This window comes from Physella acuta, unplaced genomic scaffold (genome assembly GCF_028476545.2).
Source record: "Physella acuta isolate Inbredline_101_S28 unplaced genomic scaffold, ASM2847654v3 ptg001346l, whole genome shotgun sequence".
In the NCBI taxonomy this organism is placed as follows: Eukaryota; Metazoa; Mollusca; class Gastropoda; family Physidae; genus Physella; species Physella acuta.
The window spans coordinates 148,273-292,451 of NW_026732861.1; the positions used below are offsets into that span (position 1 = coordinate 148,273).

The 144,179-nt window shown below is 38.7% G+C and overlaps 8 protein-coding genes and 1 long non-coding RNA gene across 17 annotated transcripts in view; 5 read left to right on the top strand and 4 right to left on the bottom strand.

The window, feature by feature from the left end:
• Positions 1–9,157: 9,157 nt before the first annotated feature.
• Positions 9,158–14,329, top strand: LOC131926832 (glycoprotein 3-alpha-L-fucosyltransferase A). Its single transcript, XM_059282479.1, has 4 exons — positions 9,158–9,915; positions 10,172–10,300; positions 11,584–11,678; positions 13,673–14,329. Exons 1-4 carry the CDS (start codon positions 9,291–9,293, stop codon positions 14,141–14,143), a joined length of 1,320 nt encoding a protein of 439 aa, XP_059138462.1. The 5' UTR covers positions 9,158–9,290; the 3' UTR covers positions 14,144–14,329.
• A 358-nt stretch (positions 14,330–14,687) lies between these two features.
• Positions 14,688–21,624, bottom strand: LOC131958617 (uncharacterized). The gene is made up of 4 exons (XM_059323747.1): positions 21,417–21,624; positions 20,185–20,345; positions 18,505–18,592; positions 14,688–15,066 (listed from the first exon to the last, which is right to left on the bottom strand). The coding sequence occupies exons 1-4, from the start codon at positions 21,430–21,432 to the stop codon at positions 14,744–14,746; spliced, it is 588 nt and encodes a 195-aa protein (XP_059179730.1). The 5' UTR covers positions 21,433–21,624; the 3' UTR covers positions 14,688–14,743.
• A 2,495-nt stretch (positions 21,625–24,119) lies between these two features.
• LOC131958616 (zinc finger protein 501) lies at positions 24,120–29,779 on the top strand. 4 transcript variants are annotated; one of them, XM_059323744.1, is made up of 7 exons: positions 24,120–24,370; positions 24,971–25,165; positions 25,293–25,470; positions 25,925–26,173; positions 27,163–27,404; positions 28,204–28,374; positions 29,075–29,779. In XM_059323744.1, exons 2-7 carry the CDS (start codon positions 25,022–25,024, stop codon positions 29,543–29,545), a joined length of 1,455 nt encoding a protein of 484 aa, XP_059179727.1. In that variant the 5' UTR covers positions 24,120–24,370; positions 24,971–25,021; the 3' UTR covers positions 29,546–29,779. The 4 variants fall into 4 exon arrangements, with proteins under 4 accessions (XP_059179727.1, XP_059179726.1, XP_059179729.1 ...); XM_059323743.1 differs by having other exon boundaries at positions 24,993–25,165; XM_059323746.1 differs by having other exon boundaries at positions 25,032–25,165.
• Positions 29,780–36,441: 6,662 nt separating this feature from the next.
• Positions 36,442–69,330, top strand: LOC131958619 (nicastrin). Of its 3 annotated transcripts, XM_059323750.1 has the most exons (17): positions 36,442–36,558; positions 37,811–37,906; positions 47,659–47,757; positions 48,422–48,545; positions 49,940–50,073; positions 50,681–50,823; positions 52,338–52,592; positions 53,654–53,815; positions 54,578–54,790; positions 55,554–55,726; positions 56,484–56,697; positions 57,139–57,226; positions 57,798–57,946; positions 58,657–58,777; positions 61,389–61,492; positions 63,162–63,282; positions 65,582–65,688. In XM_059323750.1, exons 2-16 carry the CDS (start codon positions 37,834–37,836, stop codon positions 63,279–63,281), a joined length of 2,172 nt encoding a protein of 723 aa, XP_059179733.1. In that variant the 5' UTR covers positions 36,442–36,558; positions 37,811–37,833; the 3' UTR covers position 63,282; positions 65,582–65,688. The 3 variants fall into 3 exon arrangements, with proteins under 3 accessions (XP_059179733.1, XP_059179731.1, XP_059179732.1); XM_059323748.1 differs by lacking the exon at positions 63,162–63,282 and having other exon boundaries at positions 36,445–36,558; positions 65,582–69,330; XM_059323749.1 differs by lacking the exons at positions 36,442–36,558; positions 63,162–63,282 and adding an exon at positions 37,520–37,538 and having other exon boundaries at positions 65,582–69,330.
• On the bottom strand, positions 38,770–40,915 carry LOC131958620 (uncharacterized). The gene is made up of 3 exons (XR_009389255.1): positions 40,701–40,915; positions 40,405–40,513; positions 38,770–39,383 (listed from the first exon to the last, which is right to left on the bottom strand). It is a non-coding gene; the product is annotated as an uncharacterized LOC131958620 (long non-coding RNA).
• Positions 69,331–74,312: 4,982 nt separating the features above from the next.
• On the top strand, positions 74,313–119,263 carry LOC131958624 (DNA-directed RNA polymerases I, II, and III subunit RPABC3-like). Of its 4 annotated transcripts, none has more exons than XM_059323755.1 (4): positions 74,313–74,588; positions 83,189–83,272; positions 84,306–84,480; positions 118,470–119,263. In XM_059323755.1, exons 1-4 carry the CDS (start codon positions 74,516–74,518, stop codon positions 118,585–118,587), a joined length of 450 nt encoding a protein of 149 aa, XP_059179738.1. In that variant the 5' UTR covers positions 74,313–74,515; the 3' UTR covers positions 118,588–119,263. The 4 variants fall into 4 exon arrangements, with proteins under 4 accessions (XP_059179738.1, XP_059179739.1, XP_059179741.1 ...); XM_059323756.1 differs by lacking the exon at positions 74,313–74,588 and adding an exon at positions 75,136–75,332; XM_059323758.1 differs by lacking the exon at positions 74,313–74,588 and adding an exon at positions 77,240–77,325.
• A 2,426-nt stretch (positions 119,264–121,689) lies between these two features.
• Positions 121,690–135,732, bottom strand: LOC131958621 (conserved oligomeric Golgi complex subunit 8-like). Its single transcript, XM_059323752.1, has 13 exons — positions 135,490–135,732; positions 131,225–131,296; positions 130,445–130,569; positions 130,088–130,191; positions 129,270–129,441; positions 128,559–128,720; positions 126,823–126,874; positions 126,318–126,481; positions 125,557–125,771; positions 124,405–124,486; positions 123,876–124,060; positions 123,454–123,622; positions 121,690–122,379 (listed from the first exon to the last, which is right to left on the bottom strand). Exons 1-13 carry the CDS (start codon positions 135,554–135,556, stop codon positions 121,690–121,692), a joined length of 2,259 nt encoding a protein of 752 aa, XP_059179735.1. The 5' UTR covers positions 135,557–135,732.
• A 137-nt stretch (positions 135,733–135,869) lies between these two features.
• LOC131926831 (testis, prostate and placenta-expressed protein) lies at positions 135,870–140,149 on the bottom strand. Its single transcript, XM_059282478.1, has 5 exons — positions 140,092–140,149; positions 139,614–139,791; positions 137,144–137,320; positions 136,624–136,772; positions 135,870–136,156 (listed from the first exon to the last, which is right to left on the bottom strand). The coding sequence occupies exons 2-5, from the start codon at positions 139,770–139,772 to the stop codon at positions 136,087–136,089; spliced, it is 555 nt and encodes a 184-aa protein (XP_059138461.1). The 5' UTR covers positions 139,773–139,791; positions 140,092–140,149; the 3' UTR covers positions 135,870–136,086.
• A 1,526-nt stretch (positions 140,150–141,675) lies between these two features.
• The window catches only part of LOC131958622 (macrophage colony-stimulating factor 1 receptor-like), a gene marked incomplete at its 3' end in the record, with an annotated part of 26,124 nt that continues 23,620 nt past the window's right edge, over positions 141,676–144,179 (top strand). The window contains exon 1 of the mRNA XM_059323753.1: positions 141,676–141,977. The remainder of the gene's footprint in view (positions 141,978–144,179) is intronic.

Consider the following 144,179-nt stretch of genomic DNA (forward strand, 5'->3'; position numbering starts at 1 on the left):
GCTCTGATGGGAACCTGACTCACGTTAGGAAAAGTAAAGGCGGCTGGACATAGTGCTCAGTGGCGTAGCAAGGTCGGTTGTCACCCGGTGCGGCACTTAAAGGTGTCACCCCCCCTACCCAGAGGCGTAGCGACCCTCTTTCAATTTTCGATTTGCACCCGCCCCCGCCCCCCCCCCCCCTTCAAACTTTCGATTTGCACCTCTTAAAAGACTATTTAACACTCGAATTAATCACTTAATTAAGTGGAATTATCATTTTTCTCTATATATTTTGCTCTTTTTTTTTTGCCTTGGTGTCGTCTCTCTAAATGGTGTCACCCGGTGCGGTCCGCAACCCCCGCCCCCACCTTGCTACGCCTCTGATAGTGCTGACCACACTATCCTCATCCCAAGGTAATTGAAACAGGTGAACTAACAGGTGCCCCATGGACCTTAAGGTTCGAAAGGGTACTTTTTTTCTGGCGTGTTCAGGCAGAAAACACTCCGCGACAGCGCGGCTTAATTAATGCCGGAACTATATCTAGTTCGTGCTAGACTGGCTTTTACAAGCTTTTGTTTGTTTGCTTTTTGTAGGTTTGTGGAAAATCTTGTGACTGAATTTGACACACTTCGAATACAGCGATTTCGTTCAAATTTTCCAGATACCTTCTTATTCGATGAGAACGAAAAGACATCTACTTAATCAAATTAGACATTATATTGGTCTTTAAAAATTATTTGAATGAATAAAATGTTAATCATAAAAGTGAAGATGACCAAATAATTATTTAAAAAAAAGAAGTCACGTAGGAGTGAACTGTCTGTCGAGTTTGACTAATTTCTTCCTTTTCTTGATCGTCAACGACGAATTAAGTGGTGGCAGACAACTGAATTTCTGATCACAAGCAACTACTCGGGTTTTAACGGAAATATTTTTAGTCGTCGCCTATGTAGTGTCAACCTTCATTTCGAACGAATGAATAAGCAGTGAAAAATTAATAAATATAAAAACTTTTATAATAACAAGCTTTTAAATGCACCTAACAGAAAAAAAATACCCCACGAACTCGCTTTCTTTAATAAAAGCTTTGTAAGAGCAGTGGCGGAACTAGAAAAAATGGGCCACCCCGCAAACAAATTTTTTGGGCCCCATATATATATATATATATATATATATATATATATATATATATATATATATAAATATATATAATGGGATCCTATATACGAAAATACGAAATACGTACATAGAATACTCAATACGGGCTTGACCGAAATTCGAAAAATAGTAAAAATTCTTAGTTTTTATTTTAAATTAAAATATGTTAAAACATCACATAATTTGTGTGAGTGCTATTGGTGGCTTTGAAATTCTCTGTTTTAATGTCTGACATTCTGCTTCCTTATATACAAGTCGTTCAAAAGAATATGAAGCAGAAAAGCTTAGTATGTGTAATGGTTTCTCGCCTTATAATTATTTTTATGTTTTTAGTATTTATATTATTAGTTTTTAATACATTTCCTTTTTATACTATGTCATTTTTATTATGTGTTTAAAAAAATAATAATTAAGAGAAGTAATTGCTTTTTAATTTGTTTAGTGCAAATCTATTAAAAATTTCTTAAGAGCACACATATTTAACTATTTAAAAAAGGGAAATAAGTCATGGGAGTGGTTAGAAGGTTTGCCTATCTTTCACACTACAAGTCATGTAGCCTATATATTTTTTTCCTTTACGAAATAGCATGTGTTAGCTACTGTAGAACGTCACTACTGTATTATAGATCTGTTTTGTTTTTACTAGAAAATTATTTTTTAACTATAAAAAAATTGATTATGGTCAGCTCTGGGCCCCTAAACGGCCTGGCCCCCCCCCCCCCCGCATTGCGGGGTCTGGCGGCACTGTAGTTCCGCCCCTGTGTAAGAGATCTAATGAGCGAACAAAGCTTGTATTAAAGAAAGCCAAAACGTTTTATTTTATTATTTTCAATGTCATTAAAAGCTTGTTATTATAACGGTTTTATATTTAATTTTTTTTTATCAATGGCTTTCCTTGGAAAAGATTAACATACAAATTATTCTTGGCTAGACACTTATCATTAATAAAGGGCGATTATTTGCGAACAAAATACATTTTTTAAAACCAGGAAATCAGGTACTACATTATTGTCAAAATTGTCTCGTGACTGACGTAAGATGTAAAAACAAAATAATAGATCACGTTCACCGCCTGCTCTTTCATGAAAAAATTGTTTTAATTTGCATGTTAATTTATTTGTAAAGGATATCAAAGAATAAAAGGAAATTAAAGAATAGGTAATTAGTGAATGATTTAGTAGGAAATCGTAAAAACAAAACCATAGATCAAACTAACTGCTCGTTTCTGCATGATAAATTGTTTTTAATTTGCATGTTAATTAACTTTTTGTAAAAGAAAATTAGCATTGATGACAATAGGTGATTAGTGCATGATTTAGTAGGAAACCTTGCCAGGTTTTATTCATTAATTAAAATGACGTTGAAAAATAGCAGGCAGGGTCAAGTTTGTTTTTACTACAAGACCTTGGAAGTCTATACAGTGTTTCTTTCAGAAATTTCTCTATGAGAAGGGGTGGGGGCGCTCTTAAGTTCCCGTGGTGGGGGGGGGGGGGGGGAAGAACGCTTGTCAAATTATACATTTCCTATATAAACATATAAACTATTTTGGTTTTCTCTTTGATCTGGAGGTGGGCTTGCTCTGGGGGGGGGGGGGGGGGGGGGGGGGTCAGATTCCTGAAAGAAACTGTCTCTATAATCAGATGACGCAAAAGGCATAGAAACCTTGGGCTTGGTTTCCTTTTGTTATGCTGCAGTTTTCATCGAAAGAATTTTTTTTGCGAAAAATCTGTCTCGTTTTTCATTGATTCCCTAGTCTAAAAAAAATTATCTGTCCTCTTTCGTGTCACCTTTACATTGTTCCGTACGGTACACTGGAGCCTTCAATCGGTTTCGAATTTACCAACACATGATGCTACGAGGATCATGAATGTACTGTGTGACGTCATAATGACTCGTGACACAATGGCCCCTGACAAAATATTTACGTCGAATTGCCAGCGACAAATCTACTCTCTCATTTAAGCTTCCCAGAAAACGGTTCCTTTAAACTCGGATCCCGAATAAAAAAGGCTCCTGTCAATAAAGCTCCTGAAAAAGTGTCCGTCATTACAACTCAAAAGGGCTCTCGACTATTCGGCTCCCGACAAAAACGACCACATTTTACATCAATAGCAACCCTCCAACAATGCACTTCAGTCATAATTTGGATATCCTGATCTCACTGAATGAATCATTTTGAGGTTGTCTTAAGGACTTACAATTTTAAGAGTGACTAAATACGATTAGTTACCTCCCATATTAGACAATGTATAAATCAAGGGATATAACTTTACAACATTATCAAAGAAGAAAAAGTATTAAATAAGTTGTCTAGAATAAACATTACAAGGCAAATTTATGTTTTTGAACATAAAGAACTATGTTACATTTTTAATTGGTGGAGGTGAACTCATCCTGTGGTCTCCTTGAGACTGGCAGCTGGTTCTACTGACCATAAACGTGTCAGGTTAGTTGAGCGCCAGACTAGAATACAACAAACTGTACATTGTTTGCACTTTTACCTATGATCCTGTATGCAAATCTGTGCCGCACTAAGACAACGTGTGAGAAATCTTGAAAAAATGGGGACGCGCGTGATGTCCCCAATCCTTTCTAAAGCTGGACAAGAAAAAAAAAACAAGCCAGCTAAAACTCGCGGGATTTGCTAGATCCTTGAGATGAGAATAGCAGGTCGTGATGTATTTCCGGGTTGCGCGTTGTTACCTCGCACTTTTGCGAGTTACGGTAGTTCAGTAGTCGATAACTCATCGTTCCGGAGCCGTATTCGATTATGTAACTGTTGCTGTATTCACTATAGGTAACAATTCACTATAATGAAAACGCATAGGTCCTACTTGCCATAATTTATAATGAGCTTCCTAAAAATGTTAGTTTGCCTAACAATTATTTAACCATCCTCGAGCATTGTTGTTTTTTTTTCCAGACTATTTATGTGGGAGGGGAGGAGACAATTTAAATTTTGGGAGGGGTGGGGGTGGGGCGAATTAAATTTTCCGGGGGGGGGGGAGGGGCGGGCACTGGTAAAATTATATATTTTTCTATATAACTTCTATTAGTTCGAAGGGGGGGGGATGCCTGAAAGAATCACTGTCCTCGAGTACGATTTTTAATAAAAATTATTTTGCAATGGTATTTTACTACAAAAAAATGTTTAAAATCCCTGCCAACACGAATTCTAAGAAACGCATTATTTTGCTAGATAACTTAAGTACAATTCCAATGTTTACATTGTTTACCGTAAAACAACAATAACTGGATTCGTTCTTGCCGAATACTACCTTTTGAATTTATGCCCTGATGTCCGTAACCTTCCTTTTGAATCCATTTCTTCGGGGGGGGGGGGGGGGTCTCTGCCGCCCCACCCCCCCCCCCCCCCGAACAAATGAAATTTATATAGAAAATATATACTTTTAACAGTGTCCGCACCCCGCCCCCCCCCCCCCCCCGAAGAAAGTCTACCGCCCCCCCCCCCCCGAAAATTTCAAGTGTCCCCCCCCCCCTAGAGAAAAAAGTCTGGAAGAAACACTGCTTTTGAATTTATGCCCAACACCCACAAACTGCTATTTTAATTCAGAAAATCACCCAGATTATCCAGCTATCCATGAATCTGCTTAAGTTGTGCCAGGAAAATCCGGGCCAGACAGATCAAGGTCAAAACTGAAGATTAACGGCCTCTGATTGATATGAAATCTGGACGTCTCCGTAAGTTGCACGCACAAGGGAAGTTACTCTCAAAAACAATATTTGTGGAAAATTCTCGTATGTTTGCTACTTAGGACTATTTGGTTTTAAGATTCCAAGTCTCCATCTAGACTTTATGTCTAAGAGAGCATAGAGAATTTTAATTAAAACGAGCCGGCCCGCGGCATAACATACGCCGCTATTTAGTTGTTGTTTTTCTACTTTTCAGTAATTCATAATGTGTGAATTCGACAGTACCAACGCTGCCACTGAAAATATTTTTTTAAAACACTATAAATAGCTCGTTAAGGACCATAACCCCCCCACCCCCTTCCTTCCCCCCCCCCCCCCCCCCCCACGTTTAAAATCGTTTCAAACTAAATTATCTGCCCCTAATAGTCGTCACAAAACCTGGCTCTGCTTGAAACATTTAGAGTGAACACAGCTCACTAAGACCATGTAGGGAAGGGGGTGGTAGGGAGCGCGTTTACAGCTTGTTTTCTAGCGGCTCCCAGAAGAGAATTATATATATACGAGCCGGCCCGCGGCATAACATACGCCGCTATTTAGTTGTTTCTAATTTTCATTAATTCATAATTTGTGAATTCGACAGTACCAACGCTGACACTGAAAATATTTCTTTAAAACACTATAAGTAGCTCGTTAAGGACCATAATCCCCCCCCCTTCCTTCCCCCCCCCCCCCTCCCCCCCCCCTACGTTTAAAATCGTTGGCTCTGCTTGTAAACATTTAGAGTGAACACAGCTCACTAAAACCATGTAGGGGTGGGGAGGTAGGGAGAGCGTTTGCAGCTTGTTTTCTAACGGCTCGAAGAGGAGAATTATATATATAGATAGATAATGTTCTATTTACCTTGATATATGATATTTAGTAATGCTTGCCATTTTGTTTCTTGTTTGTTTCAAATGATTTTTTAAAATTTTATTAGCACACAAAAGGAAACACATAATTAAAAGATACTTAACTTCTGTTTTAACAACCGTGTTTAAAATTTTAAATTTCTTTACTTTCTCCTTTCCAAAATTTTTAATACAAAGTTTGTCATTTATGAATATATTATTATTATTATTATTCAGAAACACGTAACAAAAAAAAATTGTGGTGACATTATGAAGGCTGGAACGGTTTAATGACATTTTAATTAATTTTAATGAAAAAACTGCTTGGTTACACGAGCAATTTCACAAACGAGCAAATTTACGGGAGGAATTAAATCTGTGTCTCGAGGTACCACTATATAAATATATATATATATATATATATATATATATATATATATATATATATATATATATATATATATATATATATTCCATTGGGCTACGGACAAGGTGACCATGTATCGCATTAAAATTATTTTACGTTCGTGGGCTCATGTCGACTTAACTGGTGCAAAGAAAATAATTAACGATAATTAATGATCCGTTTCCTGGTTAAAATGTTGTCCTCGTTCCGTTCCTGACAGTTTAAGACTTAGCGTCAGTCTCTAGACGTAGCCTCTATCATCCCTTTTGTCGAGTTTGTGGCGTTTTGAAACTTTAATAAAAGACGCGGACTGAGTAGAAGTAATTTTTTCAAGAGAGTTCTGAAATATTTCCGAGTAATAATTTCAGGCTGTCCCATTAAAGGGGACTTAAAGACGAGTTAGCTCTTAATCCCGCGGTGTTAGAAGTGTTATTTATGTGGAGAAGTTAGTCAAGTTTGTCTCGGTGCTGGTGTTTCGTGGTTCGTGTTTTTAAGTACGCAAATCTACAAGGTGTCAGTGGTAGAGTAGTTTTTTAACCGCTGTTGTAGAGGGAAGGAATTTGGGACGGAGGTTGAGGTAAAAAAAAATGACGTTTGAAAATTAGGCTGATTAGGTTTTGACGTGGTGGCACGTGTCACCTTTAATTTAGAGGCATCTTGTGGTGAGATGTGTCTCATCAGTGTGTAAGGAACTAATTAATAAACCGAATGCAAACGATAAGCTGGGAAATCAGCTAAGACATTGTTACACTAGAAGTCGGTATAACACATTATAGCACTACTATTTACAGCTGGTAGTCACACCACTAGTATATAAAAAGTCACTACACTAGCATATAACACGTCACACCACCAGTATATAACACGTCACACCACCAGTATATAACACGTCACACCACCAGTATATAACAGGTCACACCACCAGTATATAACACGTAACACGGCTAGCATATAACACGTCACAACACCAGTATATAACACGCCACACCATCAGCATATAACACGTCACACTAGCAGTATATAACACGCCACACCACCAGTATATAACACGTCACAACACCAGTATATAACACGTCACACCACCAGTATATAACATGTCACACCATCAGTATATAACATGTCACACCACCAGTATATAACACGTCACACCAACAGCATATAACACGTAACAGCATCAGTATATAACACGTCACAGCACCAGTATATAACACGTCACACCATCAGTATATAACATGTCACACCACCAGTATATAACACATCACAACACCATGGTATATACATCTTCACACCATCAGTATATAACACGTCATACCACCAGTATATAACACGTCACAACACCATGGTATATACATCTTCACACCATCAGTATATAACATGTCACACCACCAGTATATAACACATCACACCACCAGTATATAACACGTCACACCACCAGTACATAACACGTCATACCACCAGTATATAACAGGTCACACCACCAGTATTTAACACGTCATACCACCAGTATATAACACGTCATACCACCAGTATATAACAGGTCACACCACCAGTATTTAACACGTCACAACACCATGGTATATACATCTTCACACCATCAGTATATAACATGTCACACCACCAGTATATAACATGTCACACCACCAGTATATAACACATCACACCACCAGTATATAACACGTCACACCACCAGTATATAACACGTCAATCCACCAGTATATAAAACGTCATACCACCAGTATATAACACATCCCACCACCAGTATATAAAACGTCATACCACCAGTATATAACACATCCCACCACCAGTATATAACACATCCCACCATCAGTATATAACATGTCACACCACCAGTATATAACACATCACACCACCAGTATATAACATGTCACACCACCAGTATATAACACGTCACACCACCAGTATATAACACGTCATACCACCAGTATATAACACGTCACAACACCATGGTATATACATCTTCACACCATCAGTATATAACATGTCACACCACCAGTATATAACACATCACACCACCAGTATATAACATGTCACACCACCAGTATATAACACGTAACACGGCTAGCATCTCATGGCCAAATATAAGTGCAGCTTAATCTACTTGAGTACACGTTATTTAGCTAAACTTCTCTGCCTTATTGTGTGTCAATTGCTATCTATATTGCTGCAGCGATTGTTGTGCATTTGATACAGCTGTTTCTGAAATTAATTTTGATGATATTTCAGTCAAAACTGATGCGGTAATTTTATGTTAATTTTGTAAGACGGAGTAGTCTAGCGGTAGAGAGCTGGACTGCTAACCCGTAAATCTCGAGTTCGAATCCGGGTTCAAGTCAGTAGACTCACGTTAGGTAAAGGAAATGCGGCTGGGCATCCCTTCATTTACCGAGGTCACAGAAACAAGTGAACTCTACTTCACTTTCCCTATAGACCGTCGGGTTTAAAAGGGGAACTTTACTTTTTTTTATATAAGACGTTGAGCGTTTCTAAATAAGTACTAACAAAATTTATATTATTTTCCTTACAGAAATTAAACAAACTGTAAATTGTAATGTTGCAATATACATTAAGGCTGACTACATAACTTATATCAGACGAACAGCTCAACCAGTGCATTCCAGAGGCGTAGCGACCCTTCCCACCGACCAGGGACAAACTTTCGATTTGCACCCCCCTCGAACTTTTCATTTGCACCCCTCCTCAAACTTTCGATTTGCCCCCCCCCCCCCCTCGAACTTTTCATTTGCACCCCCCCCCCTTCAAACTTTCGATTTGCACCACCCCTCGAACTTTTCATTTGCGACCCCCCCCGCAAACTTTCAATTTGGTGCCCCCTAAGGTCGGCGCCCGGGGACATATGTCCCCCCCCCTAGCTACGCCTCTGGTGCATTCACGAGATGTGTTTCTTCGAGACGTTTTTAAATTAGGTGGTAATTTTAGTGTCTTAATTATCAAGACTAGTATCGATGACGTCATTATTATTGTGTATTTTTTCTCGGCAATGGTTTTTTAATTTCATGTTTACTCCATAATCAATGACGTCATTTTATTGTGTGTACTTTTCAGGCTGTAGAGCTGTGCATATTTTTTTCGTTTTGTTTTAAAAACTTCCTATACGCTCCACGGAACGTAACGGTCTTGTATGTATGTATATAATAATATATGTAGATCTAGATCTAGATAAACCATGGTTGTTTCCTTTAAAATTTCAGGTACAATGAAGGTTCGGTGTCTGTCCCGCAATATAAGTTATATGAAAGTTTTGAAAACCATGTCCCTTGTCATCCTGCTCACCCTTCTGTTCTTAGCCGTCTTTGACGGTGCCGTTCAGCGGAAGTTTACGGAAGGTGTGCGCACGTTCTTTCAAGCCACGCCCACAAACGTCAGAATTCGGGTTACTAAGGAAACGCGCGTCACATCACCAGAAAACTCGACCACCGGACTTGAAGATTTGAGAGCGCGGCTCAACCAGTTGGGGTTCGAACCCGTGGAAGACCACGAGTTCAAATCCCCTCTCATCATCAACCCGTGGAACGTCAGAGGAATTCGAAACGAAACCGGAAGTCCGAAGATAATATCCTCGTTTAACTCCCCGCATTGGTTCAAAACTGCTTTCACGAATTCTTCCCGAAACGAGTTCACGGAATGCGAGTATTCGAACTGCGAGATGGACTTCACGGGAAAGAAAAAGGAAAGCGCTGATGTGTTGTTATTTTTTGTCGGGTACTTGAACAGTGCGCCCCCTGCGAGACCCCCAGGCCAGATTTGGGTCAAAATCATGTGGGAATCTCCGATTAACTATGGTTATCCAGGTAAGTATTTGTTTTACTTTTATATGAAGTGTAAATCAAATATTTTTACTTAAGATTTTAATGTAAAACCACACGGCTTTTTAAAAAAAAAAAGAAAAAAATATATATTTTAGAGTGAGGTCATTATCTGTAACTTCAAAAAGCTATTATTTTCTGACTTATCTTTCTATTTAAATTTTAAAAATTAAAATTTTTAAATAAAAAAAAAATACAAAATGCTCTGACAACTTTCTATTGTTACTGGAATCCACCACAGGTCAGTATGAGCCATGGAGAAGCGTCTTCAACTGGACCATCTCCTACAGAGTGGACGCCGACGTCTTCGCGCCTATTCACCTGATGGCCTGGCGGGACAGCAGGCTGTTGCTTAGTGACGAGAGTTACTGTAAGTCCGAGAAAATGTGGGCTATCATATTAATATTATTAAATAACTAGTGACGAGAGTTACTGTAAGTCCGAGAAAAATTGGGCTATTATATTAATGTTATTAGGTTACTTATAAAGTAAAGATTCCTCTTTCGACCTAGCGATCCATTCATGTTTCTCGACCTCGGTATATGAAAGGAAGGTGTGGTTGCCCAGCCGCCTTTGCTTTCCCTAACATAAATTAGATACACATTATTAGGTGGACTCAGAGACGTTGTACTGACTTGAACCCGGATTCGAACTCGAGATTTTCGGTTTAGCAGCCTAGCGCTCTACAGCTTAGGCCACCCCGTCCTTTAATTAGCTACTTAGCGAGGAGAAATACTGTAAGATCTAGAAAACTACGGCTACTATAAATAAATAATGATTTTAACCTCGATAAAAGTTTGGTGCGAGGCTACACCAATAGTTAAACGTAGTGGCTGAAATAGATTGTGGCTCAGAATTATTATACCCAGTGGCGTAGCGAGGTCGGGTGTCACCCGGTGCGGCACTTAATGGTGTCACCCCCCCAGAGGCGTAGCGACACTTCCCGGGGACAAACTTTCAATTTTCGATTTGCAGCCCCCCCCCCTTTAAACTTTCGATTTGCACCTATTAAAAGACTATTTAACACTCGAATTAATCACTTAATTAAGTGGAATCATCATTTTTCTCTATATATTTTGCTATTTTTAGCCTTGGTGTCACCCCCCTGAGTGGTGTCACCAGGTGCGGACCGTACCCCCCGCCCCCCCCCCCCCCCTCTACCCCTCTGATTGTACCAACAGTAAAACTTGTGGCTGAAATAGATTTTGGCTTAGAATTATTGTGCCAACAGTAAAACGTAGTGGCTGGAATAGATTTTGGCTTAGAATAATTGTGCCAACAGTAAAACGTAGTGGCTGAAATAGATGTCTCAGAATTATTGTGTCAACAGTAAAACTTGTGGCTGAAATAGATGTCTCAGAATTATTGTGCCAACAGTAAAACGTAGTGGCTGAAATAGATGTCTCAGAATTATTGTGCCAACAGTAAAACGTAGTGGCTGAAATAGATGTCTCAGAATTATTGTGTCAACAGTAAAACTTGTGGCTGAAATAGATTTCGGCTCAGAATTATTGTGTCAACAGTAAAACTTGTGGCTGAAATAGATTGTGGCTCAGAATTATTGTGCGTCCACTCCAGATTTACAGTCACGCTAATTTATAATTAAAAGAGAAACGTGCATCGCTTGGAAATGTATTTATTTATTGCTTACAGTGGAGATCGCGAGAAACAAAACAAAGATGGCTACTTGGTGGGTCAGTCACTGTGGGGCTGAGAGCAAGAGAGACGAGTACGTAGCACAGCTGAAGGTAAAACCAGATTTAGTCTACACTGTTTCGAGGTTTTTTTCTTCAGTTTAAGTGTTTCAGTCTACACTGTTTCGAGTTTTTTCCTTCACTGTTTTAGTGTTTTAGTCTACACTGTTTCGAGTTATAGACCCTTTTAGTCTACACTGTTTCAAGTTTTCGTCTTCACTGTTTTACTGTTTTAGTCTACACTGTTTCGAGTTTTAGACCCTTTTAGTCTCCACTGTTTCAAGTTTTCGTCTTCACTGTTTTACTGTTTTAGTCTACACTGTTTCGAGTTTTAGACCCTTTTAGTCTCCACTGTTTCAAGTTTTCGTCTTCACTGTTTTACTGTTTTAGTCTACACTATTTCGAGTTTTTTTTTTCCTTCAGTTTTAGTGTTTTAGTCTCCACTGTTTCGAGTTTTCGTCCACTTTTTTTTCCGCTGGACATTGAAGGGCTTTTTAAAAAGAATTTAACCTACAAAATTTCGAGTTGAAATTTGGCTGCCGAAATTTATTATTTTCCCTGTTCCCATAAAGAGCATGTAGAGCTCATCTGTTTCAATTTCCTAGGAATTAGGCTCATTTGGGCAATAATGAGGTCAGCGCTACTATTTTAGCAAGTCGTCTCATACGTTGGAGAGTTAAACACATTATAATCTACGCGTTTTTGAATTTGTAATTGGCGTCAGGACTTGAAAGGTTAAAATAATTATTCTCTTCTTAATGTAGAGTTTATTATTGGTTTCTTCAAAGTTTACCAGAAAGGCTTCGTTCGCATATTTAAAAAAAAAATTAAGCAACCAATCTTCAAATTTCCCAGTTTAGATTTTCTTATTTTGATTATTGGTTAGTCACAGGGGTCTCCAAACTACGGCCCGCGGGCCGGATGCGGCCCGCGAAGTCCTCTCATCCGGCCCGCGGAGATCATTTTGTCCATGAAAAAATCGTTTGTTGGTGATGGCTGAGGAACTTTGCCCAGAAAAATCAAAGACATGCCTGGAAGAAACTGGCCACCGAGCTGAAATTTGATAGTTAATGCGGCCCTCGGACTGAAAAGTTTGGAGACCCCTGGGTTAGTCGATTAGATGCACACTATAAACCACAGGTCTAAGACGAATAACCGAAAAAAAAATCGCTCGAACTACGATTGTTTTCCCTATAGACAATTGGCTCTTCGGGCAATCGTTTTTTTCTGGCAACTTACGTTCTGATAGTGTTTACAATATTACAAACCTATTTCCAGCAACCAAATTTTTTTAGCGCAATTTCCATTCTGGAGAATTGCGTTTATTAACCCGTCATTTCTGGATGGATTAATGGATGGATGAATGAATGTATGAATGTGTGTCCGCAGCTTTAAGTCGTATCTCCTCCCCAACGAAGCATTATCGAGGACTAGTTCCAAAAGCATTTATGTTAAGCAAGTTATGAGGATGAACATAGGCCATAAAAATTCCGGGTTTCTTTCATGGATTTCCCGGAAAAGCCAAAAAACCTCAAAAAATGCAGTTTTTGGCCCATATCTCGGCAACCAGACCACTTAGCGACTTGAAACATGTACCAATCGATTTCTGCCATAATTTAGAACAATATTGCCGAAGAAAGTTTTCAAAAACATCCTTTCGTTCGGTCACAAAAAAAATTTTGAATTAATTAAAATTTGGACCGAATTAGTAGGCATTTTTATCCAACCACACCACACGCGTCATCACGTTCAATAGTTGCGCCGTCACGTTCAATGGCTGCGCCATCACGTTCGCGGTAGCTAGGCGCGCAATGGTTTTTAGTCATGTAACTCTATTGTAAATAAAACATGTAAAATACTGAAAAAATATATAATAAAAAACGTTTTAATAACTAACCAATGGTTTTACTAACCCTGCTCTTGATTTACGCTACGACAGAGCTATTTTTAGATAACATAAGGAAATTGCGCTAAAATTGTCACTAGACTTTTTAATTACCTTGTTTTTACTTTTTGAAAATTATTTGAATACTATTTTTGGATTTCAGAAACATATGCCAGTCGATATATATGGCTCTTGTGGAAGTCTGCAATGCTCTAAAGCAGCCTGCGAAGAGATGCTGACAACTACTTATAGATTTTACCTCAGTTTTGAGAACTCTTTCTGTAAAGATTACCTCACGGAAAAATTTTACCGGAATTTCATGAAACGACACCACGTGATACCCGTAGCCAGAGGCGGCTTCGACTATGGGAAACACCTACCCCAGGGTGGGTTCGTGGATGCTTCCAAATTCCCCAACGCCGCCGAGCTAGCCAAGTTCCTGATCCAGCTGGGCAATGATCATGCTAGGTACGCCACAATGCTGAAAGAAAAAGACCGGCTGGCGGCTCTGAGCGAGAAGTTGTATTGGTGTGACCTTTGCAAGAAAGTTCACACAAACAACGAGACGAAAATGATCCCGGATATTAAAGAGTGGTCACACGGCAACACGTGTCATGCGCCCACAGATATGTGATGAAAGTTAACCCAAAATTATATTCGTCAGTGCAATAGGAGGGCTTTTGAAATAAAACGAACAAGCAACAAGAAACTTTTCATGCACTCCAAATTAACATCTAGTGGATCACTTATAGGGGCATTACAGTATTAAAATTTACAGATGACAAGGCCTCATTATTAGAATGCCTACATTGGGGCCAGTGTTTCTCCGGGGGGGGGGGGGGCACTTGAAATTTTTTTTTGGGGGGGGGGGGGGCGTACACTGTTAAAAGTATATATTTTCTATATAAATTACATAAATTTCATTTCGTTCGGGGGGGGGGGGGGGGCGGTAAAATTTTTTCGAAGAGATGCCTGGAAGAAACTCTGATTGGGGCCATGACGTTTTATTTATATGTTTACAATACGTGATGACAACAACAATACCACATATTCCTGGCAGAGACAAAAACATCTATCATCCGTGACTCAAAGACATCAATCCTCCCTGACTGAGACATCAACCATTTCTGACCGAGAAAAAAAACCACCAATCATCTGACTCAAAACTAAAATAAAACTGTTCAAGAACGCATACGCAATGCCATTTATTTCAAGCGCAGCAGAACCAAACGTTTTAACTGGCTGTGCTGTTTGAGCAGACGGCCGGAAGTGACATGTACGACGCGCCCAACACGACGTCTGCCGTGTGCTCATCGCACTTCCGGATGATATCCACAGCGCACTTGACCCCGACCTTTGAACTTTCACACACGACTTCCTGCATGGTTTTGGTGCGCATCTCGGCGATGACGTCATAATTCTCGGACACACATTTTTGCACCTCCGTGGAGTTTTTGGTCAGAAGGACGACACATTCAAGCTTGAAGTTTGGGTCGTCGCACATCATGTTCATGACCTTGATGGACTGGTCAATGTTTGGCGTGATTGAAATGTCTCCTGAAAAAAAGTTGTAAATAAATTGTTCGTATGCGCTTGTGTCTACTTGAAACCGAGGACAAAAATGAAAGGTGGGATGTTAGCGTGTGTGTGGTGGGATGTTAGGGTCAGAGGCGTATCCAGGTTTACGTTGTAGGGGGAGCGAAAAGAGCAAAAAAAGGCGCCGATTTTTTAATGCGTTCTATATACGTGTATTATATATATATATATATATATATATATATATATATATATATATATATAATTACTAGCTGTATCTCATTATTTCGCTATGATGTAAAATAAATTGAAAGTAGCACTCTGAAGAAATAAGAAAAAAAAAACACAATGTAGGCCGACAGAACAAAAATTGTATCAATCTAGAACAAAAACAACAACAAAAATCTACACACACTACAACCAAAAACAACGAACGTAACACAATTTGTTTTGTAATTCTTGTAAACAAATTTCTTACATAATAATTCCTGGGAAATTATTTAAGACAAGTGAAATAGGGGAAATAATCACTCTCTTAATATAAATATGTATATATCTACACATTTAATTATAAATGTCAAAACAAATAAATAATTACTTTAGAATATAATTAAATTGCTTAACACTATTCGTGTTTACAAAATGTTTTTGTCTATAATCATAATTTAATATATCGTCATCATAAATGCTAAAGTATTACAGCATAATGAAAGTTTTTAAAATCAGAGTTGGTATAAAAACACGCTTTTCGATAAAATAGAAAACATTCGGAATAAAAGCCTAGGCCTACATTTAACTAAATATCCGTGTTTTAGTTCAGATCATATACTTTAATTAACTACTGCTTCTTTGAGTTCTTTTAAGGATCATCTTTTAACATAGTGATTGGTATGGGTTAGGTCACTGTATTGATCACACACCTTTTTACTGGTAATTGCAAAAACAATATTCACAGAGTTTTACGTTTAAAAAGCTAATTTTTTTGACGGCATGGTACTTTGGTACATCACTACGCGTTTTTCTACATGTACTTAACAGATCAGTTCGGGGTGGGTCGGGGTGTGGGTTCAACTTCATTCACCACTGTCCGGTCACTTTAGGTCAATTATCCAACCCAGTGTATACCTAGGTGTGACATTAATGTCGCTCTACACAATTGTGGTGGTGAGGTGTGTGTGTGTGGGGGGGGGGGGGGGGAAGATAACCAACTCAGAGTGAACATAGTCAGTTTTTAGATGACTGTTCTAAACATACATGTATATTACACAAATATGTATTACACAAATATATATTACAGAAATAGATTTAAATAAGTAGCAGTGGTATTATGACAATATTTTTTTTACAGAGGGGTCCATGGGGGAGGGGGGTTGTAACTGTTTCATATAATTTGTAATCGTAATCACTATCGCCCAAACTGTAAGAATACTACTACTTCATAGTGTTGACGTTGTTGAACTTGTCAAAATTTCCCCACCACTACGCAGTTTGCTCATCAGTAAATTTAAATAGAGCTGCCACATCAGTTGTATTTGTTTCTGTATTGTAATTTTTTTTAAAATTAATCACACGATTCAAACTGTATATATAAAGTAATTATGTGTGAAGTTTTATGTATAACATTTTCTAATTCAATTATTCGTGAGCAAATACATTATACAGTTGCCTTAATTTTAACACCCCTCTTGCCAAGTGGTACTACTCGTAGAGGTTTTTAAAACATTGCAATGCTTCGTAATGGTTATTTTTAGAATGACAAACTGATACAGCTGCTAATGCGTGTTGTAAACGTAGACACTACTAGACTAGTACAATAATGCTTAATTGCTGCATGAAAAGAAATCTTGTGATTTACATAGATGTGCCGACCAAAAATATTTTTTTAACAAATATCATTGTTTAAAACTTTGAGTTTAAAAAGTTTCCAAAAAGGCGCCACTTTGCTGAAAATGGCCAGAGGGGGAGCGGCCGCTCCCCCTGCTCCCCCCCCCCTGCGTACGCTACTGGTTAGGGTGTGTGTTTGTTTGTTTGTGTGTGTGTATGGTGGAGTCAATAGTTGTGGTGTAAAATAATTATGACATCACACTCGCATTTCAAGTGATAGGGAGAAAAAAAGGGGGGGGGGGTCACAAATGTGACGGGATTTAAATTAAGTAATCAGGTCGGCGTGGTCGGGGCGGTTAAGTTCATGGTTATTGAACCGATAAGTCGCGAGTTGAAACCCCCGGGCAGATGAGGCTCGATAGCTGGGGACTGGGGACAGCAACTCATCTAGGAGACGATAACTCCAAAATGAAACAACTGCTGTCTTGTAGTTTGTTCTTGGTCGTACACAGGCTAAGGAATCAAATCTAAAAAGAAAAGCAGGCCGAATTTGGAATCAACGTCTGTTTTGGGGGCATAACAACACTAAAATTAAGAAGGAAGAAAAAAAAAAGAAATTTAGGAATGTGAAGCCATTTTGAAAAACTATTCAGGCCAATGTACATGTCTGGCTCTAAACTGTTCGCTAAGCGGGACATAAAATATTTTGATAACATTTTTGTTTTGATGATGTGGACAAAAAACCGTTCATTTTGTCGATTCTTGTTTGACTTGTCAAACATTGGTGACCAAAATTCTTAATAACCTAACCATTATACAAAAGTGACGCAGTCAAATAGTAATAATTTGAGACAAAAGTTTTAAAATTACTGGAATACAATTTAGTTTGATAGCCACATGTCTATTGTTTGATAGAGATTATCAAAAGTAGAAGTGTAATTATGACACCACAAGTACACTTACAGAACACTAGAGATTACATTTACAGCAGTAGAAGTATAATGACATCACACGTATACAAACAGAAAAGCAGGGGTAAAGTTTACGGTAGTTAAAGTAATGACATCACAAGTTTACTTACAGCAGACGTTAAGTCTACAACTACAACAGTAGAGGTGTAAGTATGACACCACAAGTCCACTCACAGAAGAGGTTAAGTTGACAAAAGTAGAAGTGTAAGTATGACACCACAAGTACACTTACGGAAGAGGTGGACAAAAGTAGAAGTGTAAGTAAGTCCACACTTACAGAAGAGGTTTACAAAAGTAGGTGTAAGTATGACACCACATGTCTACTTATAGAATTGCAGAGGTGAGCTTTACAGCAGTAGAAGTATTATGACATAACACGTATATATACAGAATAGTAGGGGTGTTAGTAAAAGTAATGACATCACAAGTTTACTTACAGAACAGCATAGATTACATTTACAGCAGTAAAATAATGGCATCACAAATATGCTTACAGAATAGCAGAGGTTAAGTTGACAAAAGTAGAGGAGTAAGTATGACACCACAAGTCCACTCACAGAAGAGGTTAAGTTGACAAAAGTAGAAGTGTAAGTATGACACCACAAGTCCACACACAAAAGAGGTTAAGTTGACAAAAGTAGAAATGCAAGTATGACACACCTACCTGCAGACTGGCAGCGGTTGAGTTCATCGATAATGCACACGGAAGCTTTCTGGTACTCCATTCGCTTGGTGCACAGTAACCTGTAGTCCTGTAATATTTGATGAGTAATAAAACATATAGTGTTAGTTACCTCACAAGTTAAAGACAGTTACAAATACTATGGACGTTTCGACCCAAGGTCTTCGTCAGCACACAACAGTGCAATATTTGATCAATCGTTAGAAGAGGGGAAACTCATGGATTAGCCGTACCAACGTATTTGTATGGTTAGTGGGAAAGATTGAAAGAATGGTGGAAGGATGGTATGGTATGCTTAAACTGTCCGTGGGTATGTGCACTATAACTCGGCCATAAATCTCTCAAGAAGTGTTTCTTCCAGACTTTTTTCTCCTGGGGGGGGGGGGGGGGGGGGCAAGTTGCAATTGGGATTTTCGGGGGGGGGGGGGGGGGGGCGGTAGACTTTCTTCGGGGGGGGGGGGGCCTGGAAGAAACTCTGCTCTCAAGTTAGTCTCAAGTCTTTTACTAAAACCAAACGTTTACATTAACAAGATTGCACTGTGGAAAGGGATATAACTCTCCACGTTTAAATTTTAAAACTTACATTTGCCTCCCTTATATAAGTTATGTTCCAACTTTTAATTATCGTAATATATAACTAGCTTGGTCTTGACTCGATTTATCCAGGGAAACTACTCCGTTTGATTTTTTTGTAAAGACACATAGGGGCCAAATAATTGACCAATCTGTAACTGTAAGGGGATTAACCAAAGAAATACCAAACATAGAACAAGCCAGCAAGAGTTACAGGGAATGGGAAACAATTTTTTTTTTTTACAGAATAAAACACTTCGTGCATTATTAATTTTCTTACATTAATTCTATTAATTGGAAAAAAAACATAGTACTCTATGTGGCGTAGTTCAGCTAGCATATTAGTAGACTAAGTTCGTCTATTTATAAGTTGATTGTTTCACCTATTACGAAAGATGAAGGGTTTCAATGGTACAATTGAGATTCAAGGATACTTAAATTAGATTAAATATCTGTTCGTTTTGTCATTTTCTTCTGCACATATTAACAAAAATTCAAAATATTTCACGGCAAACTAAAAAAAAACGATTCTTTCTCCGTATCTAGTTTTTCAGAAACAACTTGTTCAAACATTTAGTTTGTTACAGTAAAGCGGCTTACTGTTTTGATTTCTTGATGTGCTTAAAAACCAATTTTTTAACACCAAGATTACGCGTAAACAAATGGTGTACTTTGTACTAAGGATGTATTATTTTTATTAATTGCCGTGCTGAGGTTAATTAGGGCCTGATTGGGGTCTAGTAAACGAATTGAAAAATATAGCATTGTACTTAAACCTCCTGGGGAAATTTAATTAATGTATTTAAAGGGGGGGGGGGAGGGGTGTACAAATGTGACGTCACACTCCTAGGGTAGAGGGAGGGTATCGGGAAAGTGTGACGACGTGTGGTGAAGGGGGGGGGGTGATAAGAAATTGTGAAGTCATAGTTTTGCATTGTGAAAAGGTCATGGGGGGTGGAGTTTAGCTTTTTGTGACGATGTGTAACAATGGAGAGGGGGGGGGGGGTAAAAATTCTTCAAAGCACGACGTCATTTATCAATTAAAATATATAACCTACATATAAATAATAATGTGCATCTACTACTTACATTTTCGTCGAAACTGATAGCTCCTGCGTCGTTTGGGATCAGGCCTTTGATGTCGTCGTACGTGAAGCCGTTGTCGGTCAAACATCGGGTCATTGTGATGTTGACGTTGAACCCGTCACAGGCGGGGGCTGCATGGCACGCGGCCAACAACGCGAGGACCGCTGTAGGGTGTAGAGAGGAGGTTTCAACGTTGGGTTTTATAAGCAGAGGCGTGGCGAGGGGAGGTTAGGTGGGGCGGCATCCGCAGGCAGTGGCGTAGGCAGGGGGGGTAGGGGGGATCAGACCCCCCCCCACCCCATAGACCCCTCGGTAGATACATAAAGGTTGAGCGGGGGTGCAAATCAAAAGTTTGAGGGGGGGGGGGGTGCAAATCAAAAGTTTGAGGGGGGGTGTGCAAATCAAAAGTTTGTCCTCGGGGGCTGGGGAGGGACGCTACGCCTCTGATATATACATTTATGATGCGGGAAAAAATTTGAACCTCCCCATGAGGCGATCCTGGCTACGCCACTGGCCGCGGGGTCCGATCATAGTTGGCCACCAAATAGGGTAGGAAAAAATAAACAGCTCATTCCGAGCTGCAGTATTGAATTATATACAGTCAAAGTTGTTGCTTAGCTTTACGGATTATTCGACTAAAAACTAATAAGGGGCGAGGGGAGGGATGCTTTTTCACCAGGGTGTATAACTATATATAAATGGGGAGGGGGGTGTAAACTCCACGGTGCTGAAGTGGGTCTCTATGTCTCTGATTATATGAGCAAGTAGGGGAAAAGATGGCCAGGCGTGGTCATACGGTAGAGCACACGACTACTAGCCCGAAAGTCTCGAGATCGGATCCCGAGCTTTTTAGTACGTTGTACGTATTTGAGTCCACCTAGCTCAAATAGGGACCTGTTATGTCTAACCATACTATCCCTTCACACGCCGAAGTCATAGAAACAGATGGACTCTATTTCATCTGCTTCATGGACCGCCAGGTTCGAAAGGGTAACTTTATCTTACTAGATCTAGTATTGAAACGGTAGCCTCAACAGACATAAGAAAATTTGATTCTAACGGGGAAAAAAGATCAGTATAGAAGGTTTTTATGCGAAAAACAATCAGATGGGATTATCAAAACAATAAAATCCCAACAAACAGCAAGTGTAACCAACAAAAGAAAACAGCCCCATAGTCTATTCTCACAAGACGTATAGAACAGACCACACTAAAGCGCACATACACGAACTCACCCAACAATGTGAACATCTTGTTTCGGTTTGTGACGCACAAGAAAATATCTATGCGTTGAAAAATTAATGCAAGTATTTATACACGAAAAAAATAATAATTCCCAATATAGATTTTCTTATCTGTTAGGATTTTCCAAAGCTGAAACAGCAAACTTTTTTTTCTTTTAGTAAACTTTAAAAATATAATTCTTATCTGTTCTAGTTCTTTACCGAAATCTCCCAGTATAAATATAGTTTGTAATCGAAGTGACTAGCTTTACTTATCGCATTAACTTCACACAAAAAAAAACCAGTTTATTTTTTTTAAATAATGTAATCGCTCGCACTAGGGTCCAATTTCAAAAACAGCTGAGCATTAATCACATTGTGTGAAACAAAACTAGTTCAAAAACTAGCTCATACTATCTAGTTGTTTTTAAACTTTGATATTTAAAGCATTAATCACGTAGAGTGAAGCAAAACTAGTTTAAAAACTAGCTCGTACTATCTAGTTGTTTTTAAGCTTTGATATTAAAGCTATTTAAACTAATTAAACAGCTTTTTTGACGATTTTTCCCTCCCCCTTTCTATCATTACAAAAATGTCTTTTTTTAATCAACCCTTACGATCTGTTGATACGATCTGTCAATGTGTTTTTACTGTATATTACAATTTATAGTGATCCGTGACTTTGAATGCATGCAACTGTCCACAGAATTAGATTTAAAAAGCACAATGAAACTATCGGATATGGGTCGCTTTTATTTATTTCCCTGGTCGCTTGGATACACCAAGTCCACTTCTGTTTTTGAGTCAAATAAACTGTCACTTTTCTAAAGCACTCGTTAAATCTCCATTCATTACACTGGCCTAGTTTGCGTAAAACATTTGATTGCACTTAATCAGTGCCACACAGAGTCGGGGATTCCACGATCGGTTACAGGTCCCAGTCATACAGCCCCCCCCCCCCGAAAAAATTCTACCGCCCCCCCCCCCCCCCGAACGAAATTAAATTTATATAATTTATATAGAAAATATATACCTTTAATAGGGTCCGCCCCCCCCCAAAGAAAGTCTACCGCCCCCCCCCCCCCCCCCGAAAATTTCAAGTGCCCCCCCCCCCCCCCGGAGAAAAAGTCTGGAAGAAACACTGCATACAGCGAAGGCGATCCTCTATATCTTAGCCTTTTTGACGGTACCGAACCCCAACGTTTTAAACGGGCACTCAACGAACCCTTTCTAATAATTCTATCGTCTGCACTGACTAACCCCGACTTTCAGTACCATGGTCGACGAATGGCGATAAGAAAGTTTAACACTGAAAACACCGTGTGTAACAATATCCTAGCAAGCTTTCTTTGTTATGGGATACATTAGCATAAATATATTAGTGGTAGTCCATACAAAACATCACGCAGTTTTGGACGATGTTCCACATATGTCACACAAATACAGAACCAATAAAATTATAACACTTCAGCCTATATCCTCATAGGGGTCCTATAATTGACGTCACGGTATTTTGGGATTATTCCACCCTCCATCATCACAACAATAAAAAAAACTTAAGACCTTTCTCAAAGTGACGTCACACTTACTTCTCCTCAAATTTTTTTTTTGGAAACAATAATTTCTTTTTCTAAAATTTTAACGCCATTAATAAATGAGTGAATTGGTGAAATTATATTTAAAAAATTCTGAGCCCCCTCCCCATGAGTGTTACTTATTTATTGATGGCGTATTAAAGACCCCCCCCCCCCCCAATAAAATACTGTACTTATCTTATATAAAATGTAGACCTATTCCTGTTCATGAACCATTGATAAAAAGTTTTGAATCATTCTTTTATCTCTTTTAAATTTTTATTAATTATTAGTCTATAATGAGTATTAAATTTAGTTAAGTCGTCAAGAATAAATAACGTCACGATTTTGTTTACCTCCCCTTCCCCCACTATTACACATGGTCAAAAAAAGAAAGACCCTCCCCTAAAAATGACCTCACACCTCAGCCTACAACCCCTCCCTCAAAAATTGCAGTTTAATTTTTTAAATATCGAATTTGCTAAAGTATTGACTAAGCTCAGTCAACATAGCCTTTATTAATGAATTTCTATTATAATTTGCATAAAAAAAAAACAAAAAAAAACGTTTTCTATAACGCAAACAAATAACAGCTAAAATTCAGTTTTCTTACAGTAAAAAAAAAAAATACTATAATGTGGCGTCACACTAACTGAACCCTCACCCTTATTACACATCGTCACAAAATTACGACCCCCCTCCCCTAGGAGTGTGACGTGATTTCATGGAAAACCCTCTGTCAGTTTACTTAGTAGTTCTAGCCTATATTCCTATAAATAGGCCTAGGCTAGGTACGTATAGCCGACTCTATATTTTACATTTACTGTCTTATGGCTTAGAAACTTCAATTATTAAAAAAAAATAACACCTAATTTCTAACATTATCAGGAATTACAATTTAATGCATACTAGTTCTAGAGGAAATACATCTGTTGCTTAAATAATATAGAATCTACATGATTTAATGTTTTGAATACAGGCCCTACTTCTGTCCAACAGACATTGTCACTAATCATCTGTTTGTCTAATAAGATAAAGGACGAAATTCCCAGATGTCGTATTTATTATGATGTTATTGACTTTTCGTTTGAAGAGTTCCAAGAGAAAATTAATACAAATAATAAATACAGTAAAAAAAAAGCGCATTCAATAAACAAAAGATTTAGAGCTCTAGAGATCTCTGGACCCAACGCTATGACTATTTAAAAAGATTCCATTACTGTTGCATTAACACATGCTTTAGCAATTTATTTCGATCTTAGAGTAGATAAAGGTCTAGAATCTAGAATATAAGCAGTATAAAAATTAAAAAATCTCCAACTTAAGAATAAGAACCGAATGACGAGTCGATTGTCACTGACTGAAGACTGAAGACTTGATGAAGTTATTGAAGTAGATTAATAATTTATTTATTTTTAGTTTATACAACTATACATACAAGTATACAATTATACATAGTCTAGTAATAGTAATAATAGGCGTAATTACCTAATTATTTTCATATAGTAGGCCTATAGGCCTATTTTACTTTTAGGTCTACACTGGGGGGGGGGGGGGGGGCAATCTGTCCGGGATTCAAAGGGTTGATTCTTTCTAAGTATTAAATTATAAAATATCCCAAATTTCTATTATCACAAGCACAACAAAAATGTCTCTTAATTGCCATAATTAATAGTTAATTCATAATGTAATTTGAATTTTAATTAGGGCCTAGGTCTAATAATTACTATAATTAGATAACTAAACTAACCCTACAACATTGAAAATATTTCCTAAAATCTAATGTCTAATATATTACACCTCCTAACATTACTTACTTTAATAATACTAACAATAGGCTTATTATTTTTTTTAAAACCCTTATTTTCTATAGTCTAAAGGTTCATAGGACAAATGCCCTAATGATAATGAAAGCAACAGTACACTAATTATTACTAAACTAATAACTAGGCCTACATAAAATGTAGGTGTTTATTTTAATTTTTTTCCCAGGATGTTTTAATTAATTCCTCAGATAAGCACATTTAAATTTTTACCATACAAATGTCATCAGCTGTATCACCTGCTGTAATGAAGGAAAAAGAGAACAATAGTTCAAAAAATGAAAAACCTATTGTTGTGGTTTACCGATGTTGGATATGTGGAGATGAGTTTACAGAAAAGTTAGGAATACTAAAACACCTCAAGGTACTTGCTTCAAATTAACTTATGTAGCTAACATTTGTTTATAAATTTACACTAATGATTTCAAAAGATCACTAAACTTCTACTATTTAATGCTAATGTAATAACACTGTTTTTATTTTATTTAAAGAAGTTTCACAATAAGCCTGAGTTGGATGGGATAGAAAAAAAGATGAGAATACCAATTTGTTTGACGTGTGGGTCTGCAGAAACATGTGAACACACAGAGGGAGAAAACAGGGACAACAAAATTCAGCAGCAGATGGACGAGGAGAGCGATGATGATGGTGACAAGGTCTCAAAGCCACGTAAGTTCCTGCATTTAAAAAAAAATATTTTTGACATTTCCGAAAATCTATTTTAATTTCTTTTACTAGTGGTGAATTAAAAAAATTATCTTTCCAACTTGGCAGTTTTGAGGCAGGTGAATTAAAGTTCACATATGACCTCGGCTTATGAAGAGATAGTGTAGTCAGCACTATGCCCAGCTGTTTTTACTTACCCTTATTTGAGTCAGGTATCCCAGAGCTGGGTGGACTACTAAGCCTACCATTGGAAAGAGCAATAGTGTAGTCAGCACTATGCCCAGCTGCTTTTACTTTCCCTATTGGGAGTCAGGTATCCTAGAGCTGGATGGACTATTGCCATATCCGAAACCATGGCTTAGGAGTCATGTGCTCTACCGTCTGACCATGATGACACTAAAAGCCATGCATTATTCCTAACATACCGCCTGTCTACCAGCCCTTTACCTGTCTGCAGGTATGATCAACTGTTTAACCTGCCACAAGGTCTTCACTCTCCTGGACACCCTGCACCAGCACCGCCAGACAGAGCACCCATCAGAGAAAACATTCCAATGCAACTTCTGTCCTACACTCTTTGGGGATCGAACCAGCCTGGTCATTCACAAACGTGACCACACCGGCTCTCGGCCATACATCTGCACACAGTGTGGCCATAGGTTCCCTAAGAGTTCAGATCTTAAGAGACACTCAATCATTCACTTGGGTATGTCTTGTAAAGATTCTTTACATTTTTTTGTTTTTCATAAGTAAAATAAAACAAAACTGCTGTTAGAATTGTAAAATTGTTTTGTTTCCTAAAAAAAACATTAATTGCATTCACAGAAAGCACTGTTTTAATTTACACAAAATTAAGAAAGATAAAAAAAAAACAACTTAAATTTAAAGTAGAATAGCTTCCCTTAGTTTTATTTTTTCACTTCTATTCTCTTTGTAGAAAACTTTCAGATATTATTAGATTCTATTCTACTGAATTTTTTTTTCTTAAACTTGAGAATTAGAATTAATCACCACAGTGCTTTTTAAGTTTAGTGATCTATATATTTAGAAAATCTTCTGTTCTAATAATTTTTCCCTGATCATTTTACACTTGAAAGTTTTAAAACTTATGAGTTTTCCTCGAGTAATCCCTAAGATTTCTGAGCAGGGCTTTATTCCTAAATAGCAATATATATACAACACACCTGATTATTATATTTTGGGTCAGTTGGTGTCTGTTGTGTTCTATGAAATCTCTGCCAGCAACAGACCTTTCATCAATTGTTTTAAGAGGTTATGGAATCACTTGTTGTAACCTTCTCAAACTTTTATTATATCCAGTACCCTTTCCAAACCTGATGTTACATAGAGCAGTTGAAGTAGAGTAGTGTTTTTTTTAAACCTGCTTGTCATAAGCAAGGATTCTTAGATACCTGCCAAAGTTGATTAGACTCAAGTTTGTCCTATGCACTTGAACTGTATTTAGACTTGAGTTGGCAATTTCACAATCACAATCTATCAATCAACCGCATATAAATCAATAATACATGTTTTTGCGCACAGGCCAAAAGCTGTACTAGTGTTTCAAAGTCTTTACTTATAACTCAAGGAAACATACCACAATTGTAGGAAAAGCAGCTGTTGTACTCTCCATTATTATCCACTGTCCCATTGTCTATACAAGATCATGCAATGTTTTTCCTATTCACCCCTCAGGTCAAAAGCCCTACCAGTGTGCCAAGTGTGATAAAACCTTCACCCAAAAGTCCAGCCTGGAGAAGCATGCTAGAATCCACGCCAAGCATGATGGCGGCCATCCTTGCCTTCTGTGTGGGCTGGTCTTCAAGCAGCTGTCGGAGCTGAGTGACCACGCCGTGTCAGCACACACAGACGTCAACTACAAGTGTAAGACATGTGGCAAGATGTATGTGGAGCAGAGACACTTGTTGCAGCATGAGGTTTGTGCAAGACTAGTTTTGTTTCATAAAGCTCAGTAGTTGTTTTTAACTTTCTCAGATTTAATAAAATCAAAAGTCACTTTCACTGTTTTTATTTTAGTGGGTATACTTTTTTTCTGAATTGATATTTTATTTTAATAAATTCTGTTGTTTTTTATTGTTAGATCAAATTTATATTTTTGTAGAACATAATCTAGTTTCTAATTTATTATTTTTTTTAGTCAGGTTAATTGTTTTTTTTAAGAAAAAAGGTATATTATAATTTGAGGTTTTCAAGCACATTTTGGTGTTAGGTTTGTGTGGATTTTAGATGTATGGTTTATAGATTTCTTAGTAAATGATTGCATGTAACTTGTCACAAAGGAAGCTATTGAATAGATTGATTACTTTTATGCAGATAACAGTAGCTCGAGAATGTTGTATATACGAGCAGCCATTTACCTATTTCTAGTACATGCACTAAAAACTCTAAACTCTACCATTTTGTTGTCAATTTTTTTATATCTACTATTTTTCAATGTTGTAGAAAAACCATTTTGTTGTCAAGCACAACATTCTAATAACTAATATCTCATGTTGCAGAAAAACCATTTTGTTGTCAAGCACATTCTAATAACTAATATTCCATGTTGCAGAAAAACCATTTTGTTGTCAGGCACAACATTCTAATATCTAATATTCCATGTTGCAGAAAAACAATTTTGTTGTCAATTTTTTTATACCTACTATTTTTCAATGTTGTAGAAAAACCATTTTGTTATAGGCACAACAATCTAATAACTAATATCTCATGTTGCAGAAAAACCATTTTGTTGTCAAGCCGTATGCCTGCAGTTTCTGTGACCGCAGGTTCTCGTTCCACCCCATGCTGGTCAAACACGAAGAGAGGATTCACAAGAGTAGGAGAGAGCTGGCTTGTGACATCTGTAACAAAGTTTTTAAACGAACAGAAAATCTCAACAGACATAAGGTAAGATGTAAAAAAAACAATTTTAGTAAGTTTTAAATACATGTTCTTGATATGGTTTGAGTTTCAAAACCAAAATTGAAAGTTCTGATAATTTTAAGCTAAACCAAAAAGTCACAGTTTGAACCCCCAGGCAGATGAGGCCTCAATAGCTGGGGACAGCAACTCTTCTAGGAGAGACAACTCAAAAATCAAACAACTGCTGTCTTCTAGTTTGTTCTTGGTTGGACAAAGGCTATGGAAGCAGATCCAAAAAGAAAAGCAGGTTGAAATTGGAGTCAACACCATAGTGTTGGCATGTAACATTAGGAATAAAGAAGAAGATAATTTAATCTAATTTTATATCCATAATTAATAGCACTTGTTAAAAAAAGGTAGCGCTTGAATGTTTATTATCCTGTTATAAAACTTACTTGCTTATGTCCACATGATAAAAGTTTTAGGAACGTTATCATGGTGTGAAATGACCACATTATGTAAAATTGGGCACTTGCTTGGCATAAAATAACCCCATTAAGGCATGAGGGTAATTGGCAGGTGAAGTAGAGCTTATCCATTTTTGTGGCCAGTGCAAAAAATTGTCTTACTGCTGTAATGTTCAGCTGACATAAGCATATATTCATATACTCTACATACCACTGTCCCTTTTTTGTATGTAGTTTAATCAATCCTTTATGTGACATTTTTCCTTTTCCCCCACCAGTTATCCCACTCAGGTGTGAGAAACCACAAGTGTACCATCTGCGGTCTCTCGTTCACTGAGAAAGGCTCCCTGACCCGCCACACCAAATCCCAGCACGACCAGCTGCGTCCGCACGTCTGTCACATATGTGGGCGGGGCTTCACTCGTAAAATTTTAGTCCGCAAGCACATAGAGCGCTGCCATGACAACAAGAAAGGGGAAGAACTGAAGGAGAAGTCCCAGTATTTCAAGTGTAAGCTTTGTGACAAGTTGCTAAGGAGGTCTGGGCTGAGGCATCACGTCAAGTTACACCGGCAGAGGGGTGACAGGTGGGAGGGCGTGCTGATGGACGATGAGGTGGAGCTAGAGAAGGCCATAGTGGCAGCCAACACCAACATGCTGCAGAGGGGCTTGGTTAAAGATGACTGCGAGGAGAGTCTAGACATCAAGGATGAAAGTTTGGACGAAGAGGATGAATTTTCATCTGAATAACTTTTCAAAATGTGAATCTGGAGACGCTAAAAAGGTGTAAACCTTAATTATAGTACTATTAATTTCTATTTCTGGATAGATTTTTCAAGGTTGTAAAATATTTCTTTATCAAATATTTTTATCGTTTTCTTTTTTTAATAATGGTTAATTGTTCACCACTTAAAGTGTCTAGTCACCAAATAATACTGTTTATTTTGTATATGATTAAATGTTCAGTTCTAAAAAAAAAAGAATGGAAATTGACAAATAATCTCAAAGATTTTCCTTCTTTGAAAATCCACCATGTTTCCACAATGTGTTGTACCATGTGATTTAACAATGTAAGCAATGGAAAACAAAACTAATCCAAAACAAACAATTCACATCAAAGTTTTGTAGACTAGCCTGAATGGTTTTATTTCAAAAAGAACATGCTAGCATTGCCAAGTTTGTAAAGTTTGTTTTAGAAGGCTAGAAAAATGTGTCCAAATGAAATAAAAATCAGCTCTTGTAAATAAAATATAATATCAGTGAAATAATAAAAAAAAAATCAACCAATTCGCCTAAAAGCCAGACATAAATCCATTTGCGCAATATCTAGTTTTTTAAAAAAGTCTGAGACTTCTATCCACCATACACAAAAGAATAGTAAGCCAAAAGTACCTCAACTACGCCACCCTTCTATTTTATCGAGGGGGGGGGGGGGGGGGAAATGGCGGACTCACAAACCTTCAAGTGTGACTATTTGTAGAAAAAATCTTACGATTAAACTTTAATGTTCCATTTCTTTACTCAAACATAATCTTGAGGAGTCAGCCCCCCCTTACATGAATGGCCAGGGGACAGCACAATTTAAATGACTGGACAAAACTTGTTGCCAGCTAGGATTTTCTTTGGCCAACTCTGCTGCACCAAAGGTTTCTCCTATAACACAACTCTATCTTCTTGTTACAAACAATTGTAAATGCTATTTTGTCATGATATATACCACTGTGTTCGTCCACATAAAAAAGGCACAAATTTTGGCAGTTCACAGCGTAAAAGGTTCTCCCATGTTATACATACAGCTAATCAGCTAGAAGTATTTACAATTAAGCTATCTAAATAACGACATGCATGATGAATCCCATTAAACAACATCCAACTCAGTACAAAATGTACCAGAGTTTCAGTTCTGGTTAAACTAAAATCTAAGCTAAAAAATAACAGTTTCATTAGTAATCACAAAATGAAGTTTAGTGTGAAATAATAGGTCATCAAGTTTTAAGTTGTATCAAAAGGGGGATAACCACACACCCTGATCAAGAACTCAGTTTATAGCCTATTTATTGTTGTGACAGTAAGCACCAAAAAAAAAAAAGTCCAATTAAAAAAAATTCATTTTACATAAACATGTCTATAAATAAGTATTAGAAATTGCATTAATTGTTAAAAATTATTTCTTCATTGCTTCATCATAATCTGACATTTACTTCTATATTTCCTGTTAGACGTGACAATGACCATGATTTATTGTTCTGTTACTTTTTTAAGTTCTTAAATCTTACTTTTAAAAATATTACTTGAACTTCTTTAATACATACAAGTAACTGTGCATTAAGGTAATGAGTATTCACAAGATAATATAAACATTTTTAAAAAGAATATTTTAACCAAAAAAAAAAGTGACGTGTACAAAATCGTGTACATAATCAAATCATTCTGATCAATTTACTGACTTTTAAAAATATATGGCACTAATACCCTGCATAAAAATAATAAGCAAGATGCTATAAAAATATTTTTTTCAACATTGCCCTTTTCTGTAAAAAAAAAACAAACCCAAACACCTTTATTGGATTATCTTTCTATAAATAGAATCTTATGTAATTTATATTTATAGTAAAGCCAATCCCTGTTGTAAGTTCCTCATACCTGTCCTGTAACAAACAACTCCACATCCAGTTATTCAAACTAATAAACTCACAAATTTACCTAATAAGACCATAGGTAATTCCCTATACATTTTTGTTCACTTTGGATATTCCCCAATGACTAGAGCACAGATCTAATACTTTGAGGACAAGTTACAATTTTAAAGTTAACATAACTCTCAATTAGCAGTTAAAACTGGGGGAGGGGGAGTGTGTTACATGAGTACATTAATAAAAAATAATGACTCCTTTGAAAACATTTTTAAAATATTTAAAAAGTGAAATGGATAGGATGACCTTAGAATTAGCTTCAGAAGTATAAAGCCCCCATTAAAATTATTTACACTCTTCAGAACAATCTATACCACAGAACCAGCATACACACACAAAATGCATCATAGAGTGACTCAGCCTGAGAAATATTTACACACGTCCCAATCATCTGCCATCAAATATTTGTCGGCGTGGTGTCTTTAATTTTTAAAGTGTCATCAGCTGTGACTTCGTAATCCATGATTTGGTGGTTGTCCTGCATCTGGACTTCACCTTTCCACACTTGAATATTGCTATGGTCAATCCCAAGGGGCTTTTCTAAAGACTGTTTCAGCTGAAAAAAGATGAGATAGTTAAGGTTAGTGTTCACTCTAAGCTGCGCAGTGTCTGGCCTTGCAGTCATTTTGTAAAATACATAATATTTCCATGTATAAGACTTTAAGAACACAGTGCACACAAAATACACATTGCACATCAGCTTCTTCCTCTTAGAGGGAACATTGGTTAGGGTTACCCTTAACTGAAATTCTCTAGTAGTGCCTGATTATCGATAACGTAGATGGTATTAAATTTAAATTCCCCTACATATATTGATAAGATTATGTGACCAGTACTATTCCCCACTATTATTTACTCTCTCTGACATTTGTAAGGCACTCACGAGAGCCGAGTGGATTCAAGGGATTTCAAAAGATCTAACGCTTAGACTAAACTGTCTCACGCTAATTTGAACTCAAGTGCTCTATTGCCTAACACACAAAATACTGTGGGCTTTTAAAATTAAATCAATATTTAAGGAGTTGAATTTTGACAGTTTTGTTTATTTATTTTCTACTTGTATATAAAAAGACATGGCTAAAATATAGGTAAATTTAAAGGTTTTATGCTAATTAAGCATGTTAATTCTAGTTAGCACCCTTCAATCATACAACCCACCACTAAAGAATGTTTGCATAGAGCCCCTACTTTTTTCAAGAACAAAGCGTCTGTCCTCCCCTACTTTCCCATGTGATGAGTTGTATAAATAATCAATAAGCACAATCATACAAAATGCTCTGAATAAGATCCAGGATTTATTACAGTATATTATGGTTTTCAATGTATTGAGAATAAGGGATAGAGTATAGTGTGGGTATTTCCCCAAGAGATGAGTTGTGTATAAAAGCATTCTCATTCAGCACAAGCATACAAAATGCCCTGAATCTGAGTCAGGATTTATGGTCTATTATATTTGTGCTATGTGTTCACAAAGTACTGAGATTAAGGGATATTATATAGTGTGGGTATTTCCCCAAGAGATGAGTTGTGTGTAAAAGCATTCTCATTCAGCACAACCATACAAAAAGCTCTGAATCAGCCTAGATTTATGGTCTATTATATTTGTGCTATCTGTTCACAATGTACTGAGATTAAGGAATAAACTGTGGGTACCTCTCTGACAGTCCTGCTTATATTGATGTTAGCCTCAATTGTGTCAATGTGGGTGCCCCCACTCCACAGCTCCAAAAAGATTTCAACATCAGGAGCAGCTTCTGAAAACCAGAAAAAAAATGGGTTTTAGGGTAAATACATTTCATAAAGATGAATCAATAACTTGTATCATGAATGAACAAGAAAAGTGGATATGGCTTAGTGAAGTAGAGAAAAACAAATAAGTGTCCTGGACTCTTAAGTTTATAACTCAAACAAGTATGGGTTCAAGCCCAACTCATACCTTGATTTCCCCTTAAGCCATTCAGACTATATTTTAGTTTAGCACTGGCCAGATAAACTATGGTTAATCTTGTTGTTTTTTCTTTCTAAAAGAGCTATGCTGCAGGTATTTTGATTGTTGGATCCTCATTAAAAAATTGATTTTTTTTTCTACTCTACGCAAGAAATGTGCTGACCTAGTTAAGTGAAGTGTATACACTTGATCTGCCTTAAATACTAAGTAAAAAAATAAATTTATAAAAAATGTTTTAAGTTTACTTACCGTATTGTACATTATCTTCAGCCATTTCAACAACTTGGTATTACTGTAGAAAAAAATACATTGTTAGCAATATTGCTATCATTGGCAATCAACTGTACAATTAACATAAGCTTTGAATGGTTCTTTAGACTTTAGTCTACTGCATTTTTTACTCAACGATTTTAAAGTATGGATACTTGCAAATTATAATCAGAAAAAAAATTTGTTGTAAAAAATTATCATAAAGGAAGCCTAAATAGTAATATGGGATGGAGTGGCCTAGCGGTAGAGACCTGGACTGTGAACCCATAAGTCTCGAGTTCGAATCAGGGTCCAAGTCAGTAGACCGTCCCTGAGTCCACCCTGCTCTGATGAGTACCTAACATAAGTTAGGGTAAGTAAAGACGGCTGGGCATTGTGCATACCACACTATCCCTTCATATGCCGAGGTCACAGAAACAAGTGAACTCTACTTCACTTGTCCCGTAGATCATCAGGTTTAGAAGGGAACTTTACTTTTTTTTTAAAATAGTAATACGAGTTTATAGGAGGGACTTTGGAGGTATTAGTATTATAATATGCTAATGTAACATACCAGGAATACTTGAAAAAGCAGTGGGGTCTAAAGGCTGCAGAGGATTTCTGTCAATTAAAAAAATCTTCACATAAAACTACTGCCATACAGTGAATCCAAATACTTTGTTCTTGGATGATCAAATACTTCCTGTAGCCTAGTTTATTTAAAAAGTCTGTTTACTGAAATAAAAAAATGTTTGGTTTTATATTTTGTATTTTATAGAATATTAGATCTAGTTCTACTAGTGAAGTAAAGACAAGTTTTAATGATCTTTTTTTACTAGATCTTTGTGGCGCGTGTAGATCTTTGTGGTGTGGGGAAAAGACCCGGATTGTATGTAAGATTTGAATAACTGAAGGGAAAATTGTCAGTCGTTATAACATTCCAACATAGGGGTTTCCATAAATAATGTTACAATCCTAGGGAAAGGGGGTGGGGGTTGGGTTTTTTTGTGTGATGTGTGATGAGGGGGGGGGGGGTTAAAAACTGTGAATACACACTATTACATTTTTAAAAAGTAATGTTAAAAGCTGAATTTTAGCAGCTTTTTTTGCTATACCAAAAACTGAAATTTTGAGAAAGGGGAGGGGTTGTAGGCTGAGATGTCAATTTAGGGGGGGGGGGTGGCTGCTTGTGATGATGTGCAACAGTGGGGAATTAATCATCAAATTTTTTTTTTAAAAAGTGACATTAATGGGTGCCCCTATAGTCTATACCAACAATACAATAGTAAATATTTTAACTAGGTTAACATAACTATAGGCCAGAGTATTATGTAATTTAATGCAGAGCCTGGTACTAATCTTAGTAATCTAGACTAGTAGGCCTAAATAAAATAATAAATAGGCCTATAGTAGTATAGTAGGCCTACAAGAAATAGGCAGTGAATTCTAAATTTAATACTAACAGTACAGATCTACTAACTAGTCTGACACTACAACAATATACTACAGGCCTATATAGATCTATTTAATACTATATATAATTAAGTAATAGTTAGGCCATAGGCCTAATAGTAGAATTCCTTTATTTAATATTTATAGTTAGGAAGTTTAGTAGAGTTAACTAACTCATTTGAATTACTTGCTAGCCTAATCAGCAGCAATAACATTCATTCAATGTAATGATAGTAGTATGATACTGAACATCCCGACCCTTATTAGTACGCTTCATTACTTAATGAGAGATCAACATAGCTCTCAGTAATAATCACATCAACATTAAAGATTTAATTAGCCCGCTGCATAGCTTTATAAAAACAGAAATATTTAGGCTAAATAATGTAGCTAGTGAGCTAGGCTAGGCTAAATTCATAGCTAACTTATAATAGTAGGCCAACCGGCAATTCAAGTACAAACAGCTGGTCTGGTTTTAGGCTAAGCCAACTTACTACTAGATCTAGAACTAGTGCTGCCAGATCTACTTTCTTTTTAGGCCTAAACTAAAGCAAAAAAAAAAAAAAAAAAAACTCTTGCGAACCAGTTTTAAATTATTTTAAAACAGTCCATGCTTTAACACTTTAACTTAACATGTTTAATAGAACTAGATCTAGATAAACTAGACGTAGTAGAAATCTAGTGTATTTGCAGTAGAATCTAGTTTTAAAATAACATGACGATAGCCTATGCTTAGTTAGGCTATTTATCATAATTTATGTCACTATGACCGTTATGACGCAATCTATTTATTCTTCTATCAATTCAATATCATCTTGTTAAAATTATTATTATTAATCATAGAGAGTCTATGTATTAAAAATTTAAAATTATAGGATCTAAATTCTAGATCTAGGTCTATTTTAAAAATTTAGTTTGGCCTAATTAGAATATTTAATTAATAGGCCTAATTAAATTAGATCCATATTTTTGAAAATAAACAAACTTGCATTTCACTATTTTCACTTATTACTTATTAGCGCTCAAAAAAGTTTAAAATTCATGAAATTTATGTAGTAATATGTAGAATCTAGATTATCTGGAATCTAGATAATCTAGATCTAGGTAATGACGATGTAAATCTAGACTATCTAGATTCTATACTAGTATAAAAGAGTCAGGAGCCAACTAGATCTAGATTCTAGATCTAACTCACTAGATCTAGAGTTACCGCACCCTTTTTTAAAAAAAAGATTTATTCTAGATCTACTTTTTGTTTTTACAGTGCTCCGTTGGTTTGAAGTTACATGATAAACTAGGTACAGGAAGTCGCTGAAGGAAATGTCTAGTTTAAATGACAAGTCAATTAACTTTAGATTGTTTACACGAAGAATGCCATTAGGCTGGTCGGCCTAGTCCAACCAAGAAGACTGTTGTTATTTGTAGGCCTATAGTACAACCAAACAGACCCTTGAACAAAGACGATAATCCCCAGTTTTAAATTTAAAATTAAGCCAAAGGGAACAAACTCTGATGATGTTTTAATTAATTATTATAAGATAGATTGATAAATAATACTAGATCTATGCCAAATATTAAATAAGTCTACTATATTAAACTAGATCTATATTTTATTATAGAAATTAATTTTGGCTATAGATCTAGTAATCTAGTTAGTTAAGTTAGTGACATAATAAAAGAAAGACCTAGATTCTAGATCTATTTGATAGGCCTACTCATCAACTCTAGAATTGTAATAGCCAGTATGAGTATGCCTAGAAAATTTCTAGTAGAAATGATGAGTGATATAGACACACACCCGGGACATGAATAAATTAATACATTAGATCTAGAAATCCACATTTTACACATTTTTTAAAACTGTAGTTAATTTTTTTTTAAAGTTAATTTTGTAAAAAGCCTATAAATTTTAAACAAAATTCAACATAGAAAATTAAATAAGTTTTACCTCAGTCTTTTAATTTCAAACAAATATAAATAGTAAATAGATCTAGGCCCTAGAGTTACCCAGAGGAATTAATTATTAATTACTGCTATTAAGACTATACTATTATCTATAGTATAGGCCTAAGTAGTATTAATTTTAATAATTGAGCCTAAGCCGGCCTAAGCTAAGCGACTATAAAACAGGCATTACAAAAATAATCCCAAAAAATAAGAAGAAATATACATAACTTATATTATATAATATATTATAATATATAACTATATTAGTATATAGGCCTAACCTACCACTTAAAATCCTGGAATGATTACTAAATTACGTGTGAGAAATGTAGATGTAGGTAAAAACGAATCTAGATATATAGATCCAGATTCTATGTAAAGCAACGGGAAAAGATGCATTGAATCAATGCCATGTAGATATACCAGGCCTTTCCCGTTACAACAAGCCTATAAAGTACGCAGTTGAACTGTCTATTTATAAAAGCAATGATATAAAAATAAACATTTGAGAATTCCCAACCTATAAATAAAATCGGGAATTCCCAGCCCTTGTTTCTTTTTCTTTTTTAAACAAAACAAAATGAAAGTAATTTGTTAAAAAAATGTTTTAAAAATGGAATAAAGTAATAAACGTTTAAGCTGACACATCACGTGAAACGTTTACCAAAGTCTACATTTGTTTTACATTTTAAACTAATGTTTATTGTTTATATTTTTTCCGGTTAGATTTTTAAAATACTTACAAGAAAATGGCCGACTCAAGGAAGAAACAATACTTTTTCTTCATTTGTATTACATTTCTCAGTTTTCATTTGACAACAGGTAAAAATCATCAATGAAATTTTATACTTTGTCTAGAATCTATATTTTAACTACACAGCGTAATTTTCTAGCCTGAGCTAAAAATAATTAGGGTCAAACTTCAGCAGCGGCCTAATAAAAAAATTAGTAAATTATTAGGTATTAGGTAGTGTAGGCTGCTAAGTCGCTAAGTGCTAGCTAATCTATTGTTTTTTTTTAGGTGCGTAAAATTGGCCGAGGCTAGTAATGTGCGAAAAAGTTGCCTCATTGTTAATAGCGTGTATTTCGAAAATTGAAAAATTCGTTATTTTCGGGAGGAAAAGATACCGATCGACGCGTAATTTTTTACTGAAACTACTTTTTATACTCTGTGTGTGTCTAGCAAAAGTTTATTTAGCCTATTTCGATTTTAAAATTTTTGTGTTTATAAAAAATTTGGATTAACCTGCCACCATTATTTTTCCTCTTACATTAAAAAAAAAAGTGTCTCCGATATTGGTAGTACACAACTTGATGACGTCATACGCGTCAAATTATATTTTCGGACTTTTCGTCATTTTACTATAAATTGTTAATGTAGTATTTTATTATGAGTTAGACTTATCAAAATTATATTTACTATACACAACTAGGCCTATTAATATTTGAATAAATTATTAGGCATAGGCCTACTGAAAACTTGAATTACAACCACCATGTAGTAGTAGCAAAATATTTTTTTATTATTATTAGATTTTAACATTTGTGTAAGGCCCTACATGACCAACAATTTCATACCAATACCATTGTCTAAAATAGTGAAAATGTTATAATATAGTTTATATAGGCCCTCTACTAAGGTATTCAGCTGCTTCTTATAGTTAGGCCTATAGATTATCAATATTATTAACCTTGCTTGAACACATTATAGTAAGTTATAAAAATTCATCAGTTAAGCTAGTGATACTAATTAATGGAACCATTATCTCTCACTATGATTATTTATTCATTCTAAATATTTAATATGTAATTTGGTGTCTAATAAATATATTTATTTATTGACTGCTTACTTCCAATAACTGTTGTTGCACTGTGAATTGCGCAAGTCTAGAGAAAAAACTTCAGCATAAGCTTATTTTATCAGAACATGTATATGAAGGCTTACTCATTGCAAGTTGTTTTTTTCTAGACATGTATAGTATTCATGTGGTAAGTGCAAACATGGTGTTACTCTGACAGATCCACCAGTATAATTTCTTATACAAGACCTGGTTTCAAATTAAAACAAAAGATAAAAATAAAAAGAACCAAAATGGTTTGCTTTCCAAAAAATATTTATTTATTAGATTTAGATGCAATCATATAAATTTCAATTATCAATGAAAAGAACAAAGTAATAATGGGTTTAAGTTTAAGGTGTGAGTACAACAAAGTGATTTATATAACAAGTTTTAGTTGATGCAAATTAAAAAATGATCAGGTTGAATGAAAGTCATCAGTCCAGGAAAGATACAAAAATCTGCAAAGAAAAAAAAAAGTTATTTGATTTGTTTACACTATACTGTGTATCAAATTAGAATACCATAAGTAAAATATAAAAAAAAAAAGATTAAAAACATAATACCATGTCATTACATACCAACCTTTATTTTTTAACAAAAAATTTAGCGCACTTTTGAAAAAATAGAAATTATATACATATTGTAAAGACATAAATATTGCAATCATTGCATGTAACTGTAAACATAAAAATATATAACAAAGGAACAAAGCAAATTTAAAATAAAACATTAATTATTTTTTAAAGCTCAAATTTTTAATAATCATGCTGTCCAAGGATTAACAGCAGATTAGGATGTAAAGCAGAGATCACTACTAATCTAGTCAGCTATTAGTGATTCAGCAGGTAGGCAAAAGTCCTCAGCTTCATCCTCATCCGGTGCCCAGTAGCATACAGTGTAGACAACAGACTTGTTCTTTTTAGCTAGTACTCTGTTAATAATCCTCACATAATAGCGATGCACTTTCTGATCATCTAGCTCCCACTTGTCAGTCAGCTGGACAACAACCAGGTCTTTACCACCCACTATTCTTGACAAAGAGGGTTTCCGCTTCTGTCAACACCACAAAATAGGGGATGGTTTACTGAGACATTCGATCCAGACAACACATCATAGATGGAATTTTCAGTATCTCTGCGTTCCATAGCTTCCAACTTTTTCTTCATCTGCTTTATTCGAGATTGAATGTCTGTGTCTATTTTGTGCTGTAACTGGTTTTGTGTCGATGACCCTGTCAAACTCCTCAATCAGTTTGAGATTCTCTGCATGAACAATGTCATTCTTTACTGAGATCTTGACCCTTTCTCCTCTTAAAGCATCATCTATCTCCTTCAATACTCTGTCATTGTCAGCAAATCCATCTCCCATTTAACACTATCAATCTTGGTTCTCAATTCTCTTGCTGAAGATGTCCAGTTGTTCTTTGAAACTTAACCTGCAATTTAGCATATTTTATGTTTGAAATCATCAATAACTTACCCTTTCATGCTGTTTCTGCACCAGCCAACACCTGCTTTGACATCTGTTGTTTTTTTTTCTTTTATGTAACATACTTCCTCTTCCAACACTGGATCTGTGTCTGCTTTCTCTGCAATGATTTAGTATCTTTTCTTAGTTTACTTATTGTAGAAAAATATGAATTATAAAGGAAGTTCTGTGCAACTGTATTTTATAGCTGTAAGTTGATGAATCAAGTCATGACTTAGTATACTAAAATAAACAATTAGTGTTAGAAAAAAGTCTGTTACATTAGTAGTCTATTACAAATTACTTACTTAATCCTCATCACTCCCTGTGGAGTATAGGGCAGCAACAAATCCCTGCCATTCCACTCTGTCCTGGGCGAGCCACTTTAGTTCATGCCAAGTCTTGCCAGCAGCTTGCACTTCTTCTTCCATCTCTCTCCTCCATGTTCCCAGTGGTCTTCCCCTCTTTCGTTTTCCAGTGCCATGTTGGGGGAGTCATCTTTTGCTCTTGCGTAGGACATGGCCCAGCCATCTCCATCTCCTCATTCGAACTTCTGAAAATGCATTTGGAAAATTTAGATATAGATATCTAGGCATAAGGTTTATTTTAAAATAAATAGACTAGGCCTATTAGGTTTATTTCACACAAAAAAAAAAACCGTTTGTTTTTAAAATTGTGAGTCTAGTAAAAAGTTACTATTGTTTAGAGTTTAGAGTAGAGGTAAGTTAGAACTAGATCTAGATTTAATTACTTAACACTAAATAGGTATATCTATAATTAAAAGTAGTCTATAATTAATAATTAGGTAAATAATTATGATCACTTAAAGTACTGTCACTTATCAGAAAGACTAACCGTGATTCCGATGGCTGAATGATTTCTCACTCAGATTTCTATCAAAGCACTGCAAGACCACAGACTGAAAAAAAAAAGTAGATTAGAGATTCTAGAATCTAGAGTCTATATCTAGAAAATTAGATTAATTTTTTAATAGAGATCTAGATCTTCTAAAATAATTTAGATTAGGCTTATACTTAATTGTACTATACTATAGGATAGAATATGTATAGAATAAAGAATCTACATCATCTAGAATCTAGATCTATTATTAAATCTAGAGATTCTATTTCTAGGTTTCATAAATTCAAATTAAATTGATCTAGAATCTAGATCTAGTGATCTAGCCTCTCGTAGTGATCTAGTCTAGAGTCTAGCTTGACGATCATCTGGATCTAATCTAGATCTAATTCTAAGAATCTAGACTAGACTCTAGATCTAGATTAGAATGATAGAATCTCTAGATCTCTAGAGTAGATCTGGATTTAGATTTCTAGATCTAGACTAGATCTAGATCTAGATGATATAAATAATAATCTAGATCTAGAAATTCTAGGTCTAGTCTAGCTAGATCTAGATTCTAGATCTAAATCTACCTAATGACACTATTAAACCTTATTACTTTTTTTCGTAAAATAGTTTTTTTTAATAATGCTATTTTTAAAAAACTTATTGGTAAAATCTTAGTTTAGCGTCGTAAATTCCAACGTAGCTAGTAATGAGTGATGAAGGTAACTAATGAATATTTCTTTCATTTGGCCATATTTATGTCATATTTTACATAATATAACAGATAATTGAATAACAAATCACAATCCAAGACCAAACCAGTCATAAATATCCTGGAATAAACTTTAAACTACCCCGTTCGAGACAACAATGAGTAAATACAAGCAGCGGCCATGTTTCAAAAACAATAATAGAGTAGTTTCCCTTGAAAAATAGTCTATTCGCATGTCTTTTGTGTTGATTTTGTGGTTTAATATGATTGTTTTGTATTGTTTTAATATATGCCTGGGGGTCGCCAATAAATGACTTCACACTCGTAGGGGGGAAGGGGGGTCCGTAATTTTGTGACGGTGTGTGATGAGGAGGAGGGAGGGGGGGGGGGTTCAGATGGTGCCACGTCACACTTTTGCATTATAAAAAAGCAATGTTAGAAAACGAATTTTAGACGTTATTTTGCGTTTTAGAAAACTGTTTTAATACATTGTAGTAACAATTGATTAAAATACTCTATTTTGACAGAGTTCAGACAAGATTTTGGGAAAAATATAGCTGTTTAAAAAAAATTCAACTGCAATTTTAGGGAGGTTGTAGGCTGAGGTGTGACGTCATTTTAGGGGGGGGGTCTGGCTTTTTGTGACGACGTGTGATGGAGGGGAGGGGGGAGGTAAAAATCGTCCAAAAAAGCGTGACGTCATTTATGGATGACCCCCCTGTATAGTAATTTTTTCTTTTTCAATATAGTTGACATGGTTAATGACTAATAGACCTTTTCAGACTTAATAGTGTGCATCCAAGACCACAACAATTGTTGGGAGGTCGAACTTTTGAACACTTTATTTGCAGTAATCAAATCAATATGAGATCGCTCATGAATGACGTCGCTCTTAAGATAGTAATGACAGCGTGCATTATTACAGAACAAACATATGAACATATTGTTTCAGATAGAAATTGTGATTTGTGGTGGGGAGAGGTTGAGTAGAACTCAGCGATGTGATTTTGGAGACGGGTCAGGTTTTTTTTTTCTCGTGAAAACAGGGGATGGTTGTGGGAGAAAGACCAGCTGTAGAAGTATGACGCGTCATTCATTGGTGATCCATTTTCTCAGTGGGAACGATAGAACTATTAAGAAGGGTCAAGAAATGTAAAAAGCTTGCTGAGTCGCATTTCTTGAACCCCACCTTTTTCTTCCCCCACTTAGTACATCGTCACCGAGTTAACGCTCGCACGTGACGTCATGTACCGGTACCCGCCGACCGTTAGGCTAATTTTATATTTAAAAAAAAACAACAAGCACTGCCTTTTTGAGGCTTATGCGACGTTTAATTTGATTACATAAGTTGATGTTCATTAAACAGCCCCTAACACACCTATCACTCGTCCATTTAAACGTCCTAGTTATTTCTGCAAGCTTGCTGTCTTGAGACATTCGGCCCTTTAAAAAGGTATTAAGCTCTCACCGTATAGAACTAGACTACCCATATTAAGCTCCAAAAGAAGCTTGTTGAAAACATGATGGCCGTCCGATTTTGAAGCTGCTCTGCGCTTTATAAAAAGCACACTAAACGATAAAAAGACACTTATATTAAAGTAAATTATAGTTCTGAATCTTGATACATTAAAAGTGATATTCGGAAATTAAGAGCCAGACAGTCAACATGATATTTCAATTTAAGTCCAAGAAAATAAATGTCCTCAAACGATGGAATATTACTAAATTTTCGCGCAGTTTAGCGAAATTGAATTTAAGTATTTACGTCATCTTACAAAGCGCGATAGCCTACTGGTGCTCTAATGCGGCCCATGCTAATGACCGTATTCCTAACGCCCCGCATTAGACGCGGCTTATTCGTCGGCAGGCATTTGGTGGCAAGCCTTTTTGACGGGGATAATGAGTTAAGTTAAGGCCGTTTTGCCAAATGTCTTAAACTAGCAGGCTTGCAACATTTGTGATGATTCGTTTTAAGCAAGGTATACGTATACTAATGCTTATTTATCGTTATTTTGATTGAACAAAGCATTATAGAGGTTCTCCATCAACCACCTAGGTATTTTTCCCCGTTCACCTCCTTCCATGAGACCGACACGTCATAAATTGCGGAGCCGCCTGAGTTGACGTCACAAATCTTCACTCACTCCCGTAGCAAATCATATGTGACATCATTTATGGACAACCCCATATCACTCACTTGGGTACTTGATGTTGACATTTTGACAACAAAGGATAACCAAAATGTGTCTGGCGGGTGGAGACTTGCGATCGACCATAATGACAACACGCACTTAAGGAGTGGAGTGGCTGATTATTTTAGGTGATGTTTTACGAGGGAAGCTGGTGGATAATACATTTTGTCTCTCTGTATATATAAATGATGACAAACATTTATTGTTGTCAAAATTAAGGCTAGAGATCTTAGATAAGGCAGAGCGAAGCGTAATTTTTTCATTGGGGTCATCCATAAATGACGTCACGCTTTTTTGACGATTTTTACCTTCCCCCCTCCCCTCCGTCACACGTCTTCACAAAAAGCCAGACCCCCCCCTAAAATGACGTCACACCTCAACCTACAACCCCCCTCAAAATTGCAGTTGAATTTTTTTAAAACATCGATATTTTTTTCCAAAATCTTGTCTAAACTATTACAATTTATTAAAACAGTTATCTAAAACGCGAAATAACGTCTAAAATTAGTTTTCTAACATTGCTTTTTTATAATGCAAACATGTGACGTCGCAACATCTGAAAACTCCCCCCCCCCCCCCCCCCCCCCCTCCCCCTCATCACACATCGTCACAAAATTACCGAACCCCCTCCCCCCTACGAGTGTGACGTCATTTATGGATGACCCCTTATGACTTGTTGTGACATTGACAACAAAAATATGACGGAGGTTGGGGTTTAATTAAGGTAAAGAGAAGTAAAAAATGTCATAAGTTACGATAGAATCACTAATTGATGAAAAGAAAAACCTGAAATAAAAATAGTGAACATTCGAATAATAAGAAAAAACGCAAACTATATAGAAAGAGTCTAGTAATAGTAAGATCAAATAAACATTTGTAAAAAAAAAAACATGATTTAAAACATGGATACAAGCTGCATCTCACAATGCTTCTAGAATTAATAAAGTTGTTTGTTAGGAAATTCAGTTTTTAAAGAGCAGAATTAAAAAAAAATGCTTTGTAATACGGACTATACAACAAGACAATCATATTTAAATACATTTTCATACGAATAGAAATGAAAGGGAAGCTACTCTAAATAACATTTTCTTAAGATGGCTGCTGTTTTTAATAGCAAATTTACTATCTCGAACAGGGTTGATAAAAATTAATTTCGGGATATTTAAATTGATTTAACCATAAATGGTGATCTATTATTCAATTATTTATAATATTTTATCAAAATATACGAAAATATACTCATATTTAATGACATATTCATTAATGCACTCTCTCCTACATTACTAGTTTTGGCCGAATTTACGACGCTAAACTAAGATTTTACCAACTTATTAAATATACAATATTTTTAAAATCTTTTTAAAATAATGGCGGCTACAAAGCTATCGATTCAGACTTTGCAGGTACATTTAAACGACTTGTTGGTGGGAAATTAGCCGTTTTCAGACTTAATTTAAAGAAAATTTGCAAAACTCTGTCGAACTACCAAAATTTTAAAAAGAACTGGAATCTAATTCAAATAGAAAAAAAATGATGAAATTACCTCTATTTTTGACAGCAATATTCCGAAGAAAGAAAAACTAAATTAATAAATATCGTCCGCCAAAAAATTTTCCAATATGTCAAGTAAACCCGAAAGGCAGAGAGCGTCAACGAAATGCCGGTTGGAACAAGCCGTTAGTCTATTTTTAGACTCACGCGCGGCGGTGACGGAAGCCTGGGACAAAAAGCGAAAAGGGAAGTCAGCGCCATTTCCAAAATGGTTGCCCTTAGAAATTACGATGCCGTAATACACGCTATTGTTAAGGCTTTAATAGAAGTACATTGTGATATATTTGGGTAATCTATTGTTTTAGGTACGTAAAATCGTCCCAGACTAGTAATGTGAAAAAAAGGTGACTCATTAGGCTAAATTTTAGTAATTACTTCACATTTTTTAGCAGGATTTATGTTTTGAAAGTTATAACAATGTTTAAAAGTTTCATTAATGTACCTGTTTTTAAACAATTGTATTAAAACGTTTAGTATAAAATAAAAACTAGCGATGTTTTCATCAGATTCTACCAAGCTCGTTTACTATAGCAGCCATTTTGTTTAAGTTTTTATTTTGTTGATAAAATTAGTTAGAGATTCAGGGGAAACCACTCTAACTACAGTTGACTGCTTTTACATAGCAAATGTACTGTTTAAAGTTAATTTCTTACCTATAGGCCCTATTGATATATTTATCCATTGATTTTGGTTTATTATTCAGTTATCTATAATATTTGACAAAAATATATCACAACATACTTCTATTAAAGCCTAAACCATGAGGCAACTTTTTCGCATTTTACTTACCTCGGCCAATTTTACGCACATAAAACGATAGATTACCTATATTCTAGCTGGAAAAAGATATGCATACGCCAAGGAGGGAAACTATCCATATCCCTAATCCTAGCGCTAACCCTAGCCATAGGTCAATGCGCATGCGCAGAACTGTCTTTTGCCGACCAGGTGGAGACGTTGGGGCGAAAAATCTTTTTCCGAGTAGTCCCTTCATAAACCAAAATCAATGGCTAAGTATATCAATATAGGCCAGAAATTAACTTTAAACGGCAGTGTTTGCAAGCAAGATTTGCTATATAAGCAGTAGCCTTCTGTAAAATAGAGTGGCTTCCCCTGAATCTCCCACTATAAGTTTACCAAAAAAACTGAAACAAGATGGCTGCTAAAGTAAATGAGCTTGGTTGCATCTGATGAAAACATCGCTAGTCTTAAATTTTCTAAGATATTTCTTCTCATTTATGTATTAACTAGCGAAGACAAAGTTTGACTACTGTAATGAAGTATTTGTAACTTAAGCAGTTGTTTTGTATTGTAGTTTATGTGCATGGGGGGGAGGGGGTGTGTTCTAGAATAACTCAATATGTGATAGAGATGAGTCTAAAAATATTCTAAACAAATTTTGCTATATGCACAATACTTTAAAAATTAAATATAAATTTTTGTTTAAAGAAATTTTTTATTTTACTTTCCCTACTCTTGACTCAAGTACTCCCCAGAGCTGGGTGGATTTGAGGCACTCGAAGGTTTTAGCTCATCAACCAAACTCTAGACATTGGAGTTAATTGTCTTTTCTATGCTAAATAATTCTGTCTCATCAAAAGTTAAGTTAGTTGCACACAGTGCTGATCACCCTACTCGTTCATGTGTTAGGTTAGAGAAAAAGTTAAATAAAAAGTTGAATTGTACTTCTTTTGTCCAATATGTACTCTCAGGTCTGCTAGGGTACTTTACTGCACTACTTTTCCCTTTTAAGCCAGAAACATTTTTACATAAAAACCTTCTAATTTGATTAGCTACAGTAGAGCCATTCACCCCTTGAGTGTTTTTATAATTACACTAATATTTTGATGGGTAGGACAGCAGCAGTAATTTGTAAACATTTTATAAAAGATTGTTGCATGTATTGACATGTATAAAGATTTACTTTACATGATAACTCACCTGTGAATTGTTTGTATGTCATAGTGTGGAGCAAGAGGACAAACAAGAAAATCTACATCAATCTCAAGACTCAGAGTGCCTGTTTTAGGAACTTAAATGCCACTCACCAAGTTGGATGCACATGTAAGTGCTATCATATATTTGTATATTTCAAGCTAATAGTTTAAAACACTGGATGATGAAGATGTTTAAACTTAGTTTTTTGTGTTCTATTTAGTAATATGTTATACACTTTTTAATATCAGTGATTGAAATAGTTTAAAAGTGTGTGTTGGGGGGGGGGGGGGGGGTCCACAGCTTTATGAGTCTGCTAGGAATGAATACTTAGCTAGAGATAAATAATAGCATTGGTTACTCATGAAATCTTAAATAGAGCTTAAATAGAGCTTGTTATAGGAACGTAAATTATAGTCAATTATTATACCTAAACAAACTTTTCTCTTTTTTTTAGTACCAATGTATTAATTACATGTTGTTAATAACTCAAATGCTTAAAAAGGGCAGCTGAGGAGATTATTTTTGCTCTAGATTAATGAAGAGGTGTATAAATGATTGTTTTAATAATGTAAATCAATTTTCCTCCTAACTAATTAAAATTGCTGCAACACTCCTTTGTTTTACATTTCAAACTTTTTTTTAATCAACTATTGTTGTTGAATCAATCTTTTATATTTTTTTCTCAGCTCATTATAGAGTTAATATGGGAACAGTCCTTAATCAAATTAAAAATATAATTACTTTTGTTCATTTGTGGTTTTTATGGCCATCTTTCTCCATAATTCCTCAGCTAATTGGAGAGGCAATGTGGGAACAATCCATTACATCCAATCCAAGGAGGATTTTGCTTGGATATTGTCAAAAGGTCAGCATGCACCTTATGTTGCTTTGTTGAACTCTGTGGATTTTACTGGGTGAGTTATAAATAGATGGTCCATGTATAAGTTAAACCTATGGTATCACAGGTTCAGAGTCAGTTAAACCTATGGTATCACAGGTTCAGTGTCAGTTAAACCTATGGTATCAAAGGTTCATTGTCAGTTAAACCTATGGTATCAAAGGTTCTGTGGTTGTTAAATCTATAGTATCAAAGGTTCAGTGTCAGTTAAACCTATGATATCAAAGGCTCAGTGTCAGTTAAACCTATGGTATCAAAGGTTCAGTGGTTGTTAAACCTATGGTATCAAAGGTTCAGTGTCAGTTAAACCTATGGTATCACAGGTTCAGTGTCAGTTAAACCTATGGTATCAAAGGTTCGGTGTCAGTTAAACCTATAGCATTAAAGGTTCAGTGTCAGTTAAACCTATGGTATCAAAGGTTCATTGTCAGTTAAACCTATGGTATCAAAGGTTCTGTGGTTGTTAAATCTATAGTATCAAAGGTTCAGTGTCAGTTAAACCTATGATATCAAAGGTTCAGTGGTTGTTAAACCTATGGTATCAAAGGTTCAGTGGTTGTTAAACCTATGGTATCACAGGTTCTGTGTCAGTTAAACCTATGGTATCACAGGTTCAGTATTAGTTAAAATTATGGTATCAAAGTATCACTGTTAACCATATGGTATCAAATGTTCCTTGTCAGTTAAACTGTATGTAGGGGTCGGCGTGGTCGAGTCAGTAAAGCTCATGGCCCTCGGGCAGATGAGGCTCATTAGCTGGGGACAGCCACTCTTCTAGGAGAGACAACTCCAAAATTAAACAACTGCTGCCTTGTAGTTTGTTCTTGGTTGGACAAAGGCTATGGAAGCAAATCCAAAAAGAAAAGCAGGCTGAAATCGGAGTCAATGGCCTCAATGGCGCATAACCAGTTGACACGTAACGCTTAATTGTGTTGGAGGCGTGGTCGAGTCGGCAAAAAGCTCATGGTTGATAAATTTGAACAAAGTCTCGAGTTCAAACCCACTGGCAGATAAATCTCAATCCCCTTCAACACTAATAATTAAGAACGAAGAAGAAAAGAGAAGAAGAAACCTATGGTATCACAGGTTCAGTATTAGTTAAAATTATGGTATCAAAGGATCACTGTTAACCATATGGTATCAAAGGTTCAGTGTCAGTTAAACTGTATGTTTGGTAGATGATATAAAATTCTATAGTCATAAGTATGAAAGTCTCAAATCATATTTCCCCTGTCTCTAGCCCATCAGACAATCTCTAGTCCGCTGACTAAATGTAAAATTTCACATCTTTGTCAAGACAGTTTTACCTGATCTGCTTTGTTGACCAAAAGGTCTCATTGTTCTTACACTTTAATCATTTCACATGACAATCAACAATGGGCAAATAAAATTATTTGAAATTTTCAACAGGGAAAACATCAAACGCCTCTACACCTCAGGGCGCGTCAATGGCATTATGGTGATCAACACACGTAACGACAGTCAAGCTATTTACCCTGCTGAAGGATTCTCTTCTGTTGACAAATGTCCTAATGATAGATATGGTGAGTTGACAAATGTCCTAATGATAGATATGGTGAGTTGACAAATGTCCTAATGATAGATATGGTAAGTTGACAAATGTCCTAACGATAGATATGGTAAGTCATTTATTTTAATGTTAACAAAATGTTAACAAAATAAGATATTTTGCAGCAGTTCAATATTTATAGTGTAAAAGTTCCCTTTTCAAACCTGACGGTCCATGGGGCAAGTGAATTAGAGTTCACCTGTTTCTGTGACCTTGGCATATGAAGAAATATTTTGGTCAGCACTATGCCTAGGTGCCATTACTTTCCCTCACGTGAGTTAAGTACCCATAAGAGCTGGTGGACTCAGTGATGTCCTACTGACTAGAACCTGGATTCAAACTCAAGACTATTAGGTTAGCAGTCTAATGCTCTACTGATAGGCCAGGCCGCCTCCTTGTATTGTAAGGGCGGGTAGAAAAAAAGATGTTTAATAAAAAGTTTGTGTTGCAGACTGTAAAGATTATGAAGTAAAAGTGTGAATATAGCTAATATAAAAACTGTATCTAGATGATATGAGCAAAATGTGTGTATATAGCTAATACGAAAAACAAACGTGTATAAGATTGATTTCTTATTTTAGGTTTGTACAGTGACAATCCTGACTACCAGGGCTGCAAGAAGGTGGAGTGGAACAAAGCAGGCACATCCCTTCATTTCTCAGACATTGGTCTGCCAGTCTTTGCCCTGTCTGATCCCAGTGATGTGGACGCTGTCTTAAATCAGGTGAGTGGCATGGATCTTATACAAGTCAGCACTGAGACAGGTCTTATCTTTCTACCACTTCCTGTGTTGAGTTGTTAATTAATCTTCCACCACCAGAACATCTTATAATCTACATCACAGTTACCTGTAAATGATTAACATCAAGTCCTTTTGTTACATTGCTTGTTTAATAGTTTGAATAATCCAATGTGGATTCTCTTCAACTCACATCTAAATATATAATTCTCTTCATGGGGACTATGCGAGACACCACGTAAACGCATGCCGCTACTACCGCACTCTCTAGGCTGCTTACGTGGGGGGGGGGGGGGGGGTGGTGGGGTTGAATGGAGGGTAGTGTTGAATTCACTAACTATGAAGTACTGAAAAGTAGAAAAAAACAACTAAATTGCGGCGTATAATACGCCGGGGGTCAGCTCATACCAGATAAAATGTAAACATCGATGCATGAAACACATACAACAACTACTTTCCTATCAACAACCCAAACAATACTTCTTACCTTCTGAACAACTTTCAGGTGTACGACCTAGACAAGACTTTATTACAAAATGGACATTTCTTGTACCCACATGGCCTAGATGACCAAATGACACTCTACCACAACAAGATGAAGACTAGCTAAAACTTGCATAGCCCTTCCTTCTTTTTTTCCACAAAACATCTCACATTTTTTAGTCTTATCTACCCTATACTTCCACAATGTAAATACTCTCGTACCCAAACAAAGACTACTCTCATAACAGTCAGCAGGCACAGTTTTGCTGGATGGACATTTTTTTTTAGATGGGGTGTGAAAAAATGTTCACATGTAAGTAAATTTTTAGGGAGTTACAATTGTTGATTGCTGTGTTGTTTACATGTTTTTCTTTAGGTTTACACTATTTAATCCCTATAGCAGTCACTGTATTTTTCTTGTAATAGTTAAAATATTTTAAACGAGCTGAACGCGACATAGTATACGCCACCATCTAGTTGTTTTATTTTCTGCTTATCAGCAATTCATAATTTGTAAATTCAACACTACCCCCTCCCACCCTCCCTTCCCCCCCCCCCCCCCCCTCCCGTCTAGTGAAAGCAGCCATTTACATTTACAGACAAAGAAAAGATCAATCAGAAATTGTTACATCCCCTTCGTTTCAAATAGTTTAATACTAAATTATCTGCCCCTAATAGCCGTCACTAACCCGGCTCTACAATTGTAAACATTCGGGCTGAACCACAGCTCACCTGACAGGTGGGGATGAGGGTGGTGGGTAAGCTGGGTGGTGTTTTCTAATGTCTCTATGAAGAGAATTATATACATATAGATGGTTTAAAATCAATTCAATATTTTTATACAATTATTTGAATATACCTCAGTGTGGTATCTATTTACTTGATTACAATAGCAAGGTTGTTTGTTTACAGTAAAAACCATGGTATTAAAAAAAATACTGCCTAAACTACATAAAAGGTATGCAAATATTTATGGAGCATCACAAGTTTAACATTTAAACTTATTCTCGTTTCAGTGCTTTTACCGCTTTAATCAGCCAATCAACGAGACTATAGGTTATCCAGTTTGCGCTGCGGAAATGAAGTCCAGCATGGAAGCCGCTGTTGACTCTGTGACCTGCTTGCGCCGGTCCGACCGGGTGGTTCTCAGTCTGTCGGAGATGCAGGTGTTTTGTGACCAGCTGGGGGACAAGAATGTTGTGGTCAACATGAAACCTGTGGCCCACCCTGAACCCAGGCAGCCTGATTCTGTTATCATGGTTGCCGCTAAGGTGAGTTAAGAAACCCATGACCCACCCTGAATCCAGGCAGCCTGATTCTGTTATCATGGTTGCTGCTAAGGTGAGTTAAGAAACCTGTGGCCCACCCTGGACCCAGGCAGCCTGATTTGTTATCATGGTTGCTGCTAAGGTGAGTTAAGAAACACCTGGTACACCCTGAACCCAGGCAGCCTGATTCTGTTATCATGGTTGCTGCTAAGGTGAGTTAAGTCTTGTGGCTTGAGTTTTAGGAATTTATGTGAAATTCTTGTCTAGATGTTTGAGGCTCGAGAATTTATGTAAAATGTGTTTTTGCACCTCTGATTGAAGGACATTATGGAAAATGATGTGAAATATTTGTCTAGAAATTTGAAGTTTAAAAAAGTTATGTAAAATGAGTTTTCAGAGAATTGATTTGATGAATTTATTTAAAATGATTGCCTAGATGGGCTTATTTGAATTTAAGTGAAATTGTTTTCTCTAAGTTTTATTTGAAGAATTTTGGTGAAAATGTTTTCTTAAAGTTTTATTTGAACTAATGCCTGTCAAACACTAGAGCTGAGCAGGCCCTTTAAATGCCCTGTAAACATAAGCCGCTGTAGAAGTAGAAGTAAATTTGTTAGTTGCAGCCACTTAAAAAGTTGACCAACTTTCAGCTAGACTTTGCGTCCCTCTTTCAATTTGTTGGTTGCAGCCACTTAATAAGTTGACTAGCTTTCCCAATTTGTTGGTTGCTACCACTTAAAAAGTTGACTAACTTTCCCAATTTGTTAGTTGCTACCACTTAAAAAGTTGACCAACTTTCCCAATTCGTTAGGTGCTATCACTTAAAAAGTTGACCAATTTTCCCAATTTGTTAGGTGCTACCACTTAAAAAGTTGACCAATTTTCAGCTGGACTTAAAAAGTTGACCAGCTTTCCCAATTTGTTAGTTGCTACCACTTAAAAAGTTGACCAACTTTCAGCTGGACTCTGCGTCCCTCTTCCAATTTGTTAGTTGCAGCCATTTAAAAAGTTGACCAACTTTCCCAATTTGTTAGGTGCTACCACTTAAAAAGTTGACTATCTTTCAGCTGGACTCTGCGTCCCTCTTCCAATTTGAGTATTACGCTGCCGACACTACGGTGGTGGGGATAGTGGCCATGCTGTCTACCATAGAGGCCTTATGGAAGATGAAACATGACATTGAAAACAATACAAATGCTAAAGACATCATGTTCACCTTTTTTCAAGGGGTAAGTTTCTTGTGCTGCTTTTGTTTCTGTGAACTCCTTAAATTTTGGGTTGCTGCTTTAGATTAAATCAATCATTTAAAAGAAAAAATTTCACAAACACTTATGTTAAGAAACTAAGTTCAAATCTTTTACAAGTGGAAATAGATGAAAGGGCTTTGTGTTAAAGTTTAAATTTATTTATACAAATGATTTTATTTAATTGGCAAGCTTTTAAATAAAAAAAAAACCAATGAAAATTTCATGTTCAAAATTAAATTTGAATATATAGATAGATTTAAAAACAGTGCAAAATAATAATACACGAAAGTTCATTAAAAGTTGACTGATTAATTAATGAGACATACAATTATTAGCCTTGTTTACTGTGGCACCATTTCCAACAGACATTTAGTTACTAAGGTGATACTTAACCATGTTAACCCCTCCTCTCTGGTTGCCTGAATTATTTAAATCAGATAATTAATCTCTTAATGCCTCTGCCACTATTTTTAATTGACCTTTCCACCAGTTGCCTGAATTAATTATATCAGATAATTAGTCTCTAATGATACCTGTACCACTAAGTTAACTGACACCCTTCCACCAGTTAATTATCTTTCCACTGAGTTAGTTAAATCAGATAATTAGTCAGTCTCTAATGAAACCTGTACCACTAAGTTAACTGACACCTTTCCATCAGTTTACTGAGTAAATTAAATTAGATAATTAGTTAGTCTCTAATGAAACTTGTACCACCAAGTTAACTGTCAGTTGTATTTCTAGGAATCTTTTGACTACATTGGATCAAGTCGTGTGGTTTATGACATGGAGCAAGGGGTCTTCCCTCAGGCCGAGTCCAAGGACAAGACCTACCTCAGCAACATCTCCCTAGAGCACATCAACCAGATAGTGGAGATCAACCAAGTTGGTTACCGTGATGGTGGCAGCCTGTGGGCACACACTGATGTTCTCTCCAGGTCCAAACTGGAGGATAAGGTGAATGTTTTCTTGTGGGTAGACACAGGTGTCTGGGCTTAAGCTAGGATAGAGGTGTCTAGGCCCAAGGATAGAGGTGTTTAGACCCAAGCTATGATAGATGGCTAGACCCCCAAGCTAGGATAGAGGTGTTTAGACAAGCTAGGATAGAGGTGTTTAGACCCACTCTAGGATAGAGGTGTTTAGACCCAAGCTAGGATAGAGGTGTTTAGACTCAAGCTAAGATATAGGTGTCTGGGTCCAAGCTAGGATAGAGGTGTTTAGACCCAAGCTAGGGTATAGGTGTTTAGACCCAAGCTAGGATAGAGGTGTTTAGACAAGCTAGGATAGTGTTTAGACCCACTCTAGGATAGAGGAGTTTAGACCCAAGCTAGGATAGAGTGTAGACAAGCTAGGATAGAGGTGTCTGGGCCCAAGCTGGGTTAGAGGAGTTTAGACCCACTCTAGGATAGAGGAGTTTAGACCGAAGCTAGGATAGAGGTGTCTAGTCCCAAAATAGGCTCGGTTAATATGTCTAGAACCAAGGTAGGCTAGATAAACCCATGCTAGACTATCCAGCTTCCATACTTAAGTCCTTTGTTATGAGATATTTTCTTTTACTGTGATTAGCTCAACTCTATGTTGTGTGTACATGTGAACAGTTCAAGGGGCATTACTGATTTATATTGTTTTGAATAAACATCTGACATCAATACTGAAAAAAAATTTGTTTACAACAGTATTACATTTTTAAACATGTTTGATTTGCTCTTTGCTCTCCCAGATTACAAAAATGATAAAACAGCTCCAGAATTTTGGCCAGGAGTTAAATGTTGGTGTGAGTGAAGCAGATAAGGATCTGCCTCTGCCCCCAGCCTCTGCCCAGAGATTCCTGAAACGTAAATCAGACATCCCAGTGGTCGTCTTGACTGACCACAGTAAAGAGTACAAAAACAAGTAAGTGGTACTGTCCTGTGGTCAGTGGTACTGTCCTGTGGTCAGTGATACTGTCCTGTGGTCAGTGATACTGTCCTGTGGTCAGTGATACTGCCCTGTGGTCAGTGGTACTGCCCTGTGGTCAGTGGTACTGTCCTGTGGTCAGTGATACTGTCCTGTGGTCAGTGATACTGTCCTGTGGTCAGTGATACTGTCCTGTGGTCAGTGATACTGTCCTGTGGTCAGTGGTACTGTCCTGTGGTCAGTGGTACTGTCCTGTGGTCAGTGGTACTGTCCTGTGGTCAGTGGTACTGCCCTGTGGTCAGTGGTACTGTCCTGTGGTAAGTGATACTGTCCTGTGGTCAGTGGTACTGTCCTGTGGTCAGTGATACTGTCCTGTGGTCAGAGATACTGTCCTCCTGTGGTCAGTGATACTGTCCTGTGGTCAATCAGTGAAATCTTCTTTTGCAGGGAACGTAAAGTTTTTTCCCCTCTAATGTTATAATTCTAATAAGCACATTTTATAATAACAATTCAATAATAGTACACAAGATTAAAAAAAAATTAAACTCCCCATTGGGAATTACTTGGACTAATTAGTTTCATTCACTATTTGTCACCTCTTTTGTGGACCAATTTATTTCTATATTAATTCATTTCTAGACCAATTCATTTCTAGACCAATTCATTTCTAGACCAATTCATTTCTAGACCAATTCATTTCAATTATTGCCCATCACACCTTTTCTGGACGATGCCACAACATTTTATTTCCCAGGTTCTATAACAGTCACCTGGACAGTGGAGAGCTGATTGATGCCCTGGATTACCCCAGTGGCCTTAACGAGACCATGAAGTACAACTATGTGACCACTCAGGCTGAACTTATAACGAACTTGTCCTCAACACTGGCTCGTTATCTGTACACCACAGCCACCGGCTACAACCTGAGTGATGAAGTCAGACAGAACTTAACAGCAGATTCTTCTCTTGTAAGGCCTTTTTCTAGTCTATTTCACTAAGGATCAGCTTAATTTACATCCTTATCTAATGTTGTAATGCGTTGGTTTTTTTTTAGATTAATTAACAGTTGATTTTAATCTGGTCTGGTAGTATGTCAGTTCACATTTACATACTAATTTACATACTACTGTTATCACATTTATTAGTTTGGTTTTTGTTTATTTGATGCATATTCTTAAAAGGATGTTATTTCTTTTTGAATCCAAGGCCTTTATCATTGTTCATCTTCTGTAATTATTATTTTCTAAGATAAAATTTCTTTCGTATTCAGCAAAAAAATCTGTTCATATTATTTATTTAAAACACAAAAGGAATAAATGCTTATGATTTATTTCTATTTTAAATTTTATTTGTTAAATGCCACACATTCTTTTACAATGTTCATATCAAGAGCTATTTTGATCCTCCAGGTCACTCACCTCCTGTACTGTTTCCTGGTCAGCCCCAACTGTGAGCTGTTTCATGAGACCATAGATACTGTGAACGAAAAAAGCTTAAGTAAGTGACCTAACAACTTATGTCACAAGCTTTAGTAAGTGACCTAACAACTTTTGTAACAAGCTTTAGTGACCTAACAACTGTAGTCACAAGTTCAAGTAAGTGACCTAACAATTTATGTCACAAGCTTTAGTGACCTAACAACTTTTGTCACAAGCTTTAGTGACCTAACAACTGTAGTCACAAGCTTTAGTAAGTTACCTAACAACTTATGTCACAAGCTTTAGTAAGTGACCTAACAACTGTAGTCACAAGCTTTAGTAAGTTACCTAACAACTTATGTCACAAGCTTTAGTGACCTAACAACTGTAGTAAGTGTAACTATTCTGTCCTTATATAATGCCTTTTGTGAAGTTTTCGCTACAGTAGTTGGTATTGTATTGGCTAGAAAATTATTCAATGTTCTGTTGATCCTTCAAGGGTGTTTACACAATTGTCCAATGACTTTAGTTTGTACATTTCTTTAAAATAGTAACTTTACAATTTGCATGTTTTGTGTTTGTTGTCATGGCCATGAAAACCTCTTAGCCATCACTTTACATTTTCCTTATTTTCTCCCCATTGATTTCAGACGATGCCATCCAGCCATTTCCTTTCTATGTGAGTGTTAAAACCCACACCAATGAAGTGACCCGGTTGGTGTACGCCCTAGTGGCCAGATTTACTGGAGACTTGGTCATGGCAAATGAAGAGAAGTGTAAAACTCCAGATAAAGACAAGGTTAGACCATTTTTACTTGGGAAAACATTTTTAATTTTTGAGAGTTGGAGGTAAATTACAATAATCTTTGAAGTTCTGATGTAACAAATGTTGTTGGTGTGTTCTCTGATGTTTAACATACAGAGGTTTTAAGTTACTGGGTAACAGGTGGGAATAGTGTTCACCTTTTGTACACTTTACTGATGCTAACATTTCTTTAATGGCTGTTCCTTTTATATTACAAAGTTAGAGATTTTTGTTTAGGGCTAAAAGAGTTTCAGTAATTCGACATTCGATTAATATAAACCAGGTTTAGTTCAGGGTGTTAGTTTTTTTCTCTTATTTAGGTGGCCGGTGACTAGGGTTAAGATTAGGGTTTGGCTTGTACTTGTTGAGATACTCCATAGACTTGTCAAAGCATGATGCTATTGATACACCTGAGTTTGGGATAAATTCAGGGTTAGGGTTAGAGCTATGGTTATTTGTCCAGATACTCCATAGACTTGTTAAAGCATGATGCTATTGATACACCTGAGTTGGGGTTAATTAAATTCAGAGTTAGAGCTATGGTTATTTGTATAGATACCTGTCAACATGGCATGGTGTGATAGAGCTAACCCAGCAGCCAGAACCGTTTGAATGAAACCAGGTTTCACCAAGGTTATGGTTTGAGTCCCTATGCACCATAAGGAGGAAAGAGGATTAAGTCAATGTTTTTTCCCCACCCCCAGCGCTACAACTATCAATGGATGCAGGGGAACCTTGTGAATGACGGGAACAAAAGAGCTGGATGGTGTTACAAGTCTTTAGTTCAGTACACAGAGGCCGTGTCTCCTGCCTTTAAAATAGATGGTGAGTTGATTAGTTCAGTACACAGAGGCCGTGTCTCCTGCCTTTAAAATTGATGGTGAGTTGATTAGTTCAGTACACAGAGGCCGTGTCTCCTGCCTTTAAAATAGATGGTTAGTTGATTAGTTCAGTACACAGAGGTGGTGTCTCCTGCCTTTAAAATTGATGGTGAGTCGATTAGTTCAGTACACAGAGGCCGTGTCTCCTGCCTTTAAAATTGATGGTGAGTTGACAGATTGCTAACTTGATTAGTTCAGTACACAGAGGCTGTGTCTCCTGCCTTTAAAATAGATGGTGAGTTGACAGATTGCTAACTTGATTAGTTCAGTACACAGAGGCCGTGTCTCCTGCCTTTAAAATTGATGGTGAGTTGACAGATTGCTAACTTGATTAGTTCAGTACACAGAGGCTGTGTCTCCTGCCTTTAAAATAGATGGTGAGTTGACAGATTGCTAACTTGATTAGTTCAGTTCACAGAGGCCGTGTCTCCTGCCTTTAAAATAGATGGTGAGTTGACAGAAAATGTTGGTTGCTAACTTGATTAGTTCAGTACACAGAGGCCGTGTCTCCTGCCTTTAAAATAGATGGTGAGTTGATTAGTTCAGTACACAGAGGCCGTGTCTCCTGCCTTTAAAATTGATGGTGAGTTGATTAGTTCAGTACACAGAGGCCGTGTCTCCTGCCTTTAAAATAGATGGTGAGTTGATTAGTTCAGTACACAGAGGCCGTGTCTCCTGCCTTTAAAATTGATGGTGAGTTGATTAGTTCAGTACACAGAGGCTGTGTCTCCTGCCTTTAAAATAGATGGTGAGTTGACAGATTGCTAACTTGATTAGTTCAGTACACAGAGGCCGTGTCTCCTGCCTTTAAAATAGATGGTGAGTTGACAGAAAATGTTGGTTGCTAACTTGATTAGTTCAGTACACAGAGGCCGTGTCTCCTGCCTTTAAAATTGATGGTGAGTTTACAGATTGCTAACTTGATTAGTTCAGTACACAGGGGCCGTGTCTCCTGCCTTTAAAATTGATGGTGAGTTGACAGAAAATGTTGGTTGCTAACTTGATTAGTTCAGTACACAGAGGCCGTGTCTCCTGCCTTTAAAATAGATGGTGAGTTGAGAGAAAATGTTGGTTGCTAACTTGATTAGTTCAGTACACAGAGTCCGTGTCTCCTGCCTTTAAAATAGATGGTGAGTTGAGAGAAAATGTTGGTTGCTAACTTGATTAGTTCAGTACACAGAGGCCGTGTCTCCTGCCTTTAAAATTGATGGTGAGTTGACAGAAAATGTTGGTTGCTAACTTGATTAGTTCAGTACACAGAGGCCGTGTCTCCTGCCTTTAAAATTGATGGTGAGTTGACAGAAAATGTTGGTTGGTAACTTGATTAGTTCAGTACACAGAGGCCGTGTCTCCTGCCTTTAAAATTGATGGTGAGTTGACAGAAAATGTTGGTTGCTAACTTGATTAGTTCAGTACACAGAGGCCGTGTCTCCTGCCTTTAAAATTGATGGTGAGTTGACAGAAAATGTTGGTTGCTAACTTGACATTCAAAAGTTCAGTTTTTTTGGCTTTAGTCCATATGACGTCTCTCCCCCCTAATCTTAAGTGTATCTGACTCTGTGAAAGTAAAGGTGAATGGATATTCTTGTGTTGACTAAACAGATGAACTCTACTTTATCTATCTAATAGAGATCTGAAAGTATACCTTACCCACCAGGCTGTATTTGTTTAGCCTAACTCAACCTTCACAACAGTAAATTTCATGACTGCGTAAATCTGTTTAGACCATAGAATTTGAGTATATGTCATGTACTTATTGGAGCTGAGTAGGCTCAACGATGTTGTAAGTAGGTGCCATTTAAGAACTACCATTAAATGTAGGCTCAAATAAGCATGTCACCAGATGAAGCAGAGTTTACCCTGCTAATTATTTTAGCATGATATGTAAATGGGTTAAATGTCCACTCATTAAGATCTACATTATGTATGGCTTATCACTGTGTTATCTTTTTGGTTTGAAACTATGTGATCTCTTCCTTGACCACACTAGGTAATGTAAGAATGGACAGTAGAAGCTCATTAATTTCTCTATAGTTACCTATAAGTGTATGTGATGGTCAAACGGTAGAGCACATAGCTGCTACCTGAAAGTTTTAAGTTTGGATTCTGGACTAGTGACCACCCAGCTTTGGTCGGTTCTTGACTGTCATAAGAGTAAATAAAGGTGACTGGGTAGAGAATTGATCAGCATATCCCTTTATATGCAGAGATACATATGGCTGTTACTTTGCTCATGTTAGAGATAATAAAGACAGCTGGGTGGAGACCATACCTCTTTTGTATGCAGAAATCCCTGAAACATGAACTCTTCTCATCTGCCCTATTGACCACCTGAAACATGAACTCTTCTCATCTGCCCTATTGACCACCTGAAACATAAACTCTTCTCATCTGCCCTATTGACCACCTGAAACATGAACTCTTCTCATCTGCTCTATTGACCACCTGAAACATGAACTCTTCTCATCTGTCCTATTGACTACCAACCCTACAAGAGATTTATCTTGACTTTCCTAACAGTGTGAAGTGAACTTGTTCTAAACTCCCATCACCAGGTTACGACATGCTCTCTGGGCAGTACTCAACATGGACCGAGTCAAGATGGGGGACCACAGCTATAGGCGTCAGGCTATTCCTTGTACCCAGCCAAAACTTCCAGGTACTGTTTTTAGCTGGAATCGGCTCTCTCCGCTTCTCTGCTTACTGTTGAGTCACTGCTAGAGAACATTTGATTTTTTCAGCTGTCAGATTCTTCTTGATCTGTCATTTTGTTTGCCAGCATCTACACCGTTTTAATACACAACAACAGGGTATATTATTGCACTAACCCCTCCACAATAATCTGGAAACCACTGCCTAATACAAATGATGGTTTAATGTAATCGAATTTAATACTAATTATTGATTTGTTTAAAACAAGTTTAAAATTGTATTTCAATATCATATCATAATTATAGAATGAGTATTTACCCAAAATTATTTTGAATATCCTAACTTTTAATAATGAATATACTAACAAAGAACATTTAAACCCACAAATATTATTGTTTAACACTGGTTAAAAACCTTTTATACCATAATTTGTGTAAACAGAAATTTCTATGCACCAAAGTTTACATGTAACATAATTTGTGTACAAAAATGTGTCTGTACCATAACCTGTGGGTACATAATTTGTAAATAAGAGCCCAGTTTAAATGAGAGGACAGTTGAAGGACCAGTGTTTAAAAAAGTTATGAGGAAACCTACAGCTTAGCGGTCAGTGAAAAGCACTGATTATGTTGGCAGTAATGTGTTCTCAAGGAATGACAAGTTTTATTTTACTTAATGACTGCTGTTAATTTTTTTTACATTGAAATGAGCTATTTTGGTGATTGATTTTTTTAAAATTGGATTTTAATGGAATTTAAAAGAAAAGGTTTTTTTTAAAGGGAAGGGGAATTCTTGTCAATTTCAAAAAGTTTTCTTGCTTTATAAGTGATGGGATCTTGTCAAATTTTTTATAAATCAGCTTTGAAAGATGTTGTGTTGTCAAGTATGTAAATTAAGAATTTGGACTATGAATTAGTAAAATAAAATAATACTTTTAACACTGCTTCCTTCCACCATCACTTACACAAAAGTTGTGTTGATAGATTACCACCAGTTATTAACTATTCCTATTTTTGTCCGTATTCTTCAATTTTCCATTTTACCACGATATACCAGCTGATTAATACTATTTCCCACAGGTCAGTGTACAACAAAAATAACCCTGGACTTTCTCAAATTTCTATTTCTCTTTTTTTAACCTTGTGTATAAGACTAACTTTGCTCCTACTTGTATGATTAATGAAGACTTAATACTATTTCCCCTCAAGTCAGCGTAAAACAAAAATAATCCTGGACTACCATTAAGTACCACAACTTTGTATTTCTCTCAGCTTTTAACCTTGTGTATAGGACTAGCTTTGCTCCTACTTTCATCATTAATGAAGACTTAATACAATTTCCTACAAGTAAAACAAAAATAACCCTGGACCACCACCACTAAGTACCACAACTTTGTATTTCTCTCAGCTTTTAACCTTGTGTATAAGACTAGCTTTGCTCCTACTTTCATCATTAATGAAGACTTAATACAATTTCCTACAAGTAAAACAAAAATAACCCTGGACCACCACCACTAAGTACCACAACTTTGTATTTCTCTCAGCTTTTAACCTTGTGTATAGGACTAGCCTTGCTCCTACTTTCATCATTAATGAAGACTTAATACTATTTCCTACAAGTAAAACAAAACTAACCCTGGACCACCACTAAGTACCACAACTTTGTATTTCTCTCAGCTTTTAACCTTGTGTATAGGACTAGCCTTGCTCCTACTTTCATCTGGACTTATCTACCTGGTCAGTAGCAGTTCTGATACAATATTCCCACCAGCGGCCCAGCCGCCAGTACAGTTGTAAGGTTTGTAGCCTGTTATCTCCAGTTCCGTCTTGCCTTCTGTCAAACCAATGGATTTGGTTGGTTGTTTTTTTTTTTGGCCTTTGATTTTGTTTGTTATCTGGCAGCAACATTTTATTTGGCTTATTATAATGTTTTCAAGAAATATTGGCTACATCAAATATTTAATGTTTAAACTTTTACTTATTTTAATTTATCTTTAAAACAACATTTTAGTTGTATCAGTATTCCTTACTTTCAATGTAGACAGATTATTATATTTTTTTAGTAATTATTAAACAACACAAAATTAATTTTTTTAAATTTATTAATGATAAAATAGCTAAATTTCAATTTTTATGAATTTTATTTAATTATATACATATGATTTAAAAGTTAATTTACTATAAAAAGCCAATAAATGTTACTTGTATATTTTAAATTTTCATTATTTTAAAGTTAAATTTGTAATGTAGCTATTAGCAGTTTGAAACAGAAATGTAGAATGAATTAACAAGCATGATAAGAGCTTAATTAGCTAACTGGATCGTTTGCTGTAAACATTCTGTTATTTGCTTGCTGTAGTCAGTAGATTTAATGGTAAGTAGATGTAGATTAAGTCAAACAGATAGCAAAACTGTACTTGAAGTTGCATGCTTTGTTCACTATTATCCTGGCATGATATCAGTGTGTTTGGTTGTGTAAAAAAACTGTCTTTATCAGACTTTGTACTGTAGATGTACAGAAATCTGGGGACACTGTTGGCTGGTTAATGCACTTTGTGTATAGAACAAATTGCCACATTTAAATATTGTGCATATTACTAATACACTGGACAGTAATACTCCACAAACAGCCACGCTCAACAAAGACAGTCCCAATTTATTTAGGCATCCACACTCCTAATACAGTGAACTGCCACACTCCACATAAATTAAACTGCCATCCACTAACACTCTACACACTCAGCCCTCATATTAATTTTAATTTAGTGCCTGATAGACTCAACATTTCTCCATACATTAGCCTGTAATACTGCATGTGTAGTCCCTATTTCCTGTCTTACTTTCTTTTTACCTCTGTAATGCTACTTATTAATGTATGTTTTTTAATATGTATATTTTATTAATGTTCATGAGTAAGTATGAACTTAATTGTTGTTCTAGTTACTGAGTTTTATTTTAAAGCAACATTTTATGTTGTTGATTTTTTCATTGTTTAAGTGTTAATTATGTGCATAGACAAGTTTAAAGCAACATGTTATGTTGTTGATTTCTTCATTGTTTAAGTGTTAATTATGTGCATAGACAGGACTCTTCCTATTTATTACCTACTCTATACTGTTTCAATTTGATCATTTAGAAATAAATCTTGCTTTAAATCAATGTTATCATTTAATTTCATTACTGTTACATATAGCCTAAAGACTGTCATTAGGTTTCATCTTAAAGCTTTGTGTTAATTTCTACTTTTGGGCTCATTTGGCTATTCTTACCCTCATATAAAGACCCAGATTTAAAATAAGAGACCCTCAACCATTGGTTGAGCTGTTATTTTACCTAATTGTTTTGACATAAAAGTAGAAAATATGTGGATTGGATGTAAAATGTTGAATTTGAAATAAAATTTAACTCTGAATATTTATTCACATAAGCTCATATTTTTAGTGCATTTTTTTAAAATGATTAGCTGTAGGTTTTAAAATGTTTATTAAAAAATATCAAAATTTTTCTTGAAAGTTGATTGTAAAACTTATTTCGCTTGAACAAGTCCAATTCTAAAAAGCAGTTTAAACAGTTGAAGTCAGCATTAACATTGCTTAATGCCAACTAGCTTAAAAATGACAGGCTTAAAGTGTCCCATTCGAAATCAGCAAGATGGCTTAAATAACAAGTAATTTAAATCAATATGAGGTACAAAACAACTACAACTGTTGTGGAGGATTAAAACTAATTTTCTAACATGAATTTAACATGTAAAAATTGTGGTATTACTACCATATGTTGAGACACTAAAACCACATTTCACCTTTCTGCACTGAGTTTAAATGTTAAAATGGTGGTATTCCTCCCATTTGTTGAGACACTAAAACCACATTATTTCAACTTTCTGACCTGAGTATAAAAATTTTTTAAAATGGTGGTATTCCTCCCATATGTTACACTAAAACCACAATATTTCACCTTCCAGCACTGAGTTTAAACTGCTGACTTTGCCTTTCCAACAGGTAACCTTCCAGCACTGAGTTTAAACTGCTGACTTTGCCTCTCTACAGGTAACCTTCCAGCACTGAGTTTAAACTGCTGACTTTGCCTCTCTACAGGTAACCTTCCTGCTCGTGGGTCTGCTGGTGTTTGTGGTCTCACTGGCCCTGGTCTACGTGTGTCAGGTGCGCAGCGCTGTCATCTTCCACGCTGGCAGCTTCAACAGAGCTTCCTCGTACAGCCCCATGACGTAGGGCCTGGAGCCACACAAGAGAGAGCGCGGCGGACAACGTTTAGGCTATTAGTTATGTTTTTTTTTAATGTGGTATGGGTAGACATGTAGATACATTAATTTTATAAAAAGGGCCATCATGATTGTGTTGGTCAATGCCTAACATGATTGTGTTGACCAGTGGCCATCATGATTGTGTTGACCAGTGGCCTTCATGATTGTGTTGACCAGTGGCCATCATGATTGTGTTGACCAGTGGCCATCATGATTGTGTTGACCAGTGTCCATCATGATTGTGTTGACCAGTGGCCTTCATGATTGTGTTGACCACTGGCCATTATGATTGTGTTGACCAGTGGCCATCATGATTGTGTTGACCAATGGCCATCATGATTGTGTTGACCACTGGCCATCATGATTGTGCTGACCAATGGCCATCATGATTGTGTTGACCAGTGGCCATCATGATTGTGTTGACCAATGGCTCATGATTGTGTTGACCACTGGTCATCATGATTGTGTTGACCAGTGGCCATCATGATTGTGTAGACCAATTGCCATATTTAGAAACAGTGATTCTGAAACTATTTAAAATAGCTGGCAAATTCTAAACACATTAAATTTTAAAGGCAATATTATTATCTAGAAATATATAGTAACGTATATTAATAATCTTACATCAATTTTAATAGAAACCTTGTAGCCAAGTTATAGAAATTGACTGTTCCTTAATGCATTATTTTGAAAACCACCAAATGATCCTATCAAATACTGTCATCTAATGCAGCATCATAATGGGGACATCACCTTAAAGCTTCCTCGTCAGGTCACGGTGGATTGTATCATTTTTCAGCCATATATACATTTTATTTCCCTTAATTTGACAAAAACTTTTAGTTTAATTTTCACATAAACTTTTGATACATTATTACGTTTTTTGGGTTATGACAAAATTTAATGTTGTAATCAACTTTTTTTTTTCTCAAGAAATTTGTGTGAATACTTGCTTTATAAAATTATCATCTAACTGTGGTATACTAATGACAAAAAAATAAGCAATCAGTATTTAAATTTCTTTAAAAATTATTAATGTATGCTGGATTTAAGTCAATAAATATTTATTAAAAATGTGGACCTGCTCATACTCCATGTACATACAAATTTGATAAATGTATGACTGCATGTATGTAATGTACCTCCATGAATTTGTACATATTTATACATCAATTTAACATTGCTAATTGTTATCAATGTGTCCACTAAATATTGCTTCTTATGAACAAGTTATTTTAATAACATTATTTCTAACTGGAATAATATTTTGTTAGATCGGAGGGTCTATGAACACCATTGATCTCTTAAGAACAGGATATTTAGTGAATATAATGTGATAACAATGTTGTTGTGTAGTGTAAGAATTTTTTTTTACTGTTATGAGATTTCACACAGTGTTTTCTCTAGCATCTTGTCTCATCTTTTAGTACAAAGTACACACTATGTACACGCAAATAATCCCTTAGTACAATGTACACTCTCTACTCATAATCCCTTCACACATTCCCTTAGTACAATGTACACATCCTTTACACACAAGTACCCCTTTGTACATGTTGTACACTCTTTACACACAATCATCCTTTAGTATATTGTACACCTAATACCAGCTCTACTTCACTGTATACATAATACCACTAAGCACAATGTACACACTATACAAAAACATTTCATAGCACAATGTTCACACAGCACAATGTACACACTATACAAAAACTCACTACTTGACTGGTGAAATACACCAGTTACTTAATTAAATTCTGGTCAAGGCTTAAAATGTAATTAAATCTGTTTGCAGTGGGGTAGCTCTTAAAGAAATAATTACTGTAAGCCTGAAAATAAATTTTTGAAACCTTTTAAAAATAAGTAATGTAATTTTGAAAAAATAGCTCTTAAGTTACTGTAAGCCTGAAAATAAATTTTTGAAACCTTTTAAAAATAAGTACTGTAACTTTGAAAAAATAGCTTTTTAAGTTACTGTAAAACTGAAAATAAATTTTTGAATACTCATATAAATAAAATTGCCCCAGACCAAAACAAAACGACTCTTGAAAGACATCTAAAAATCTGATAAGAAATAAGTTTTGGAAAAAAATTGTCTGAAACTTCTTTGTACAGGTCTTCAAAGTAAAAAAAAAATCACACCCTAATCATGTGTACATATTATGCTCTGCCCTCTGGCAGTTTGAGTTTTTTCTCTTTTGTTGACTGATTGTTTACTGGGGTTTTTGTAGATGCCGATCTTCATTTCATGAGTACAATCGTATTTCTCCAAGGTCTATGCATACTGTCATATCTCTTCAATGCTATTGCACATAATTGTATAGCTACCCCTTGGTATGTTGATAATTCAATTTTTGCATATTCCTTTAGTTAAAAACTTTTCATGAATATAATTAACATGGTAAATATGAAATGTTTAACCTGAAATACCAAGAAACAAAGTATGTACAGCACTATCAGTTTACTTGCACTGTAGAATGCTTGGTGGTTCTCTTGCTATATTTAAGTGCCAGATTTTGCAGGAATTTTTTTTTTCTCTTTGTCTAACATTCCATGCTTTGAGTTGATGGTTCCAGGCTGTAGTTGGTGTATCTAATATATGGGTAGGCTAGAGAGTACTTGTCTGGGGTCTTGTTGGGCTTAGAACTCAAAACTATATGCTATGATAATGTGCGACGTGCTATAACTATGTTTAATGATTATATGCTATGATTATTTACAACAACTATGTGCAACTAATATGTGCTATTGCTAGTTCCAATGAATTTGTACTTTGACACTTGTTGAAATCTTTGCTTGTTATCCATCACCAGCTAATTTGAGCTTATTTATTTTGAGCTCATTGTACGAAAGATTTGTGAATGAACCTGTTTAATGACAGAACTTTTGTGTGTGGTATTTTTGGTGAGCTTTATATTCTATGAACAGCTATATCGGTAACATCTGTTATTGACAGTAGTGAGCTATAGTTCTATCAGCTGATATTGACAGTAGTGAGCTATTGTTCTATCAGCTGATATTGACAGTAGTGAGCTATTGTTCTATCAGCTGATATTGACAGTAGTGAGCTATTGTTCTGTCAGCTAATATTTATATGGCTTTTTACTCTCTTTGTTTACACTGTAAATCTATGAACTGAACATTGTTTGAAACTTTTTGTATGTCTTTGAACTGACCATTGGACCATACTCTTTGACTTCTTCAATGCAGTTTCTAATTATGATTGATGTGTGTAGAAAAAACTTGCAATGGAAAGACTAGTACATTTCTCCCCCAAACCCACTGATAATTTACCTATTTATTACCATCTTCCATTAATTAATATAGTGATTGTTGTTCCACTGCATAGTAATTGTAAAATGTAACAAGTTAAACAAGACTTCAATATGAATCCTCTTTTTTACAACTATCAAAAATGACTACTTCCCAATATTATCTCAGCTATATTCCAATAAACTGATTGAGATGTTACTCTAATGAAATCTATCTTTAATCTGTTTACTTTGATTTTCTTTTCACTGTTTGTCATTCAACTACTGAAAATCGTCCAATAAAACAATTTTGAAAGACATTTTTTAATGAAGGTGTCAATTTTTTCTGTGTTATTTTTAAAAGGAACGAATAAAGAAAGAAACATTGATAAAACATTTTTTATGATGTAGCCACTAGAGGTGTTTTGGACGAGTTCTTGTATAACCTTGTGTGCGATTTCCGGTAACCGGAAGTGGTAGGCCTACTGTTTCCGGTTTCCATAAAAACTTCAGATTCAGGAAATTTTATATCATATTCTAATTAAAGCAGCATAATTATTCAAATAACCTTTCTTCCTCGAAAAACGAGCGGTTTTGTCACAAACCTACCACCAACAATTTCTTTAGCCCGATTCTACTGTAAGTGCCATCCCAAGCCTTACTGTTTAGGGGAGCTCACTCCCGCTTGATTATATTTTTCTCTGACAACCAATAGACATTTCAGATTGTAGTTGCCTAACCAGTCTGACCATTGAATAAATGACGTCACACATATATGGGAGTAGAGGGATTGAGATATCCGTGACGGTGTGCCGGGGGAGAAATGAAACCATCTATTTCGTATTTTTAAGGGGAAAAATACTGGGGGAAAAAATTGGTTGTGTTAAGGGGTAGGGGTGAGATTGAGTAATGCATTTTTAAGGGGAGGTGGATGTCTGCCTTTGAGTGAGGTGTAAAAGTCTGCTATAGCGTGGCTATATTTATAAAAGAACCCCTATTGATGAGACTAATGAGAGGTTACCGGAATTACGAGAGGTTACCGGAATTACGAGAGGTTACCGGAATTACGAGAGGTTACCGGAATTACGAGAGGTTATCCTAATTACCAAGTATAACGAGAGGTAAAACGATTTGTTTAATAATTGGCAGGCGGGTGTCCGTATAGGTGGGTGGGTTGGCGGCTGGAAAAAAAAACATTTCTAACTAATGTTGTGTGTGTTGGGGGGGGGGGGGGTCTCCAGCTTATTTAGCTTTTCAACACTCCCCCCACCCCCTTTCTTTCAACGAATAGCCTCTTCTGTGCTAAACCCCCACCTCCTTTTATTAAAAATGTATTGGGTTCAAGCACTGTGGATAGTGTGAAAGTTCCCGGTCGTTAGAGAATTCAGGGTTTCTTTCAGTCCCCCTCCCTCCTCCACCCTCGGAAAATTTAAATGCACGCACGGAAGTTTAATGTGTCCACCCCCCTACCCCCCCACGTCCCTCCGAAGATAAATGTCGGAAAGAAACCTTGAGATTGTTAAAAAAACAACAACATCACCCTCATTGGCAACCCCAGCCAGTCAATCACCACAACTCGAGCCCTATAGCCCTAACTCTAACCTCTACCAGTAGGGCGTTCAAACACCGTGATCATACCCCAGCAGGTAGGGCGTTCAAACACCGTGATCATACCCCAGCAGGTAGGGCGTTCAAACACCGTGATCATACCCCAGCAGGTAGGGCGTTCAAACACCGTGATCATACCGCAGCAGGTAGGGCGTTCAAACACCGTGATCATACCCCAGCAGGTAGGGCGTTCAAACACCGTGATCATACCCCGGCCAGTAGGACGTTCAAACACCGTGATCATACCGCAGCAGGTAGGGCGTTCAAACACCGTGATCATACCCCGGCCAGTAGGGCGTTCAAACACCGTGATCATACCCAAGCCAGTAGGGCGTTCAAACACCGTGATCATACCCAAGCCAGTAGGACGTTCAAACACCGTGATCATACCCCGGCCAGTAGGGCGTTCAAACACCGTGATCATACAGAGGCGTAGCTAGGGGGGGGCGGGGGGGGCGGCCGCCCCGGGCGCCGACCCTATGGGGGCGCCAAAAGGGGTGGGAAAAAATTTTTAAAGCTGATTTTATGCTGCAGTTTTGAATTATAAACTGTCTAAGTTAAGAAATGTAATGGCTACACGCCTTTACATACTGATTTAACTGTTTTCTACCTTGATTTCTTAATGTAAAACATATACTCTTAAGAAACAGTGACCGGCAAAACCGCTTTGAAGCTTTTCTTAGATGGGGGGGGGGGGGGGGGGGGCGCTTTTTCGAGACTTAAAACGGAAGAATTTACACTAGATTGTTGAGTCGAGAAACGTTACCGCTATTAAAAGAAACCAATTGTATTAAAACGTATTGTACGATTGTTGAACTGTAAAATACGTTAGTGACTTATCAAGATGGTGCAGGGGGGCGCTTTTAGGCTAAATAAAATAGCAAAATTACACAGGATTCTGAGTAAACAACCTTTAGCTCTCAGAAAGAAACGAATTGTACTGTGCATTGTATAATTGTGTAACATTTAAAAAAAAAGTTAGTTACGTTAAAAACCGCTCTACAAACTTTGTCCAAGATGGTTGTGATGAGTGTGTGTGGGGGGCGCTTTTTTCGCTAACAAAAATCGCAAGTATTTGTACTGGATTGGTGAGTAGATAACTCTCTTAACACTTAGTAAAGAAACCAAGTGTATTAACGCGTAATGTACAATTTCAATAGCCAGTTTTGTTTTAAAAAAAGACGCGACTAGTTCTTTGTAAGATTCTTACGATTCTCTCAACTTCAACGTGAGAGATCCGATACTTTTGATTGATTGCATTACATCTTACCTGGATCACTGAACTATATTAAAGAGAACTAAATATCACGGATTCTTGAATCCCTAAGCCACTAACCACCACTTTTTTCCATGCTCTTATTTCATTCTCCACTTTCTGTAATCTAGCTCCAAGCCATACAGTAAAAGAGACCACATTTAGTTATAGATCCTGATTGAATTTTTTTGACAATGCATTTGAATTCCACATTTTCTTAGAGTGCTAAAACGCGTTTTATTGCTGCTGATTATAATCAGAACGTCATGGGCTATCATTAAATTGATTGTTGCTGCTTCTTCAATCAATACAATTAGTTCTGCATTTGTTGTTGACGTTGTGCGAGCAGTGTTTCTTCCAGACTTTTTTCTCCGGGGGGGCACTTGAAATTTTCGAGGGGGGGGGGGGGCGGTAGACTTTCTTCGGGGGGGGGGGGCGGACACTGTTAAACGTATATATTTTCTATATATAAATTATATAAATTTCATTTCGTTCGAGGGGGGGCGGTAAAAAAATTTCGGGGGGCTTCGCCCCCCCCCCCCCCAAAAGATGCCTGGAAGAAACTCTGTGTGCGAGAAGGCAGGGCAAATCTGCGAAATCCAAGACTACGAGCTGTTAACATCCGTTGGATTCCAGTTTGTTTTCTCTAGCTTGTTTTGTCATACCATCAACCAATCAACGAAATACCCATGTCGTATTCCAATGTGAACAATAAATATTTCTGATAACTTCTTCTTGTATGTCACTTGTGTGTCCTTACTCTAACAAACTTCGAATCCAACTATGTACCATATCACAACAGAGATCGTTCCAAAACTAGAACATAAAAGGCTGGTCTAAACATATTAGCGTTAGCTACAAACTACCTTCTAACACAGATCAGGCTTATTTTTTTTTACTGACATTACTAATCTTTCGCAAAAAAAATTAAACGCATCTTAATGGGAATTAAATTGTCGTAAAGTTTTAAGGAATGGAAATCATACAATGTAATTATTAAACCTTGTCCGGACTGTAGCATACACGCTTACACACACGCTTACACACACAAATACACTCTTACCCACACACAAGCTTATATATAAACACACTATCACACACACATAATTATACACACACACATGTATATATATATATATATATATATATATATATATATATATATATATATATATATATATATATATATATATATATATATATAAGCGGGGGGGGGGGGGCGCCAAATTGAAAGTTCGCCCCGGGCGCCGGGAAGGGTCGCTACGCCTCTGTGATCATACCCTAGCAGGTAGGACGTTCAAACACCGTGATCGAGCCACGGCCAGTAGGGCGTTCAAACACCGTGATCATACCCCAGTAGGTAGGGCGTTCACACCGTGATCATACCCCAGTAGGTAGGGTGTTCAATCACCGTGATCATACCCCAGTAGGTAGGGCGTTCACACCGTGATCATACCCCGACCATTAGGGCGTTCAAACACCGTGATCGTGCTATGCGAGTCCCCGGCCACTTAACGCGTGCTTGCACGGACGAGTGCCGCCATATTGCTAGGGCGACAGGCAGGCAGGCAAGGACGTGTAACCGAACGAGATCTGGCAGACCTGTATTGATTGCCTTTCAATTATTTACTGCAATTGATTCATTGATTATTAGTTGCATATCACATCTAGGGATCGGTGTGCAACATGCCCTGAACTGTACAAGCAATGAAGCGTTGCGGTGCCTTCAACTTAGGCCTATCACTATCAGAGTAGATCTGGTCTAGGTGGCAAAGGTTACCCAAACTAAGATGACTGGATGTACAGAATCTAACAAAAAATATATAAAACGAGTATGAAGAGTGGTTTTTTTAACGTAAGGGAAAACTAATCTATATTATTATTATACTAATACCCCGCGGTATTCTTACACAGATCCAATCTTGTACCCCTATAATGGACTTATTATTCTTAAGTTAATAAAAATGAACTCTATTAAAAAAAATACTGAGTGCCCCCCCCCCCATTCGACTCATAGACTGCTAAATATTTCGCCTTGAAACTTGTATTTTCTTATCTAATAAAATTCTGTTTGTATTTCAATCAATCTCTATAATTCTATAAACAGTTCAATTCGAGATCTAGAATCTAGCTATTTTATTTTTAGTAGTCCTATGATTGTAGCACTAATCTATTGCTGAAATTATAGAATGGCTGATTACTGATTAACTAGACAAAGGTTTAAGTTACGTTATAAATATAAAGCGAAGAGCAGGTTGTGTAATTGAGAATTGCTAAATAGGTAAGCTAATTAGCATGGTGCACTTTTAATATGACTAAGTTAATTTAATTAAAACAAAGATAAGCAACAAACTAAGCTAGCTAAAAATACTAAAATGTGAACAAGTCTATCTACTCGAGCCTAACGTGTTTAAGTTTAACCCGGATATGATTCTCCTTCCACGATCTCTTGCGTGGTGAAAGAACATTAGTTTTAAAATACCGAAGTAAACAAGAAACTACATGTTCGCATTCATTTTTGCTAACTATTGGAATTTATCGATTCTTGTATTGAATCATTAATAACCGAGAAGTACTTATCTAATTCAGACTTTATATTTTGAAAGTGATTACTACGTTTGATTATAAAATATAGTCAAACTATTGGAAAATGGCTGGTGTTCTTTTTGAAGACATTTTCGATGTTAAACACGTTGACCCAGATGGCAAAAAGTTCGACCGAGGTGAGTACTCACATTTTTCTAATTTATTAATTTAATAATAATATTATTAACTTTTGTTTCGTACTTTTGCTACAGAGCTCACCATTCATTTAAACGAACTTTTTTTCTGTTTTTAATGTGACCTACTAAATATTAAAAATATGTTGATTGTTGGCCATGGTCCAACTGCGTTCTGCCTTTCATTCTGTCACCGAATTCAACGAAATTCTTATTTTTAAGTTAGATACTTAAGATCCCAGAACCAGAGTCTAATACCATTTAAAATTAGACCTAGCAATTATTATAATACAAAGCTTGTGTCCTGTCATTGATCATCGACAGCAGGGCCCAGCCGTAGAACTAGTTGACAGGAAAGCATGCTGTACTCTCATAGAAACGCTGAATAGCTTATTCTTTGAGGCATAGCTGTTAGTTTTACCGTAGTCTAGCAACAACACACACACTCTGTGCGATCGAACCAGCGTTCTACCCGGCAAACCACTACATGCTATAACACGTTTTCAGAATTCTAGTATATGAGAGCTGAGACCTTTGAATTAATTCACAATGTTGCACACAGCTTTCAATGTGATTGGTTACTATGAAACCAGTTAGATGACTTAGACTAAAAGTATTAAAAAAAATTGTATGACACCTGCAACTGATTAGTGTTAAGCCAGGCTAAACATGGATGCCTCAGTCAAACACATCTTTAACAGTTACATAAATTGTCTGCAGAGAATGTTCTCTAGTATGAAATGGAAGGTAGGCTTATTTTGTGCTTTAAATTATTAGACTGCACCATTTTAGTTTTATTCCAATTTTTTTTCTTTGGTGTATACATTATAAATTTAGCACACATCTTAGCTGATTACTATATCACTAAACTCATTAATATCACATGCATTTAAAGATTCCAAACTATTATTTTATATCTGAAGATTAATAAATATAAGTCCTTACACAGTAACAAAGTCTGAAATTTATAAAAACGCAAAACAATTAATTAAACAGATTATTTCCATTTTGACTGTTTAAAATGGCACTAACTATATAACACGAATGATGATATATAGCTGTAAAAAAAATTAGACAAATCTTATTAATTTGTAAAACTTTTAAAATTTAAAGACATCTAATTTAGTTTTACCCTCATGCAATCATGATTGTCTTTTATTGTAAATTAAAACAACCTTTTTCTTCTATCGATACATAATCGAGAATTCTTACACACTTAAAGATAAGTATATATAAAAAAGTTGTTTTATTTTGTTTTATTAGTGTGTTAATTTTATTCATAGCATGTTTTAATTAGTTGCTACTCAATATTTTTTACTTTATTGCTCTTAAAAATAGTATCAGGTACACATTTCCGGTAATTTGGCTTCTATCAATGGTGTTAATTTTATTTTCTGGCCATTAAACAAACATGTTCAATACAATTCTCATTCATGCTCTGCCAGTTGTCAACATTTTTGTAGCTTTGCCAGTCTGAATTCTTGCTATTATAGGGTGGGATTTTTTTCTCCTTCTGGTTGCTCCACATTGATGTGTGTAGATTAATTTAACACCTGCTGTAGTGAATGTGTTGGAGTGATCACCATCAATATTATATGCTGTTACAATATGTAGATAGTAGAAAACAATTCGAGTTTGGGCAGGTGAAGTAGAGTTTACCCCCCCCCCCCCTCCACCATACTGTAATAATTAGTTGTAGTAGCAAATGATGGTTACTTTGAGCAGGTGAAGTAGAGTTTAACACCATAATACTGCTACAATTGGGTGGGACTTATTTGGTCCTTTGAGTAAATTAGTATAGTTTAACAATCCCAAACAAAGTGGCCTCTGTTGGCACTTAGAGAAGTTGAAGTAGAGTTTACCATCCCATTTGTTTTAATTAGCGATATAAGCCTCTAGTCCTGAGACCACAATAGACCATGTTTTTAGTACAATGTTCGCCCATGATGAGAACGTATAACAGCCCAGTGTGGTGAGACTGCTGTACGTTTGGTTGCCATGGTGGTATGGCTGCAGGCTAAAACCTATATTGCCGTGGTGGTATGGCTGCAGGTTCAAACCTACGTTGCCGTGCTGGTATGGCTGCAGGTTCAAACCTACGTTGCCGTGGTGGTATGGCTGCAGGTTCAAACCTACGTTGCCGTGGTGGTATGGCTGCAGGTTCAAACCTACGTTGCCGTGGTGGTATGGCTGCAGGTTCAAACCTACGTTGCCGTGGTGGTATGGCTGCAGGTTCAAACCTACGTTGCCGTGGAGTTATGGCTGCAGGTTCAAACCTACGTTGCCGTGCTGGTATGGCTGCAGGTTCAAACCTACGTTGCCATGGTGGTATGGCTGCAGGTTCAAACCTACGTTGCCGCTGTGGGTTTCTTGTAACAGTTTGAAACGTTAGGTTGTTATCAGAGCGTGTGAGTCCCAGTTCTCCGTCCAGTGCTTGAATGGACATGCACGTTTCTGCTCGCCTCACGTGCACTCCGTGACCTGCATGTACTCACTCTAATGGTCGCCATGCTGGGCTATAATTAGCTCCACCGCAGCGCGCACACGACCCCGGGTTGTGGCGCGTGCTGTCTGTATGACACACCTGTGCTTTCGGACAGGTACATTGTGTCTAGTTGCAGGAACAGTGTGAATCAGGTGTGTTAGAAATGCCGAACACACCTCTGTTTTCGACAGGAAACGTGTGTTTCGTGGACTAGGCGTCGTAGATGTCTCTACAACAGGCTGGTGTTTTAGACAGGTACAATGTGGATTAGGCGGCAGACGTTGCTGAGTTTTGGCTTTGTTTTGTGGTAGCTTTAGTAACAGTATTTAGCAGTGTTTTATGAGTGACTGTGTTCAATTAGTTCCTACAGCGTAGTCTTGACGATATGAATTGTTCCAGACATTAACTATGTGAGTGGCTTTGGTGTTATGGTTCTTGTATGTTTGTTGCCGTGGTCTAACTTGTTGCGTGTCTGTAGTTTAGAAATGTCTGCTGGCGTGCTACGGACGGCTTGGTCGGGTGGTAGCGCATTCGATTGCCAACTGGAATTCGTGCCCCGGGCTCGAGTCCGTAGGACGTCCCTGAGTCCACCCAACTCAGATGGGTACTTGACTCACGTTAGGGAAGGGTTGGTATAGCGCTGACCACATTACCTGCATATGCTGAGGTCAGTGAAACAGGTGAACTCTTGCTCCAAGGACCGAACGGTTCGAAACGGTGTTTTACTTTTGCTCACGTGTTGCATGTTTAGTGTTGTCTTCATTATGATGGAGTAGGTTTTCACTGCATTAGCCAGTTAGTGACACGCTACACTAGTCCAGCAAGTGACACGTTAGTTGTTGTGGTACCCACATCCATGGTGATGCTGTAGGTGTAACGGGAAGGTATCCTAGCCCGAACTTTGTTTGATTCAGATCAAAACCTATCCACGTTTTTTTTTTTGGGTCGTTACTTCTGGCTTGTTTCAACTTTCTGTACGATCGGCCGATTCTTATTTAGTCGACACTTTCATGAATTGTGGTGTTGGTGGTCATTTTTGTGTGTCAAACTTTCGGGTATCCATGGGCAGTTTTATTCAACCGACTCTTAGATAACATGCGGATATAGGTAAGGTACTGCACTTATCTGCTAAGTATTGCATAAACAGGTTAGATACTGCATATATTGTCAAGGTAATTCATATATGGGCTAGGTACTGCACATTTCGGCTAGGTTTTGCATATATGTATTATAACACTGCACATAAGTGCCAATTACTGTACATTTGAGCAAGGTGCTTTTGAAAGGTTTACGATAAAACACTATCGCTCTGTGCTGCACATATAAACTTTGTGCTGTACTCGTGGGCTAGTTCATGTATTTGTAGGCTAGGTGTGGCACGTGTAGAATGGTACAACACCAGCATAGTGGTAGACTATTTGTATACCAGTAGTTTCAGCCAGTTTTAATGGTAAAATGTACAAGATTTGTATACCATTATTGTTCCAAGTTTCAACCAGTTTTAATGGTAAAATGTACAAGATGTGTATACCATTATTGTTTCAAGTTAAGCTTGTTTTCACTTGCCATAGAAAGCCTTCAGTTGCTTAGCGATGCCTTGTTATTGTATTCGATTACCGGTATTGTCTCCTGGGTAATCGATTATTTATCGAACTTGCGAGTACAGACTTGATGCCCATACAAAAAAAACTGACACACACCTTCTTAATATTTATTCATCTATTCACACGTGGATGATTTATTTATGTGATGCAGGCACCGGTGATTGTTCCTTACTTCTTGGCTGGTAAGTTTGTAAGGCGTTTCCCGCTTCTGATTATAGAGAGAGGTTAGGGCTATCTGATCTATTTAAAGAGTGTATACTTGCTACAATAGAAGCAATAGATCGGGCTACGGGCTGATGCTGCAACTTGCTAATTATTTTTTCAGGCTACTTGTTAAGGTTTGGTCGTGCAGCATTTTATTGTATCGAGCTAGTGGCTACATGGTAGTCATTTGGAGATGGGGCTACTGGCTACATACTTGATTCTCGGGCTACTTTCTAGGGCTACTATCATATTTTGATCTGGCTACTGGCTACATATTAAATTCCCAGGTTACTTTCCTGGTCTACTAGCTGTATCATATTTTGATGGTGCTACTGGCTATATACTGGATTACCCAGGCTACTTTATATGGCTACTATCATATTTTGATGGAGCTACATATTCGATTATCAGGCTACTTTCTAGGTGTACTAGCTGTATCATATTTTGATGAGGCTACTGGCTACATACCAGATTCCCCATGTTACTTTCTACATACTTTTTGTCAGGCCACTGTCTACATGCATCTCCCGCCACACTTCTTGCAAATTACTTATGCGTTTGGTCGAGCTAGTTGCTACTTCTCCAGCATAACGAAGTATAAGCTATATTGTCCTGGAGATTTGTGAAAAAGAGCAGCTTTGGTACAAATACCCTCCCTATCCCCGCCCCGCTAGTTTTTGATGTCATCCTTCTTTTACCCTGGTTTGATCGGTATCTGATTATCGATCTGCCATCGATCGCTTAATGAACACAAGAATGTCGAGTATTGGTAGAACGGAGGACGGGGTGGGTATTGATGAGTGAATTCTTCATGAAAAATGGATTGATTGGTTCGTAAGGATGTGGTGGTGGATGGGGTGGGGGGGGGGGGCGCACGTCCCAGCCTGTCCTGGTCACGTGACGTCTTGCAGGTCTCAGCACGTTCTAGAGCAACAGGGCCTCAGTGGTTGCCAATGGTTACCACTTGATGGGGGGGGGGGGGAGTGGATACATCTTGAAGTTGGTAGCGTAGAGTGTAAATCTTTGTATAGGTAGCATGAAGTGGCTACATTTTTTATAGGTAGCATGGAGTGGCTACATCTTTGTTAGGTAGCATGGAGTGGCTACATCTTTGTTAGGTAGCATGGAGTGGCTACATCTTTGTTAGGTAGCATGGAGTGGCTACATCGTTGTTAGGTAGCATGGAGTGGCTACATCTTTGTTAGGTAGCATGGAGTGGCTACATCTTTGTTAGGTAGCATGGAGTGGCTACATCTTTGTTAGGTAGCATGGAGTGGCTTCATCTTTGTGTAGGTAGTATGGAGTGGCTACATCTTTGTTAGGTAGCATGGAGTGGCTACATCTTTGTCTAGGTAGCATGGAGTGGCTACATCTTTGTTAGGTAGCATGAGGTGGCTACATCTTTGTGTAGGTAGCATGGAGTGGCTACATCTTTGTGTAGGTAGCATGGAGCGGCTACATCTTTGTTAGGTAGCATGGAGTCGCTACATCTTGAAGTTGGTAGCATGGAGTGGCTACATCTTTGTGTAGGTAGCATGGAGTCGCTACATCTTTGTTAGGTAGCATGGAGTGGCTACATCTTTGTGTAGGTAGCATGGCTACATCTTTGTGTCGGTTAATGACGCCTGTGTTTTGTATACTCACACAAAGCCAAAAAGGGCATTCGTAGCATTCATGCGATTCGTATTTCAACAGAGCCAAAAAGGGCACTCGTAGCATTCATGCGATTCGTATTTCAACAGAGCCAAAAAGGGCACTCGTAGCGTTCATGCGATTCGTATTTCAACAGAGCCAAAAAGGGCACTCGTAGCGTTCATGCGATTCGTATTTCAACAGAGCCAAAAAGGGCACTCGTAGCGTTCATGCGATTCGTATTTCAACAGAGCCAAAAAGGGCACTCGTAGCGTTCATGCGATTCGTATTTCAACAGAGCCAAAAAGGGCACTCGTAGCGTTCATGCGATTCGTATTTCAACAGAGCCAAAAAGGGCACTCGTAGCGTTCATGCTATTCGTATTTTAACAGCCAAAAAGGGCTCTCGTAGCATTCATGCTATTCGTATCGAACAGAGCCAAAAAGGGCACTCGTAGCATTCATGCTATTAGTATTTTAACAGCCAAAAAGGGCTCTCGTAGCATTCATGCTATTCGTTTTTAACAGGGCCAAAAAGGGCACTCGTAGCGTTCATGCGATTCGTATTTCACCCGAGATCACGTGTCTGTAGTGACGTAGTGTACTCCTCCTGTTCCATTGATACAGCATGTGCTCTAGATATGGTGTGTCGTGCTCCCGCTGACCTCTAACCCCCCTCCCCACCTTGCATACATCGGAGGCCCTATAGTACCTTACTAATTAAGTATGGGTGGGGGGGGGGGGTCGAAATAGATTGCCCATGCCACGTGACTAAACCAAGCCATACATATGAAGCCATAGCGGCCAAAAATACTTTCGCCATTTCTTAGAGATGCCCCCCACCCTCGGGTAGTTAAAGTTTGGAACCAATAGATTGTGGGGCAGTGCGGGGGTTGGGGGGAGGGGTGAGTCCAGGTTTATAAATGGCGCAGGTATCAGAGCGAATTATTTATTGAAGAACATAAATAATGGACGCACGTGAACACGGGAGACCAACATTGGAGCCACACTCTCAGGGTCTCCATAAACCCACGTCAATAGAATTGATGCTTTGTTTTTAAATGTAGAGTGTCTAGGTGTATATTTTATCCGATGTTAACCTCAATAAGACGCTTGGCAACGCCATTTTTTTAAATAACTGGGGCATTTCTTTACGATTCCCTGACTCTGTGTTTTGTCCGTTTGTTGTGTGTTGATGTTTGTGGATCCGTATGATGTATATAGTTTCTTGTTTTTTTTTGTGTATGTGTATGTTTGTTCATGTTGTGCATCCGTAAGTTTTTTCTCTTTTTTTTGTAGATCCGTTTTTTAGTAATCATTGATATAGGTAACATTGTCTTTTTGTGTGTGGCAAATCTTGTAACTCAAAAGTGACCCACTTCTAATGCAACGATTTCGTTCAAGCTTCATAGACACGTTCGACTTTGATGACAATGCAATAATATCTAATTTTTAATTTAATTTAACATTAAATTAGTAATAAAAAAATTAATACAAAGATTAATATATTCAATCATTAAAGGGGATATAACAGTAGAATTAATCTCAAGCGTGTACTCGATCTGTTTCACATGGTTAGTTGTTTGTCACGGACGGTTGGTTTTCACTTGCGTTAAGATGTACGGCTGGTTTTCACTGGCGTTAAGATGTACGGTTGGTTTTCACTTGCGTTTAGATGTACGGTTGGTTTTCACTTGCGTTAAGATGTACGGTTGGTTTTCACTTGCGTTTAGATGTACGGTTGGTTTTCACTTGCGTTAAGATGTACGGTTGGTTTTCACTTGCGTTTAGATGTACGGTTGGTTTTCACTTGCGTTTAGATGTACGGTTGGTTTTCACTTGCGTTAAGATGTACGGTTGGTTTTCACTTGCGTTTAGATGTACGGTTGGTTTTTACTGGCGTTAAGATCGGGTTTTAAAGCAAATATTTTAGTCGTATTTGGTGTCAGTTTCATTAAGAACGAAAAAAAAAAAAGGAGAAAAAAAATACAAATAAAAAAAAACCTTTATAATAATTAGGTTTTAATTGCAATTAATAAAACAAAAAAAAAGCTTTCTTTAATGAAAGAAATTTTTAGTGCATATAAAAATTTATTAAAGTTTAAAAAAATATATAATTTATATTTTCTCCTATTGTAGATCCGCGTGTATTACCTGCTTTTTCTCTCATATTGTGTATTGTTTTTTCCCCTCTCATTTTATAGATCCATGTTTTGTCTGTTCATGTTACATATCCACATGTATAATCTGCTGTAGATATGCAATACTACCCCCCCCACCCACCCACCCCGGTCATGTAGTCTGTTACTGGGGTACGAGACGTCGTATTGTGTGCAGTAAATTCTCCATGTAATATCGGGCAACCCTACACTGTGTGTGTGTATCTACCCCCACTGTGTGTGTGTAGGTCTACCAGTAGATAGGATGAGACGTGTTGCGCCTAGGTGGGAAGTGAATTCATCGAAAGTCTTACGTGGTGTATCTGTATACCGGGGGATACCCCACGCCTTTCTATTCTAACCATCATCTCCTTTCTACTATGTCGAATTTCTTTAACAAGTGGTATACAGTTAACATGTGGTTTGTCATTTTTTTGTCCATTCATCTTTCTGTATAATGTATTTACCTTATTTAATTTTTTTTTAAATTAAATTACATATATATATATTTTTATTTCAGTGTCCAGGCTGTTCTGTGAAAGTGAGTCGTTTAAGATGGACTTGATCCTGGATGTGAACACACTGATCTACCCCGTGGAACTGGGTAAGCTTGTTCTCTGCAACCTATTGGTAGTTGTCGTTCTTGGTTGTAGGCTGCATCATGTATCCATTGCTACATCATGTGTCCATTGTGGTGATAGCCTCGGCCACAGATATTGCCATTTTGTTCTTATTTAAAATATCAAACAGGTGACTGTTCATGAAATGTCATGAGGGCTAATCCCTAAATGACAAAGTTCCATAAACACAAATTAAAACTAAAAAAAAAAAACATTCTTATGTTTAGAAATCCAAAATTTATCCCACTCTTTCCTCAACCCCTCACTCTCTCTGGCACAAAAGTCAATTTTCCCACAATACTACACTTGAGCTCTGTCTTTAGGACATACTTGAACCCCGCCCCCTTGCACCCCCCCCCCCCACCCCAGCTTGTTTGGCTAGTTTGGGTAAAAGCTGCTGTGCACAGTATTGACTCTACTTCACCTGCAATATGCACCATCAGGTCTGGACCAGTACTTTTTTCAAAGGTGCAGTTAAATCAGTGTCATTGGATAACATCTCAGTGGTTAAACATCCAATGGTTACCCTTTCAGTGGTCAACCTTCCACTGGACCAACCCCCCAGCCCCCCCCCCCTAGTTAACTCCTGACTGTAGACCCCAGTCAGGCACCACACCAGGTCTTGGACCACCTGCCACAAACCTCCCACTGGACCAACAGACATATGGACCAACTGACACCTGGACCACCTGACACCTGGACCACCTGACACCTGGACCACCTCCCACTGGACCAACTGACACCTGGACCAACTGACACCTGGACCAACTGACACCTGGACCACCTGACACCTGGACCAACTGACACCTGGACCACCTGACACCTGGACCACCTGACACCTGGACCACCTCCCACTGGACCAACTGACACCTGGACCAACTGACACCTGGACCAACTGACACCTGGACCACCTGACACCTGGACCAACTGACACCTGGACCACCTGACACCTGGACCACCTGACACCTGGACCAACTGACACCTGGACCACCTGACACAAACCTTCCACACTTGCAGGAGACAAGTTCCGTCTGGTGATAGCCACAACACTGCGAGAGGACGGGTGCCCGGACGACGGTGAGTTCAACCCCACCAACACAGGTCCCAGCCGCGCTGACCAGTTCGAGTACGTCATGTACGGCAAGGTGTACAGGATCGAGGGGGAAGATGGCGCCTCAGACTCGTCAAGACTGTAAGTTTGGTTTCATTTCATTCAACTGCCTGTAACACATGAGTCACACACTTCTCCACTTACAAAATATTTATGACTTTAACATTTACCAAAACAATAGCTAACACCTTTTCCGCCAAAACTTAGTACACCAAACACCTTTTCTACCAAAACCTAGTACACCAAACACCTTTTCTACCAAAAAACCTAGTACACCTAACACCTTTTCTACCAAAACCTGGTACACCAAACACCATTTCTATCAAAACCTAGTACACCAAACACTTTTTCTACCAAAAGCCTACTACACCAAACACCTTTTCTACCAAAAAACCTAGTACACCAAACACCTTTTCTACCAAAAAACCTAGTACACCAAACACCTTTTTTACCAAAAAAACCTAGCACACCAAACACCTTTTCTACCAAAAACATACTACACCAAACACCTTTTCTACCAAAACCTACTACACCAAACACTTTTTCTACCCTTAACCAGTTATCCCAAACTTCTACTGTAAACAAAACCAATCCTTAGAATAATCCAACCACCAAAACTCCTGTCTTCCTAAAAACCAATTGCCCAATTATTTTTCTTTTATAACCCAATTACCACAAATATTGTTCTGCCAAAATAACCAATTACACAAAACATTTTTTCTGCCTAATACAAATATTTTTTTTAACCAAAAACAGATCTTTTCCAAAAAATATTTTTTTTACCAAGTTACCTTAGTCGTCTCATGCAAAAAAAAAAAAACTGCCACACTTTTTAGTCATAAAATATTGGTGTTATGAAGATTCAAGTTTTAAAATCCTACCACAAACCGGACCCACTATTAGCTATAGTATTCACATGTTATTTTTCCAAGGTGAAAACAAAGGAATCAATTAATAACGACCTTGTCAGAAAACAATGTCACAAGTAATTATTTCTAAGCAAAGTAAAAAATTTCATTTAATTGAACCTGATTCTACCCTTCCCCTATACCCCCCCCCCCCCCCAAAAAAAAATAAATTAAAAAAAACCAAACAAATTGCTAAAGATATGCTGTGATAACCTAACAATTTGAGTTTTAATTACTATGTAAGCCTTCAATATCTCATCTCATTTCATCAACCGCCTCCAACCCCCCCCCCCCCCCATCTTAATTTATCCTATACAAATCTGATGTAAGTCATAGTGACCTGCATGCTTCAATTTTAAGTCCGCTTAAAAATCAACAGATTGTAATGTACGATCTTAGATATATTTTTTTTCTTCTTTTTATTGGTAATGCTTGTTTTACGAATTTATAAACAATTTTTAAAATCTTGTAATTTTAAATTTCCTAGCCCGCCAAAAAAAAAGTTTTTTTTAAAAAAAAGGTAATATTTTTTTTTGAGGTGCTGACAGTTTTTTTGCTGAATGTACACGCACACAATGAGTAATCTCAAATTTCTCCATCGCTCCGGGTTTTCCCCATTTCCCCCCTCATGTCCGCAGCGGGTTTTCCCGTTGGCCCCAAATATCCAGCGCTATCGCCGCTCGTGTTGACCAACACGGGGGCCGTACCGGCATGTTTGTGTTGAGGGTTGTTGTGGTGCCGGGGGATTTCGTCCCTGCCCAAATATTTGGGGAGGGAATTACGCGCCAACGTCCCCTAGCCTGATCCAGTTGTAGGCTTTTACGCCACATCGTTGTTTTATTCCCCCCCCCCCCCCCACGTCCTGTCCCGACCCCCCGGGGATTATTGTGATCCCTGTGATGGTTGCTGGACCGTGGTTGAACGGTCAACGGGTCCGTTGTTGATCGGGTCACCCGAGCGTCTTGTCTGTGGTGTACGGTATGCCTGTCTCTACCCGCTCTTGTTCGGCTCTTGTTGTCATTTGGGCTGGCACACGGTGACCTAAGGTTAGTCCAAGTTGACCCTAATTCTGTCCAGGTTGACCTGCTGCGTTCATCAGCTGGTCCAGACTGACCTACTTTGTTATTAGGTTAGTCCAGTCTGGCCTACTTTATTCTTAATCTGGTCTAGACTGACCTACTTTGTTCTTAAGCTGATCCAGTCTGACCTACTTTGTTCCTAAGCTAGTCCAAACTGACCTACTTTGTTCCTAAGCTAGTTCAAACTGACCTACTTTAGTCCAGACGGACCTACTTTGTTCCTAAGCCGGTCCAGACTGACCTACTATGCTTATGAACGAGTCCGTTAACCGGTGCGCCGAGCTAGCTAATAGACATTGGACCAGCTAGCCTGGGACCCTACGTAAATACATACGGATGTTCACAGAACCGGCTAATTAATGACTAATAATGACACTTGCTGTACAGGCCTCTCTCTGGCTCTGTTAGTACCGTGGACTGTGAGCAGCCTGTCTACACATGGGTTTTGGGTAGTTTAATGGCACGGGCCAGCTCTAATTAGGCGACCTTACAACACAATAGAATGGATCTAGACTAGACTCGTCTATCAAAGAGATGAACCTCTTGTTTGCCGGGTCGCCGATTTTGTCAATCGGGTTGACAGACACATTGTAAAGGGTTGTCATGCATATTAGCTATCGGTTTGCCACACATATTTAACTATTTGCTTGCCTTTATAAAGCGTTTCTTAACATTTATATCTCGTGTCATATCTATTATATATCGTGTTATACCTATGATAATATGTCGTGGTAAACCTATTATATTTCGTGTTATACATATTATAAGTTGTCTTATACATATTCTATACCGCTTTATTCCAAGTTACTACACCTGTTACACATAGTGTTATACCTGTACTAATTCGAGTTGCTTTACCTATTATACATCGAATTGCTGTTCTTAATACACGGGTTGATCGGCCTCCACTTAAGTGTGGACTAAAAGGATTAACAGGTAGTGACCATCAATATATATAGACCACTCTGCCCTTCCCCCCACCCATTAAAACGACGTAAAACTCCCGCTCAGCGGGGCGCTGTATTATTATAGTTTGTACGGACTTCTCTATAAAACGTAAGCACTTAGTACATAAAGCCGAGGGATAAAAGATTTGTATTAGCTGATGTCACTCTGGGGGGGGGGGGGGGGGGGCATTGTGCCCTGGGGTGTGAACTGGTCGTGCGATGCACAAAGGACGGTAATCCAGGATCTGTTGGTCAAGTCACACATGCCAGCGTATGGACGTACGTCGGATCGTCTCCCTTTTCCAACGCTCAGGTGATCGCCCCTTGCTGAGCACATAAATGTCTTACGGAGTCTTACCTACAGCTTACATGGTGGGACCGGGGGGGGGGGGGGGGGGGGGGATTTTCTTAAAACGAGCATCTCGGCGATTAAAACTTTAACCCCCCCCCCTAATTGTCTAAACTCTAATTGGTTGAAGGGTCCCGATGCGTTTTCTTTAAAAGGATGTCGTCTTTTGTCCTAGGGAGAATACCGTGATGGTTGAAGGCGGAGTAGAGTCGGCGATAACTGGGGGATACAGGATTTTCTGTTGTCGCCAGTTGTTGATTTCATTGTCAGTCGGTGTCATTGGTTGTCTTGCTTTGTTGGACATCACGTCGACATGCACGCCGTGGACTATAAGACGTCAGCTTGTTGCTCATGGTGGTCAGACATTTCGGTGTTCGGTGACTGTATGAAGTCAGCTTATGGCAGTCAAGTGTTTCGGTGACTGTATCAAGTCAGCTGGTGGCAGTCAGATGTTTCGGTGACTGTATGAAGTCAGCTGGTGGCAGTCAGATGTTTCGGTGACTGTATGAAGTCAGCTGGTGGCAGTCAAGTGTTTCGGTGACTATCAAGTCAGCTGGTGGCAGTCAAGTGTTTCGGTGACTGTATCAAGTCAGCTGGTGGCAGTCAGATGTTTCGGTGACTGTATGAAGTCAGCTAATGGCAGTCAGACATTTCGGTGACTGTATCAAGTCAGCTAATGACAGACGCTTCGGGCACTGTCGGATGTCAGTTGCTGACAGACGTCTATCCGGCCGATACAACACCTGGTTGTTGTTGCGGTCAGTCTGATCGTATATGCTAGAAATGGAGCTGGTAAATGTATTGATTGTGTGAATGACAGTTGGTCAGATGCATTACGTAAGTGTTTAGATGAATTAGGCCAGTGAATGGCAGTTTGTTACATGCATTAGGTCAGTGGTTAGATTTATTAGGTCAGTGGTTGAATGGCAGTTGGTTAGATGCATTAGGTCAGTGTACGAAAGTTAGTCATATGAATTAAGTCAGTGAATGTCAATTATTCAGATGCATTAGATCAGTGAATGGCTGTTGGTTAGATAGATTACGTCAGTGGTCAGATGCATTAGGTCAGTAATATATGTCTTTAGCGATAATGTCTTCGTTTAGAAATATCACGTCAGTGAATAGTTGACAGGCACGGTCAAGTAGATTCAAGCTAAGGTAAAAACACGAACCCCCCCCCCCCTCCCAACCGGCCGCTCGCTTGTTGCGTGTGCTGTCCAAGGCGCCAGACTTTCTCCAGTTGTCGCCCACTGATTCCCTCGTCCAAACGTGATCTGGCATTGAAGCGGTCAGGCGTGACGGTCTCCAGCGGTGACGTCACGTTCCCGCTGACCGTTACCCGAGCAGCGTGAAACAAAACCAGCCCCACCCACTCAGGGGGTTTCCCCCACCCACCCTACGACGTATCTACCCAACCGTACCGTAACGATCCTGATCTACAGCCCTAACAGGTCCGGGCTTTTAAAAAGCCACTGTTTTGATTTCCCGCGGCGCGGACTATTGAAAGTTTTACCGTAGCGTACCTAGGGCCGTTGTAGCGCGGTTAGGGCCTGTCGCGTGCATGCTCAAACATGCCTGACAGCTTATCTGTCCGTCGGTTCGAGTGACGGGAGTTACAGCATGCCAGTACTTCACTGACTCTCGGTAGACTTGCCCGTTGTTTTTTTTTTTTTATTTAGTGCTGGGGGAATCGCGGAGGTACTAGAGGCTAGGTGTTAGTTTGTTCTTTAGTTTTGGATCGGCGGTGTAATATGTGGTTAGCTTTAGTCTTCACGAATGAGATTTGGTTTTGTATTTACATTTTTAGTTGGATATTCGAATGTGTATTGATTTAAACTTGTTAATTAATTGATTAATTAACACGTTATAACAAGCCGTGTAGTGAACCCGTTTAAGACGTTGTTGTTAAGGAATTGTGTGTATGTGAGGTTTGAGGATTTAGTTCGGTTGCCGTTGGTAACGTTGTAGTTGTGACCGAACACATGTGCGTGCCATGCTGTTCGACGTGTTTCTAATCTTGAACATTCATGTAGGTCTGCAAAGTGTTAAGTCTACATACTTTAGGCTAGTGTGTATTCTGCATTATGTAGACTAGTAGGTAGGCTACACATTGTAGGCTGGTGTGTAGGCTACACATTGTAGTCTGGTGTGTAGGCTAGTGTGTAGATTACACGCTGTAGGCTGCATTCTGTAGGCTGCAAACTATGTTACACACTGTTGCTAGTGTGTGTAGGCTGCATTCTTTAGGTTACAAACAAGAGACTAGAGTGTACGTATTTAGGTTTAATTTTTTATTTATGGGTTATCCGCCTGGTGTGTAGGTTACCTGTTAGATATGTTAATTATCGGTTAGGTGTGTAAGATTCTAGCTAAGTTTGTAGGTTACCTGTTAGGTGTTTAATTTACCTGCTAGGTATGTAGGTAACTGGCTAGATATGTAGGATACTTGTTAGATGTGTAGGTTACCGGCTAGGTTTGTAGGTTACCAGCTAGGTGTGTAGGTTACCGGCTAGGTGTGTAGGTTACCGGCTAGGTGTGTATGTTACCGGCTAGGTGTGTAGTTTACCGGCTAGGTGTGTATGTTACCGGCTAGGTGTGTAGGTTACCGGCTAGGTGTGTATGTTACCGGCTAGGTGTGTAGTTTACCGGCTAGGTGTGTAGGTTACTGACTAGGTGTGTAGTTTTCAGGCTAGGTGTGTAGGTTACTGACTAGGTGTGTAGGTTACAGGTTAGATGTGTAGCACATTAGGTTATGTGTGTCACTGATGTGCCGTAGTTGTGGCATTGACACGGCAAGTCGTGTAGCCGTATGAGATGTGTGTTGATGCCGCGGAGTGTGCATCGGTCTAGTGCGTAAGCCTGGTTCATTGTTTTGGCTGGGTGTGTGTCCGGTGTGTACGGGCTTATGTTACGTGCTAATGTGTCAGGTGTGTAAACGATGACTTCAGTGTGTATTCAGACGACAATTGCAGTGTGTATTCAGTGCCTTTATCTGTGAATATGTTAGCTGTGTACTGAACACGAGAGCTCTCCCCCCTCCACCCCCCCCCCCCCATCCCTCCTTCCACGAATGCCAGGTATACGTGCACAAATGTCAGGTCTATGTACATCGAGTTGTGAGAAAAAATGTAAACACCGTACCCATTTAAGAGTGGTCGTTCTTGGAGGGAATTTCCCTTATTGACACAACGATGTTAGCTTTAAATAGCTCATGTGTGCCCCCCCCCCCCTCCCCAGGACATCTATCTACCGAGAACAGGGATGACTGTAGCAGTTATTTCTAGAACTATTTGTTTACATGCTTGGACCGGTACTTTACCGGTTTGTGTGGAACTCTGGATGACTTTACATACTTGACTTGTATGACTGGGGCTACTTGGCTTGCCACTGGAAGAGATAAGTCAATTTTAGCTGATTTATGTCTGTATATTTATACCTTTATAGCCAGTAGTGGGGGTAGATGGGGGGGGGGGTGGGGGGTGGGGTTATTTAGGTTTTGGTTTATATTTAGTATATGTGTAACTGTTTCCGTTAATAGTGGCTGGGTGTGTTTCATTGTACTTGTTCCTGCCTAAAGTAGTATACGTGTTACGCATTACATGTTACTAGCTAAGGTACTACGTGTGTGTTGTTGAGTTCTCATGTTACTAGCTATGGTACTACGTGTGTGTTGTAGAGTACTCATGTTACTAGCTATGGTACTACGTGTGTGTTGTAGAGTACTCATGTTACTAGCTATGGTACTACGTGTGTGTTGTTGAGTGCTCATGTTACTAGTTAGGGTACTACGTGTGTGTTGTAGAGTGCTCATGTTTCTAGCTAGGGCACTACGTGTGTGTTGTAGAGTGCTCATGTTTCTAGCTAGGGCACTACGTGTGTGTTGTAGAGTGCTCATGTTACTAGCTAGGGTACTACGTGTGTTACACAGTGAAACTAACATGTGAACACAGCTGGTGGTATCTTATCTAGTGACGTGACGAAATCACAAGAATCAATGACGTCATAGCTCACCGTTGGATGGCGACGCGCGTTCGTGACGAGAACGCATGCGTGACGTCAATGGATACAGCATTTCGAATAGGGTATCGTCCTGATTTCACTGCACATATGCTACCATCATGATTTCACATCAGCTAGCCTACCATCTTGACTACATCGAATAGGGTACCATCCAGATTTCACATCAAATAGGGTACCATCCTGAGTTCACAGTTCCTTCGTGTGAACACAGCTGGTGGTATCTTACTAGGTGTCCAAACTATCAACAGAACGGTAAAGCTTTGTGTCCAAACTATCAACAGAATGGTCAAGCTTTGTGTCAGCACAATCAGCCCAGCAATCTTAGCACCAAGACGAGAAGCTGGACCCGACTGCCACACACAGATGGCCGGTACTGACCACAACAAACTGTAAACTGTTATCTACTGTTCTGATCATCTTATTTGTCTTTGAATTATTTGTTTGACTTACCCGGCACGCAATGACGTCATTGACTGGACAGATGCAAGTAGCTAAACATCGTAGTGATCCATACACACAGAGATAGTAGACAAAAACAATGTGTATAAAAATAGATTTGTGAGACCATTTACAACACTGGCACCTACCGTTGATGACATGCTGTGTTGTCTTGACTGATAGTTTAATCAGTGTCTATATCTCTTTGGTTGGGTTGTTGCTGTTGTATGAATGGATCTATAACTGCTGTACACGTATAACGTTTGGTGTGCCTCGCTGTTACTTGTATGGATGGATATATAACTGCTATAAAAGCTTTTATTTTTTTTTAGTTTTACTTTAATTTTGATTACCCCCCCCCCTCTCACCTAGCCACTTTTACTTGTTATATATTTATTTGAACATGGATCGGACCCTGTCGCCTTAAGGATGTGTGGTGGACAAGATTGTTTGTAGCTCACGCTTGTCACGTGATACTCGACCAGTCCGGGGGGGGGGGGGGGTTAAGGTAGGCTGACATTCACGGTCAGTCGTTTGGTCATCGTTCGCTTGACCAGCTGTGTGATAGCATGGTGGAGTAAGAAAGAGGTTGAGTTAAAAACAAAAGTCACGTGATCGCATTGGTGGGCAGGTGGTTGAGAGGCTAGTGTGTCCATTAAGTGTGCAGTGGCTGTGTTCTGTGGGTTACTTACATACATATATATATATATATATATATATATATATATATATATATATATATATATATATATATATATATATATATATATATATATATATATATATATATATATATATATATATATATATATATATATATATATATATATATATCGTGAGAAAGTTAAGAAAAAGTTGGAGACAATAAAAAAAATAAAGATTTACCTGACGTTTGTTGTTTGATTTATTGGTGGAATAAATCTGGAGCTTAGTTGGTGTCAGTTTGTTTGTGTTGTGGTTGTTAGTTGTGGTCTGTCTGTCACCATAGCTGTCACTCTAGCTGTCACCCATTGTGTTACTGCGTCTGTTTAAAGTCTTCACAAATTGACACATTACAAAAAATATCATTTGGTTGATACATTTTTGGCAGAAATGGATTTCTAATAAAACATACATGTGGCATTTAATATAAAATTACCGTGCCACAAAGTCGAGGAGTTAGAAAGCAAGACTACTAACCCATAAGTCCAGAGTTCGACTCCCGTCTTGTGTTGGTTGGCTGAGTTGATCCTGGTCTGATCTAGACACATATGATGTTAGTTAACTCGTTTTTTCCTGACACATCCATTCGTTGTTAGTACAGACACATGTGTCGATAAGGACACATATTGGTCGCTAACGACACATTTGTATCACTTAGGACGCGTGTGTCGTTGAGGACACAAATGTGTCGCACATTGCATGTTTGTCGACGGTGTCTTAAGATTTGATCACAAAAACATTTGACCGAGTCGTGTTGCTAAGGTAAACATTTCACCAGATCGTGTTAAAAAGGTAAACATTATTCGACCAGGTCGTGTTACCAGGGTAAACATTATTTGACCAACCGTGGTGCATTGGTTTTAGCATGAGTTACGGCGCTTTGGCTTATCTCCCTGCCTGTGTATACGATCACTCCTGCCAACTGAGGTCACTGACTGGTGTCACATGGGGACACTCGTTGCTGTACCTGCTGATGTTACACGAGGGCACTTATTGGTGACATGAGGGTGTTTATTGGTGACATAAGGGTGTTTAGTGGTGACACACCAGGGTGTTTATTGGTGACATACGGGGGTGTAGTGGTGTCCCACGGGGGTGTTTATTGGTGGCACACCAGGGTGTTTATTGGTGACACGAAAGTGTTTATTGGTGACACACCAGGGTGTTTATTGGTGACACGAGAGGGCACTATATCGGTGACAATACAAGGGCATCAATTGGTGACACAATATATCGGTGACATACAAGGGCATTAATTGGTGACACACGAGGGTACATGATGTTGACTCACCAGGGCATACATTGGTGAGACACGAGAAGAATCTTGACATTGTTTGCACGGCTCGCACACAGCAGGTACTGTTGGTCTAGACACACTACGTAGCACGTGTGTTGTGGTGTGACACATCACAGAGCACACGTGTGTTGTGGTGTGACACATCACATAGCACACGTGTGTTGTGGTGTGATACATCACGGTGGTGGGACACAGCACAGCGCACACGTGTGTTGTGGTGTGATACATCACGGTGGTGGGACACATCACACAGCACACGTGTGTTGTGGTGTGTTACTGATGTGGCGTAGCTTGAGTCAGTAGTACCTGCTGGAATCTCTGCCATCATTACGGGCATATCTGGGCACTTATACCACCACACCACATTACACGTCATACCTCAGCATATATGTCAAAACACAAACATTCTGTCCTAGCCTATCTAAACAAAAATCGTATTGAAAAGATTTTTAAAAAAAAACTGCTATACAATTGTATTACGCAATCATATAGGTGATGACAAACGCACAAAACTATGTGTGTCACTATCTATATTGTATAATTGTGTCGTGGTATGACACTTTACTGTGTCAACCCCTCACAGCGTGTGTCAATGTGTACCAGGTGTGTACACGTGTCACCGCGGTGTGCTGAACACGACACCGCAAGTGTGTACCACATATCCACCCCATCCCAGACATCTGACCTAGTTTTTAATCTCCGTCAAGGGGCGTTACTCTCCGCGGATGACCCAGCCTTTCCGCGAAGCAGCCGGTTCTATTATTAGCCTGTTTAGTCGCCTGATTAGAGTGTAGGCGGTTCAAAGCAAAATAAAAACAAAAACTTTTGACCCGTCGGCCCGTAAGTTGAATTTTGTTTTCAATATTAAAATGAAACGAAACAATTTGTATTTCTTGTTTTAACTTATCCAGTAACATTAATAGTATAAAAGTATTTTTTTTAAAAGTAGCTACTGACCGTTACTCTACTTTAGAATATAAACCTAATCGTAAACATGTATTATAATAGATACGTTATGATAGTATTGTCACTTAATATTTTGCTGCCTGACGATATTCTAGATCTTTCTATCTTGTCACCTTCAGTTCTGCATTAAGTCATCAGTGACATTATACATAACATTGTTATACGCACTTGAGGCATTAGTGACATTATACATGACATTGCTACTCATGTCAGTACATGTCATTAGTGACATTACTCATGACATTGCTACACATGTCAGTACATGTCATTAGTGACATTACTCATGACATTGCTACACATGTCAGTACATGTCATTAGTGACATTACTCATGACATTGCTACACATGTCAGTACATGTCATTAGTGACATTACTCATGACATTGCTACACATGTCAGTACATGTCATTAGTGACATTACTCATGACATTGCTACACATGTCAGTACATGTCATTAGTGACATTACTCATGACATTGCTACACATGTCAGTACATGTCATTAGTGACATTACTCATGACATTGCTACACAGTACCTGTCATTAGTGGCATTATACATGACATTTTTACACATGTCAGTACATGTCATTAGTGACATTATACATGACATTGTTACACATGTCAGTACATGTCATTAGTGACATTATACATGACATTGCTACACTTACTAATACGTCTCGTTTGTGACATACATGCCTTTATTATACATGTCAGTACTTATCATTAGTTGCATTATACATGATATTTTTATAAACAGAAATACGTGTAGAGGGGATATCATGCATGCTATTGTTACACTGTTATATATTTGAAGACAATTTTATTGTGTTTGTTTGGTTGGTTTCTCTCATCATTTAAATTAAACAGATATAATTACCCCAATGCTTAGCGTTAATCACGAGTTAAAATATTTGATCCTCAGTATTCATCAAGTTTTTTTTGTGTGTTGGGATTTTAAATTTTTCTTCCCACCCAAAACATTGTACAAAAGCTGCGGGTTGTCGGTCCTGAAAGAATTTTCTTGTTTACTTCCCTTTAGTTCGTGACAACAGTTACGTAAAGCTACCTTTGTGACTGTGATGATTGGGATTTTTTAATTAGCGCCGTTTTAATTAGCACCTCGCACTTTGGAAAACCTTTAGACGCATTCTAAAATACGACATGCAACTAATGATTTAACCTGGCATTAAACGGCTCATTAGCTTGATTGATTTCCGACTTGTGATCTTTCATGCCTCATGTTGGAACATGTGTATCCCACTTTGTATCGACTGCTTGAATATGTACATTAATTTTCCGAAAAACAATATATTTAATGGTCTATAAAACTTTATTTTATGGCTTTTCTACTAGCCTTTTGTCAAGTTATTCATCTAAATCAGTTTTAAGTTTCAATATATATATATATATATATATATATATATATATATATATATATATATATATATATATATATATATATATATATATATACATCCTAACCTATACATGTATAGTATATACACACATACATTCTTCCCATCCCCAAACTAATATTAGGTAGAAACGTATCGTAGACTGAGTATGTTTAAACCAAAAGCGCCCAAGTACATGTACAGTAGTGTGAGCGACTAGCAACGTGTTTGATCAACGGACGAAGACTGATGGCAAGGTATGATGTGATCGATGGGTGTGGTGTTGGTGTGTGATACATGACGTGTCCCAGTGTCACCCATCAGAGTCACCAGTCACTCGCATGTGTGCTGACCAAGTGTGTCACGAGTGTGTCTACGTGACACACGCCCGCCTACGTTGTTTTGTTCTGGAACACAGTGCTGAGTATGTCGAGTGTTTTTATTTCGTGTAGTGACATATTTCATACCGGCGTTTCTGCGACGTAATGGAAGTTACAAAGTTACATTTTCTTTTGGTAAGACTAACCAATCAGATTGCACTTTGTGTATTACTTAGTACGCATAGCGTATGACATAATGCTCAAGGTGTGTAAAATGGAATCGAACATGACTTTCTATATTTAGTTTGCGAGATTGTCTCTTGTGACGTAGTACGCAGCAATGCCTGATACAATACACGTAACAGCTGATTTTGAACAGGACGTTAAACATTTTACTAGACGCCTTACAAAACACAAGTTTAATGTCAAGGAACTAGTTATGAGTTGTATTACGTTGTTGTGTAGCTGTTGGAGCCAAGTCAAAAACTGTAATAGTTTTTTATTTTCTTCGCCTACTGGTCGCGGCATTTCTTTCAAGTGTCGGTTCTCGATAATTGATCGTGTTACGTCTTGATTGGGTGTATCGATCTAAGGAACCACTGGCGTGAGACCTGTACGCCAGTGACGACGTGACTGTGCTGGTATGTTGCTAGGTCGTGTTTCTTAGGACACAGAACCAGACGTACGTTCTTTAGAAAAAAAAAATATATCGAGGGGGGGGGGGGGTTGAATGTACACAAGTGTAAAAACGTCTCGCTAGACAGGTTTTTGTAACCTGTCTGTCTTATCCATACCTACCAGTGTGTGTGTCTGTGTGTGTGTCTGTGTGTGTGTCTGTGTGTGTGTGTCGTCTAGTCAAGGTGGACCTGTGGGGTGCCCGGGGACCACGAGATAAGACACCGAGACACACAGGGTATCATCACGACCGAATAAAGCTGTAAGCTCGCCGGATATACAATACGTTCCCAAGGTTCTGATGTTTACATATATATTTAACTAACTCCAGTTGTCTCATTGGCTAGTACGTGAGAAACTGTTTGAAACTATTGTCAATTCTCGTCTACAGTCTGAGATATTTTTGTACACGAGTTCTACTTCACCTACCTCTGTGGTGAGTTGACGACCTGCCCGGAAAAAGTGTCCCTGCCATCCTAAATCACAAGAACTTTTTATGCCTGATATAGCTGTAATAATTTGAACCTTAAAATAATGTGGCCCATTGCGACTGTCCGGTTAGCCTCATTATCTTTCATTAAACCTACACTATGGTCATGAGACCACGTACACTATGGACGTGAGACCACCTACCCTATGGTCATGTGACCACTTACCCTATAGTCATGTGACCACCTAACCTCACGTGACCACCTACCTATAGTCATGTGACCACCTACCCTATGTTCATGTGACCACCTACCTTATGGTCATGTGACCACCTACCCTATGGTCATGTGACCACCTACCCTATGTTCATGTGACCACTTACCCTATGGTCATGTGACCACTTACCCTATGTTCATGTGACCACTTACCCTATGGTCATGTGACCACTTACCCTATGGTCATGTGACCACCTACCCTATGGTCATGTGACCACTTACCCTATGGTAATGTGACCACTTACCCTATGGTCATGTGACCACTTACCCTATGGTCATGTGACCACTTACCCTATGGTCATTTGACCACTTACCCTATAGTCATGTGACCTTATGGTCACGTGACCACCTACCCTATGATCACGTGACCCATAAATCACGTGCATGTCCCAGCACACACCTCTACACGTCACTCAAGTTTCGTAGAAAAAAAAACCGTGGCTTAACCTACAACCTGGTTAAGACTTGCTCGCAAAGGGCGAACTATGGCTCGAGGTTAATCAAGTCATAACGCTTTAATCTGTAGGCTGGCATTCTGAAAGTGTTTCTATACCCGTTTAGTCTTGGGTAGAATGGGGGGCTTACTGCGTCTGTAGGTCATTCATTACTTCCTAATGTTACTGTGGTAAAATCTTCTACACTGAAGCCTTTATTCATGCTGAGAGGGGTGGGGGGGTGGTTTACCTGGCCTACATCGCAGTCATGTGACTTGGATTAACGCCTTGTCCCACAGGTAGATCCTGGTTAAACACTGCCGGATACACTGGTTGGATCGAGGTCTGCTCAACTTTAGTGTGTAGTTGGGTGAGGGGGGGGGGGGGAGGGTTAGGGTATGTGAAGTTGAGCATTGGTTAGATTTAAGGTCACCCGTTACTCATTGGTTAAATATTAGGGTCACTTGATATTTTTTTGATCAAAGGTATGGCTCGATGTTTTATTTGGTCAAATGTAGACTCTTTTTGTAGTCACTGGTCAAATATAGAGTCACATGTTACTCACTGGTCAAATTATAGTCACGTGATACAACCATTGACTGATTATGTAAGAGTACATATAGTGTTACATCAGGCCACTGGTCACAGAGTACACCTCATCATGACGCACATTTGGCCATCGTTTAGTGAAACGTATTGTTTAGTCGGACGTAATGTTGGCCAGACGGCCAAGTACCCCAAACCGTGACACACTTCTGGCCGTTAGTCAGACGTACCGACATATTGGCCAAATGGCCGAGTACACCACAGTGTGACACATCTGGCCATCGTTTAGTCGGACGTTATGTTGGCCAAATGTTCAAGTACACCACACCGTGACATACAGATGGCCAAGTACACCACACCGTGACACTTCTGGCCATCGTTTAGTCGAACGTAATGTTGGCCACATGGCCAAGTACACCACCGCGTGACACGCATCTGGCCGTTAGTCTGATGTACCGATATATTTGGCCAGATGGCCAAGTTAAATGTACCGACATATTTAACCAGATGGCCAAAGCTCTGACAAACCAACGTCACCCACGTCCGCCATTTCCTTCACTGTTGGCCATCGGGGTCTGAGTGAAGGTGACCTATATAGAGTGTACCCCAGGAGTGGGAAAGTCATACCACCCCACTCCTCACCCCCTCCCATCCCACCCCTCCACACAACCTCCGTACCCTAATAGTAACACAAAACTCCCCCCCCCCCTCACAAATCTCCAACATGATCGAACTCCACCCCACCGCTGTGGCATGTTCAGACCAAAATTCGCTAGTTCAGCCATGCACTAAATATTCTATTTAAATAAGAAAAGGTTGGGTGGGGGGCAGGCAGGCAGCCATGGGCTGTATTTAAAACTAATATTTATGAATAGAATATGTGTCGGGTATTCCAAAAGGGAGGTGGAATGTGTATTGAAATAGATTTGACGGGTGGTGTGTGTGTGGTGGTGGGGGGGGATGGGAGGGCCTGCACACGGTCTATGTCATTCCGGCACTTGTCATGTCACTCGGTAGATCTGCTAGCGACTCGGGCAGAGCTGGTGGTACATTCGCTGGCCCGGGGGTCGCGATTATCTCACCTGCTCTTAGTGGACAAGGGTGGACGTCTCTGGGGGCGTGCTCTGGGGTGGACAGTTCTGGAAGCGGTGCCGTCGGTGGAGTTTTCTTCTCGGTGTTTTATCTGATAAGCTGCGACGTGGACATTTTTATCTGGACATTTCCGGAGGTGTTTTATCACGTGGACATTTCGGGAGAGATTTCAGCTGGACACGAGAGTGGACATTTCTGTTGGCTTGATGCCAGTTAGACACGTGGACATTTTGTCGTCTTCTCGACATCAGATGTGTCGGCTTTTTTTTGTTCTAGTGGACATAAAACATAACATTTTATTTTGTGTTTTGCTTTGAATGACATAACACAAAATGACACACATGACATAATGACATACATGACATAACTTCAATCAAGACATACGTATTATCGTAATCTGTGGATGTTTTTTTTTTATTTAAACGTTTGACTGTCTGTTAATGTGTGGTCGAAACACTGCTTAGACTGACCGATTACAACACGATTTGAAAACATCTTTTTTTAAAAAAAAATATGTGAGAATTTAGTGGTAGGGTAGCTATTTCTTTGTCGTTAAGGTAATGGTATGTCGTTATTTATGTAAGTAATGCTTTTGGTTAGATTAGTAGTATTGTAGTTAAGGGCATTATGTATGTAAGTAATGTTGTCGGTTATGTCAGTAGTGTTGTAGTTAAGGTCACTATTTACGTCAGTGATGCTGTTGGTTAGGTAAGTAGTGTTGTAGTTAAGGTCACTGTTTAATCAGTAATGCCGTTGATTAGGTCAGTAGTCTTGTAGTTAAGGTCACCGTTTAGGTCAGTAATGCTGTTGATTATGTCAGTAGTCTTGTAGTTAAGGTCACCGTTTAGGTCAGTAATGTTGATTAGGTCAATAGTGTTGTAGCTCGTCTATGTTATGTCATCGTTTTTTGGTGTCATAGTTAAGGTCTATTGCTGACATTTCAGGTCACTAGAACGGCAGCTGAGGTCATTTATCTCTCCGCCCTATCTCACCTTATTTTAACTCTCCGTGTTAACTCCTTCTAGATTAGATTCTAATCGTTTCTGCGCGACTGTCTTCTCGGATCTAAAAATAACTCAGAATAGACTGGGCCTTTCAGGGCCCGTAACACGGTTCCAATCTTTCCAAACCATTGATTTTCATGCCGTTCATTCTCGAATATTCGATCTTTTCTTCACGTCAACGATTTTCAATATTCAATAGGACCCTTCGACGTGTTTTAGAATCGATTCGCATAATGGGAGGGCCTGGCTTAGAAACGATACTTGTTGTGGCTGGTTTAGAATCGACTATTTGAAAATTCGATACAAAAAAAAGAATCGATACCGTTGAGCTGAGTGTTCAACAGGCGTGGAGAGTTGAATGTTTGAAGAGGTCGGAGGTTATCTGGTGGTAGGTCACGTGACGGGTACCGGCTATGTAGTCCAAGTAACAGCTCTATCAGGTTTGGCTAGTTCAGCCATTTTTTTTTTTTACGATTGGGGGTGTGGGGTGGTATTTGAATATTTAAACAACTCGGCTCTTCAAATTTTTCAACGATTACAATACTTTTCGCAATACTTACTCGTGTGTGAGGTCATTTTTATGTTCTCATAGAGGTCATACCAGCCTTTTAGAGGTCATTTTTTTCATTTATGTAGGTCATCTAACTAGGTCGTCTATCCGTAGAGGTCATCTCTTTCAAGTTGTTAGGTCATTCTATCTTCCTGTTGGTCACATCTTAATTAGCTGTAGGTCATCTCTTAATTAGGTCATCCATCAATAAGGTTACTTGGTGCCCCAGGAAATCCGGGCACGAAATTTGAATTCCTCGACTCTACTTCACCCTAGTGGCGTGTGTATTGTAATTTTAAAGGTGTATCATTTTAAAATCAAACCTGATCGTTTGTGAAGTGTTTGGGTGTAGGGTCGCGTAAAGTTATCATGTTGGGATTCAATAGTCAAAAGTTAGCTTGGCTGTTCTGGTAGTTAAGGTTTAGGCAAGTTTAGTGCAACCCCGGACTTATTAGTTTGAGAAGCGCTTGACGGGGGTAGATTGTAGATGTAGTCTTGTGTTAGCCAGTGTATTTGTATTTGAAATAGGTTTGTCGTGATTGTCGAAGTAGTTTTTGTTGAGGTTTTTAGCATGTAAGTGTGTATGTGACAGATGACGTTTTATTGGTTAATTCGCTGTGTTGTTTGTCAGTCCAGGTGTTGATTTATGTCATTTATACTCATGTGTCCATACATATGTCGTGTGTTGCTTTATAGTCCGCGTGTCTACATATTTCATGTGTCGCTACACAGTTCATGTGTCCCTTCTATGTCGTGTGACATATGTCGTGTGTTGCTTTATAGCCCTGTGTCTGCATATTCCGTGTGTCGCTACACAGTTCGTGTGTCACTACACGTTTTGTGTGTCGCTACACAGTTCGTGTGTACCTACCCGTGTGTCGTTACAGAGTCCATGTGTCCCTACACAGTTTATATACACCTATGTTTTGTGTGTTGCCACGAAACTTACCCGTTTAACTGTATGTTTCTGTATCGCCTTGCTGTATTTACTCAGCTTTCTTTTTGCATGTATTGACCTTTGTTATCTCATTCTTGTAAATGCATGCACCTTTGACCCCCCCCTGATGAGACCCCCCTGCATGATCCCCCTGCTTACACCCCCTCCCCCAACTCTAACAGCAGTAGCATTGAACTCAGTGTTGCATGGACCCCCCTGTCTGCTTACCCCCCCCCCCCCCCGCCTGCTTACCCCACCCCCTGCCTGCTTACCCCCACCCCCTCTAACAGCAGTAGCATTGAACTTAGTGTTGCATGACCCCCCCCCACCCACCCACCCCCTGTCTGCTTACCCCCCCCCCCCCCTCAGCTTGCTTACCCCCTCCCCCCAACTCTAACAGCAGTAGCATTGAACTCAGTGTTGCATGAACCCCCCCCCCCCTGCCGCCTGCTTACCCCCCCCCCCCCCCCCCCCGCTCCCCCTGCTTACCCCACCCCTCCCCCCAACTCTAACAGCAGTAGCATTGAACTCCGTGTTGCATGAAACACACTCCCACCGCTTTCCGTACCAGAGATGCATTCTACATATATCTGCATGTGGTGTAAATGCATTATCTGGTATCTGACAGAGGTGTGGCCATCACGACTCTCCGACAGGTCGCCCCGTACCCACGGGCCGACGCTGGCAAGCGACCCTGCGCGCCTAACAAAATTTAAGCTTCAAATGTTTTGTTTTCAGTAAATAGAATAATTTTTTTAACGCGTAGAAACTATTATTTTAACAGCCGCACATCATTCGCTTGTCATTCATTAATTTAAGTTTGCTGTTTCATTGGCATTTCTAATCATAACCTCTTTAACTAGTTGCCCCTAGTTTACCTTTGTTGCTGCTAACTTACCATCTTTAGCTTGCTTGCTCCTAACTTACCATCCTTGACTTGCTGTCCATAACCTAATATTATTACGCTTACTGTTCCTAATAAAACTGTTTGGTTTGCTAACATATTTTTTCCCCCTAAATGTGCATGCTTTACTTTTGTGTTTGTTATTTTGCATGCTGTAACAATGTTATCATGTTATGATTTAATCATGTTATAATCGTATCATGTTGTAATCTAATCTGGCCGCCAGTTGTATAGCGTTGTCATGTTTTTGTTACAAACTGTAAGAATCTGTTCTGTTAGTAATTCGTGTTGTTACGTCAGTTTGCCATTAAGTAGTAACTGTCTCATCAACATTGTTATGATCGCACCAAACACGTTTACATAAGATCTATGTAGCAATACATTACATAGACCTGTTTGTGATATTTCTGACCACTATGAACACTTTGTATCTGACCATTTGTAATTACTCTGACCACTTTATATAGATTTATTATAAATCTGACCGCACTATATTAGACAGTGTATAATCTGTACTTGTACCGTTATTACTGTAAAAAAAATGTTCCTGGATTGTAAAATAAAATTAAATAATGATGGCTTCTTTGTTTTGTTGATAGTTTAAATTTGTGTTGATGTTTGCTGTTATAGGTCTTGATATATACCTTCGTGTTGTAGACAGGCATTGCTTTTATATACGGGCCTTGATGCTATATACCGGCGTTGATGCATCTACAAACCTTGATGTTATATACGGGCCTTGGTGTTATATACGGACCTTGATGTTATATACGGACCTTGGTGTTATATACGGGCCTTGGTGTTATAGCTAAAACAGGCAGTGGTGTTACAAGGTCTGTCGGCCCTTAGTGTGGTAATCCAGGCTATCACCCCATTTGCTAACGACTGTAGGTGTGATATACTCAAATCCTTACAAATTTGGTGTCACCCTAATCCCGGATGGTAACACCCTGTGGCTAATGGTGTAGGCCTATATATATGCCTTTAACGAGGTACTAAACTGACTAGAAAAAGCAAAATTTCTTTTAAAATTAGTTATTTTTTGTTTAGGTGTCACCCTTGTTGGACGGGGTCACAGGGTGCAATCCGCCATCACCGCCTGGTGACGTTACTGTGTATAAGCCTTGGTGTTATAGCCGTATACAGGCCTTGATGTTATAGCCGTATACAGGCCTTGGTGTTATAGAAGTGTACATGCTCTGCTGATATAGACGTGTACATGCCTTGGTGTTATAGCCGTATACAGGCCTTGGTGTTATAGAAGTGTACATGCCTTGGTGTTATAGCCGTATACAGGCCTTGGTATTATAGAAGTGTACATGCCCTTCTGTTATAGCAGTGTATAGGCCTTGGTGTTATAGCCGTGTACAGGCCTTTGTGTTATAGCCGTATACAGGCTTGGTGTTATAGAAATGTACATGCCCTGGTGTTATAGCCGTATACAGGCCCTGGTGTTATAGCCGTGTACAGGCCTTCATGTCATAAGACCATGCGTTCAAGTTATTCTGAAATCTTGTACAACTTATTGTATCGCCTTGTAAAACATGATATCACCGTAACTATGCTCTGATGTTAGTACGTGTATTGAATCTTGTAGTGGTGTATGATCCATATCATACATTACATAACAAGGTTTATACCACTCTGCTCTACTGCCACATCAGCGAGTGCGTTAAATAAAACAGCAGACAAACCATAAGGTTACATGTGACAACGTGTAGATTTTCTACACCAACCCCCTTTCAAGACTTCAAAATTAAAATGTTAACCTTAATGTGACGTTTCCACTTGGTTGAACTTGTCTCAGTAAAAAAAAATTTCGGAATTTTTTTCTATAAGCCCGGTTAAAAATAGCACCACCTACATTTCAACGTATAAGACGAAGGACGCAAATCTAGGGTAGACAATCTTGTTATTTTGTTAAAAAAATTTTTTTCCACGTATCAGTGGCTTGCCACGACAGGTTACTGAGTTAGCTCCCCTGTCCCATATCACCGTCTATTCACAGGCCGGGGGAATACCCAGTTCCGTCCCTTTGAAGCCCAGCAACGGCGTCGGCAAGCACCTAGGTGACAGGTTACGACACGGTGTTACTACGTGTGGGTGGGGGGGGGGGGGAGGGTGTGCTGGCGCCGCCCACAGGGTGGGGGTTAAAAAGGGTTATGTCTTGACCTATCTAAACAGTGCAGTTAAAACAAGTGATGTTCAAACAGAAGATATCGTCTGATAAGAGATCGTAAAGCTCAGCTGAGGCAACTTCCCACTTCTGGGTACACAGGCCCGACAGCCAGCCAAAGATCACCGTTTGATGGTTTAGCTCTGTCTGGAACAAATAGCATTTACATTTCAATTTTGTATTTAAAGACAACAGTTTTAGCTCTATAATTATAAAAAAAAACTTGTTTTAGCTCTATAATTTAAAAAAAAAATACTTGTTTTAGCTCTATAATTAACAAAAAATACTTGTTTTAGCTCTATAATTAAAAAAAAAAACTTTTTAGCTCTATAATTAACAAAAACATACTTGTTTTAGCTCTAAAATTAACAAAAAAACTACTTGTTTTAGCTCTTTAAAAAAGGGTCAACTAGCTCCTAAGCTCCTAAGACTCAGTTTAAGACTAGGCTATGTTAACCCCTCAAAACAGAACAAACTAGGTAGTATGCTCCTTATCATAAACACACAAGGTATAAACCACAGTGCTATACTGGTACATCAGCAAGTAAGTTATTTATAAGCGATAACATTTGTAAGTATGTGTATTCTATATCAGCCACATAACAGCTAGCTAGCACACACAATTATGCTTTTGGCTAAAGTGGACATAACTAGACGTTGAAGTATTAGCACATGAAATAATCGACATTCTTTTAGTGTACTATCCCGTAGTGGATACATCTAAACTATTTAAACAAAAGACCTTTAGACAAGCTTCAAGTGTTAAATAGTGTTCACTATTAGCACACCAAATATTCGACATTATTTTACCTTATCAGAGAGTGGTCGTACCTACATAAAGGATATATATATATATATATATATATATATATATATATATATATATATATATATATATATATATATATATATATATATATATATATAATATATAGCCTATTTTACACAAGAGAATAACTTTATGGCACAAGTAATGGACATATTTGTTTCTTTCTTTCTAAGAAACTTTGTCAATGATCTTGATGTAAATGGCACTGTAGAATTGGTATACTAAAGAAAAACAATTACTCTATCAATCAACGGGCATGTTTTAGCCTATATAAAGATAATGAACATGTTTAATTTACTAAACTCGATCGACGTATTATGTGATATAGGTAATTAATATTGAACGGCAGACATACACTTTGCTATATTAGATACAGGTAGAAGAAATAGTTTAGCCCATATTACATGATGGGCATATTTAGCCTAAAATGCAGACTAAGCCTATTATGTTATTTATCCCTAGAACTTTCTCGAAAAAGGTATTTTTCTTAGACCCCAGAGTGTGGGGGTGGGGGCTGATTTTCGTGTTTGGGGAGTAAGTACTTGTACCTCCCTGTTAGAATAGCGGATTAATCTTCCTCATTCCACGAGTGTACGTTACACGGCCCTGATACGTAGCGCTCTACCTAGGGGTACCTTCATAAATTAAAAAAAAAAAAACTTGTCACCAAATATTTAAGTCACGAAAGCAAGTGTTATACTTTGTTAATTAAACTATTCGTAACTTATACTTGTTAATTAAACTTGGTTATTAAACTATAAGCAACTTCTGTGTTATACTTGTTAATTAAACTTGGTCATTAAACAATAAGCAACTTCTGTGTTATAATTATTAATTAGTACCCTTTTCCTAGACAAGCGTTTCTAACATAGTTTTATCGTAATACAAGCTAGCCCAAACCCTTTCCTAAACCTTTGGATTAAGCCTTGATTCTGGCTAGTTTGGGGGGAGAGGGGGGGGGGGTTTACCCTTGGATTAAACCTTGATTCTAACTAGTTTGGGGGGGGGGGGGGGGTTTGGATTAACGAGCCGTGGTCACAAATTCCATGTTCGAACCCGTCGTTTAAGTCACGTCTGTCCTACTACAATATGACTGGACGCATGACTGCTGCAATATGACTGGACGCTTGACTGCTGCAATATGACTGGCCGCTTGACTGCTGCAATATGACTGTACGCATGACTGACGTTGAGCTTTGGACTTATGCGAGCTCATATCATAGTTGTGTGGGTAGTAAAGGGGGGGGGGGCACACGAGGTATATCTGTATCGGTGGGGAACATACCAGACGTATCTATGTGGGTCAGGAATACATACAAGGCAAAACCATGTGGGTGGGGGGAACATATGATGCATATCTGTGTGGGTGGGGAACACATAAGAAGAATATGTGGGAACACAGAACAAAACATAGCGAGTTCTACGGACTATACTTGCTACCGATACATTTATGTATTTCAAAAATGACTACCAAAAGCAAAGCTTCGGCCTCAAGTGTTCGTCAGAATTAATAATTTATTTCATAAAATGTTCAATATAACAATTGAAAAAAAATATTTCTTATGCTTGTATTAATTTGATAGAGGAAGCACATGAATGTTTAATGAATGGTTTCCTATTATGTTTATGTTGATTAAAATCTAGTCTGGGAACTTAAATCATTGTTTTACCACATGCAGGGCGTCGGTCTAGGGGTACTGACAGCCCAGTCTCATAACCTGCACCGTAACCCATTGTTTAGACCACCGGGGGAGTCACTCTAGGGGTACTGACAGCCCAGTCTGAGAACCCCTACCATGACCCATTATATAAACCACCAGGGGGGCGTCACTTTAGGGGTACTGACAGCCTCGTGTAGTACCCTTATCTTAACCATTTGTTAAACCACCAGGGGGCGTCACTTTAGGGGTACTGACAGCCTCGTGTAGTACCCTTATCTTAACCATTTGTTAAACCACCAGGGGGCGTCACTCTAGGGGTACTGACAGCCCCGTGTAGTACCCTTATCTTAACCATTTGTTAAACCACCAGGGGGCGTCACTCTAGGGGTACTGACAGCCCAGTCTGAGAACCCCTACCATTGTTTAGCCCACCAGGGGGCGTGTCACCGTGTGTTGTTTATCTGTCTCTGGCACACGGAAGTGACGCTCGTGGCTGAGACTGCCCCCCTGGTAATCTAATCTCGTCACGTGGTTCCCGTGTTAATCTAATCAACGATCTATCTACGATTGGTGCGGTCAGCCGGAGCTATGCACCTTAGCTGCGTGTGCAGTATTTTAACCGCTGTCAACACGACCGGTACATTGTGTTTTATGACACTGATTCTCAAACATTTCCTCTGGTGTACCCCTTAACCTGTTTGTTTTTTTGTCATATGGTATGTTATTTATATCCACATTGTACGACAAATAACAGTTTCGGCGAGGTTTTCTCTCTATTCGCTAACTTGAAAGAATTCTCTAATCCCTAAATAATGGTGTCCTAATCTACTTTCGTTGAGAACCACTGGTTTATACTGAGTATAAAATTAATAACCTTCGACGTATAGGCACACGACTGAACGACGCAAGGGAAATAACTGCGGTAAAATTTAATTGCCGTTAGGATGGTCAGAGTAGCATCAGGGGATGAGCCTTCATTTAGCGGCTGTTACGCTCTTATGTAACTAAATTAAAACACAATAAATCTTGCTGTCTAAGTAATTTACTTTTATATTTTATGGTACAGTATAGTTTTTCTGTATCAATATCTTACAATAAACTGTAAGCCTATGACTTCGCTTAACTACATTGGTGGGTTTCGTCTTTTGTGTAGAGGTAGGGGAGGGACGACAAGGTCGGTAACTTGTACAGCTGTGTTTGTATATACGGGCTAATCTTTGCTTTAAGCACGGGTTGGTGGCCCCCACCCCCACCCCCCCCCCCCCGCCCAGTCTGGTGACTCCCATCTATTGGAGACTAGCGACCCCTGTATACGCTGGGGAACTGTTGTGGCTATGACCCCTCTCCGCTATCTAACGTGGGTTGTCGACCCCTGACTGTCATACTCTGGAGACCCGTGAGTTGTCAACCCCCCCCCCCCCCCCCCCCAACTGGTGACCCCTGTCTTCGGTAGAAATACGACCCCTGTCTTTTGTGTACTGGCGACCCTTGCAGATAAGCCACCCACGAGCCAGCTGACGTCACGTCACAGCCATGGGACAAGCCCATTGTAGGCACAGAGGGGTGTGCAGGTCCACATGTATCTCTCCCCGCCCATGTGTCAAGGGAAATCACCCGACACCTTGGTCCCATATTTGCCTGCCTACGGTAAGCAATCGGTACGTGACCGGGCCGGCTATCTTATCCTGGTCGGTCAGCTCTAAATATACCCCCACACGGCTCAGCATAAATATACTCGCGTTCCGCTTGACTGAGCACACCACTCCTCGCTGCTAGTGTAAGTACAACAATAACACAAATCATTTTGTCGCTAATTTGTGTACAGGTCGTGTTAGGACTTGTTAATTTTTTAGTGTCTAACAGTTTCGTGTTTATGGGCCTAAGCTTGTTATTTATATACTTAGCCATGATTTATGTGTTTAAAGCTTAGTGTGTTTATACTTTATGTGCTTATATTTATGTGTGTTCTGTTTGGTGTGTATGATTGATATTGATTGTTTATAAATGAGTATATCGTAGTATGTATTTTTTTGTTAATGTTCCACTTAGTGTGAATGTGTACCATTTTTATTGAATATGATTGACAATTGAGTGTATGTTTTTTGTTTGTTTTTGTAGCATTTAGTATGATTGTTTATTTTACTCAGTGTGTGTTTGCTTTGTATGTGTGTGGCACACATACTTAGCCTATACGTGTCTTTTATTGACCACATACGCGTATATAACATGCTGGCGTGTACATCCCAGTATGTGTATGTCTGCCATTTGGCGTGTGTTTTACACAGACAGCTGATGTGGGATTGTGTTCGTATGTTGTAAATCCCATTCCTACCAGTTGGTCGTGTTGTGGTTACCATTTGTCGACTGTCTTAGCTACTCTGTGTGTGTTAGTGTGTTTTATAGTTACCATTTATCGAAGGTTTGAGCTACCTGTGTATGTTTTAGTGTGTGCTATAGTTACTATTTGTCGACTGTCTTATGGTGCTGTAGTTACCATTACAGCAGTCATGTTCTCGCTACCATACCGCGGCAAAAAAAACACGAACGTGTCATAGTTACCCTATATGTTGTATGTGAGTTTTAGCTGCCTTGTACGAACATGTCATAGTTACCATACATGTTGTGTGTGAGTCTTAGATGCCCTGTACGAACGTGTCATAGTTACCGTATATGTTGTGTGTGAGTCTTAGCTGCCCTATACGACCGTGTACTCTGTATGAGACTGGTGTGGTCATGGCTACCATTATCGCGCCCCCGTGTAAGTGCGACGATCGTCTGTGTCGATACTTTGTGTTGCCAGTCTTCGTGTGTAACCATGAGTCCCGTGTGTAACCATGAGCCCCGTGTGTAACCATGAGTCCCGTGTGTAACCATGAGCCCCGTGTGTAACCACGAGCCCAGTGTGTAACCATGAGCCCCGTGTGTAACCATGAGCCCCGTGTGTAACCATGAGCCCCGTGTGTAACCATGAGCCCCGTGTGTAACCATGAGCCCCGTGTGTAACCATGAGCCCCGTGTGTAACCATGAGCCCCGTGTGTAACCATGAGCCCTCGTGTGTAACCATGAGCCCCGTGTGTAACCATGAGCCCCGTGTGTAACCATGAGTCCCTGTAACCATGAGCCCCGTGTGTAACCATGAGCCCCGTGTGTAACCATGAGCCCCGTGTGTAACCATGAGCCCCGTGTGTAACCATGAGCCCCGTGTGTAACCATGAGCCCCGTGTGTAACCATGAGCCCCGTGTGTAACCACGAGCCCAGTGTGTAACCACGAGCCCAGTGTGTAACCATGAGCCCCGTGTGTAACCATGAGCCCCGTGTGTAACCCCCGTGTGTAACCATGAGCCCCGTGTGTAACCATGAGCCCCGTGTGTAACCCCCGTGTGTAACCATGAGCCCCGTGTGTAACCATGAGCCCTCGTGTGTAACCATGAGCCCCGTGTGTAACCATGAGCCCCGTGTGTAACCATGAGCCCCGTGTGTAACCATGAGCCCCGTGTGTAACCACGAGCCCAGTGTGTAACCACGAACCCAGTGTGTAACCATGAGCCCCGTGTGTAACCATGAGCCCCGTGTGTAACCCCCGTGTGTAACCATGAGCCCCGTGTGTAACCCCCGTGTGTAACCACGAGCCCAGTGTGTAACCATGAGCCCCGTGTGTAACCATGAGCCCCGTGTGTAACCCCCGTGTGTAACCATGAGCCCCGTGTATAACCATGAGCCCCGTGTGTAACCATGAGTCCCTGTAACCATGAGTCCCTGTAACCATGAGCCCCGTGTGTAACCATGAGCCCTCGTGTGTAACCATGAGCCCCGTGTGTAACCATGAGCCCCGTGTGTAACCATGAGTCCCTGTAACCATGAGCCCCGTGTGTAACCATGAGCCCCGTGTGTAACCATGAGCCCCGTGTGTAACCATGAGCCCCGTGTGTAACCATGAGCCCCGTGTGTAACCATGAGCCCCGTGTGTAACCCCCGTGTGTAACCATGAGCCCCGTGTGTAACCATGGGCCCTCGTGTGTAACCATGAGCCCCGTGTGTAACCATGAGCCCCGTGTGTAACCATGAGTCCCTGTAACCATGAGCCCCGTGTGTAACCATGAGCCCCGTGTGTAACCATGAGTCCCTGTAACCATGAGCCCCGTGTGTAACCATGAGCCCCGTGTGTAACCATGAGCCCCGTGTGTAACCATGAGCCCCGTGTGTAACCATGAGCCCCGTGTGTAACCATGAGCCCCGTGTGTAACCATGAGCCCTCGTGTGTAACCATGAGCCCCGTGTGTAACCATGAGCCCCGTGTGTAACCATGAGCCCCGTGTGTAACCATGAGCCCCGTGTGTAACCATGAGTCCCGTGTGTAACCATGAGTCCCTGTAACCATGAGCCCCGTGTGTAACCATGAGCCCCGTGTGTAACCATGAGTCCCTGTAACCATGAGCCCCGTGTGTAACCATGAGCCCCGTGTGTAACCATGAGCCCCGTGTGTAACCATGAGCCCCGTGTGTAACCATGAGCCCCGTGTGTAACCATGAGCCCCGTGTGTAACCATGAGTCCCTGTAACCATGAGCCCCGTGTGTAACCATGAGCCCCGTGTGTAACCATGAGCCCCGTGTGTAACCATGAGCCCCGTGTGTAACCATGAGTCTCGTGTGTAACCATGAGCCCCGTGTGTAACCATGAGTCCCGTGTGTAACCATGAGCCCCGTGTGTAACCATGAGCCCCGTGTGTAACCATGGGCCCCGTGTGTAACCATGAGCCCCGTGTGTAACCATGAGTCCCTGTAACCATGAGCCCCGTGTGTAACCATGAGCCCCGTGTGTAACCATGAGCCCCGTGTGTAACCATGAGCCCCGTGTGTAACCATGAGCCCCTGTAACCATGAGCCCCGTGTGTAACCATGAGTCCCTGTAACCATGAGCCCCGTGTGTAACCATGAGTCCCGTGTGTAACCACGAGCCCCGTGTGTAACCATGAGCCCCGTGTGTAACCATGAGTCCCGTGTGTAACCATGAGCCCCTGTAACCATGAGCCCCGTGTGTAACCATGAGTCCCGTGTGTAACCATGAGTCCCTGTAACCATGAGCCCCGTGTGTAACCATGAGCCCCGTGTGTAACCATGAGCCCCGTGTGTAACCATGAGCCCCGTGTGTAACCATGAGCCCCGTGTGTAACCATGAGCCCCGTGTATAACCATGAGCCCCGTGTGTAACCATGAGCCCCGTGTGTAACCATGAGTCCCTGTAACCATGAGCCCCGTGTGTAACCATGAGCCCCGTGTGTAACCATGAGCCCCGTGTGTAACCATGAGTCCCTGTAACCATGAGCCCCGTGTGTAACCATGAGCCCCGTGTGTAACCATGAGCCCCGTGTATAACCATGAGCCCAGTGTCGTGGTTACAGTGTGTATCTACTGCCGTGTTGCTGTAGTGTATGTGGGTGCCACTTGACTGAGTGCATGTTTTACCAACCTCGTGATGTCAGCGGTTCTAGACTAGCCTGGAAACGACCCCCCCCCCTGCTGATGTCACCGTTCTACTAGACTACTTATACACAGCAACCTGCTAGAACCCCCACCCCCCTTTAACTCACATATTATTACCTTTATTTTGTCAGCTTATTAATATGTATTGATTTTTGCTGATCAACATTTGTCGGAAAATTCGTCTAAATTTTTACATTTGAATAATTTTCATATTTTTTTTCCTCGAAACATGTAAGGGGAGTAACTTCCGTGTTTACGGTATCCATGGGGTTATGTCCCCTGGCTCGGCTACTAAAGCGATATTTAGTAACGTAGACCTATAGATCTATGTAGGCCATACGTCATTTGCTTACGGGGCAGGTTAGTGGTACACGCATGACGTAGAGTGTGTGTGGAGGGTGGGGGTGCAGAGGTGTCTGGATGTATGCCACCGAAAATGTGTATCGATTGATTTCTAATATCGATTGATTGATATCGATGTGGGCGGTGTGTGTGTGTAGGGATGTAAGCAGAAACGAGTTGTTGTGTAACATCTATGTTACAGTGGATAGAATACTTGTGTCGTTACCTGTGTAGGTGCTGTGTCGTGATTCTACACGCTGGATGGCAGTGTACTGTAAGTAGTGTGTTGTATTGTGCAGTGTTCATGCTTTGTCTAGTCCGCTGATGTAATTGTCGAGTGTTGTGTGTTTGTGTGTGTGATGTGTGTATTGTGTATATGTGTGTATGTGGTATGTGTGTGTGTATGTGTGTGTATTGTGTATATGTGTGTGTGCTATTGTGTGCACCTCACTTGTTGTGATGTGTTGTGTATTGTTGTGTGAATTAATGTGCTCCGTGACTGCCATGTAGTGTTGTGTGTTACTGTGGTTCTTTGATGCTGTGTGATGATTGTGTTGTATGTTGATTTTTACAAAGGCCTGTATGTGCATATGTGAGTACCGACATATATAGTGCAGCTATGACATGTTTGTGCCGTATGAACTGTGAATGCGTTTTGTGACTATTGTGTCACTGTGTTATGTGAATGTGTCATGTGACTGTGTTGTGTGACTGTGTTGTGTGACTGTTATGTGACTCTGTTATGTGAATGTGTTGTGTGTTATGTGACGTGTGTAGCCTGGACACGTATGGAACTGATTTCTGGACACCTTGTGAGATTTGACGATTCTCTTCCTCGTTCAAACCTGGATCTAAATTCCTGCTCCACTGACTTCATGTGTTGAAAGCTAAAGCCCTTACCGGAGCCGCGTTAGTGTTCAGGTTAGGTTGATGACTTGTTAGAAGGGGGGGGGGGGGTTATATATGACGTCACGCTGCTGGAAAAGGGGTGGTGGGTGCTGATGTAGCATACGTTTAGAATTCCATAGAAATTCAATTATTGAGAAAATATGTTTTTGATTTGTCGTCCAAATTATGGCCATACTTAGGTGTGGATGGGCGGAGCGATAATTACACAGGTCAATGATGAATGTGGGATGTGGTGGTTTTACAATATTCGACGATAGGGGGTGGATTTGTAGGTGGTGTTGTAAATAACTTACATTACGTGACGTAGGTTATTGAGGGACCTGAGTTTTGTCGTAGACTAGGATACCGTTAATTTAAGCAATGTTGATCAGCTGAGTTTGACAGTAGAACACCTTTAATGTGAGCCGTCTGAATCAGCTCAGTTTGTGTTGTTCAGCCGAGTTTGACCACAGGATACCGTTAATTTACGTAATGGCGTGTTGATCAGCTGAGGACGACACTATGGCATGTCCACAAGGATGTTAAACCTGTAGCACTGTGTGTTGCCTCACACAGTTGTGTGTGTTGCCTCACACAGTTGTGTGTGTTGCCTCACACAGTTGTGTGTGTTGCCTCACACAGTTGTGTGTGTTGCCTCACACAGTTGTGTGTGTTGCCTCACACAGTTGTGTGTTGCCTCACACAGCAGTGTGTGTTGAGTGTACTCGGGTGATTGGATTGGTTTCCAGTGGAAGTACTGGTGTAACTGGTGGCTGTAGTGGACATTTGGCTGTAGTGGACATTTGACTGTAGTGGACATTTGGTTGTAGTGGACATTTGGTCGTAGTGGACATCTAACTAGTGGACTTTAATTTATCCGGTACCGTTCTCAATAATTTATTCTCCAGTTTTTGTGACTTTTTAGCATCTAATTTTTGTTCTGACCTGAAAAGGTGTCCACACTAGTTAGACTAGATAAGTTGGACCAGAATCAGTTGTACAATAATTGAGTCCATGAAGTTGTTTTGATTTGACGCGAGCGTTGTATAGATGTAAAGTCAGCTGATCGAAGACGTGCTTACAGTTTAGGGACGCATCTAACGGTCAGCTTGTATTGATGGACTATTTCACTGACCCTAGCGTAGGGATCCCAGCGTACATTTATGACGCGATTCGATTGGTTCATTGGCCATAACTACACTTTGATTGGTTACTTTTTTCTAGATATTCTTTGGTTGGACGGTAATTTCAGGTCACCCTTTGTCTGTCCAGCGATTTCTGGTGACATTTTGATTGTCAACAGTCTTAGATCACTGTTTCTTTTGGTCATTTCCTTGTCTGTCCACCTGTCCTCATCTGTTCCGCTCTAATTACCCAGTCTGATTATGTCCTAATTAGAACGTCAGCAACCCCCTGTCACACCTCACTGCCAAAAGTCAGGTCTAATTTTAAAAATGAAACTGTTTTCGCTGACTCTATCTATTTTAGTACATGACTAGGTCATGTGATCTGACGTCAGCCAATATAATCAATACCTATTTTTCGTTAAAAAAAAATTTCGTCGAATTTGATCAGGTAATCTTTAGTGTGATAGTGTTGACACACTGCCAATAGTTTTTTTTGTCTTTATAAGTCCGTAGATATGAAACAGACGGCTACACGTCTGCCGACTGCCTGGTACGCCACTTGCAAGCCTGGCGTTTTAACACTTAGGTTGTTTAAAACATTTTTTTTTCGTCGCTGGAATTTTAAAGTGTTTCAAGTTTTTAAACTAGTCCCTGATTTTTTGGCAGTGTGGTTAGCTGGTTGTATTCGTACGCCCGTGACAACCACTATCCACATTACCGCCAAATCAGTTGACTCCCTGCATCATAGTAAAAAAAAATAGTGCCGAATTTTTTTTTTCATCGGACGATTCTTTAACAACATGTGATGTAGGTATTTAAATAATAGGAGTAATTTTTTTTTTCTGGGACCAATTGTAAGTACTGCTGTATGTCCCATTATTCACTGAGTGTTGTCATTCATCAGATCATCATAGAACTATTTAGTTTATGGTAGATCCGTAGCTCTAAGGTTAAGACTTCCTTCTCAGAAATGAGTAGTAATTCCCGCTAATAGGGCATAATATAATACGATTCCTAGCCCCGCCCATAGAGACTAGTGTTAGGCACTTTAACTGTTTACCCCAATAGTTGAGAGCAAGTCTGTTCACAACTTTAAACACCGACACTTGTTCTCAACTGTGTTTTCAACACGGTGTGTAACCTATGCACTTTCCTCTTTGGCCAGGTACTGTTCACGAAGAAAAGCCAAAATAATAATTGGAAATTAAATAAAAATTTAAAACTTAATTTATCTTTTACATTTGTTTAAACTTGAAGATGGTCTTTGTAAAAAAAATGAAAATAATTGTTTAACAATAATTTGGATGAAAAAATTTAACACCGGTTTTAAAACGTAGATACTCACTCCTAGAGATGACACATCATGAATACTGCCCTCTAGTATTATGCACGTGCATAGAAAATGTTTAGCTTCACAATATTTTAATACAACCTTTGTTTTCACCTCATAGTTAGTGTAATCATTTAACTGCAATATAACAGTGTGTTACCCCATTTTTACCCCCCCCCCCCTCACTCCTGCTCAAATAAAAAGGAAGTAAATAAACCAAGAAATATATACGAAAACCAACGCAAATACCAATGTAAAATTAACTCAGTCATTTTAATGGCTACTTTACCTGTCCTTTAGCCAGCCACACAAAAGATGTCACTAAGGTGACTTTTATCTTTCAAATAAAACAGTCTTAAACATGACCTTAAATACACATTTTACAGTCTATACCTGATCATAGTTTAAACCTTTTTATAACCCTTGTCAAAACACCCTTTTTGTACACCCTTAGTAACATGATTTTTTTTACACCTCTTATCCCAAACACCATTTATGAACATCTTCAATAGAAAACACCATGTCTAAATGCCTTCAACAGTAAAAAAAAATAATTAAAAAAAACAACACCAAACACCATTTCTGAACACCTTCAATAGCAATGGCTGTGTGTGTACACCTTATATTTACACAACTTGACACCCACCAATCACAATATTATTTCTTCACTCAATTTGACACTTTCTCTTTTAGAAAACACATTTTTATTTTTGTCATATCTTAGAAGTGTTTTTAATTTTGTGTAAGTTATAGATTGATAGAAATGTTTTGAATGTAATGAATAAAATTGGAGCCAATCCAAATTTTTTTTTTACAAATCATAATTACCAGAAATATTATCAATATAAAAAAAACTGAAAATGTTATAAAAATAATTCTTAAAAATGGAGAGAGCTCAAAATTAATATTGAAAAAAAAAACCCCCAGAATCAGTTGTTTAAATATTTTTTTTTTTTCGTTTTGTTTCCCAGGGCAGCCTATGTGTCTTTTGGTGGGCTTCTGATGCGATTGAAGGGTGACCCCAACAACTTGCACGGATTTGAAGTGGATGCCCGGATCTACCTCATGATGAAAAAACTGGCTTTTTAGTTGTTTTTGTGTCTCTGGTTTTAGGAATACTCTTTTTTTTTGTATTTTGATGTCAACATTTTTATAAAAAAGAAATTTTCAGAAATTTTATGGAGTTTAAAAAAAAATGTAGGTTGATGTTAGGTGTGTTTCTATTTTATCAAAAAACAAAACAAAATAACAAACAGCTGGCCTATTAGCCTTGAATATTATTTAAAAGCACTCTTATTTGCCAAAAGTTTTCTTTATTGTACTTATTGTATATTGATACATAGCTGTAAAATAAATGCCCTGTTTATTTTTCTGTTTTTTTTTTTTTTTAAACTTTCAGAATAACTTGCCATTCTAGGTAACTAGTTTTAAAGTATTTATAAATAACTTTTACTTGCTTAATTTGAGAAATTTGTTTTTAAATCCCTGAAAATTTAATAAGATAAAAAAATTTATAATGGCAATTTTACTCAATTATCTTCATAATATTTTTGAACTGATGCTAAGATAAAGTGAAACTAGTTTTGATGAAGTTAGAAATTGATGATGTGGTAGGTGAACTAGAGAAGTGATGTGGTAGGTGAACTAGAGAAGTGATGTGGTAGGTAAACTAGAGAAGTGATGTGGTTGGTAGGTCAATTGAAGCTAAGGCCAGCTGTTTGACTGGTTCATACAGATCAATACAGACAACTTGATCAGAAATGGGGGGGGGGGGGGGGGAATTGATTTTCTTTTATGTTTGACCTTTGACACTAAATATTTTTTGAATGTTTTTTTTTTTACACTGCTCACCAAAAGATGTTCACATTGTTGATTTTTTGATGGATGTGTTGCACATTTGGATGTTGCAATGAAAGTGTGTTACACACTTGTATGTTTGCTATGATGGTGTGTTCCAAGTTTGAGTGATGTGTGTTTGAGCAAGTAATCAGTTGATTTAAAAAATAAAATAAAACATTTTTAAATAACTTTTTGTTACGTTATTCACAATTTGTTGTTCAGTCAAAAGCAGTTGATTGTGTTAGTGCAAATTGGCAAGATCACTTCAACACTGGAAAATGGTCAACAAATGTGTAGAGGTAGAGGAAGTAGAGTTTTTTCTAAGTAAAAATTTCTTTTTTTTATCAGGCGGTTGATGCGGCAAGTGAAGTAGAGTTCACCTGTTTTTGTGACCTCGGCATATGAGGGTAATGTGGTCAGCACGATGCCCAGCCTAGCATGAGCTAGGTACCAATCAGAGCTGGGTAGACTCAAGGATGTTCGACTGATTTGAACCCAGATATGAACTCGAGACTTTCGAGTTAGCAATCTAGTTTTTATACTAGACAATTATTGCATTAAGCAACTGGGTCAACATGCTAGGTACCCATTAGAGCTGAGATGCACCCTATAGACACAAACCCATCGTACTTGATCTAGATAGTTCAGTAGACTATAGTTCTTCTGACTTGTCAGAATTATATTTGTTATAGGTACATATGAACTTGAATGTGCTACAAGATCACAGGCCCATGTGATACAGGTAACATGATGCTAGGTGTGCTAACAGTCACCCATGTTAAATGTACATATGCTACTGTATGTGTTACAGGTAGCCCTGTTACAAGTACATATACTTATGCATGTGCTATTCGTAACAGAAATAGCAACCACAAGTTGGTTAGATTTTCTTCTTCCTTTAAAAAAAACAAACAAAAGGGAAGTAACTGTTTATCATTACCTTTCCTCTCACCAACTTTAGTACACCATAGTCTATGATAAATACATGTACGGTGTATAATAAAATATAGATTCTATCTAGGATAGATATATTTTATCATCATACACTGTACATGTATTCCATTGAATAAACCCAACATTGTATAGTGGGCTCCACAAAGAAGAAAAAGATGATGATACAACATCAGGCAGAAACAAAGACATGATAATTATAATTATATTGAAAGAAATGAGAAAAATGGTATAGAAGAGTATGAAGAATGTAAATGGTAAAAAGTTTAAGATTACTGTTTAGTAGGTGAGGCCATTGCCTGGTCTAGATGAGCAATTCGTCCACATTCATGGAGCTGGTTGATTCAAGTCCAAGAGAGCTGAGTTAGCTTCAATAAGGGCCATAAGCCAAGGGAAGTAATAAATAGACATCTTGAAATCTAGCCAAAAGAAGCCCCCCACCCTCCTTCTTTAGTCAAATAGTTATAGTACTACCTACGACAGGAGCACTTAACAGCTTATTTCTTATCTGTTAAGTTTGTTTAATTAAACTATTACATATGTGCTTAATTAATCAGTGTCATACCATAAGCACAACCAGCTTCAAGCTGACATGAGTACAACACTAAAACGACAAACCCTCCAGTTTTATTCAAGAACACAGGAGAGCTTATATGTAACACATATTTTCATGAAATACTAAATTTACTTGTGAAATTCTAACTAGTCTTAGATGGCCAAGCTGATCTATTTTCACATGAGTAAGGCCCATGATGGTTAGATTTCACACACTGCCAGTTTCACATTCAATGACCAACAGACTTTGACAGAGGTTTGATGGGTCAGCGCAGTCAAGCAAAAAAAAAAAGCATGGGACTTATCCTAAAGTAGAGATCCCAGATGGTCTAAAGATCATCTGTTTCATACTATTTAAGGCCTCCTCTATCTGACTTCAACACTGGGCTAGGATACCATTTGACCTTGACATTCAACTATGATCTCACATGACCTTGACATTTTGCTAGATAAAATTTAAACAAATTACAACCACTTTAGATTAGCAAATTTTAATGTTATGGAATCATTAACAAAAATTTAATCCAGTATAAAAATACATATTTAAATAATCATGAGAAACATTTCTAATATGTACAATATGTTCAAGTATTCAACACATTCAAGTAAAAAAAAAAAATTCATTTTAATTTTTTATCAACAAAGAAACCACATGCAGAATTATCACAGTAAGCACCATACGTGAATAAAAACATTTTCTTTCTTTCCATTTATGCTAAGAAGAAAATATATTTTACCATCTAGCAAAGTCCCTCAATTTGGTACGTCAAAAATTTAAAAGAAAAACAATCATAAACCCATAGTAAGCCTGCAGAAAAATCTTATAACTAATTTAGTATTATTTATTCACAACTTAATTTCCTCCATTTCTGGAGAAGGGAGAAGATCCAGATCCACTGTGGATTCTGTTGTGTCAAGGTTATCCATGGTGTCTAAGTTATCCAGATCAATGTCTGCATTGTTCCATCCGTCTCCGTCAAGTGGAGAGGCGGAGAGTTCTGATTGGCCAGGTAGTGAGGAGGGCGGTGCTATGTGTGACAAGGCGGGGTTGGGCACCAGGTCGTCAGCCTCGTCTGATGCAAATGGTGGGATGACTCCACCCTCTTCTGGTGACAGTGTGTCTGTTGCACCCCCAGGTGGTACCAGTACATCTACAGAAGCTCCACCCACTCCTGCCATTGGTGTGTCTATTACTGCTAAGTCTGTGTTAGCTCCACCCCCTGAGCTGATAGGCACTTCTGCATTAGCTCCACCCTCGGCTGACACTAACTGGCCAGTAGCAGCTTCCCCCACCACCCCTTCAGTGGGGCTACTAACATCTTGACCATCAGAGGTCTGATGACCAGGGGAGGCCTGAAGATCTTGACCAGCGGAAGTCTGGTGATCTTGACCAGCGGAAGTCTGATCGTCATCAGAATCATCTAAAGAAAAAGTGACTGGCTTGACCGGCTCAGCTACGGGTGCAGCAGGCATGGCTGGCATCAGATGACTGACCTGAGACAGGACTGGCGCCAGGTCCACCACACCTATACAAGCCTGGGGTGACAAGAGGACAGTTAGAGTCTCATCAAACTAAACCAATTTACAACACACCTATACAAGCCTGAGGTGACAAGAGGACAGTTTTAGTCTAGTCAAGCTAAACCAATTTACAACACACCTATACAAGCCTGAGGTGACAAGAGGACAGTTTTAGTCTAGTCAAGCTAAACCAATTTACATTTAAAATATTGTAGTGGTTAGTAATGTTATTTTAGACACACATTGATACTCTGGGAGATATATAAAAATAAGGTCTTAATTTATTGAGGAGTGACGCAGGGGTCGACCTAGGAAGATATGGCAGCAGAGCCAAAAGAATAGGAGAAAATTGGGAACAGCTAAAAAGAGCAACATGAGACGGTGAAAAACTTTGACAGAGTCCCTATGGGTCTTTGTTCTGCAAGTAACGAAAAGGAGAAATGATGATTATGAATTTACTGAGTATGCAAATGTAGGCCTAACCTATTTATATTGTATTTATTTAATCAACCTGGGACAGTAGGCAAATGTAGGCCTAAATTATTTATATTGTATTTATTTAGTCTACCGGTGAGAGTGCTTCAATTGGTTGTTGACATTTATTTTCAGCTTTGATTTGTATATTAGATTTCAATCAAATTAATAAGTCTATATTGTTATGCTTTTGATATGTATGTCTGAAAACATATTTTAGTATTTTTAATTAGTTTGTATCACTAGCATTAGCAGTAATATTAGTAACGAGCCGAACCGCGGTGAAGCATTCGCCGCTATTTAGTGACTGGTGAAGACTTTCTGAAAGACACAGTTGTCCAAATGGGGTGGGTGGGTACACACTGTTGCGCATGCCTGGAGAGCGAGGGAGGGGACTGGAGGGTAGTGGGTGCGTAGTGCCCTGCATAGTTGGGCGAGAATTATAGATAAAGATTATCAGGGAAGGAAAACTGACTTCCGTACACAGTAAATAATTGATTTAATAAATTGTACTCTGTTGACAGGATATTAAACCCCAGCCTAACAAATATGTCATTCAGTAAAATAATGTCCCTTTTAAAAATGTGCAGAGACTGACAGGTGGAGTGCACTCACCTTTTTGTTCATCTCCGACACAGTGAGACCCAACGCACCTGCCAGCTGCGAGGGGGGGTACAGAGACTGCAGACACTTGTTCAGGTAGGGCAGGAGATCTGTGGCGTAGGTGGCACAAAACTGCTCAAACTGGTCTTTCTCTTTGGCATTAAACGTTGCTTCTTCAGCCCTGAAAGTGAGTGATAACGATGGGCATAAGGCTAAATCATCAAATGGTAAGGAACCAAATTTTTTATTTACTAATTGAATCTGACCAAATAAAACTGACTTTAAAACTGGTCATGACTCAAGCAAGTGTCAAAACATTACTGATCTAATCAAAATTAAACAAACCTATATAAGACTAAACTGATCTGGTAAAATTAAAACAAACTTAACTAAACAGACCTGGTCAAGAGAAAACTGACCAAGAGGTCACTGACCTGTGAAATGCCAGAATGACATGGTTGACCTCCATCAACGACCTCTGCAAGACATCAGCAACCTTACAGGCCAGGTTGAGGGGAGCGGACAACCTGAGGTCATTGAGTGCACTCAGGACGTTGTTGCAATAGGCGGCCAGGGGGTAGAAGTCTAGCAGGGAGGTGGGAGGGTACAGCTGACCACTCTGTACAAAACACATTGTATACATGTAACACAGGGTACAGCTGACCACTCTGTACAAAACACATTGTATACATGTAACACAGGGTACAGCTGACCACTCTGTACAAAACACACTGTATACATCTAACACAGGGTACAGCTGACCACTCTGTACAAAAAAAAACTATGTGACTAAAAATAGCAGAAAAATTCAAATTGTGAATCAGTCACATCCCAGATAACGGTAGTTGTGGAATTGATCTTTTTTTTATATCGCCATGTGGCAGAATTCTGTGGCCAATACTTACCCCTTTGTCTATGAAAGTACCCCTTGTCAAACCCCCCCCCCCCTAGAGATCAACCTACCTGTGATGATGTCATGCCATAGTGTAGTCCACCAGTTGTGGTCAGCCCCAGCAAGTTGTAGGACTGCATGTTTTCATCAAATCTGAAAATTTGATTTTGTTTACATGTTTGCATCAAATCTGAAAATTTGATTTTTTAACATAACTGCATGTTTTCATCAAATCTGAAAATTTGATTTTTTAACATAACTGCATGTTTTCATCAAATCTGAAAATTTGATTTTTTTTTTAACATAACTGCATGTTTTCATCAAATCTGAAAATTTGATTTTTTTAACATAACTGCATGTTTTCATCAAATCTGAAAATTTGTTAACATGACTGCATGTTTTCATCAAATCTGAAAATTTGTTAACATGACTGCATGTTTTCATCAAATCTGAAAATTTGTTAACATGACTGCATGTTTTCATCAAATCTGAAAATTTGTTAACATGACTGCATGTTTTCATCAATTCTGAAAATTTGATTTTTTTAACATAACTGCATGTTTTCATCAAATCTGAAAATTTGATTTTTTTAACATAACTGCATGTTTTCATCAAATCTGAAAATTTGATTTTTTTTAACATAACTGCATGTTTTCATCAAATCTGAAAATTTGTTAACATGACTGCATGTTTTCATCAAATCTGAAAATTTGTTAACATGACTGCATGTTTTCATCAAATCTGAAAATTTGATTTTTTAACATAACTGCATGTTTTCATCAAATCTGAAAATTTGATTTTTTTAACATAACTGCATGTTTTCATCAAATCTGAAAATTTGATTTTTTTTAAACATAACTGCATGTTTTCATCAAATCAGAAAATTTGATTTTTTTTTAAACATAACTGCATGTTTTCATCAAATCTGAAAATTTGATTTTTTTTAACATAACTGCATGTTTTCATCAAATCTGAAAATTTGATTTTTTTTAACATAACTGCATGTTTTCATCAAATCTGAAAATTTGATTTTTTAACATAACTGCATGTTTTCATCAAATCTGAAAATTTGATTTTTTTTTTAACATAACTGCATGTTTTCATCAAATCTAAAAACTTCACTTAACTAGTGAATCTTGGCATTAAATCAGAAAAATGCACATTTAAAAAAATAAACAACCTTGACCCTGCAAAAGGTCAACCTCAACCAGTGCTGCCCCCACCTCTTGTTTGCCCCCTGTAGGGCCAGCTGGAAGTATCTCAGAGCCGCCTTCTCAAAGATGGGAGCCAGGAGCCCCCTGAAGTCCGAGCCGACCCGACTGAAGGACAGACCAAAGTACATACACTGGCCCAGGATGGAGTCGATGCGGCCCCCAACACCCTCGGCCAGGTCGGCCTCCAGTAGGTCTGTCTCCAGCATCTGCAGGAACTGGGTAATCTGTCAACACGTCAATCAACAAATATTTACACAGGCAAAAGTTCGATGGAACAAATAGAAAGTAAACATCCAGGTTCAGAGGTATGATCAATAAGTCAGTAAAGTTGAAGCTTTGATGGGATTAACGAGATTAATAGAAAGTAAACATCAAGGTTCAGGGGTATGATCAATAAGTCAGTAAAGTTGAAGCTTTGATGGGATTAAGGAGATTAATAGAAAGTAAACATCTAGGCTCAGAGGTATGTTGCACATTGAGATCTGTAATTGACTTTAATTGGTCAAAATTTACAAATATCTTGTCTTAGCGTTTGTAATACTGGTATAATTACTTTAAATATACATTTTAGTATTACTTGATTTATGTATATAGATTAAGAATGTTCCTATTAATAAATTTTCATTTAGGCTAACACCATCTACAACAGAGAGAGACTATTTTTTCTACATCTGTGTATATCAATTGTGTGAAGTTGTAAAGGGAGAGAACCAACGTTTTGCAGCACCTAACTGTAATAAGAATTTGTCAAATAAGGGGAGAAAACCGACCTTTTGCAGCACCCAGCTGTGAAACAGCAAACTCTCGTTGATCCCCTCCTCTCGTCCAGTGCTGACCAGTGGGTCCTCGTCAGAGAAGATGGCCCTGAACTGGGTCATGATGTCAAACAGGTGGACACGGCTGACCTCGATAGTTTTGGTGATGTGGGTGTACGCTAAAATTTAATTAATTTATAAGTAATTCCTCATTAGCTAGGGTGGTTTTATAACATGTTTGTAGGAGTGTCAAATATAGTGTTATTTCTTGTTAATGTAAGGGTTAGAGTTAGTGCAATTAATTAAGCAAACATTTATATAACCTGCCTTTTATTTACATGTATTTGGATGATAATTAGAAATTCACTATTTAAACCTTCTTATTTTTAAAATACTTGAACAAAAAGAAAGAAAGCAAGAATGCTCAGAAATACGTAACTAAAGTTAAAAATTCCCCTCCCCCCAACATCATGTGAAAAAGGAGAGTTACTTCATACAGAGAACAATTTTTAAAACTTACCATCCCCTTTAGGTATAGCTTCCAAAATATTTTGAAACCACGAGTCCCTGGCCTGAAAAAAATGAATGTCAAATATTTACAAGTTTATCCACTAGAACAAAAATATATATCTAAAAAGTATAATTAACAAATGTATAGCCCCATATAAGATCCACAAGCGGTGTGCTAAATAAGTGAAGAATCTGTCATGCCACAAAAATAAATAGATAAGAATAGCTATGGGCTTTGGAACACCAGACAGAATGGTGACAGGAGAAATGGTCTCACTGACGTTAAATCTCAAGAAATTACAAAGTAGTAGTAAAAATGATTACTTTTAGTTGACTGAATTATAAGCTGCAAAGCAGGTTGCTCTAAGTTGCTGGTAATGAATTAAATATTTGAAACTACTGAGAGATTTTGTGGTTGAAACATTCTATCTGAGAAAGTGTGTGGCTAAATATTTTCTCTGAGATATTCTGTCAATGAGATAACTTGTCCAGAGAAATTTTTATAACAAACCTGGCAGTACAGAGAAAACTTTTGTGCCTCAGCAAACCCATGACATACACCATGTAATTCCAATTCCTACAGGTGTCCCCACATGACAAACATCTGACACCCAATCCCAACAGAGAAGTCGTCCCCCCCCCCCCACCCACAAGACAAACCTCTGACCCCCAATCCCAACAGAGAAGTCGTCCCCCCCCCACCCACAAGACAAACCTCTGACCCCCAATCCCAACAGAGAAGTCGTCCCCCCCCCCCACCCACAAGACAAACCTCTGACCCCCAATCCCAACAGAGAAGTCGTCCCCCCCCCACCCACAAGACAAACCTCTGACCCCCAATCCCAACAGAGAAGTCGTCCCCCCCCCCCCCCACCCCACAAGACAAACCCCTGACACCCAATTCCTACAGGTGTCGTCCCACCCCACAAGACAAAGCTCTGACCCCCAACCCCAACCGACGCGCCCAGCTCACCTGTAGGAACTTGATCCTGAGCTCGGCCTCTGTGAACACGTCCATGCGCCCCCCCCCCCCCCCCACAAGATAAACCTCTGACACCCAATTCCTACAGGTCCCCCCTCCCCCCCCCCCACAAGACAAAGCTCTGACCCCCAACCCCAACCGACAAGCCCAGCTCACCTGTAGGAACTTGATCCTGAGCTCGGCCTCTGTGAACACGTCCATGCGCCCCCCCCCCCCCCCACCCACAAGACAAACCCCTGACACCCAATTCCTACAGGTGTCGTCCCACCCCACAAGACAAAGCTCTGACCCCCAACCCCAACCGACAAGCCCAGCTCACCTGTAGGAACTTGATCCTGAGCTCGGCCTCTGTGAACACGTCCATGCGCCCCCCCCCCCCCCCCCCCACCCACAAGACAAACCCCTGACACCCAATTCCTACAGGTGTCGTCCCACCCCACAAGACAAAGCTCTGACCCCCAACCCCAACCGACAAGCCCAGCTCACCTGTAGGAACTTGATCCTGAGCTCGGCCTCTGTGAACACGTCCATGCGCCCCCCCCCCCCCCCCACCCACAAGACAAACCCCTGACACCCAATTCCTACAGGTGTCGTCCCACCCCACAAGACAAAGCTCTGACCCCCAACCCCAACCGACAAGCCCAGCTCACCTGTAGGAACTTGATCCTGAGCTCGGCCTCTGTGAACACGTCCATGCGCCCCCCCCCCCCCACCCCACAAGATAAACCTCTGACCCCCAACCCCAACCGACAAGCCCAGCTCACCTGTAGGAACTTGATCCTGAGCTCGGCCTCTGTGAACACGTCCATGCGACGCAGGAAACCAATGACCCTCAGACAGGCTGGCAGCTGCAGGTTGGTCCTCAGCTGTTGGATCAGCTGGTTCAACATCAGCTGTGTTGATGCCTTCACTTCTTGCACTATACTCTACAATACAGAAAACCTACAACATTACAGTATGCCCAATATGATCAGTAAAAAAATTAAGACTAAATAATAACCTGCAAAAAAAATTCAGGTAACTATCATTTTCATATTTTTCTTTTCATACATGGGGCAGATTAGGTAGAGTACAAATGCTTCATTGACATTCAAGGGGACAGTATGGTCAGTACTATGCCCTGGCATCTTAATTGCCCATTAGAGCTGAGTGTACTCAGGGAGATCTTACAGACTTGAACCTGGGATTTGAACTTTCAGCTCTACCACCTGGCCATGCAGTCCCCAGATTACTCTATAATACCCAGTAAAAACACAAAAATTAAGAACAGATGTGACAACCAATCAGACGAAGGAGATTTCACCTCTTCACCATTTATAAATTTTTGTTCCCAACCTCCAATCAGGTACACATAGGCTCAGGATATCAAACAAACTAAAGCCCTGACTTGTGGGTTACAGCCTGTGCTCTATGATGATGTCACAATATTAAACCACTGTGGTGACCCCGCTGTCACACAAACACCTGAAACTTACAGCAATGACTGGAATGTTGGGATGTTTCTTCTCCAGTCTTTTCACATGCGCTGCCAGCTCCAAGGCTTCCTCGTAGTAGCCATTCCTCACACAGGTGTCCATCAGCTGGGGCATCTCTAAGATTTCCAGAAGCTGGGTGTGTCGCTGCAATGTTAATGTGTTCATACGCCGACTGGTTGAAGTAACAAAAAAGTCAGAGCCAATTTATCCCTTAATGTTAATGAATTCATTCATAGGCTGATCAAAAACAGAAAAATTAAATATGAAATCACAGGTCTTTTTAAAGAAATATTATTATTTTAAGGGGACGGCGTGGATGAGTAGAAGAGTGCTAGACCACTAAACAGAAAGTATCAAGTTCAGATCCTGGGCTAGAGTCTGTAGGACATCCCTGAGACCACCCTGCTATGATGGCTACCTGACCCACCTTAGGGAAACAAAGGCGGCTGAGTATAGTGCTTACCAAGTTAATTGAAACAGATGAACTCTACTTCATCTGCCCGGGTGTCTTGGGAACAAACAGGAAAAGATGAGGGTGATTATTTTATTGAAATTAAATTTAAAGACATTATAATAGTTACATGGGGCCTTACAATATAGGGTGTGTTAACTTAGATATAGGATAATTATAGCACTAGCTTGTACAAGGAATTTAGCTAGTATTTTCAAGATCTCATCACTAACTTTACCTTCAATACTGTGTGGAAGTGAATGTTCTATGCATATATCAGACACAACCACATGAGAAAAATCACTGGCATGAAGGAAAATAAAGGGTTATGAGATCAGGTACATAGATAAAAAAAAAGACACACTACCTTGAGCTGATGTCTTGAGCTTTGTTGATGACCTGATTGCATTCATTAGAAAAACCTGGCAACTTCTTAATTAGCTCATCCAAGTGTTTCTCAATGATTTCAAACTGAAACAAATTGGTACACGACTTCTCAGTTAGCTTTGATAGAGCTAATTGTGATACAATAGTTGTGTATATAGAACTGCCTATTCATTGTTTTATACTAGAAATATTAAAATGAAATAGTGTATTGAAAGCACATAACCTATTAACAGTCTTTGTTTTCAAGCAATCTAAAAAATATGCATAACAATGAGGTTTATGCCAATAGTATCATTACAGCAGCTAATGAACAAAAATGCAGACTAAAATAAATTACATCTTGGAAAATCTCTTTGGAGCATTCCGCAGTTTGTATAAATGTGGTGTAGTTATGGAAGGCGAGGTCCTGTGTCTCAGACAAGATCTGGGCCTTTTCCTCAGCAAGCCTTTCTGGTTCTCGACCTGGTAAAAATAAATAAAATTCTGTAACAGTCTGTGTTTCAAAACAACACACCAACCATTTATTGCAACTGAATTATACTTTGGGAGTACTGTTTTATTGACAGCTCTGACGACAAGGCAGAGCACATGATTGCTAATCTGAATGTCTACACATCAGGGCTTGAACCTGTTGAATACCTTCAAGTTCACAAGCCTGAGGCAGGGGTAAGCTGGCTATGTCCATGCTGCCTTGGAAATAAAATAAGGCAGCGCCCTCTTTTACAATTGCCATATACAATAACACAATATGACAAATAGGAAGGATTTATTAAAGAAACTGAAAAACATTTGCACATATAAAAAAAATAATCAAAATTTAGGCCCATGAAGGTAAAGATCCTGGTTGCAATTCTGATTGTGAGATTTTTCCAGGGAGCAGACCCTAATCAGGGAAAGTAAATGTGGTTGGGCATCTTACATGCATTGTTAATAAGACAATCCCTTCATGTGCAGAGCTTAAAGAAACATAAACTCAACCATGTTTGCCCTGTGGATCACAATGCCTGAAAGAATAATATACTTGTCACAGCTTGACAAAGTCTTTTGGATTTTTTTAATATTTGTGACTAGAGCATTTCCTTTCCTGCTTTACACCAATAGCCTATGTCATACTCACATAATCTCTCTGCTCCATAAGAACTAAGCTCCACCAAATACTGGACAAAGTCTGGATTCTCATGCCAGCTTTCTGCAATTATTAAATAGAAATAGTAAAACATTTACATATACTGTGAAGTTAAAAAAAATAATAGGGTGTGGGGATGGTGGCATACTGAATACATTTCCAAATGCACCGTAGCTGGTGAGAAATCAACACTATAGTGACCACTGCTTTTTGAAGAACTGTTTACGCGTAATAGTTTATTTTTAAAAAAGAACAAAAGACTAATTTTATACATTGATTTAAAAATTCATCAAAATTTTGTTCTCACTTTTCTAGTTTCAAGAGTGGGAAAAGTAAATATATTATAAAATATATAAATGATACATAATAAAATAAATATTGCAAGCAAGACAAAAATAGATTTTTATAACAGACAGAAGTACTTTACAGTCTCAGGGTGAGGAAATGTGCATATTTCCTCTCAACAGTCATCTGTAAAATAGTTATTTAGAACTTTTAAAATATCAACGGTGTAGGTAGAAAAATGAGCGAGAACGTAAAGCATTATTAGTTTTATTAGTCTATGAAAATAGCTAGGCCAATGCAAAAATTTAATTTCAGTAAAACAATATAATAGTTACATATTTTTGGATAGGGGCTGTCAATCTGATTACAGATCAGTTTGAATTTTCAAAATCTGACCATAAACAAAAAAGTTATGAATTTTTTTGTCATTAAAAAACAGCAGTTTTTTCAGACAATCGGGGTAGACCCTGAAAGAGGAAAAATACTGGGAGGGTATGGACCAAATTTTTAAGAGTTTTTCACTAAAAGTGGTATAAAAGCAAGCAGACTTCACCAATTGATGTCATTTTATGATATTTTGTAGATTTTTGTATGCCGAATCCAATGATGCTATTTTAAAAAATGTTTTTTGATTACATAACAGACTTATTTCATGGATTATGTAATACCCCCCTTCAATTTTTTTTTTACAACATCTGATAATCCGTGTGATAAGAAGTCATTCTTTAAATTAAACACTGTTTTAAACCATAATATGACATTTGTATATGCTGAAGCTAATGGTGATATTTAAAATGGTCGAACATTATTACAAAACTATAAAGGTCAGGTTATGTAATTCGCACCTTTTGCTCATAATTTACCATGTGTTTATTTTAAAATCTCTTTTGCTCATTGTCAGTTAACTTAAGTGAATAGCCTACTTAAAGAAAAGATAACTAATACAGTTTTAATACAAAGAGAAGGATGCTATAAATAATAGTATATTTGTGATGATGTAACTTCTAAAAATATGTTATGTAATCTATGTGCAATCCTACAGGCCTACTCTATTCCAAAAATATAGGCATATCTTATTATATTTATATTTCTTGTTACTTTAAATGTCATACCATTGATACAACTTTCTTCTATAGAATTAGCCTAGTTACAAATGTGTCTTATCAGAATCAGTGTGCTTTATGATAATTTTGTAATATTTTTAAACACAAAAAAATTGCTCATTTTTACAATTTTAATAACATAAACATTGGAGGAAAATTGTTTTTTTTTTAGCTTGTACAAGGTAGTGTAAGTTATAGGTCTATAACATAGATTTATATATGCTCAATGTTTATGCTAGTTGTAAGCTTGTGTATTTTGTAGGCCTACCATAGGCCTATTACATTGGGAAAAAAGCACATGTTTGAGTGCTTGACTGTGTGTAGTAGATGCTAGGCATTTTTTAAGTTTCCGGAGGCGTTTATCACCATCAGCATTTGCCTAGATTTAGTGAAATCAGACATGGTTAACCAGGTTTTCTGACCAACGAATTGTATTGCCGTTTTACGTAAACACGAGGCTAGATAGGCTAGTCGGCCAACCCGATGAACGTGTCAGACGAATATTATGTAATTTTAGAGACAAAAGTCTGGGAAGATTTCCTGATCTATGCCCGAGGGTTAGTAACATCAACTCCACAAAGTGAAGGGGGAGAGAGGTGGGATATGAAACCACCGCGAGCCGCTCGGGTACCGTACGGGTGTTATACAACATCAAAGGCGCCGACCCTCGGCTTGTCGCGTCACGGAGTAGAGGGGGCGGGGTGAGGCTATGGATGTTACATACGGTGTTACAATAGTTACATACCGTGTAGGATGGTCAGTGACTCCCCATACCCACCCCATCCCATTTTGGTCGATTTGGCAAGCTAGTAGCCTCCACGTTGTTAAGGGTTTTAAAATTTTTTAGTCAACCGAAAAAAAAAAGAGCCCGGGGTAAAATTTAATTTATTTTTTAAAGCCATTTTTACGAAAAAGTAATGTACACAATAATGAAACGTTACGCGAATCACGTCAGCATTGTTTGGTCGGGTCGCAGCTATCCGGATTAATTTCTAAAGAAGATTAATTTTGACGATTAGTAAATACTATTACGACTTTTTTTTTTTTTTTTTGCCGTTTAAATGGTTTAAAACAAAGTTATGAAACATGCCTGTCTACTTAAATATAAAATAGCAATACCCGACGAGTCAAACACGGGAAACACGTATCTATCTTTAGAAATTGTTTATAGTCTCATCCAATCGGATCAACCGCCTAGCGTCACGTGACCACACACTCGGCTGTGCTACACGATGTGTAGATCACGATTCAGTCGGACGGCAGCCGACGCGTTAATTTTTATTTTCGTTCCGTCTTAAAATGTATGGACGGCTTTATTATGAGGTGTTATAATACATGTCATACATTAAAATAATCGGCGGGATTTCAGGAATACAGCTCAAGGTTCAAATGTAAAATAGGTCAAATAATAGACCGGGAAACTTAGTTCAACTTTGCGGTCCGATATCTCCCGAAGTATTTAACTTATTTTGACCACGAACCTTGAGCGTTGTACGTCTACATTTAATCTGTTCGTCTGCCAAATTTGATTGTTGTAGTACGTAAACTCGATACGTCTATAAAAAAAATTGTAGCGCGTCATATTTAAAACACAGCGATTCGAAGCACAGCCGAGCGGTTCAGTCGGACAGCGGTCGGCGCGTCATGTTTTGATTTTCGGTCCACTTCAAAGTCTATAGACGTCCTTATTATAGGGCCTAATATGACATATCATACATATTAATAAACGTCGAGATTTCAGGAATACAGCTCAAGGTTCAAATTAAAAATCGGTTCATTAATAGCCCAAATAACTTAGTTCAACTTTGCCGTTCGATATCTCCAAAAGTATTTAACATATTTTCCCCAAGAACCTTGAGCGTTATACGTGAACATTTAATCTATTCTTCTACCAAGTTTCACTGTTGTAGTACGAAAACTCAAAGAGTCTATAGACTCTAAGTAACACCCCTCTTTTAAAAAGGTGAAAAAGCCTCCCCCCTAATCGGCACGTCGCCGCGGGGGGTAAAAAATGCGATTAAATCGGCGATTTCTTCAACGTCTGAAATAATACAGAAATCAAACTTATACAGTTAAAAAGGTTATTCAATTACGAACAGAATGATGTATAACATGTTAACATAAACACAATAAAAGCATGCAAAAAACAGAGTTAAACATGCAGGGGGTAGGGAAAAGCCGATTTGTCCGATTTTCTCGGCAGCAGCATTGGCCTAGCTAATGAAAAAGAAATCAAATATTGTGAGCTGTTTTTTTATAAGACCGGCGTCCATATAGCAACCAATTCATTATTATTTTTTTAAAAACTATGTGTAGTGAGGAACTCTGGTGCATAGCCGATTAAAAAGTCGAACCGATTTGTGGTTTGCCGTAAGTTGTGTTGTCATGGAGAGTGCATGGCAGTGAGTGACAATAAATATTAAATTAAGTAATTTAGTTTAAAGCGTGCTTAAAACTTAATGGATTAAATATGGATGTCTATTATTCAGTGTTTAAATTGAAAATTGCGTAGCCTACATTAAAAAACTAATTTAGATTTAGTGAGAAAATCTAATATATGGGCTAGAACTCGAAGACTACATTCTATCCTATAACAGAGTAGAAGTTAGATCTAGTTAGAAGTACTTAGAATTAGAATATTAGAACTACTAGAAGTAGAAGAGTCGTCGTTGTGATGACTGAATGATGTGTGTAAGCCGTCACTCAACAGTGACAACACCGGGCTAACCCAGCCTCAGAAATGTAGGGAAGGCCCAATTATTTTTTATTGCTATGTTGCTTATGATAGGCTATGTATATTTATATAAAGAATTGTGACTGCATTCTTCTTCTTTAGTGTCTTAACTTATACTGTAAATGTATATTTACCTGGAAAGGAATCTTTAAAGATACCAGTTAAAATATTTTCATCTTCCACGTCTATAACATCTGCCATTTTTGTTTGGGTAAATCTAAACTACGGAATTTTACATTGTCTCCGCATAGTTTAGCTATGGTCTAAATACCGTACAAAATGTATTAGAGCTTGTAGAAAAAAAAACCTTACAAAAACCTTTTAGATAGAAAATAAAAGAATTTTGAAACAACGAAAGGCTGAAAGTTATGCCACGAACAATACAATATACAATAAAATACATGCATCGGGTAGAAGGATAGTTAATTATTAAGTTGGTCTAGCTAATCTAACAAAACACAAACGATTGTAAAGTTGGTAAAAAATAATTTACATTTGACAGAAACAGACAGGTATTGGACAGTAAAACCATAGAAAGATAAGAAAAACACATTTTTCGACTTCAGCTACTGATTGTTTTATTAAACATACGTTTATTTTAGCTAGACCATTGACTAAGACATCGGGGATGAATTTCGCCTTAAAAATAACATTTTGATGTTTTAAAAAATGAAAGCGTTCAAATATCTAAATATCTAAAATCTAAAAAAGCCCATCTTGTATCTATATCTTTAATGTTGATAGTCATGGATTTCAGGAAGAACAAGTTTTGTTTCGTTTTTTCCTGGTATATAGTTCCACCTTGAAGAAAAAAAACACACTTCATTGAAGTCATACAACTGTTAAAAGTATTTCTTTTCTTTAGAACCACTAAGATGTAAATACAATGTCCATTTCCACATAAATGTCAAAGCAAATTTTCCAAAACTCCTCCAATGTCCATGCAATGTCCACCTTCCATCCCTCAATGGTTCGAATAACGAATAATGTCCATCCACCTCTCCAAAATGTTAACGAAATGTCCACCCACCTCACCAGAATGTCCAACGAAATGACCACCCACCTCCCCAAAATGTCCACCAAATGTCCATACTGCTCCCCAAAAAGTCCACAAAATGTCCACGAAATGTCTATCCACCTCACCAGATTGTCCAACGAAATGACCACCCACCTCCCCAAAATGTCCACGAAATGTCCACCAACGTCCCCAAAATGTCCACAAAATGTCCACCCACCTTACCAAAATGTCCAACGAAATGACCACTCACCTCCAGTCTCGCATCTTTGGCTTGGACCACCTGACCATGACACCGTCCAGACGGTAGGGTTCAACGTTCGTGGCGTCAAAACTGGGCGGTCTCCGGGTCATCTTCAGGAGGTCCTGGGCATCAAAATGTGCCCACTCGTACACGGTGTCCTGTGAAATAACACACCTGTCAGTATAGCCGGTTAACGTATCTTGGGCAAACAACATACAAGTGTTTTTCTAGTCAGACGATTATATGTGCTGCATTTATACGACCCAATGCGTAAAATGCCCAATTTCACAATTTGCTTGTAACGTATTATATATTAACTAAATACGTTTTAAATTAGAAAAATTCCTCATGTAATGTTGGACTATTTTTTTTTGTTGACGTTTGAGACTATAATTTAGTAATGCAGCTCAAAAAAAGCTTTATATTTTATTTTTTGTCTACCCCGTTCGACGCCCCACCCGCCCTCCCCTAGCTACGCCTCTGTTCGTAGGCCCACGTAAACTATGTTCTTATATAGCGTCCCTGTTACCTGAATGTTCTTCCAGTGCGAGTACTGGTCCCTGATCTTCTCACCTGTCTTGGTCAGTTCCAGAGAGTGCAGGGTGAGGGTTGGGCTAATCAGGGGGTTCACCTGTGTGTAGGTGAAGTCTCTCTCCGTGCAGCAAGTCGTCGTCTGGCAATGCTCGTCTGGCAACTTGCACATCTTCTGATGGTGGATGTTGGATGTTATGTTTAATGATGGATGTTGGACGTTATGTGTGCTGATGGATGTGTGATGTCGGATGTTATGTGTGATGACGGATGTTATGTGTGATGACGGATGTTATGTGTGATGTCGGATGTTATGTGTGATGACGGATGCTATGTGTGATGATGGATGTTATGTGTGATTATAGATTCTATGTGTGATGATGGATGCTATGTGTGTTGGTGGATGTTGGATGTTATGTGTGATGATAGATGTTGGATGTTATGTGTGCTGATGGATGTGTGATGATGGATGTTATGTGTGATGATAGATGTTATGTGTGATGTTGGATATGTTGAGTGATGATGGATGTTATGTGTGATGTTGGATATGTTTGATGATGGATGTTATGTGTGATTATAGATTCTATGTGTGATGATGGATGCTATGTGTGTTGGTGGATGTTGGATGTTATGTGTGATGATAGATGTTGGATGTTATGTGTGCTGATGGATGTGTGATGATGGATGTTATGTGTGATGATAGATGTTATGTGTGATGTTGGATATGTTGAGTGATGATGGATGTTATGTGTGATGTTGGATATGTTGAGTGATGATGGATGTTAGATGTTATGTAGGATGATGGATGTTGGATGTAGTGTATGAAGATGAATGTTGGACGTTATGTGTGAGATGGATGATGGATGTTAGATGTTATGTGTGATGATGAATGTTGGACGTTATGTATGATGATTGATGCTTGACTAACACATCTCCTGGTAATGGTGTGAGGATGTTATGAACGATGGTGTACGTTGGGCTTTATGTTAAACTAATACAACATATAACTGATATAATGTATGATGGACATTTACAACTAATACTTCTTCTCTTCTTCTTCGTTTTTAATTTTTAGTATTGGAAGGGATCGAGCCTTATTTGCCAGAAGTTTCGAACTCGAGACTTTTTTTTCGAATTTAAACAAACATGAGCTTTTGCAGACTCGACCACCCCTCCTTCACAATTAAGGATACGTGTCAACCGGTTATGCGCCATTCATTGAGGCCATTGACTCCGATTTCAGCCTGCTTTTCTTTTTTTGGATTTGCTTCCATAGCCTTTGTCCAACCAAGAACAAACTACAAGGTAGCAGTTGTTTGATTTTGGAGTTGTCTCTCCTAGAAGAGTGGCTGTCCCCAGCTAACGAGCCTCATCTGCCCGAGGGTTCGAACTCTTGACTTTTCGGTTTAGTAACCGACTCGACTCTTCTGATATCGGACGGCGTGAGCTAGCGATGGAGCGCTAGACTGCTAACCCGATAGTTTTGAGTTCGAATCCAGGTTCAAGTTAGTGGAACGTCTTTGAGTCCACCCAACTCTGATGGGTACCTAACTCACGTTAGGGGAAGTAAAGACAGCTGAGCATAGTGCTGACCACATTATCCCTTTATATGCCGAGGTCAAGAAACATATGAACCCTACTTCATCTGCCCAACGGATCGTTAGGTCATCCTTCTTCTGCTGATGCAGGTGTGGTGATGTTATATCCCCGAACTAACTCTCACCTAACCCTCACCTAACTCTCACCTAACCCTCACCTAACTCTCACCTAACCCTCACCTAACTCTCACCTAACCCTCACCCAACCCTAACCTAACCCTCACCTAACCCTCACCTAACCCTCACCTAACCCTCACCTAACCCTCACCTAACCCTCACCTAACCCTCACCTAACCCTCACCTAACCCTCACCTAACCCTCACCTAACCCTCACCTAACCCTCACCTAACCCTCACCTAACACTCACCTAACCCTCACCTAACTCTCACCTAACCTAACCTAACCCTCACATAACCCTCACCTAACCCTCACCTAACCCTCACCTAACTCTCACCTAACCCTCACCTAACCCTCACCTAACTCTCACCTAACCCTCACCTAACCCTCACCTAACCCTCACCCAACCCTCACCTAACCCTCACCTAACACTCACCTAACCCTCACCTAACCCTCACCTAACACTCACCTAACCCTCACCTAACCCTCACCTAACCCTCACCTAACCCTCACCTAACCCTCACCTAACACTCACCTAACCCTTACCTAACCCTCACCTAACCCTCACCTAACCCTCACCTAACACTCACCTAACCCTCACCTAACCCTCACCTAACCCTCACCTAACCCTCACCTAACCCTCACCTAACCCAGGTACTTACATTATCCCTCTCAATGTGACGTAAGGTTGGCAGGTTGGGGTGATGTCATGTCCCCGACCTAACCTAACCCTCACCTAACCCAGGTACTCACATTATCCCTCTCAATGTGACGTAGGGTGGGCAGGTTGGGGTGGAACAAGGTTGTCTTGACCGAGGCCAGCCTGACCCTGCGCTTCGTGGGGTGGTGGTAGGCGTTGTCCGGAGTAACGACCCTCAGGGGGCGGCCATCTTGAGAGATACAGTAAGCCATTTGTTGTCTGGTGGACTACCTTCGAGGGTGGGATCAGGAATGGAGAAAAGGTTAGTTCTAGGGTTGCGGTACTAAACAAACATATAACCTACCGTAGTTGTGACAACTACAAGTACCTTAGCTAGAACAATCGAGATTAAATCTACAAGGCTTAATCAAATCGTGGACAACATCCATTTATTAAAACATCCACTCATCCTCCAAAATCATTATCATACAGTCATGTTACGCATTTGTCGAGTTAGTAGTTCGTCTAAACACACTTTTTCAGTGGGCTGCCTAGAAAATATAGAACAGTGGCTAAAGGACAAAGACTTACAGACGGATGACAGCAAGGCGAACAAAGGGACTTGGTCTTTTATCTTACCATGTCTGTGAGAATAATGCTTTAAAATAGAAATCTGCAGAACAAAGTGCAGCAAGGTGCAGAAACGGGAAGATCCGTTCACTTGACAAGGTGTAGCACAGATTGGGGCAGTGGCGTAGCCAGGATCGTCTCAAGGGGGGGGGGGGGGGGGGGGTCCAATTTTTACCCGGGGACAAACTTTCGATTTGCACCCCCCCTCAAACTTTTGATTTGCACCCCCCTCCCCTCAAACTTTCGATTTGCACCCCCCCCTCAAACTTTCGATTTGCACCCCCCCCTTATACTTTTTATATATACCGAGGGGTCTATGGGCGGGTTATGACCCCCCCTAACCCCCCCTGCCTACGCCACTGGATTGGGGGAACATAGTCCATAGTTCAGTGGCGTAGCTAGGATTTTTGGGCCCCTATGCAAAAAGTGTTAGTGGGCCCCTCAGAGGCGTAGCGACCCTTCCCGGCGACCGGGGACAAACTTTCGATTTGCACCCCCCCCCTCAGACTTTCGATTTGCACTCCCCCCCCCTCTAACTATTTGCCTTGGGCCCCTATGCCTTGCTTACGCTAGCTTTACGGTAGCTACGCCACTGCCATAGTTAAGAGTTGATGTGGCCTTTCTTTCTAAGCGAGGAGATACCGGATCAGCCCGAAACTTTAAATTTACTAAACACCATGTTCTAACTGTTTGTGTGCTTTATTATCTCCCATCATTACACACATTCTGTTGGCGCCTGCCGCCTTATACATCGACACTACAATCCTGTTATTTTCAGCATTAATTTTGAAATTTGGATATTTTAATTGGCGTCTGAATGTGTATCCTTTCCCCTCAGTGTGTTTACCTATTTAATGCAGCATGTCAGTGTCAACACATCTCGGCCTATTACTCACTAGCGCTAAAATGTATTTGTAGAGGGGAGGTAACTTTGTTTTTTTCCCCACAAAATATGAATAGATAAAACTAAATTTATTTTATCGGAAATGTTATTAAAAAGAACAACACCTCTCTCTTGTATGTTGTATTAACTTTATTCTAAGGCTTGTCTTTTATCATCTAATCAGCCAAAATTTTCAATTTGAATACACTTTCAACAGCCCCGTTTCGGTGTTTTCGACTAAGGTGTGTCAGACTATTTAATCACATGTCGTATGTCACATATCTTAGAGGCTTATGTCAATAGAAGCTTCAGCTTGTTTGAAGTAGTCAACGAAAAAAAATTGCATTAATCTAAAGTATATTTTATCTAGGCCTGCATGAAAAAAAAAATTGCGTTCACCTAATGTGTATTTTATCTAGGCCTGTTTGAAAAAAAAACAAATGCATTAATCTAAAATTTATTTTATGTAGGCCTGCATGAACAAAATTTGCGTTAACCTAATGTGTATTTTATCTAGGCCTGTTTGAAAAAAAATTGCGTTAATCTAAAATTTATTTTATCTAGGCCTGCATGAGAAAAAAAAAAGGACCAAAAAACTGGGGGATAACTTTTAACATGTAACGGTATGTCACTCGTGCGGTTACCTAACTTTTTAACGCAGTTAAGTTTTTCCTGTAGCGGTCACGGCGAAGTTCCGATTGACCTAGTTGCATACACATGTTCAATGGCCCGTGTCATGAATTAAATAAAACAGCGGGCCGTGGTGTACGAGTGTGTTGTGTGTTGAAATGTACCTAGGTCGCTGGAATATGGCGCCTTAAGTTGGCTGAGCTTAAAAATGTGACACAGAGTGCCGATTTAGAGTGATGGTATATTTTATTAAAATTTGGTGGATTTCATATGTGGATAAAACGAAGCATACTTTGTGGATATTTAAAGTGGATAACAAAAGTGGATGGTCTAGGTAATATCCTTAAATCTTTTATTTAAAAATATGTAACTGCTTTAAACAAAAAAGTGCCTATAGGCCTATCAAAATAAAAATAATAATGCAAATCGGAATTTATTTTATTTTTAAATCTAAGACATCGAATTCCTTTGGTTAGGGTTAAAGTTAGGTCAGATTTTCTGACAATTTTTTGTATTAGTTGTAACGTATATTATGTTACCATTTTCCTGTCTACGGTATAACAGGAAATTCCTCCGACAAACACCATTTTAAAATCAATAAATCATTAACAATATCGGGATTTGACGGTGATCGCTTCTAAAACATCGATAGTCTTGTACTTTGGAGTCACGTGATCGCATGAGCAGGTTTTAAATATTTCATTGGTCGCCGTGAGAAGTGTTAGTGTTCTTCTTCTAGTCCAGGGCTAATCGTCTTGAGTCTTGCGGGCCTCAGGCGGACAGTGAAGACGTTAGATTCGGCCTTGAGTACTTGAATTCGTCATGCGGTTTATCAGAATTCGTAGCGCAAATTGAACTGAATACCCATCAAAAATAAAAAAAAACCCTCAAAAGTTTTGTTTAAGAAACACTGTATAACTGCTATACAACATGGTTCTGCATAAGCACACACAAACAATTGCATACACTTACACAAACGCTTATACACACACATACACACACATACACACACATATACATATATATATATATATATATATATATATATATATATATATATATATATATATATATGTATATGTATATGTATATATATATATATATATATATATATATATATATATATATATATATATATATATATATATATATATATATATATATATATATATATATATATATATATATATATATATATATATATATATATATATATATATATATATATATATATATATATATACATCAGTACACACATTCTCACGCATGCGACACTTGTTTTGAAACATCCATTATGTAGCTATTTGTAGCCCATAGTTCCAGTAGTCTTGTGATCGTTGTATTCAGACACTGTGTGAAGATATTGCTGCTTTTGATTCGAATCTAGCTTGTGACTTTAACAGAGGGCCCAATGTTACATGGCCCAGCATGTAACATTAAGTTTGTTATTTGGTTGTGGAGGTTAGCGCGTAACAGACGATTTATAAAGAAATAGCTAACTAGATAATCCTCATGCTAGCGCGTTTAACCCGTAGGCACTAAAGACTTCCATGAATATTTGCCGGGAATGAAAAAGAAGCATTTAAAAAATAGTGTAGTACAAAAAATGATTATACACAATGTCCCTCCACAACAAATGTCCCTCCACAACAAATGTCCCTCCACAACAAATGTCCCTCCACAACAAATGTCCCTCCACAACAAATGTCCCTCCACAACAAATGTCCCTCCACAACAAATGTCCCTCCACAACAAATGTCCCTCCACAACAAATGTCCCTCCACAACAAATGTCCCTTTACAACAACTTGGCCCCACAACAAAATGTCCAGTCACTGCCCTTTTGCGCATACATTTTATGCCTTGATAATGAAATTGTTATGCAATTACACCTGAAATTTACATATTTTTAATATACTTAAGGATAAAATATACACTGTCACTAGACCAACGGTGTTTTGATAGGATACAACATATGTTTTAAAACCAAGTAGGCTACATCTTCATTTAAATGAATATACACACAGCAAGCTTTTTACATTTTTTCGTTAGCTGTAAATATTCAAAGTGTTGCTCAAGAAAATTGTTCAAAGCACTTTAGGATTTTAGTGACCCACGTTTTAACTGTTAGGATAAAGGAAACAGAGGCGTAGCGACCCTTCCCGGCGCCCGGGGACACACTTTTCGATTTGCACCCCCTCCCCTCGAGATTTCGATTTGCACCCCCCACTCAAACTTTCGATTTGCACCCCCCCCTCAAACTTTCGATTTACACCACCCTCAACCTTTCAATTTATCTTTCCAACCCATTTTGGCGCCCCCTAAGGTCGGCGCCCGGGGACATATGCCCCCCCCCCCCCTCGCTACGCTGCTGAAAGGAAATGTATTTTCTTTTTTTACTGAATTTAATAGTTTATTTTTTTAAATCCATAAAGTTGTTATACTTTTGTTTTCTGCGTTTTAGTGTTTAGAAAAAGTATACAAACACTTTTGTTTTAAAAACAACAGGTACCATATTTTCATTCCAAGTAGAATTT

What these genes read in the sequence shown, in the direction of transcription:
- LOC131926831 (XM_059282478.1), bottom strand. Translation starts at nt 139,772, where the DNA reads ATGGCTTACTGTATCTCTCAAGATGGCCGCCCCCTGAGGGTCGTTACT. An exon ending in CGCACTGGAAGAACATTCAG is followed by an intron (nt 136,773 to 137,143) that starts GTAACAGGGACG and finishes GTTATTTCACAG; the next exon opens with GACACCGTGTACGAGTGGGC. An exon ending in CCAAAGATGCGAGACTGGAG is followed by an intron (nt 136,157 to 136,623) that starts GTGAGTGGTCAT and finishes TTTTTCTTCAAG; the next exon opens with GTGGAACTATATACCAGGAA.
- LOC131958619 (XM_059323748.1), top strand. Translation starts at nt 37,834, where the DNA reads ATGGCCGACTCAAGGAAGAAACAATACTTTTTCTTCATTTGTATTACA. An exon ending in ATGTCCTAATGATAGATATG is followed by an intron (nt 50,074 to 50,680) that starts GTGAGTTGACAA and finishes TTCTTATTTTAG; the next exon opens with GTTTGTACAGTGACAATCCT. An exon ending in TGTTCACCTTTTTTCAAGGG is followed by an intron (nt 53,816 to 54,577) that starts GTAAGTTTCTTG and finishes TTGTATTTCTAG; the next exon opens with GAATCTTTTGACTACATTGG.
- LOC131958616 (XM_059323744.1), top strand. Translation starts at nt 25,022, where the DNA reads ATGTCATCAGCTGTATCACCTGCTGTAATGAAGGAAAAAGAGAACAAT. An exon ending in GACACTTGTTGCAGCATGAG is followed by an intron (nt 27,405 to 28,203) that starts GTTTGTGCAAGA and finishes CTCATGTTGCAG; the next exon opens with AAAAACCATTTTGTTGTCAA. An exon ending in AAAATCTCAACAGACATAAG is followed by an intron (nt 28,375 to 29,074) that starts GTAAGATGTAAA and finishes TTCCCCCACCAG; the next exon opens with TTATCCCACTCAGGTGTGAG.
- LOC131958621 (XM_059323752.1), bottom strand. Translation starts at nt 135,556, where the DNA reads ATGGCAGATGTTATAGACGTGGAAGATGAAAATATTTTAACTGGTATC. An exon ending in GCTCAAGACATCAGCTCAAG is followed by an intron (nt 129,442 to 130,087) that starts GTAGTGTGTCTT and finishes TACTTCAACCAG; the next exon opens with TCGGCGTATGAACACATTAA. An exon ending in ATGGCATGACATCATCACAG is followed by an intron (nt 124,061 to 124,404) that starts GTAGGTTGATCT and finishes TGTTTTGTACAG; the next exon opens with AGTGGTCAGCTGTACCCTCC.
- LOC131926832 (XM_059282479.1), top strand. Translation starts at nt 9,291, where the DNA reads ATGGTTGTTTCCTTTAAAATTTCAGGTACAATGAAGGTTCGGTGTCTG. An exon ending in GATTAACTATGGTTATCCAG is followed by an intron (nt 9,916 to 10,171) that starts GTAAGTATTTGT and finishes AATCCACCACAG; the next exon opens with GTCAGTATGAGCCATGGAGA. An exon ending in GCTTAGTGACGAGAGTTACT is followed by an intron (nt 10,301 to 11,583) that starts GTAAGTCCGAGA and finishes TATTGCTTACAG; the next exon opens with TGGAGATCGCGAGAAACAAA.
- LOC131958624 (XM_059323755.1), top strand. Translation starts at nt 74,516, where the DNA reads ATGGCTGGTGTTCTTTTTGAAGACATTTTCGATGTTAAACACGTTGAC. An exon ending in TGGCAAAAAGTTCGACCGAG is followed by an intron (nt 74,589 to 83,188) that starts GTGAGTACTCAC and finishes TTTTTATTTCAG; the next exon opens with TGTCCAGGCTGTTCTGTGAA. An exon ending in GCCTCAGACTCGTCAAGACT is followed by an intron (nt 84,481 to 118,469) that starts GTAAGTTTGGTT and finishes TTTGTTTCCCAG; the next exon opens with GGCAGCCTATGTGTCTTTTG.
- LOC131958617 (XM_059323747.1), bottom strand. An exon ending in CTATCAGTTTCGACGAAAAT is followed by an intron (nt 18,593 to 20,184) that starts GTAAGTAGTAGA and finishes CAAATATTACAG; the next exon opens with GACTACAGGTTACTGTGCAC. An exon ending in CAACCGCTGCCAGTCTGCAG is followed by an intron (nt 15,067 to 18,504) that starts GTAGGTGTGTCA and finishes ACTTTTTTTCAG; the next exon opens with GAGACATTTCAATCACGCCA.